We start from the raw sequence: 118,895 nt of genomic DNA, 5'->3' as shown, positions 1-118,895 counted from the left end.
GTTTTCATTGTTGCCGGGCTCGGCTGGTTGCCCCAGAGCCCTCACTGGTCAGAATCAGCCCCACATTTTACCCCTTTCTCCCTAACAACCATCTCTACTACCTCTCAGTCCACAGAGGAAATGCACATGGATACCTACATCCTCGGCTTTGAAGGGTACTTTGGGGGTACTTGTCAGAATCCTCAGGACCTTCTAGATTCTCCACCACAGCTTCCAGGGGAGGAGGGACCAGGCTAGCCCCCTGGGCTTCTCTACTCCTTCCGGCATCTTGTTTCTTGTCTTGGTTAATGGTTTTTGAAGTTTATTGTACTAGCTATCCCTCATTCCTTATTTCATTGCTGTTGATTGTTATTATTATTATTATTATTATTATTTTGCTCATTCTTTATTCTTTAGGCTATTTTTGAAATACCAGCAGAACAAAACTTTACAAGAAATTTCCAACCTGCTATGTCATCCAGAAGTCCTTTACCTGTTGCACATTATCTGGCCACACCACAAGAATATAAATTCCATACGGGCAGGAGTCTTGTTTGGTTTATCCGTATCCCAAGGTCCTCAAATAGTGCTTGGCATATCGTAGGTGCTCAATAAATATTTGTAGGAGAGATGGGTAGATGGATGGGAAGCAAAGAAATCAATTAGGAACTGTTGTCACATCCCTGGCTTTAATTCTACTTTTCTCTCTCCAACATCTATTTCTTTCCTGTTCTCATTTACATTTATCGTAAGCCTCTCCTGAACATCACAATTTAAATGTCAACGGTATCTATTCTGTTCTTATTTCCAGTTGATACTTTAATTCTATCACGGCCATCTATCACGCAACGATGAGGTGAGCCTGAACAACAGCAGCAGAGATAGGGAGAAAGGGGTGGATGGGACACACACTGGGAGCCAGTATAGAACTGAGTGAGGTACCCTAGGTAGGGGAGGGGCAGTGAATAAGAAGCACCATCCGCTGTTAATTGTAAAGGCCCTAGGATTTCTAGCTTGGATGAGCGAGTGCTATCACTAGGTTCTTAGTTGAGAGCAGGAGCAGAGATGGTAGGTTCTCCTTGAACTTGCAGGGTCTGATATCACTGGACTGCCTTGGCCCTGGGGGAGACATTCAGGATAGAACAGGACTGGATGGGGCTATGGTGTCATCAGCAAGGAGTTAGCTAAGAGAGTGGGGCAGAGGAATGAATCACACACTGGCATTTAAGGTGAGGGAGGGACCCGAGGCAAAAGAAAAAAAAGAAACCAGATTCCATTAAGCTCCAGCTCCCAGAAGTGTTTCCAGAAGGAAAAAAATGACTATGCTGATGTCCCATTCATGCCCAGTTTGACTTCCTCCAGGCCCACCTTCTTCCCTATTCTGCTACCATTCACCCCTCACTCAAGTATTTGCAAAGTACAGGGGAAAAAAAATGCAGCTTTAGAGCATCTCAAAAATGTGAAACTGCTGCCTTTAGCAACAGGAATGGTTCGATTCTTTTTGCATTCACTCAAGGGCACAGTATGAGTCATGTGAGGTTCTGAAAATTCAGCAGGAACTAGGCATTTTAATACCCTAATTGGCGAAGTAGGGGGGCGGCGTAGACACACACCCAGCAGGAAATGCTGAGTGTCAGACAAGGGACAATCCCGGGAAGGCTTACTCTCAGGTTCTGGAAACAGTAACATCAGCACACGTTGTGACTCCAGCCGAGTCAGCTGTCTCCCTGCCTGGGACCCAGACGTGGGCTGGGGATTCTTCCTGGGACCCCCAGCGTCCCCCACCCCCACCCCCACCCTCTGCTTCCTACAGCCTGGGACTTATTTCAGGGCCGGGTTGATGATTTCATCCGAGTCCAAGTCCCATCTCTGCGGGCGGCACTTGGGGCCACATGACCTGTGTACCTTGGGCATCGTCATGAGAAAGAGACATTCGGGATTCTGGGCCTAGTTGGGTTGCCTTGGACTCCAAAGGGCTTTGTTATTGAATTGCCATGTGCAGATCTGAACCGGAAAGCCTGGCCCCGTCAAGGCAAGAAGGGGTTCCTGTGTTACGAATTCTTATTCTTCTTCAATCAGCTAGCTGAGGCTTCAGAGTCAAGGTCAGGTGTCACGAAAATTACAATTATAATCACTAGTGACAGGACTGGCTAGCTATTGCTAAATTAAGATAAATTTTTCTATAGCTAATAATTATTCTTATTTATGTACTTATAATGCTCTGGGACAGACGAACTTCGACACGTGACCTCATGAGTCCTGAAGGTCATGGTCAACTTCATTTGATTTCTGAGGAAATACGTTCACTCATTTACCACTTCAGTGAAATGTGTCTCTTGCTGGCTGCCAGTTAAAAATGGGAGGAAGGATTCTTGTCTATGGGAACAGGAAGCCATAGTGCAGGGGGCGTTTTATTTCAAAATTTGTTGTTGGTGTGATAGTCATGGAAGACTTTAATGATGCAGAGTTTATACATAATTCTATGTTTGCACATATTTAAGTAGTTTTATACTAAAAAAGAAGAAGTTGTCAGTACTTTGAGGTACTTGAAAACACTGTTCCCTTAATGTGGGACAATGGATTGGTAAACTTTGGGTGCTAATGGTAAAATTACTCTCTTACACACTTAAAAAAAAGCCACTTGGGGCACCTGAGTGGCTCAGTCTATTAAGCGTCTGCCTGCAGTTCAGGTCATGATCTCAGGGTCCTGGGATTGAGCCCTGCATTGGGGTCCCTGCTCAGCGGGGAGTCTGCTTCTCCCTCTCCCTCTGCCCCCTATTTGTGATCTCTCTTTCTCTCAAATAAATAAATAAAATATATTTTTAAAAAACCACTCTATGGTGGTATAATGGACATACAAAAAGCCTATCAGACACATGCATGGGACTCTGAAACAGAAGCAGGTCCACAAGAGCATCCGTGGTGATGGGAGCAGGTGGCCATGGCGGCTGTGCCTGGGCTCTGGCCACAGGACCAGCTATGTTGATGGTGCCTTGGGTGGCACGGGACTAGTTCTCCACACAGTCTGGGCTCGGGAGCCTCCCTCTTTCCTGCCCCATTGTCCAAACCTGATTTAATGGCATTCTTCATGATTTTATGAGATCCTCAAGATCCTTTCTTGTTTTATCCTGATCTTCTGCTTATGGAAGCAAAGCTCAGTGTCTGCTGCTGGCCACAAAGAGCCCCATCCAGTGCAGGGCTCTGCTCCGTGACACTCCACAGCAGCGAGCCCCAGCATCCACAGCAGGCGGGCACGTGTAGGGACAGCTGGGGAGGGGGCCACTGGAAAAGCAGTGGCCTCACAAAAATCTTAGCCTCTAACAATCTATAATCTTTTACCACTGAGGCAGCCTTGATGTTGGGTATGTCTGCGAGAGCCCTGGACACAGACCGCTAAGGAGAGACCTGGAGTCCAGGCTGTGTCGCAGCCAGGGCTCGCTGCGTGTGTGACCCCGAGCAAGTCCCTGAAGTCCTTGGTTTGCACCATCGCTTGGCTATAACACGGCCTCAGTTACTGGCAGAGTTCTGATGTGGCAAGGCCTGTGCTACATTTTTATATCTGCCCTGGAGGCCTGTGGGGTGAGTGGCAGTAACCCTACTTTGCAGGTGAGGATGCTGATGCTCAGACAGGCTACCTAGCTTCCAAATTCACCAGGCTATACTGGGTGCGGCGGGGATTCAAGCCTGCATCTATCACAGACTCTGAAATCAAAGGACCCTATAGATAATAGGAAGAATGACGAAGAGGAAAAGTTCAGCTACCCTACTTCTTGTAGGACCACAGCGATATCCTTATATGTGACCTCCTTGGGGAAGCATCCCTTTAACTGCTGGATGGGTCCAGATTAACTCCCATCTCACAGCCCCCGGAGAATACCCCTGTCTGATTTTTCCTGGGTTATTTGGAGACGGTGTTAAGATCCGTCTCCTTCCGCAGAGACAGATGCTGCCAAGAGTGCAGGTGTTCACGCCCCTGTGCGGTCCCCTCCCCTGGAGTGTGGGTGGGACACAGGGCTTGCTTCTCAGCCAGAACTGAACAGAAGAGATGGGCCACTGCTCCTGTGACTGTGTTAGCAGACTGTCTCCAGTGCCTTCTCAGCTCTCGTGATCTGATGAAGCAAGTGGCCAAGCTGCGGAGGCACAGATGGCAAAGGATGGAGGGCAGCCTCTGGCCAGAGCCCGCAAGCAGCTGAGCCCCACCACCAACTCTGAGCGTGGAAGTGGACCCTTCCCCATGCAAAACCCCAGCCTGGCCAGTACCCTGAGTTCCTGGTGAACTGTTACGGGGCTCAATAGACGATTAGCTGCCAGCCACTCAGAGGCAGGTGTGGGGTCCTCTGGGTCTTCAAGGTGTCTGCCCAGGACAGCAGCCCCCAGAACACTCGTGCCCCAAAGGACAGGTTTCTCAGGTCTCTGACCCTTCCCTTCCGATATGTCCCTGTACCCCACATTGCCTCAGAGACATGGTTCTAAAATACGGATTTAATTGTGTCGCTCCCCTCTTTAGACTTGTTGGTGGCTCCCTATCACTTTAAATAAAAATCCAAACTATTTAGCCTAGCAATCAAGGAACGTCACTGCTAAGTTCACCCAAACTGCTATTCCAGGCTCTTCTGGGCACTGCTACTGCCCCCTCCCCACTATGCTCCCACCACCCGCACCTGCCACCCCCAGCTGCTCCTTCCTGGCTCAGAGTCCTGCAAGTGCTGTGCCCCCAGCTGGAAGATGGTCTCTCTTCTTTGTCTGGTGAGCTCCTACTTAACTTTCACAGCCTTGATCAAATAACCCCCTCTTTTGAAGCCCCCCCACCTTCTCCCCAAGCCTGAGATCAGCCCATTACTGTGCTTTCCTGGAACTTCAAATGCTGTTAGGCCACGCATCACACTGAATTATAGTAATTTTTAAGGACACCTCGGTGGCTCAGCAGTTGAGTGTCTACTTTCAGCTCAGGTTGTGATCCCGGGGTCCTGAGACCAAGTCCTGCATCAGGCTCCCTGCAAGGAGCCTGCTTCTCCCTCTGCCTGTGTCTCTGCCTCTTTCTCTGTGTGTCTCATGAATAAATAAATAAAATCTTAAAAAAAAAACATTTTTAAGTTCGGCCCCCTTTATATACTTGTATCCTTCTTCATGTCTCCTCACCCCTCACTTTCTGCCTGGAACACACGGGACTGCTTGATGAGTAAATGCCTGGCATTACTAATAAACCCAAGGCTGAGATGAGGCTTTCCAGGGGCAGAGGATAGCTAAACAGACCATGGCCATGGGGCACAGGACAAGCTCCATAGATACATGAAGTGTTAATGCAGGGAGGTCTGCAAGCACTAGAGATACAATCTCATGTTGTTGACACTGTCCCTTCACCATAAGGGACAAGCAGAGGGCCCAAGAGACTTCCTCTTTCTGCTGGAAACAGCCACCTAGTCTGTGTTAGAAGGCTGCAGAGTAACCTCTCCTGAGACTTTGTTCTTAAAGACCTGGCATGAAAACTACACCTCCTTCCTGTTCCTAAAATATTAAATGGTGGAACAGGCTTGATTCAAAGACCCTCCCAGCTCTCCTGGGCATGCTGATTGTGACCACTCAGACACAAGACTTGATAACCTAACCACAGAGAAAACGGTTTCTAAATTTCATGTAACGGGGTGCCTTGGTGGCTCAGTTGGTAGAGTGTGTGTGTTGGGTGTTGGGGTGTGAGTTAAAGCCCTCCCCTCCATACTGAGTGTAGAGATGAATTAAAAAGAAAACCTTTAGGGTACCTGGGAGGCTCAGTCAGTTAAGCATCTGCCTTCGGCTCTGGTTGTAATCCTGGGGTCCTGGGATCGAGTTCTGCATCTGGGTCCCTGCAGGGATCCTGCTTCTCCCTCTGTCTGTGTCTCTCATGAATAAATAAAATCTTCTAAAAAATTAAAATTAATAAAATCTTAAAACATTTTTTTCTCACCACTTATTTTTGTCCCAGGTGGGGAGGGGAGCACAGATGTCACACAAATCTAGTTATCCAGAGAAAGAGGAAGGGAAAAGGTGGAGACACTGTTCCTGACTGCTTCCCTGTCTAAGCAGGAGCCCTAAGAGCAGGCTTTAAGTCACAGTCAGGCCCCGCATGTGGGAGGGGATCCTTGGAGAAGGAGCGTGTGTAGTGAATACCATACAGCCAATATCTAAAACCAATAGCAAATTACTCGGTTTAAATTTAAAAGAGGTGTTGACACCACATTTCAACATGAGCGTTGGCTAGGTTCGCGTTTAGATATGAAAAGCAGGAGTACATCTTTTCAGTCTATCTCTTATCAGTTCATGGTTGATTCCAGACTGGAAAATATATATATACATATGAATAAACCACTGGCTCAGATAATGGTTGATCCATGGTTTTGGGTCTCCATGCTTGGGTCACAGCCAGTCCAACTGCACAGAAATCTGTTACTCGAGGGGTTGGGAAGTCAGTTTGAAACGAGATCATTTTTTCAGTGTCCCATGGAGATGGAGGGTACCTGTGCCCTTCTGTGCTTTGCTGAAGGGACATTTCCAGTCAGCATGGTCTCCTCTTCCCAGCCCCACTCCGAATATCTGGATTTAGGAAACTTAGAAAATCCTGTTTGTTCCCCTCGCCTGAGTAGCAGACATCAAACATTCAAGAAATATTTATCAGCCTTCTTAACATCGGGCACTGCAGATGCAAATTGGAACGAGGCTTCATTATTCCCTCCCTCCAAGGGAGGGAGACAAAAGGTAGCAGATTCCACCAGAGTGTGTAGTGAGGACTGGGTGGTTAGTAAATGTTTCAGGAAGGAAGGAATGAAGAAGTTGTTAACACAGGGAACCCCCGATGCTATGGAGTGTGTTCGGGAAGACACCTAGCTAGGACCGCAGGGTATTACAGTAAAATCTTTCCTGGGGGCACCTGGGTGGCTCAGTTGGTTAAGCATCTGATTCTTGATATCAGGGCGTGATCTCAGGGTCATGAGATCGAGCCCATGTCTGGCTCTACGTTCAGTGGGGAGGCCACTTGAGAGTCTCTTCCTCTTCTCTGCAGTCCGCCAATGCTCACGTGCTTGCTTGCTCTCTCTCTTTCTCAAAATAAATAAATAGAAATAAAATCTTTCTTCTTCATATCAACCTAGAATCATAGTAATTGCTATTTGCATTTTGCCCTTCCAGATGCTGACATGGATTGGTAGTGGCAGAGGGCAGCAAGACTCTGTGTGTATGCATTTAAAATAAATAAAGCTGTCTTTTCAAAAACACTATTTTTTAGGGGCCACTGGGTGGCTCAGTCTGTTAAGCATCTGCTGTCGGCTCAGGTCATGATCCCTGGGTCCTGGGATGGAGGCTCCCTGCTCAAGGAGGAGTCTGCTCCTCCCTCTGCCTCTCCCCCTGCTTGTGCTTACTCTCTCTCTCTCTGTCTCAAAAAAAAAAAAAAAAAAAAATCTTAAAAAAATTTTAATTGTATTTTGTAAAGACTAAGGAATTAATTATGAATAAACATTGATGTAAGGCAAAGTACTAGGCGGCCAGGGGAAGATGGGGTTGTTCACGGAAACACTATGCCTGCTCACATAATATGGGGCCGACACAGAACCTGCCAGCTTTGTGGGAATGAGGTCTGGGAGGTCCCCAACAAGTGAGGCAACACTCTGCCTCTCTCTGCCCACTGCTGTTCCAGGCGCCGTGTTCTCTGATCGGGACGTGACCATTCCGTCCATCCTTCTGCTCACCCAGACACCCTTTGCTCATTTCTGATCCCTCCCTCTCAGCCCCTGCTTTACCAGGTTCACCTCTTGGTCTTTCTGCCGAGCTCTTGGAGTAAGGATTCCAAGATTCCATGAGAGGCCTTGCATTTTCACGCCTGGTCATCAGCCAGCCTGTGGTTCACTGTGTGTGGGACTCATGCCCCTTAGTCTAATTAGCTAGGAGCCCAGAGTGTTTTTTTTTTTTTAAGATTTTATTTATTTATTCATGAAAGACACAGAGAAAGAGAGAGGCAGAGACACAGGCAGAGGGAGAAGCAGGCTCCATGCAGGGAGCCCGACGTGGGACTCGATCCCGGGTGTTCAGGATCATGCCCCGGGCTGAAGGCAGGTGCCAAACCACTGAGCCACCCAGGGATCCCCAGAGTGATCTTTTAACACCAGCATTTCTAACAAGGAGCGAGGCAGGCAGACTCACTTGGAAGGGCATGTGAGCTTCGAACAGGCATCTCTTATGTCGTTTCACATGCCTGAGTGTGGGCATAGCCAACTGGATATCATTAGAGTTCAGAGTTTCTGGCTAGAACAGAGAAAATGCTCAGAGGCCCCAGAGCCCTCCATCACTGTTGTTGTCAGGGGATCAGAGCACTGTTGGCACAGAAAGGAGGATCTCTGGGTGCAAAAGAAGCTCATTGTAGAACAATGCTTTATCGAATCTCTGCATGCATGCGGCACATTCTTAAATCCACTAAGTCCTGGTAAAGGGAAGTCCCTTCCCCTGCTTGTCCCCCCCAGCCAAGCTCCATGGTGGGAAGGACTTCCCACTGTCTGAGAAGGGGAAAGGGCACCCTTCTTAGTGGTGCTGATTCCTTTTTTTTTTTTTTTTTTTTTTGCATAGTGATTTGATTGGCTGCTTGATTCATCTATTGCTTTGATTTAATTAACGTGTATAGTTACTCTTTGTGTGGCTAAGCCCTAAGGCTAGAGATATATAGATCAAGGCTCTTTCCTGGAAGAGCTCACCATCTGGTAGATGGGGATATTGAAGATGATTACACAGAGCATCAAATAATTTTACAGAGTCATAGATGATGGGGATGGGGAACACAGAGTTGTTCCGTGAAATTTTATGAGAGCATCAATGATTTAATGTTTTACCCATGGGAGATATTCTGTCTCTGGCACTGTGCTTGGCACTAGAATGAGGCTCATAACATCCTCATCAAAGGCTGTACCTACTCACAGCTATGTTTTTTAAAAATCATACTGATTGAGTTATGTTCATACACGATTCAAGTGCACATATTTGTCACTTTATTATTGGAAAAGTTTTCACTTGTGAAATCATCCGGGCAACCAAGATGGTGAACATAGCCATCACCTCCAAAACTTTTCATGTGCCCTCTGTCTTCCCTGTCTCCTGCGGCTCCCACAGCCCTCCATTTTCGGGCAGCCAACAATCTGCTTTCTGTTATTATAGATTTGTTGGTGTTTTCTAGAATTTTCCACAGATACAATCATACAATGGGTACTCTGTTTTGCCCAGCTCCTTTCACTCAGCGTGATCATGTTGAGACTCACCCATGCCATGTGTGTATCAACAGTTTATTTCTTTTTGTCCACGAGTAGGACAGTCCAGTGCCTAGATTGGCCACAACCTGCTTATTCTTTCACATGTTGACAGATATTTGGGCTATTTCTCAGTTTTTGGCCAATCCAAAGAAAGCTGCTATGAATACTTGTGTACAAACCGTTATATGGGCATATGCCTTTCATTTCTCTCATTTATTAAGAGAGAGAGTGAGGTGAGGAAGCCGGTGGAGGGGCAGAGACAGAGGGAGAGAGAATCTCAAGCTGACTCCTCTCTAAGCACAGAATCCCATGCAGAGCTTGATCTCACGACCCTGAGATTATGATCTGAACTAAAATCAAGAGCGGGATGTTTAACCAACTGAGCCACCCAGGCGCCCCTGTATGTTTAGCCCCTGAAGAAACTCTCCAACTGTTTTCCAAAGTGGCAATGTCACTGATATTCCCACCAGCAGCATATGAGAACTCACTTCCTCTACATCCTCACCAGGTATGTTTTTAAAATAGGCATGTAAGGGTGTTTCATTGTGGTTTAAATCACATTTCCCTATTGACTACTAATGTTGAATATATTTTCAATGCACATTTGCCACTTCCATACCTCCTTGGATGAAGGGTCAGCCCAGATTTCTGCCCATTTTTTACATTCTCTGATTATTGAGTTTTAAGAGTTCTATATATATTCTATATAGTATGACTTTAATCAAATATACACTTAGCAGGGCATCTGAGTGGCACAGTCAGTTGAGCAGCTGACTGTTGATTTCAGCTCAGGTTGTGATCTCAGGGTCCTGGGATCAAGCCCCTGATCCAGCTCCTTGCTCAGTGGGGAGTCTACTTAGGGATTCCCTCTCCCTCTTGCCCCTTCCCTGCTTGCTCTCTCTCTCTCTCTAAAATAAATAAATCAATCTTCAAATATACATTTTGCATATATTGTCTTCCAGTCTGTAGCTTGTCTTTTCACTTGTTTCAAGAAGAGGGTTTAATTTTAATGTAATCCAATTTGCCAACTTTTTTTCTTGTGGATCATGCTTCAGTTTCCTAAGAAATATTTGCTCAACCGAAGATCCCAAAGATTTTCTCTTATATTTTCTTATAAAAGTTTTATGGTTCTAGTATCTAAGTATAAAACTTAGATCTATAAGTCATTTTGAGTTAATTTTGTATATGGTACAAAATCTGGACTTGTACCATTGTGGAATTTCATATGGATATCCAGTTGTTACACTGTTATTTGTCAAAAGACTCTTTTCTCCACTTTTGTGTACCTATTTCTGACTACACATTCTGTCACATTTGTCTGTTTGTCTAACTTTATGCCAACATCATGCTGTCTTGGGAAGACAGCTTTATAATAAGTCCTGAAACCAGAGAGTGGTAGTCATTCCACGTTGTTCTTTTACACAGCTGTTTCGTTGAATCCAGATCCTCTGTATCTCCCTTGGAAGCTATAAATCAGATTGTCAGTTTCTACAAAAATAAAAAACCTCTGGGAAGATATCGATCAGGATTGCACTGAATCTGTAGATTAATTTGGGGAGAACTGACATTGTCACAATCCTGAGTCCTCCAGCTCATGCACGTGGAGTATCTCTCTGTTCTTTTAAGGCCTTGGAATTTCATCGGTGGTGTTCTGTAAATTTAATTCTGCGGTATCACACTTCTTCTACCATGGTCATTCCTGCGTATTTCATAGTTCCTGTTGTTAGTATAAGTATTATTCTTTCAAATTTTGATTTCTGATTTTTCATGGCTAATCTAGGGACACATGATTGTGAAGTCTTGATCTGTTACGGCTGTCATGGGCTGAATTAGGTGCCCTCAAAATGTATGTGTTGAACTTCTCTTTTTTTCTTTAAAGATTTTATTTATTTATTCATGAGAGAGAGAGAGAGGCAGAGACACGGGCAGAGGGAGAAGCAGGCTTCAAGCAGGGAGCCCGACGTGGGACTTGATCCCAGGCCTCCAGGATCATGCCCTGGGCTGAAGGCGGCGCTAAACCACTGAGCACCGGGTCTACCCCTGTGTGTTGAACTTCTAATTCCTAGTACCTCAGAATGTAGCTATATTTGGAAGTAGGGTCTTTAAAGAGGTAATTTAGGTAAAATTGGGTGGGCCCTAATCCAATATGACTGATGTCTCATCAGAAGAGGAGAGTGGGATACAGACACAGGGAAGACCATGTGAAGACACAGGGAGAAGATGGCCAAGAAGAGAGGCCTCAGAAGAAGCCAGACCTGCCATCATCCTGATCTCAGACTTCTTGCCTCCAGAATTGTGAGCAAATAGGTTTCTTTTGTTTATGCCACTCAGTCCATGGCACTTTGTTGCCACAGTCCTAGCAAATTAATATACTCGCTAAACTCACTTACCTACTAGTCCTAGAGCTCTATTGTGGACTCCGTAGGATTTTCCACATAAATAATCGTAACAACTGTAGATAGAGTTTTGCTTTTTGCTTTTCAATCTGGATGCCTTTTATTTCTGTTTCTCATCTAACTGAGTAGGACTTCCAGTACCATATTGAATGGGAGTGGTAAGAACAGACATCTTAACTGCTCCTGACCCTATGGGGCCAGCGTTCAGCCTTTCACCACTAAGTATGATGTTAGCTGTAGGTTTCTTCAGAGATGCCCTTTGTCAAGTTGAGGAAATTCCCTTTCTGTTCTTAGTTTCATAGCTATGATATTTAAAATTCCATCTCAAAAGTGGGAAAATGGAAACCCTGGAAAAGCTAGGCAAACTTTCCCTATCGTTTCCCTATCGTTGTAGGTATCTAGTAAAGGATATGGAGAAATAGTCACAAGCACTGATGTTAGATCCAGACTGTGCAGGTTCAAATTCAAGCCTTGCGACTTGCCAGCTATGGGCTTTGGGGGTAGATTACTGTGCCTTATTTTTTTCATATGCAAAATGGGGATAATCAGAGTAGCTAGTTCATAGGGTTCTGAAGATTAGAATGTATAATCAGTGCCTGACTAATAAGAAGTGCTATATAATATTTTCCCCCTATGTTCATTCTTTTGTTTTAAGATTTTATTTTATTATTTGTTCATGAGAGACACAGAGAAAGAGAGAGGTAGAGACACAGTCAGAGGGAGAAGCAGGCCCCATGTAGGAAGCCTGATGCGGGACTCGATCTCGGGACTCCAGATTACACCCTGGGCTGAAGGCAGGTGCTAAATCGCTGAGCCACCCAGGGATCCCCCATCCTTTTCTTTTTTTTAAGATTTTATTTATTCATTTGACAGAGAGAGAGAGAGAGAGAGAGAGCTCAAGCATGTGGACTGGCAGGCAGAGGCAGAGGGAGAGGGAGAAGCAGACTCCCTGCGGAGCAGGGAGCCAGATGTGGGGCTCGATCCTACTACCGATCCTACTACCCCGGGATCATGATGTGAGCAGAAGGCAGGCATTTAACTGCCTGAGCCACCCAGCACCCCAACCCCCTATGTTCATTCAACATCATGGAAGACAGCTAGATTCTGCTTCAGGAGGCAAGTTGACTGTGCTGACTTCCAGGTACAGGTTTTGCTCCATCTTTTCGCCATTCATTGTGCTCTTGGTAGTGCAGGTAGAACTTTAGACTGCCAGAATTGTCATCTGGCTCTACCTCCAGCCCAATTCCTTCTGTGTGCCACCTCTGACCGGGTTCTGGCTCCTTTCTGAGCAAAAATTCTTCAGGCTAATTATACATTCCAGAAGCCTGAATTTCTCAGTTCTGGGAAAGGTTGCTGACGTCTCTAGCTGTGAGGTGACAGTGAGATTTCCCAGGGGCTGCGAAGCTAAATTTCCATGTTCACTGTATGCATTTCTAGGTCTTCCCTAGCAATGACACCTGATATGGGGGTTTGCATCTTCCGGAACAGTCAGAAATGAAGTCCATAGAATGGGTCTCCTGGGAACTGGCAGCTCCTCTTTCTTGCCACTAGGGAATTAGGGTCAAGGATAGGCCTGAGGTCCCTGCCCTAGCAACTGCCCAGATCCCCACTCAACACCTGAATAAAGCCTGGGCTCCTTTTAGTTAGCCCCATCGTGGGTGGGAGAGTAACTAGGCTCCATCCTTTCATGGCATATTTGGAGAAAAAAAATTAGAAAGGACTCAAAATGTCTGATTCCCAGAAATTCTTAGCTGAAAGTGCTCTTGGTTTCAGATTTGACATGAGTCTTTTACTGATTGAGCAGCAGGCTGCTTTGCTCACTTGAACAATATTGTTCCATAAACAAGCAAGAGATGCATTTGCTACAAACAAGGTCAAAATTTCCATCTAAATTTTACCTAAGAGGAATGTAAGGACTGATTCAGGCTTTAGATTTTTAAATCTCGGGAGCCTGGCAGCTGTGTTTTCACTCTTTCTACTAAATGCTGTAGTTTAGGATTTAGAGCATTATGAAAAACACACTTGCAGCACCAGAGCTCAAAGGGGGTTTGCTCCCCTGTCCTCACCCCCTTTTTATTGTTGATGGTGTGTGTGTGTGGGGGGGGGAAGGCTCTCTAAAATGATCCAGCTACAAGAGACTGAAGGGTCTCAGGCTTTCTTAGTTTCAGGAATCCCCCTTTTCTTAAAATAACTGAACATGAAGTACAAAAATATGCCAATGTCACACTTGCTGTGCGCATTTAGTAAGAGATAAGTATGCAAGGTCCAGGCATGTTTATACAACTAGCAATCGCTCTGCAAAACCATCAACAGCTCACAGCCCAACAATCTTCCAAAATACTACACGATGCATTTAAAATCTGCAGCTTTGCAAGGAGGCGCCCACAAAGTACCTATTTCGAATTTGCATATTTGTATATGAGAACACACACCACACGGTGGATACACGATTTGAGCCGGTTTTAAAGGCTAAACAGGTCCCCACGATTTGCTTTGCTTAAACGCACACTCAAAACTTTATTAAAAACATTTTTCAAAAATAAGCAAGACATCAGCAAGGCTCGGTGGAGGGGTGGAAAATGAATCGTGTATCTTTAACCCGCAGAAGTTAAAAGACTTTTTTTTTGTTGTTAGCTAACAATGGAAACTTTTTTTTTTTTTTTAAGTGTTTCCCTCCCTCGGTCTTGCCAAGCAATAGAAAAAAAAAAAAAAAAAGAAGAAAAGAAAAACTTGTTCCGCTGAGTTCAACCCCAGACGGGCTCACAACTTCCTTCCTGCTTTCCTCCCCCAAGCCCCCGCCTCTCTCCCTCCTCCCTCCCCACCCCCCCACATTTTTTTTTAATCGCACATTGAACAAACACTGAAGTAGCCGGAGCGGACAGTGACAGGGGGGATCTGCGCGGCCGAGCCGGGCGTGCGGGGCGGCCCCTGCCCGGGAGCAGTCGCCCGGCCATCGCGCCCCCCCTTCTTGTCTTCCGTAGCTCGCTGGGGAGGTCGACCGTGAGCTTTTTCACTTTTCAAGCCATCTTGTTCCTCCGAGGTCTGCGTCCCTGGGCCGTAGAGTCTGCACGGGCCCGGGCAGCGGAGACCTTGCAGGTAAGTTTGGCGGCTTTCTCGCGGCTCCTGCCCGCGCGCCCTCTCTTCCCCTGCCGGGCCGTGCCCCGAGCCAGCCTGGGCGCCCCGGGGTCGGGAGGGCGCGGAGCGGGTGTGAGCTGGGAGGGTGGCGGGAGCCGGGGCGCGGGACGGGAGGGGGCACGGGCTCGGGGCGCCCCCCCCCCCCGCTGGCCCTCCCGGGCGGCCGCCACCCCCGGCCTCCGCCTTCCCCGCGCGCTCCGGGCGTCCTGGGCTCGGGGGCCGGGCCGCTGGGCTGGCGCCGGGCGAGGCTGCCCGCCCGGGATGCGGACGGCCGGGCCCTGGAGCGCGGCGGCGGGAGGGGTGCGGGGCCGGGGCTCCCTCCGGGCTGCGGGCGCGCGGGTCCCAGCCGCGTCCTCGGACAGGGCGTGCGGAGGGCCGCCTCCCCGTGCGCGTCCACACACACACACACACACACACACACACACACCCCTCCACGGGGGGCGGCGGCAGGGGCGGCGAGTATTGGTTCCGGTACCGGGGACGTGCAGCGCCTCGGCCCCGGGCGCGCGCAGGCGCGCCCACACTCCCAAAACACACTTGTTTGGGGGCAGGCGACGAGGCCAGCGCTGGAGACTGCCTTGGCGGCGGCCCTGCGGTGCACCCAGGCCTTCGTAGGCCGAGGGGCCCAGCCCCGAGCCCGGGCCCGGGCGGGTTAACGGCCGGCGCGCAGGCGTCCCCCTGCAGCCCGGCGCAGGTAGCTGGGGAGGCTGGTCCCGCCCGGGTTCCCCCCGAGAGAGTCCCTGGGGCCCGGGAGGGTGGAGCGGCGGATGCTGCGGCCCCGGGGAGCGTTGCCCTTTCTCCCGTCCGTAGCCCGGTTTGCTCGGGCCGAGGAGCCCCGCACAGGGCGGACCGGCCGTCCGCACCCTCGGAGGCATCCGGGTCCGCCGCGCCCGCGCGCAGCGTGCGGAGAAGCCGGAGAAGCCGGAGAAGCCGGAGAAGCCGGAGAAGCCGAGCCGCCGTCCGCGGGCCCCCGCCCGCCCGCCCGCCCGTGTGGCTCGGGGGGGAACGGTTACTGTTAGGACGTTGTGGGGACCCCCTCCAAGCGCACCACGGCCTGGGGGCGGGGAGCGCCCGCGACACGCCGCCGCGCACCCCCGGGGGCCCCGACGTCCCGCGGCGGCGACCCCCGACAGCGCAGCGCCCGCCGCCCCTCGCCCCTGCCCTCGCCCCTCCCGTCCTGACTGTCGTCCTTGTGTCTCCACAGCGGCGCTGTAGTGTATGGAGCTCTGGGCGGGGGCTGGGCCCTCGGCGGAGCCCCCCGCCCGCAGCCCCGGCCATGCCCCCGCCTCGGCGCGCCCAGCCGCGGCCGCCGGGCCTCCGGGGCTGAGCCGGGAGCCGCGCGAGGAGGAGGCGCCGGCGGCGGAGCCCGCGCGGGAGCCGCGGCGGACCCAGTACTATGGCTGTGTACTGCTATGCGCTCAACAGCCTGGTGATCATGAATAGCGCCGAGCAGGTGAAGAGCGGCGGGCCCCGGCCCAGCGGCAGCGAGACGCCCCCGCCGCCCGCGAGGGCCGTGCTGAGCCCCGGCAGCGTGTTCAGCCCCGGGAGAGGCGCCTCCTTCCTCTTCCCCCCAGCCGAGTCGTCGTCGCCCGAGGAGCCCGGGAGCCCCGGGGGCTGGCGGAGCGGCCGGCGCAGGCTGAGCGGCGGCGGCGGCGGCGGCGGCGGCGGCGCGGGCAGCCTGAGCAGCCCGAGTCGGGCGGGCCGCCCGCCGGGGGACGGGCAGCAGGCGGTGACCGCCGCGCCCCTCTCGCCCCCGGGGCCCGAGGAGGCCCAGAGGAAGCTGCGAATCCTGCAGCGCGAGCTGCAGAACGTGCAGGTGAACCAGAAAGTGGGCCTGTTCGAGGCGCACATCCAGGCGCAGAGCTCCGCCGCCCTGGCGCCCCGCAGCCCGCGTTTGGGCAGGGCTCGCTCGCCCTCCCCGTGCCCCCTCCGCAGCAGCAGCCAGCCCCCAGGGAGGGCCCTGGCCCAGAGCGAGGAACGCAGGACAAAGTCGTGGGGGGACCAATGTCCGGAGACGTCGGAGGCCGGCCCTGGCCGGAGAGGAAGGGCGCCCGGCCTGTGCCTCTCCGAGGGCGGCGAGGGGGCGGCCCCTCTTCCTGGCCCGGCCGCCCTGTCGGAACCAGGGGCGCGGGGTGCAGCAGCTTCTGCAAGAATGGAGAAGGGGAGCCCCGCCAGACCCCACTGTGGCTCACCCAGACTTATGGAAACTGACGAGAGGGTCTCTCCGCCCTCGGGAACACGCAGCTGCCCGGCTCCCCCGTCGGGGCTGCCCGGCGTCCACTTAGCGATGGCCGCAGAGGTGGCAGCGGGAGCCACAGCCAGTGGGCCACACCATGCACACGACCCTGGCCTCCCCGAGCGGCCGAGGGAGCCCCCGGTGCAGAGTCAGTGGCAGCCTCTGGGCAGCGCCACAAGCCTGGCCCCGGAGAGGGGCGGGCCCCTCAGCGGAGAGCCCCCCGGGAAGATGGGGAAAAAAGATCCGCCTGGTGGCGGTGGCGGTGGCGGTGGCGGTGGCAGTGGCGGTGGCGTGCGGGGCTCCGGGGCGCCTGAAGCCAGAAGGCCCGAGGACGGGACTGTGAACGCACCCTCGCAGCTTTCTGAGAGCCGGGTCAGGCCACTCCCAGACCCGGGCTCCTCCGGAGGCCCCGAGGTGACCCGGGGTGGGGCCCCGGTGGTTGGGGAGCCCCCGCAGCACTCCAGGGGGGCGGATGAAGGATCTCTGACGCCCACGACCACCCTGGGCTTGCTCGGGGGCCTCCGCTCAGGGGCCTCCACCCGGGAGGTGGAGGCTGGAATTGCCTCCGGTGGAATGCTGGAGCCTTTGCCTTCCTGGGAAACCGCAAAAGATCCGAAAGAACCTCCGTGCCTTTCAGGGGACAGGGTGGCCGAGCCGGTGGAGGCAGCCCATCTGGCCTGGACGTGTGGCACAGGGGTACCCTCCGAAGGCCCTTGGGGAAGCCCCCAGCAGGACAGAGCCACCCAGCCCAGCCCTGAGCTGCTCTCCCCAGATCAGAAGGACCAGCCTTCCCTGAAAGAGGCATGCAGCCCCAGCAGTATACCTGCTGTCATCATTACCGACATGGGTGCCCAGGAGGACGGGACCTTGGAGGACCCACAGGGAAGCCCTCGGGGTAGCCTGCCGCTGAGGAAGCTGTCCTCTTCCTCTGCCTCCTCCACTGGCTTCTCCTCCTCCTACGAAGACTCGGAGGAGGACATCTCCAGTGACCCTGAGCGCTGCCTGGATCCCAACTCTGCCTTCCTGCATACCCTGGACCAGCAGAAGCCCAGAGTGGTAAGTCTCATTCTGAGATTTTCCCTCAACTCATTTGCATGCCCCTCTTGTTTGTCCTCTCTACTGAGTCCAGAGGACTCTGATCAGGGCCCTGGGGCAGTCTCCACTTACCAAGGATCCCCTCCTGGGGTGTTTGCTGGGGAGGTACCTACACACTGGCCATGCACTCTGTAGCTTGGATAGTGAATTGAGTCACTTCGATGGCTACTTCCATGTACGTCATAAAAAACAGTATTTTACGGGACCTCCCTGTCAGGTCACCACTCACTTCTCGGGGAGATAGTATACATGAGTGTTACCAGAAGCTTCCCGATTAATCCTCGAAGATAATGAACAGAGCTGCTGAGCATAGCTTTTGTCTGATCAAGCGAAACACTTAATTGTGTGATACGTTTGGGCGAAGGAAAACTGACAAGGTCATCCAGTTACCTCTGCTTCTACTAATAGACCAGGAAAATGAGCCATGTGATTCTGTGACAGGGCTCCGAAACCTGTAGATATGCTTGTGGCCCGTGGACTGGGTGAAGAACCACCCAGCCTCAGGTGGTTAAGTCAGGACATTGCAGTATTTGTGGGATCTGTGTAACCAAGATACAGTTTGATGTATGAATTAAAAACAAAACTCATGCTTTGAGCTACGCAGACAATTTTTTAAAATAACAGAATGTTATACTGGGTTGTATGCCTGAGCGAGGCACTGGGTGATCCGTCTAGGGTAGATAGCTCCTAATGCATGTGCTTATGCTTATTGGCCGGTATTGGTACTTCTCAGGTATGTTTTCAAATGCATTTTGTTTGTTTTAAGATTTTTTTTTTTTTTTAATCTGAGAGAGAGAGAGAGTGAGAGAGAACAAGTGAGGGTAGGGGCAGAGGGAGAGGGAGACTCAGACTCCCCGATGAGCAGGGAGCCTGATGCGGAAATTGATCCCAGGACCCCGAGATCATGACCTGAACTGAAGGCAGATGCTCAACTGACTGAGCCACCAGGCGCCCTTCAAGTGCATTTGTTCTGATTGATCATACTGACATCTTATTCTGGTCATGGCAGTAGACAGGAGTTTATTTCTATTACGTAGTGAATCTCAGTTGCAGGTTGTTTTCACTCTGAGGAGGATCAGTGTTTTACAGAAGACGTTGAAGTTGAAGCTAGCACTTCTGAAAAGGTCCGGACTTTCTCTGACTTTTCCAGAGTATGGGGAATTTCCTAGTTCAGTGCGCAAGGGGGTTGGGGGAGGGGGCGGTTCTTGTGCTACCCTGGGGGAAAGTCTGCCTTTTATCGTAGTAGGTAGCCTTCTGACTTCATCTCGAAGATCAAATACTGTTCATCGTCCCCCAGTATCTCTGACCACGGCCACTCAGAACTTTAAGCTTCTACTCTGCATCCTTCTCGAAGGTATTTTGGACCTCAAAGCACGCCCCTCTTCTTGACTCCCACTTAACTCATCACAGTCTGAATTTTTGAAGACCAGGCGTTGCTTTTCCTGAGACTCCGCTTGCTGCCAACAATAGGGGAGGCAAATGTGTATGCAAAATCGGGCCCCATCACCCTGGCGTTTTGTGGCAGGCCAGGGCTTGCGGGCACGGGACTCCAACTTTGGGGGAGGGATGGTACACCTGGAAAGAGGTGGACAAGCTGTAAAGTGCTGCTCCTGGCAGGTGGGACTCACATCTCTCTACCTTGGTGCCGGCAATTACAGGCCTAGTGGAGGGGATGGTCCTCCGTTCCACTCTTCCCCTTGGCTTTTAAAACCCAGAAGTGTCACTGGCACGGCCAAAGTTGCTTTAACTTGTTCTCCAGCTTTCCACTGGGCCTTTCTAGTGGTGGATTAGCAGCTCCTATTAGCTGTTTCTCAAAACAACTTCTGTGTCCCGGTGTGTGAAAAGGACTGTTGTCAGGAAGTCAGCTAAAGGGGAGATCAATAATGACGGGTGCTAATTTTTTTTTCATTTGCCAGAGGGATGCCAACTGAGAGGTCAGATGGTTGAGTGGTGTTCTGTTAGCAGACAGGTCCCCAGGTAGAGGTGAGGCGACGGGGGGGGGAGGTGGTGGTGGCGGGCAGGGTCTGACAGTTGAGCCTCCTACTCCTGAGCTCAGCTCAGGTCTTGATCCCAGGGTCCTGAGTTCAAGCCCCACATTTAAAAATAAATTAATTAAAATGAAAATTTAAAAAGGAGGCCTGCCTGGTATCCAGCCTCCTTCCCACCTTGCCAAAGGTTTTCAGACACCCACAGAGGAGAGCCAGGGAAAAATCCCCTCCAGCTTCACTCTGAGTCACGTGAGGCCGGTGGGGAGGGGCCAGTGGGGAGGGAGTGTGTGGGGGAAGGGTGGGCAGCCAACTGGAAATTATGGGATCTTAGGGACTTTTCAGCTTTTGGGTGAATGCTTGCACGATAAGGTGGGTTTTCTTTTTCTTGTATAGATTGTTATGGTGGAACCTTATCTGTGATTACCTGATATTGCTATTTTGTCTACAGAAGGCCAGACATCTTGATCAACTGGGCCTTTTGGCTGTGCTCTCAGTGCTTTATAGATAAACCCGAGCGGGTGCTGTCTGAGGAACCCCTTCTCTTCTGGGGACTCTGTTGCTTCTGCCTGGAGGGCTGCAGTCCACTGCGGGTGCACAATTCTCAGCCCTTCAGACTCACGCACGCTCCATCCACACTTACCTGCACACACACACACATACACACACCTGTCATCCTCACGCTCGCTCACATCCACATACTCACACACTCATACATGCTCACACTCACCCACTCATACACTGACATACACTCACACTCACATACTCACACACCCCCACCTGGTCACCCTCACATATGCTCACACTCACATATTCACACACTCACATGTTCATGTTCACATTTAAGTGCTCACAAGCCTTATCTTCCCACGTTCACATGCTCACACACCCTCATGTTCATGCTCACACGTGATCACACTCACTCATTCACTCTTATGTGTTTGCTCTCATAGTGCACTCAAGTGCTCACACTCATTTCTCACGACCTCACACTCCCACATTTACCCTCAGTGCTCACAGATACCCTCATACACACTCCCCCTCATGCATGTTCCCCCCACACACACTTCTGCTCACACACGTTCCCCCTCATATACATTCACCCTCACACATGCTTACACATACATTCACACTGACTCCTGCACGTTCCCCTCACACACACCCTCACATATTCTCACACACACACTAACACCCACTCTGGCTCACAGATTTGAAATGACACGTTCAGCCTGCCAGTCACCAAGTGCCCCTGTCCCAGCCCCACACTGAGAACCCACCTTTCCTCAGAGTTAACCCTGTCGTGCTTTGTGTGGCGCCTCCTCTCTTTCTGCGGAGGAGTGACTGTGGGGAGCTGTGCTGGCCGTGGCCACAGTCCAGGGAAGCCTGAAGCTGGGTCTCTCCCACTCATCATGGGTGGAAGCCCCAGGGGCCTGCGGACCGGAATCCCAAAGCCCTCCCTGTGGTTGCAGACAAAGTGAAAAGCAGGTAGCTTGGGAGTGCACTCTGCAGATTCTTTAGCCATTTAGATTATGCACATCAGCAGCAGCCTTTTCACTGGTGGAAATGTGCTGGGAAGGCTGGTCTCCTCCCTTGCTTCCACCAGCAGGAGCTGTGCAGACAGCCTCAGAAACACCCACAGTGTAGGCTTTTTGCTTCTGACAGCCTGACACAGAGGCCTGTCCCTGAAGGAGAGGGCTCCCAGGCTTCATACCTGTCTGTTCATAAAGGATCAGATGCTCGAAATTGGCTCAGAAGTGATTGTATTATATGCCTTGTGTCCCAGGGCTTAACTTAGCCACGCTCACACTAACTGGTCTCTGCCATCTGAACAGAAGCGAATTGCACTGAGCAAGGGTGGTGTTCTTGCTTTTTGTTCTTTAAGACAACTAAAAATCCCATCAGCACTTCTTGCCTTCCCTCTGTCATTCCATTAGGAAACCCCAGGCTTAATGCCATGAGTTAAGATATGCATGCATCTTACTCTAAAAAGTAGCATTTATTGATTTCTTCCAAAATTGTCTTATCAATTATGTGTACGGAAAGCAAAACAAAACCCTGGCCTAATTGCCTAGGGGATCCATAGAGTAATATCATACAAAATCCTTGCCCTTCTTAATGCTTGCCGTTTTTTGAGGTTTTATTTATTTATTTGCGAGAGAGCAAGCATGAGCAGCGGCAGAGGGAGAGGGAGAAGCAGACTCTGCAGAGCAGGGACCCCAGTGCGAGCCTGGATCCCAGGACCCTGGGATCATGACCTGAGCCAAAGGCAGAGAGAGACTTTACCGACTGAGCCTCACCAGTGCTTACTATTTCTTAAGGGCCCTTGGAATTTCGTTTCCTTTCCTTTCTAAAAAATATTGAGTAGTTCTGTGTTTTTTTGTTTTGGTTTGCTTTTGTGAGAGACAGAGAGAGAGAGAGAGAGAGAAACTAATACACAGAGTAAGAAATTCAAACAATTTAAAGTGGTTTTATGTGGGGGTACTTAGCTGGCTCAGTCGGTGGAGCATGTGACTCTCGATCTCAGGGTCATGAATTTGAGCCCGACGTTGGGTGTGGAGCCTACTTAAAAAGAATTTTTAAAAAAAGGTTAAAATGGTTTTATGTGGTTTTGAGAAGAATAAAACTTTTATTTTGGGTAAACCGAGTTAAAATCTAAAAGTGTTAGAGGGGTACTTACCAAAAAAAGAATGTAATGGTGAGAACTTTTAAATAGAAAATCCTTCTCTAGATGAGATTACAGAAGGCTCAGATTTGTGTGGTTTGGAGTTCGGGTGACACATGTGTCTGCCTTAGATGGGGCACACTTTTCTCCCGTGTCCGTGGGGAGGATCTTTCTGACATGGCCTCAGCTCCTTTGACCCTTGCGATCTGGGACGACTCCGAGTCATCCATGTGAGGTTCAGGTGTTACTCTGCTCTGTTTAGGGAGAAGGAAACCAAGACTCAGAGAGGGAAAGAGGCCCCAGGACGACCTCTGTGGTGCAGTTTCCTCCTTTTAAAATGTGCATGTTGCATGAAGATGATCCCCTGGAGGTCTGTCTAGTTCTGTATAGGCAGACCTGGGGCTGTCTGGGGCTGTTTAATTCTAGACTTTTGAAGTAAAACTCAGCATCTGTGAAGTATGCGTCAAGGTGTCTGAAAGTGTGGCTCTCAAACAGTGAGGCTGAAACTGGGCATGTTTAACTTTGTGCTTTTACTTAAGACCCGTTAATCAATCTGCCTCTCTTTACCTGAAGAGTGCTTCTTTGTCCTATCACATGGAAAAAGCATCATCAATTCTCGATGCCATACCTGAGATTCTCTCTCTCTCTTTTTTTAAAAGATTTTATTTATTATTCATGAGAGACACAAAGAGAGAGGCAGAGACATAGGCAGAGGGAGAAGCAGGCTTCCTGTGGGAGCCCAATACGGAACTCGATCCCAGGACCCTGGGATCACGACCTGAGCCAAAGGCAGACGCTCAACCACTGAACCACCCAGGTCCCCTCATACCTGAGATTCTCGTAAATAATCTCATACCCAAGATTCTCACAAACGTAATGGTTGGATACCAAAATGTTAACCTGAAAAGTAAAAGATGCACTCCATCACCTGAGGGCTTTGACCCCCTTAGATATTTGAGTTTGCAGACAGGTGGTCCTGCACAGAGCCAACACTTCAGATGACTGTTTTATCAAAGGGGAGCTATAGAGAAAAAGAGAGATCGATGTGGAGGCATCACAGAAGCACAGCTTAGGGTTTACCTGGCCTTTGGGTTTCACAAGTTATTAAACTAACCAGGTGCTGCTTTTAGAGAGCTGCATTTCAGGTGTCAAATAAATCACTTTCAGGGCTTTTGTTCTTAAAGCGCTGAAGTCACTTCTCCGATTTTGTTGGCATGTACGGTCGAATGTAGTCACAGATTAGATTAGTTCTGTGTTGTTTATTTATACTCCTAGGGGTATCGATAAGATTGTCGAGGCTTGTTTTATTTTGGCAGGTTTCAACTTAGTTAGCTAAAGGAGGAGTTTTGAGGTATTTAATGGGAAGAATTTTATATTTTGGTAGAAAAAACTTGTATAGACTTCAGATCATCAGCAGGTGATTCAGAATTAACTTTGAACTCCTAGACCATGTTGTGGTCACGCCTTTGGGGTGGAAGGTTCTATGGAAGGTCTGGGCATTGCAGGTTGTGCACAGTGGGCCCTGCAGGGATTTTTCCCTGGCCACATAGAATCAGCCTGGGGAAAGATGTATTTTTCACGAATTGAGGAGCATACTGTTTAGGAAATCAAACCAAACCCAAATGTGAATTCTTTCATAATACAAAAAACCATTCAGAGCACCAACTGCCTGCCATTTCAACAGCTGGATATGTGGGATTTTGTATGTCTGGCCCTCCTGAGACCATGCACTTCATGGAATGGCATACTGTTGACTTCATGGATCGACGTTATTGGCCCTGTAGGTGGTCCCGACACACAGAGCAGGAGCACCAGCATCGTAGCAGTCCCTCAGACACATGGTTCCAGGCCACCCCGGGGGTTGGGAAAAACCTGCTGTCTTGGTCTCACACTCGACTTGCTATCATTCTGCCACCAACCTTGAGTCCCACTGTGCTGCTCCCAGACCCTTGGTCATTCATTTTCCCAGGAGTGAACTATGATTTGAAAGACAGTTCAGGTCTCCTTGGCTGAAAGACACCAGGGGTGTATATGATCCCATTAGGAAGTTGAACCTCAGTTCTTGGTATTAAAAAAACAAGAGCTTTTTCCATAGTGTATGTAGTTCTCATAAGGCAGAGCTGGATCCGGGAGAGTCTCTAAAGCTCATATCCACCAATACCCACATTTTACAGATGAGGAAGGCAAGGCCAGAGAATGTTCAATGCAGTGACAAGACCACATTTACTCTTCTTTTCACTTAAAAAACTTGATTTAGGAGCAGCCCGGGTGGCTCAGCAGTTTAGTGCTGACTTCAGTCCAGGGCGTGATCCTGGAGACTCAGGATCGAGTCCCACATCGGGCTCCCTGCATGGAACCTGCTTCTCCCTCTGCCTGTGTCTCTGCCTCTCTCTCTCCTCTCTGTGTATTCTTATGAATAAGTAAATAAAATCTTTAAAAAACCCTCAGTTAGTATATAAGCTCCTTGCTTCTGTTGGGAGATCAACCTGGGCTTTAAATGTAGTGCATGTTTTCAGAAGATTTGTTAAAGGGAGGGAGGGAGGGAGAGATGAGCTATGGTACCCTTGCAGCATTGTCTACCCATGAAGGAAAAGGTCGAATCATCTAGAAGGTGGAGAACAAAGGAGAAGAAAGAGGATGGAGGTGAACTCATTGCTTCCTCCTGTGACCTCACTGCCATAGAGTTAAGGGTGCCTGACCGGGGTTGGGGAGACTCGGTGACATCCCTGTCTGCACCTGGCCTGCTAGCCCCCAGGGAAGGTGGAGAGAACAGGTGTGATGTTGCGGGCCTCTGAGTGTCAAGGGAGGCACCGTTGTCCGCAGCAGCAGGTGCTAGTCGAGGTGGGCTTGGGAGACCTTCCCAGTGTCTGCTTGGGAAATCCGCTGGGCCCCTTGCCAGAAACGCTCTGTAGCAATGCTCAGATTTTGTTGTGCTTCCATTTTCATCCCAGTGCAATCCTGGGAAGTGACTCTGCCCCAGCCCAAAAGGCTGCAAGGCAATGAATTTCTCAAAGGCCGGTATTTCCAGGCCAGCTGTGAGTCCTCAGGCCGTGGACCAGGTGGGACACCGGGAACCAGGCTGGCCGCCTCTTCCGTCTCTAGTTCCTGGACTGGTTTCCTCGCGTCCAGTCTCAGAGATGGGAGTCCGTTAGGGCTGAGAATCTGGGGGACACACGGTGAAATAGGTCGCCTGTAGGAGTACATGCTGCGGGTCTGTGCTGGCACCTTTCACCCTGTGTTCACAGGGGAGACCCCTCTGAGGCTCTCCCTTGAAGGCCACACCTGGCGGGCCTCTGATGAAGCGTGACTTGTAAGAAGTCAACACACAGACTTTTGACTAACTGGTGTGTTTCTCGACCATTCCATTGAGAATTAGCTGTTAGAAATCAGATCTTTCCCCTCCGTTGAGCTTTACTTGGGCATTTTATTGGCTTGTTATCACTTCATGGAAGCCCATTCAGTGGAAGTGTCTTCTGCAGGCCTCTAGTCAATACGACATTTTTTATTTCCTGAAATGTTTACTTCTCTTTTGTATTAAACCAGCTAAGTTTTACAAGGAACCAGAAACTAGGAGCTACAGCCAGTAAGCAAGCAGAACCAGCCTCTGCAAGTAATCTCTGTGTATAATTTAATGAGGAAGGGGGGCTACGTTTTTACTCCCCACCCTGGAATAAGTTGGGAGACTTCTCACCCAGCCCAGGGTGGGGGTGAGGGGTGAAAAAGAGCCTCCCTCTCTGAGTTTGCTGTTAGACTGTTAATCTAGCTTTGTGTGTGTGTGTGTGTGTGTGTGTGTGTGTGTGTGTGTGGTGAAGTTCAGGTGGAAAGGGAAAATGAACTGATACAGCGTCTCAAACAGAGGCCTGGAGATTATTTCCATTGACCTGGTGACTAAGATTAGGGGTGGCACAGTTTAGAGGTGATAAGGTATATTACTGGTGTGGGGTGAGGCCCCGAGGAGCTCCTCCCTCAGGGGGCTCTCCCCTTGCCCACGTTTGTAAAGTTGTTATTAGTGCATCAGAGGGCAGGGGTTAGGGGACTTGTGCCTTTGGTTTTGGGGGCACCCACAACTATTTAGTTGTAAAGGGTCCTCAGCATGCTGCCCCCCTCACCACTTTCACCAAAATGAATAAACTGGTGTTTTCCAAGGAGAAGCTTTTTATCCGACCAGCACTCATGGCTTTCATACTCTGCAGGGAGGGTCTGGCCTGCCACAGGGATGGGGAAGGAGGTATCTGCTGGCTGGCCATCCCCCAGGGCCATCTGCAATCTCTGTTGGTATAATGCCAGCTGGTAGAGCCTGGGCAGGTCCAGGGGAGGTCACTGCACCCCCCAGGCAGTTTCCAGCAAGTGTTTTTCCAATTTCACTGACATTCTTTCCAGGCTCAGCTCAATTTGTTTTCGCCTTCTCTATGGCAATTGATGGCTGGGACGTAAAGTGTGTGATTCTGCAGGATCTCCTGAGAAGGGCTTCCTCCATAGCTGTCCGGGAGCTGATGCTTGTCTGATCCTCTGCTCTGTGTGGGTGTGTACTGTTGTGTAGTGTTTTTACAAGTTAGCTACCCGAAGCGTGGATTTAATAAAGTGTACCTCTTAGCTATGGGGAGACGGCTCCAGCTGGGTTAGAGAGAGGAACTTGGAAGTATCACTTCTGTAATGCTTATCTAACCTGAATCTGGTAGCAGGAAACTGAAAAGGCCCGTGTACGACAATGACATAGACAGTTTGATCGCTTAACAATGTCAAGTGGAAAATCCAACCGCAGCCGGTAGCTTAAGAAATGGCTAGGACGTTTTGTGGGGACGGCAAATCCTGACACTCAGGTTGCTGAGCCGAGGGTAGGAAATGTGCTTGCTGCGTGGTGGAGCTGGGAGGCTGGGAAAACACTCTTGAGGTTTGGGAAACTACTGGAAGATAGTAGTATCTCAGGATGCAGAGATGGCTGCTGTGGGGGACATTTTGAATGCCTTGTAGTTGGTATTTTATTTTATTTGTTTTATTTTAAGGTTTTACTTATTTATTTGAGAGAAAGCACGAGAGCAGGGGGAGGGGCAGAAGGAGAGGGAGAGAGACAATCTTAAACAGACCCTCCACTGAGCAGGGAGCCTGATGCAGGACTTGATCCCAGGACCCAGAGATCATGACCCGAGCTGAAGTCAGACGCTTCACCGACTGAGCCACCCAGGTTCATAGTTGGTATTTTAGTCTAAGATGTTTTGAATGCCTCTTCCACCCTTCCCTGCCACCGTCACAGTGGCACGGCTCATTAGCATTGAGTATCTTATTCATTCCAAGTCACTGGGCAGGTGGCAGGTGCAGGGCCTCCTCTGGGAACTCTGCTGGGTGCATTCCTGGAATGCAGTGTGTTGGAAGGACCTGTGCTGCTCAGATTCGCACCTGGCCTCTTTGGGCTCTGGCGCCTCATCTGTGAAATGGGTATATGGATAAAACCTTTCTAGCTCACGTGGACTTTGCAAGGCTCTAGTGAGGTCTCGTCTGTCATTTTCAGAGTGTGAGTCTTTCCTGACTAAACTAGTTTTAATTATGAGCACCAGGACGCTGCTTTGAAAGCTTTCCTGAAAGAGGATGGACAAAGGCAGGCTGCACTCGTGCAAGATGGTCCCACGTCTGTGTCGCCAAACCAAAAGTTGCCAAGGGCTGTGTCGGAAGCAGTCCCCTCTTGCCCAACTGGGCCAGTCTTGATGGGGTTGTCGCCGTGAGGGCAGGGAGCAGCAGTGAGTAGGCATTCTGGGATCCATGTCCTACTTTACATGAGCCATCAGTACAGCTGCCTCCTGCCTGCACCACCATCTCAGCCAGAGTGGACTGCAGACGAAGCATCCTGCCTGGGCTTTGCGGTCTCGCACATAGGTGGGGAGCAAAAGTGATGGAAGTTCAAGAAGCCAGAGCAGGTGCCAAGGGGGCCCCAAGGTAGGGGTCAATGTTCCTGGCACAGGGCTGTGAGCTCCTGAATAATGGAGAGGAGACCATGCTCATCTAGAGTTTGAGGATACTTAATGGGGGCGTTGGTTTTCTCCAATATCACGCAGTGTTTTTCTCTTCTGCGTCCTAGAAAGCTAAAGGGAGGAATCCAGCGAAGCCTCCAGTTTTTAGAGCAGGTGTTACATTCGGCAGGTAATAGACTGGACATTCCCTAAGTATGGCTGGGCCCTGGGCTAGATCCAGAAACTTCTGTATATAGCTGGCTACCTGGGCTGACGAGCAAATGTTGTGCCCCAGTGGCTGCCCAGACATCAGGCACTTATGTGCCATGTCTGTGTCTGTCTGCAGACGCCTGTGCTGGAGAGAGAATGGCCTGATGCATGCTTTCTCTGTCCTTAGGGATCTGCCCTCAGAGGCAAAGCTGATGCCAGCAGATGGACTCAAGATTTGTGAAACTCAAGAGCAAGTCTTATGGCCATAAATACAAGCTCGTAGATGAAAGAGGAGCTAATAAATAATGAGTTGATGTTGGCAGGTGACACAGGCAGGCAGCTCCTGTGCGTGTTGTGCAGCCAGGGGAAGGGAGACGGAATTGGAGCACTGGCCCCCGGAAAGGGAGTCTGATGAGACCTTGAGGACGCTGCCACCTCTGTTAGAAGTGGCCAAGCAAAAGGACTCTTGTGGATCCAAAGGCTTTAGGAGGTTAGAAAGGAAGAGACAAGTTGCTCCCTGCACCCCCTCCTCAAGCCTTAATGCCCTGCACTGAACTCCATGCAGATTGACAGGCAGCTGCTAAAAGATGCAGTGTGTACACAGTGCATATAAATGTGATGTGGAAGGATGGAAGGCCGCCTGTCCCCACCCCAGTTGACTGGTGTGGCCTCAGTGGGTTGAGTGCAAGCTGTGGGACTCTAGAGAAATGCCTTCCTTTCTGGCCCTCATTTCAACATCTGTAGGATGGGGCTGATGGTACCACCTTCGGGTTATAGGGAGGGCTGCTCTGATGGGTACAGGAGTAGGACAGGCGCAGGAAGCAGGGGCTCGGCCTGCAGACCCGAATTCACAGCCTCATTCTTTCCCTGAGTTTGTCCTTGGGGGGACTTCACTTCTCTCCACCTCAGTATCCCTGTCTGTCTCTCCTGGCTTGTTGAGAAGATGAAGTGAGCTGCGCAACCCGTGGACCCAGCCGGGGAAGGGCCTGAGTCGGAGTCGCCGTCGCTGAGTGGGGGGGCCCCCAGTCCTATCTCAAGTACAGCTCGTGCAGGATGACAAAACTGAAGGCAGGATTTACTCCCCAAAGAGGTTTCTCCATTGCAGGAGAGGTCAGGCTTTGTTACCAGGGCTCCGAACTTGGAGTCTAAAAAAACAATCCAACTCTATTCCACTGCTGGCAAGGGGTGTCAGGTTACTCCCCTGGGACCAGTCTCTTTTCCTTCTGTTTTTGAGGTGGAAACTGGCCGAGGTCATCCAGGCAGGGAGAGGGCCCAGCATTCATTCCGGAGTGTGGAAAGCCCCATCCCTTCTCTCCCTCCCCTTGCTCCTCTGTTCACCCATCACAGCTCCTAAGAGAGAGAAGGGAATATATATGCATATATGAGATGCCACTACTTTGCATAGTTGAGGCTCTCAGGGCCTGGGGGTCTCTGAACAAGTGTTTTAACTGGGCTTCCCCATGCCATACCTTCTGGCAGGCTGGGTGCATGCCCACTAGAGCAGGCTCTTTCTCAGATTAAGGAGATGCTTTCTTTCACGGCACGCACCCAACCGAGGCCCCTGAGGACCCAGCTGGCAGGTGTCTGCAGGCTGCTTTGCACCGCCTGCACCTCCTCTGAGGGGAGCAGAGGAGAGCTTGCCCAGTATCCCCTGGGTTACACTGCTGCTCCTTAGGGCCGGGGTGGTGGACGGAGCCCCAGCCAGGCTCTGGCAGGACAGGGACTGTGTGGTGACAAGTCTCACCAGAGCAGCACGGGCCTGGGCCAGATGTGGCCACAGCCTGGGGCACCCCGCCTGCCAGACACGGGCTTCTGCTTCACTACACATGGAATACAGGATGTGCAAATCCTTCTTTCTTCCATGGCTGTGATGTGGAGCTGGCAGCCTGCCTGCCGTGTTAACCCTTGGGGTCCCTATCTTTCCTGCCTGCCGCTGGTCCCCACAAGCCTCTGGGCAGTGTCCAGGCCCTGAAGGGTCGGCTTCTTCCTGTGGCGTTTTGGAACCATACCCCCTTCCGGAGAGATGTGTCTCTGGCCTGGCCTCTGCTTACATCTTCCTCCAGCCCCAGACTCCTGCCCTTTGCTGGGATCTAGAGGCTGGCGTCTGGGAGGAACGAAACCACTAACAGAGCTTGTTAGTATGTGGCAGCCTTGACCTCAGAGGTGGTATGAGTGGCAGGGCTCTGGACAGAGGCTCTCTTATTGCCCCAACCTGGAAAAATACACAGTGCCCTAATTAATTTCCATCGCAGGATGAAGCCGTAGGGAGCAGTGTCTGGGACCCTGTTTGCCTTGCGGTATCACACTATACATTAAAAACGATCCTGCTCCCTCGGGAGGGCTGCCTTCCGCCTCGCTGCAGGCTGCTGATTCACAAATCCAGAGGCTGAACACAGTTCTACAGGCCTGGAGGCCCTTCATGGTGTCCCTTTTGGCCTAGCCTCGATGCTGCCGCTGACCCCAGATGCCACATAGCTGGCGGGGGAGGCAGGAGAGGCTCACCCAGAAGCTGCAGTTGGAGGGAGCCCCGGGTCCGTGTGGGTCAGCCCGGAGGGAAGTGCCCCAAGCATCCCAGTCTGGCTTCCCGCTGCCCTTTGGGAACACATGACACTGACTTTGGAAAGAGGATTCAAGAACCTCAAGAAATAGTTCACCATGACCTCACAACCAGGTATTCTAGAGGAGAATGCAAGTCCTGAATGGAGGTGCCCCTCCACGGGGTCACGAGGGTGGCTCAGTCTGTGGAGCATCTGACCCTTGATATCTGATCAGGTCGTGAGTTCGAGCCCCATGTTGGGCTCTGCGCTAGACATGGAGTCTACTTTAAAAAAAAATCAATCAAAAAATAAAAATAAAAAACATAAAAAATCAACTACATGAAGGACAGGATGGAAGTAACTTGGCTTGTCAGTACTTCTTGTGAAAGTCACCGGGAGTAATGATGTTATTAAAGATTCATAAATTGGGCAGCCCTGGTGGCTCAGCGGTTTAGCGCCGCCTGTAGCCCAGGGCGTGACCCTGGAGACCCTGGATCAAGTCCCACGTCAGGCTCTCTGTATGATGCCTGCTTCTCCCTCTGCATGTGTCTCTGCCTCTCTCTCTCTCTCTGTCTCTATAAATTAATAAAAAATCTTTAGAAAAAATTAAAGATTCATAAATTAACTGTGTGGTACAGCTGTTAAAAGGGCTGAGCTGTCTTGGGGTGCACAATAGTCATAAAATAAGAGTATCTATTATGTGCAAGGCACTGTCTATAAATCACTTCATTTAATTTTTGCAAGCAAGCAGACTGCCAATCAGATGGACACAAGGCTGCTATCTGCACAGCACAGCCAGTAAATGGCAGGCCTGGGACCCCAGCCCTTCCTCCCTGCCACCCGTGAGTCAGTTGGTCGGTCACCGGGAGGACAGAGGAGATGCTGCTCTGTGTGCAGGGAGGGCTTTGTTCAGTTCTGGGCCATGGGCTTCATGGGGATCAGGGACTGGCTGTCTTGTGTACAGAGGAGACGGAGGGTCATTGCAGAAGCCTTAGCGATGGATGGTTGAGAGCATTTGGGTTGCTTATGCCTTGGACACAATCCATCTGGGGGGCAAGAGAGTTGGCTTCACACAGTTGCCCTGGAGTCGTGCTTCAGTCTGGTTCAAGATCAATTTTCTATTCTCAGAGGTGAAACCAAGAGAGGATTCTTTTCCTTTTCAGTGAATGGGCCTTTGTACAAAAACACTCAATTGATAGAACTGCAACAAAGGGGAGCTTCTGGAGCTGCCTCGGAGCTCCCAGGCCTGGTGGGGAGGGAAGAAGAGAAGTTAGAGCTCCTCGCTGCTGCCCACGGAGCTGGGCAGTGAGCCCCTGACTGTGGAGAAGAGGAGGGCCCCCAGGCATTCCAGATCCTTCTGAGTGACACAAGCTGTGTGTCAGACATACCAGTGACACCTATACTGGAATTGAGGGCATCGTGCGGCAGTACCTGCCTGCGGACCTCAGTTAAATTAGGAGATGTGGTACCATCAAGAGAAGAAGGTTTATTCCAATGGGACTGGTAGACAGGAGGCCCAGGCTTGCACTACCTGGTTGTACTGAAGTTCCTTCCCTGCAGGAAGAGACTGGCTTGGCATGGCTTTGGTGGGCAGAGCTGAGTAGGGGGTTGGGAACTGCAAGATGCTGTGGTGCTTCCTTGCATGGGGGCACCACAGTGCCACCATGGGAAGGTGGCCCCCGTGAGCATGGAGGAGGTGCCCGAGGGGTGGTGAGCAGACACCGCAGACCAGGCGAGCCCCTGTGGGGTGAGCACCATGCCTTCCAGGGGACCTTAGTTGGAAGTGGGATTGCTCACCCTTGCTTTTCACTCATCTTGAGACTCTGATGAAGCCGTCACTCTGTGTTGTGTGTAATGTCTAGCCTCCACGAACAAAGCTGCCAGGAACACGCACATGCAGGTTTTTGTGCGAACTGTAAGCTTTCACTTCTTGGTGATGACGAATGCCCAAGAGTGCAATTGCTGGGTCATATGGTAGTCACATACTTAGCTTTTTAAGAATCAGCCAGAATGGGATGCCTGGGTGGCTCAGCGGTTGAGCATCTGCCTTCAGCTCAGGGCGTGATCCCGGGATCTGGGATCGAGTCCCATATCGGGCTCCCTGCATGGAGCCTGCTTCTCCCTCTGCCTGTGTCTCTGCCTCTGTGTGTGTGTGTGTGTGTGTGTGTGTGTGTGTCTCATGAATAAATAAATAAAATCTTAAAAAAAAAAAAAGAATAAGCCAGACTGCATCCGGAGTGACTGCACTCCTGTGTGTTCCCACCGGCAGCGTGTGACCGGCAGCGTGTGAGCAGTCCAGGTTTCCCAGATCCTTGCCAGCACGGGGTGGGGGAGAGGGTCAGGGTGGGGGGATGGTTACTGAACTTTATTCTAGCAGCTCCAGAGTTGCATGGGTCTCTTATCATGGTTTTAATTTGCTTCTCCCTATGGCTAACGGTGTTGAACATTTTCTCATGTGCTTATCATCTGTACGTCCTCTTCGGTGAAATGATCTGGCTTTAAAAAAAAAAAATCCCCAGAGGTGCTGTAAAACACGGGCAGGATGTCAAAAGCCTTGTGCATTCGTCATACACACACACACACACACACACACACACACACCACCCCATTGAGGGTGCTGCCCTCTCTATGCCCTAGGGAGGTGCTTCATCACCCTTCAGGTCCCATCTTGCCCCCACCTCCTCTGATCCAGAATAGAGTGATGGCCCCCTGCAGCCTCCCCTCTGCCATGGACCCCACCCACCCACACCATCACCTGCCTGCCCCTGTGGCCGCAGGATCCCACCAAGGCTGACTCACAGGGCCGATATTTAAGAGAAGCTGTCTGTTAATCATTGGGCCTGGAATAAAAAGAAGAACAGGCAGGAGCATGGAGTGTCTCCTTAGCACCTGGCTGGGCCTCCTGTTGGGCCTCCCCAAGGACAGTGGCCGAGGAACAGCCTCCCCTTGGAGCTTCCCCTTGGGTCTGTTCAGCCCGGCCTGCACTTTGCATTTAGTTTTGCAACACTGTCCTGCTGAAGGTCCCAGAAATGCTTCCCCTTTTGTGTTCACAAAACAGAGAAGAAAAAGTATGTGTATCATTTAAAACTGCTCCAAACCGTGGTGACCCAAGTACTTTTTCTGCTTAGAACCAGCACTAAATCACCCCCTTCACCGTGGGCGGGTGGGCAGCGGGGTTGGTTTTCTGCCTTTTGCCTCCTGTCTTGGGAGAGGCTGCAGGAAGTGGCCTTGAGTGTTAATGGGGTGGCTGCCAGCTTGAGGGTCTGCTGGAGGGTCTGGTCTCCACCGGGAAGCAGGGTGGGGATGCCATCTGCTTAAGGATGCATTCACCTTTGCTTCTCTGCCTGGTGACAGGCCTGTGACTTCACAGCGTGTGAAATGCACATCTTCACTTGAGTGACTCATAAAAAAAAGGTGGGGCTGTTTGTTCCTCCGTCTAATGAAGTATAATATTTGCAAAATCTCCTTTGGTAAATTGGTACCAACAATCTGTCACAAAGGAGGAATTGTTTTCTACGTGGGCTTAGAGGATTTTTGGAGAACGAGTGGAGGATTTTTACATGAGGCTCTGAGTCTGGGTGGTGGAGATGGTCTCGTGCAGGGACATGAGCACAGGCTTTCCACTCAGTCCCTATGGCCTACTAGAATATTCCAGCACATCTTAGCAGTCATTTGATGGGGTCCAAGATCAAAAAAAGGAGCTGAATCACATGATAGTTTGGTTCAGAATCTTTTTCTGGTTTGGTACTTTCTGAAAGCCTAGGTTTGACTCTGGTTTGAACTTATTCGATGCTCTTAAGGGAAGAAGGAGGAAAAAAAAAACACAAACCCTTGTTACATTCCTGGTTCAAATTAAAATTTGATATTTATGCTTGTTTTGAGGTTGAAGAAATAAAATGTGCTATGGCTCTTGGTGAGTAGTTCATTTTGATTCAAGTCACTTCTCCAGATAGCATCACAGTTATAAAATTTATTTCCTGTGAACCTGCATTCTTCCAGGATAGTGTGTGTTAGTCTCATTTCTTAGATATTCTAGTTAACTGAGAGTAACTATGAATTGCATTCGTACTTTGCAGTGAACTGGAAGTCATAAGATACTCAACACTCAAACCAATAGAGGTTTTACCAAATGCACAGACTGTCTTTTGGGGACCTGGAGGAAGGTTTTAACCACTCCTTGCAATTGGGGTCAGCTCTTTCCTTACATGGTCCACAGACACGTATTGGGTGTTGGCCGGATCCAAGTTATGCTAGCAGGTGGAGATGTGTGTGTAAGTAAAGCATAGTTCCTACCTTCTTGGAATCATAGTTCAGGGTAGGAGGCAGATCACAAGAGCTCACACCTATTAGGCATCTATCATGGGTGGGCATTGAATGAAGAGTTAAGTGACATGCCTAAAATCACAGTAATGCAAGAATCATGACATGAACTCAGGCTTTCAAACTGTAGAAGAGGGTTTCTCAAATTTGGCACTGTTGACATTTGGGACCAGATAATTTTGTGTTTTGGGGAAGCTATTCTGTGCACCCTAGGATATTTAACAGCATCCCTGACCAGCAGCACCTCCCCTGATTGTGGCAACCCAAACTGTCTCCACACACTGACAGATGTGCCCCAAGAGGCAAATCGCCGCTGGTGGAAAGCTGGTGCTCTAGAACTTGTCCTGGTAACCATGGACACTCCATGCGGCCTTCCCAGTGGTGGTGCTGCAGTACTGTGTCCAGGCTTGTGTGTGTGGGAAGGTGGGCAGGGGATAGGCCCATCCAGAGTCCTGCTGGAAGCAGAGGACCAAGGCCACTCTCTCTGGGGCTGCCAGGAAGAGAAATTGCAGATAGTGCTATTTGTATGGAGTTTTGATGGAGTTCACCTAGGCAGAGGAAGGGGAACTATATCCAGAGTAGAAGGACGCACACACAAGCACGAAAGTGAGACACAAGGTAGTTTTAAAGAATGACAATTAGTTTGCTGCAGAGCCTCCCCTTCCCTCCCTCTTGCTGTTGTCTTGCTGCCTCCTTTCAAGCAGCAAGCTGGTTCACATCCACCAGAGGATTTTTTCAATCACAGGTTTGCATTGGTCAGGACAGGTGAGACTCTGTTGCAGTAACAAACAGCCCCACAATCCGTGGTTTCAGACAGCAAAGGTTTACTTCTTGCCCATACTGCAGACCTGGGCTGGGTCAGCTGTGCACTCTGCCATGTGTTGTCTTCACGCTGCCACCCAGGCTGATGGGGCAGCCACTCTCGAGCATTGCTGGTCACCATGGCAGAGAGAGAATGAGAATATGGTGAATCCCATACTGGTTCAGAGAGCTTCAGCTCCAAGAAATAGCACGTTTCTCTTCTGTTCATATTTCTTTCTTTCTTTTATTTTTTTCAAAAGATTTTATTCATTATTTGAGAGGCAGAGAGAAAGAGAACATGAGCTGGGGGTAGGGAACAGAGAAGAGGGAGAGGGAGGAGCAGACTCCTTGCTGAGCAGGGAGCCTGACATGGGACTCGATCCCAGGACCCCAGGATCATAACCTGAGCCAAAGAGAGATGCTTAACTGATTGAGCCACCCCTCTTCAGCTCATATTTCATTGGCCAGGTGAGTGTTGTGTCCTCACCTAACTTGAAGGGGGCAGGGGCATTGAGTCCTACCATGTGTCTAGGAGAAGAACTGGAAATATCTGGGGACAGCACAATGTGTCGGGCCCTGTACCTGAGCCGTGTGAGGGTGGGCAACTTGTCATGGCTTTGAGGGCCTCCTAGCTTGGCCTCAAAGAATGGCCTGATGGCAAGTTCAGTGAGAAACTGCTGAGCGAAAAGAGAAAATTAGACCATCAGGATTTCAAAAAACTAATTCTCTGAACAAGTCAGGGGGGAGGTCCTTGTGGTTTGGGACTGGTCACAAGCCCTCGTTTTGGAGTTATGATGTTGGGGTGGGAGAAGGTGTTCTAGTAAACATGGCTGGGACACGGTGGACTGTGTCTGCGAGGTGGGAGTAGTTGATCAGGACCCCAGGATGCTTTCTCTGGCTGTTATTGTAGGAAACAGAACAATTTTGAAGCCCGAGCCAAGTGTCGAGCAAGATGGTATTCTTTGTGAACCATGGATTTACGGGGTTGTTTGGAGAACTGCGCCAGGTGTGAGAAAATGTGACTGAGGCTCTTTGGGATGCTTTCAGAAGGCCGAGCAAATTCCTTATAAAACTGGGAGTGTGTTCCTTGTTAGAAACTCATTCAGACCACGACTCTGTCCCAGGCCCTGGAGCGGGGAGATAGAGACAGAGCCTGGCTGCGGTGGACCTAAAATGGGATAAAACCGGAAACCTGTGGGGAGGACACAGTCCTTGTCACCCCTCGACAGGGGGCACAGAGGACTTAGACACATAGAGCTAAAAATAGTGGCTGTTGGCCAGTGACGCGCTCTCTCCAGACCTGGTTCCCACTCTATTTCTGAACCGGTTTTCACCATGGTGTGCAGTGGGCCGGGGCAAGGCAGGTGGACAGAAGGGGGGCAGGGGGCCACAGGCATTGACTCCAGGGAGACAAGATTAGTAGCAGCCAACTGGGAACTGGGGAGGTAGGGGCATTCCAGAGATGGGGAGAGGCCGGAGCAGCCAGCTGGTCCAGAGTCTCCTCCCCAGCGGGGGCTTGCTGGAGCAGGCACATGTCTGTGTGTGTGTACAGGAGTGTGCATGTAAGAGTGCAACTGCACATGTGTGTGTGGTGTGGGTGGAAGTGTTCATGCACGCGCCCCCTCAGAGAAGGGCTGCCCTGGAAGGGTGTGCAGAGGACCAGCCTGTGGTTTGCTCCCTGTCCCCCATCTGGTAATCCAGGGCACCCATGACACGGTGGCTCCCCAGCATTTTTCACACCCACAGCCTGTACCGTTCTCTCACTCTGAGGGCAGCAAAGCGCTGTTGGCCTTCTAGAAGCTTTGGCAGGCTGTGCAGGACCAGGTAATATAAGACTGGAAGGAGCCTGAGCAGACAGGTGGCGGCTGAATGCAGGGCCAAGGCAGCCAGGGCCAGGACAGCTGCCCTTCCGCCCAGGCCAGTGCTTCCTCCACCCAGACCACCATCCTTTCAACACCTTGACTTTCTCAGCTGCAAAATGGGTATGCTTCATTCAGCTGAGCAGGAAGTGCTTGCAGATGTGCCTGCTCTGGGAATTTGTTTCAGTAAAGGGGCCCCAGCGGTGGCATTTGTGGCTTGGCTCTCTTCACCTTCTGTCTGCACTGCCCACTTAGTGTGGGGTGATGAGGAGGGCAGGGACCTGGGCTGCTGTGGACCTCACCAGGGCCTAACGGTGTTCAGCCAGGGGCCCGGGCTCTGAGAAGGGAGACCCCGGCCCCTTGGGGTGGTCGGAAGGTAGTTCACCAGGCACTTGCCCTGGGCTTCGAGGTCTCCGGAAGACACAGGTACTATATATAAAACCACGACGATTATCTCTCTCTTGCTACGTTTCCACCCTGGCGGCTTACTGTACACCACCACAGAAGTTTCCTGAAGCCCTTCTCCCGGGGCCCTGGGGCCAGGCTGGGGCACTTGCTGTGAGACACTGAATAACCCCCCACCCCCCCAGCCCAGGAAGGCTTGCTGCAGGGCTTGCTTAGGAAGAGGGAGGGGAGCTAACGGTTTCTAGAAAAACACCACCCGCACACGGGGTGCACCCATGGGGGGCAGGATCTGGGAGTACAGCACAGTCCCAGACTGTAGCAGGAGGGGGCGTGCAGGAGGACTGGCTATGTGGCAGACACCCTGGCAGGTGCAGCTCAGACCATGGACAGTGGTCCATGAACAGTGGTCCTGAGGGATTCTGTTGGTACTTGTTGCCTCTTCGATAAGCAAGAGGAGGTCCACATGGGCTCTGGTGACTTGGAACTTCCCTGTGCAGCTTTTCCAACTGGGGCATTAATGGGGAGCACTCTTTATTTGGGACTGCCCAGCCCCTGCAGGCCACTTAGCGTCTCCAGCCTTGGGGTACTGTTCCCCAGAAGATCCCCCCCCTCAGCCACCGTGCACCCCTCCCTGCACATCCAGACACCCTCTCGGGCCCGGGCAGGTGGTTTCTGGTTGGCAATCACTGCAGGGAATTACCTATTTTGGCATAATCTCAAGAAGATTTCAGGCAGTTAAGGGATTGGGGAGGAGGATTGGGGGAGCGGGAATGTCAGGCCAAGCAGTATCTTGTCACCTGGGACAGGGTGTTGGCCAAAGTTTTTTAAGTGATGAAGTTACGTTTTTTGTCCTCTTATGAGTACTGGGAACCACCAGTAAACTGAAGAATATTTTGTGCCCATTTCCTTTCTTTCCTTCTTCTGTCTTAAAGTACTGTCACTGCAGGGCTGCCTCTGGGTGTATGACCAGCACAGTGCAGGCCTCTCATGCCCAGGGTCGAACCCTTGGGGTTTAATGCTGCGTAATCACTGTCTTGAAATAATTTTTTATTTTTTTTAAGGATTATTTATTTATTTATTTATTTGAAAGAGAGAGAGAGCAGGAGCAGGAGGAGAGGCAAAGGGAAAGGGAGAAGCAGACTCCCTGCTTAGCAGGGAGCCCAATGTGGGGCTCGATCCCAGGACCCTGAGATCATGACCTGAGCTGAAAGGCACTTCACTGACTGAGCCACCCAGGCTCCCCTTGAAATTCTTAATAATTCTGTCTTTGAGTGTGTGTTTTGTAAATGAAGCCCCCTGCACAGGCCCCACCCTCCCAGCAGCTGCTGACGCCTCAACCAGGACCTGGGTGAGGGCTCTGGAGGTCCGGTGTCCCCACTGCTGGTGTCCCCAGCTGGGGTGAGCTGGTCAGCCCCACTGCAGGCTGGCAGAGCTGCACAATGAGCCCCATGGTCACTCTCCTGATCCAGGTTCCCAGTGGGAAAGAGGGTTCCCCTGAGGGTCTGCATTGGCCTAGAGATGTCAAAGAGTGGAGAAGTGGCAGTACCAGGGAGAGACTGCAGAAGAGGGGCTTCCATTTGTTTGTCCTTCGTGCCTGGAGCTCCTTCTTACCTGCACTTTCTGGTTGGTTTTCTCTACGTCCCTGTGAAGAGCCGAGGCAAGCTACTACCAGGGAGCTCCGCTGCCACAGGAGAGTCCCTTCTGCTCTGTTGAAGGCCTGGGGTGCCAGCTGCCCCAGCCCAGGCTTCTTTCCTGGCCATACCTGTTGGCACCATCTATAGTGGGCAGCAGGCCAGAGGCCAGAGAGGGGCAGGGCCGGGAGCTTGCTCTGGCTTTCACTGGGACCTGGCCACATCTCATGGCCAGCTGATCATGAATCTTCTGGAGTCAGTGAGCTGTGTCTTCACGGGTACTCGCTCAGGCCCAGCTCTGTGTTCGTGCTGGCCCGCAGTGGGACCCCACAGGGAGCATGGGCAGGACTTAGGGGCCAGTTTCATTAAAGGATTGTTTGTAAGCAGGTGGATAGTGCCACGGTGAGCAAATCACACAGACCTTATCCTGGGCCTGGGTGACTGTGGAAAAAAACAGCCTAGTGTGACCTCAGATAAGGTGAGTCTGTAGTGGGTGGGCAGGACAGGTGAGGCTGATGTGTCCCCACCCCCCGTGCCGCTTTTCCTGGCTTGTTGACAGTCTTGGTGGCTGCATGTTTAGATGGGGTAGGGCCAGGGAAAGATCATGTCTTTTGCTTCATCTAAGACGTTCTTGGGATGTTGGATGTCAGGGGCCCCACCATTCCCAAACCAGCCAGGGCCAATCCGCAGGGATGCCCAACCCCTTTGTGTCACCCGAGCCTTGTGTATTGCTGTAAAATGCATACCGGACCTTCCCATGCATCAGAGACCCCGTGAGGCTGGATGCACCCAGGGCAGCCTGGAGGCTGAGGGGCAGAGAGGCCCTTGTCCCTACTCAGGTCCCTGGCAGAGAAGAGAGACCCCTGGAGCAGAGGCACAGAAGCCTCCCACGTGGGACACATTTGTACCAAAAAGTGACTCGTTGTTTATCTGCAATTCAAACTTACCCGGGTGTCCTGTGCTTTCTCTGGTAGCCCTCCCCAAAGGGCTGTTCTGAAATAGCCTTTGTGAAATGTGTGATTCTGGAAATGGGAGCGCTGGTGGCCAGGAGGTCCCCTATTAAGGGACCAGACATCTGGCACCCTGTTGCCCAGTGCTGTCACCAGCTTGCCATGTCATCAGGGGTCGTCCTTAGGTCTGTACAGTGGGCACAGGGCCTTTTCTTCTTCCACTGCCACTTGGCTCATTCCCAGGGTGGGACACGATAGCAGGTCCTGGCTGGCACCTGCTGAGGACCCCCACCTCTCTAGTTACAAAGCACTTAGCTCACATAAGAGAAAATTGCAACTCTGCTGTCTTGAACAATAAAGAAAACGTGTAATTCCACCTTCATGAGTAAGTCCCAGCAGAGACAGCTCCAGTGCTGGGTAATTCGGTGGTGCACCAAGTGTTTCTGGGGCCTGGGTCCCTCTGCGTCAGCTGTCCTGAGCCCAGGGCATATTGACCTGCCTCCTTTCCTCTTGGGGCCACAGGACGGCTGCTGCGGGGCCAGGTGTCCTGTGTGGACACCAGAGCGTTCCCTGGAGGAAACAGAGGGGACGGCCCTTCCTTGTGTCCCAGGTGTCTTTCTCAAAAGACCCCTCCCCCCCGCAGCAGACATCCATCTGTCTCAATGACTAGAATGGGTCACATGCCTGTGCCCATGTCAGCCTCAGGCAGAAGAGTGACTCAAGACCATTAGCATTTATCGCTGGAATATCTCCAGTGAGCACACATTTTGCTGAGGTTCCTTGCGGGGGGATGGAGGCACCCAAATAAAATCAGACTCCTCTCTCTGTGGCCCCCTTGTCCTAGAAAGGGTTTGAGGCACTGTTGATTTTTTTTCCTCTGTCCTTTTTAATTTTTAACATAAACTCAGATATTACTGAGAAAGAATCTAATGGTAACCACAACAAAATGAACGATTTTAACTCATTCCAAGTGTACTTGGGTTTTTTTTTTTTAATTTTTTATTTATTTATGATAGTCACAGAGAGAGAGAGAGAGAGAGAGAGAGAGGCAGAGACACAGGCAGAGGGAGGAGCAGGCTCCATGCACTGGGAGCCCGATGTGGGATTTGATCCTGGGTCTCCAGGAAGTCGCGCCCTAGGCCGAAGGCAGGCGCCAAACCGCTGCGCCACCTAGGGATCCCTGTACTTGGGTTTTTGATAAGCTGCATAACTGTTGTACATAATTATAATCTGATTGTACTCATTTTATCTTTTGATTTTATCATTTTAATGTTAACTCATATGTTCAGTGAGAATATCATATAATAGTAATACCAGCACCAAACTTTTATTTATTTTTAGGCAATTTATTTATTTATTTTTTGGAGAGAGGGAGCATGGGCACGTGGAGGAGGGCAAAGAGAGAAAGAGAGGATCTTAAGCAGGCTCCATGTTCAGCGTGAAGCCTGACTCGGGGCTCGATCCCACAACCCTGAGATCATGACCTGAGCTGGAATCAAGAGTCTGATGCTCTGGGATCCCTGGGTGGCTCAGCGATTTAGCAACTGCCTTCGACTCAGGGTGTGATCCTGGAGTCCCTGGATCCAGTCCTGCATTGGGCTCCCTGAATGGAGCCTGCTTCTCTCTCTCTGCCTGTGTCTCTGCCTCTCTCTGTTATGTCTCTCATGATTAAATAAATAAAACCTTTTTTTTTAAGTGTCTGATGCTTAACCGACTGAGCCACCCAGGCGCCCCAGCACCCAACTTTTACCAAGTACTTCTATGCCAAGCACAGCTCTGAGTGTTTTATATAGATTATTTATCCTAAATCTCACAGCCACTCATTGTTTTCAGAGGAGGAAAACAGTATCCAGAAGTGTGGTGCCGCCTAGTTCCTGAGCCAGGGCTTTGAACTTCTGCAGGAGTACGTCCTCATGCTCCTCCCTAGGTACAGCTGTCACCGTGTGCAGCCATGGGCATTTTTGTGAAGGTTACCTTTCTCTTCTCCTCGTGGTTACTTCCTTGGGAAGTGTTCCTTTGGGGATGTCATCCTCAGTATCCGAGAAGAATGAGCAGCTGCCTCCTCGTGCCTCCTGTCTGCAGAGACTAAACCAATGACATAGCCGTCCACAAAGTCTAAGGGCTGCGGTTCCTCCACCACCACTGGCTTTTCTTTATATTTACTACTGTCTGACCATCCCTTCAAGTTTTAATTTGTAATTCTTCAGTTTTCAAGTGGGACTCTCTATACTTCCGTGTGACAATGGCCCTAATTACTATGTAAACTCCTACTGATCTACACTGAGCAACTGTCTAGCTGTCCTGTGGCAGTGATGGCATGTGTTGATAGCATTTTTATATAGCGGGCTCTCAGTTGCTGTTTACAAATATTTTTCTGTTCTGTGGTTTGCTCTTAAAATCCTACTTTATTTGCGGCTGTGTTTTCATTCTGACTTATTTTAATAGATTTTTTTTTTTTTTTTTTTTTGCCCCTTGTGAAATCATTCTTAATGGTGCTAGCCTGGAAGTAGGGACAAACTGGTTTTTGAGGGAGGTGTTTTTTACTAATTTTTCTTATGCAACCAACCTTTGGGATGGGTTCTTAGAGGACTAGACTATGTCTCACCATAAGAAAGGGTCTTTTGAAAACCTCTTTTTGAATTCCCAAGAAGCCCTGGGCTCAGAGCAGGTGCCTGGGTGTTAGCTAGCTGGCCTGTGGCCATATCCAGCCACCTCCAGTCTCCTGGGCATCGAGTGGCAACCGACACACCCAGGCCCAGAAAGCCAGACAGAGTGGCGGCTGGAAACTTCATGGAATCCTTGTAATTAGTAAGGGAAAAGGCCTGTTAGCTCATGTGGTGTCCTCCTCCTCCCACAGGCCCCAGCCAGCTTTAGAAGGTGACATATAATTTGCTCCATTGCCTGGAGCATTCAGTTGAATTTTTATGGGGCTCCTCTGTGAAACCCAAGAGCTGGACCAGATCAGTGATTTTTAACCCCTTTTGGGTCTTGTGTCATTTTGGAAAGTGGTTGAAAATGGTGCATCCTCCCCGCTGGAGAAATGCATACTTCACAAACCATTCTGTTCGCTCTTGCAGGACATCTGTGGCTGGAAGCCCATCTCAACTCCAGCTACAGTCTGTAGACTTAGAACCCAAAGACTTGATCTCTGAGCTCCCTTTCAGCAAGTTCTAGAAAGTTTCCAGTCAAGGAACCTGGAAGTGGGCAAAAGGGAGCTGCTGGCACTCACTTGGAACAACACCTGTCCAGCCCCCAAAAGAGTTTCACTATCACTATCATATTTGTTACTTGTTTGCTATTATTTGTTATTTTTCAGGGTTGAGTTCAACTTTGTGATACTATATCCTTTCCCTTCACCTGACTCTAAACATTCTGTACTGCCTATGGCTGAAACTATTGAAATCCTCCAGGTTTGTGGGGTAGCAGCTTGTGAATGCTCTTTGACCTTTGAAGCACAGGGAGGGGGAGCGGGGATATCTGCCCAGATGCTTCCCCCCTCCCCCCGCCCCGCGGCACGCAACTCCCAGCAGCTCTCAGCCTTAGCCCTCAACAGCTAGGAACAAGGGAGAACAGGCTGGTAGGGGCATGTTTTGTGAGTAAATGGGTGCTTGGGAATTGGGAGAGAGGGCAGAAAATTTCTTCTGGTTGATCAGAGTGTTTTCCCAGAAAGTCTGGGCTTGGTTAAGAGGCTTTGCTTCAGTTCCAGGGACTTTTCAAATTCCTGAAATGACCTGTTTGAGAGGGAGCTGCAAGGTGTGGCTCAAAGACCTGTTCTCAGGGTCAAGAGAAAAGTCTCAGGGTAGTTTGGCAGTGGCTGGAGGGTTGATGCACACAGCCTCCAGCATCGCCAGCCCAGCCTCCTGGAATGAGGTGGAGGCGGTCACAGATACAAGTCTTTCTGGTTGGAGGCCGAAGGGGTGCGTGCACATACACGCACAGGCGCTTCTGAACATTTGGATTTGACTCAGGAAGTTGACAGGACAGGGGAGGCAGAGCTGAGAACCCCAACTTTACAGTTCTGAAGTCTCTTCCCTCCCTCTAGCCGCCAGGATGTTTCTGCGAAATGTGAGGCGAGTGATCAAGGCAATTAGCTCTTAAATCTTCTAGGAGATCTTGGGATGATGATGCTGTGTGGACGAGTGACCGGAGTGCAGGGAGCCTATGGATCTGCTTTGCTCCGAACGTTAAACACTTGGGACCAAGCAGGGGCAATGCTGTGAATCTTTTTAAAAGCGCTGCCGCACTGCAAGCTACCTTGCCGGTAGCTCTCCTCTCCAACTCGAAGTTTAACGAGGCGTCTGTTTTCTCAGTGGAGAAGGAGCTTGAAGAACTTCCAGGAAGTGTATTGCAGCTCTCGGGCTTCACATGGGCCAGAAACTGTGTGAAGTCGCTGACTGTGTCCCCTGTGGCCCTCACCCCGGCCTGGTTGCTGCTGCAGACCATCCATCACAGAATGTTTAACTTGCCAAAGATCTCTGGAGATTTAAAAAAAAAAAAAAAAGGCTGGCGGTGGAGTTGCCAGAACGATGCACGGCTCTGGCTCAAGCCGCTGCACAGGCTTTCTCGGTTGCTGTGCGTCTCCAGGGCGTTGTCACAGCCTTTCTGTTGGTTTCTCCCGAGTGACAAAATGTTGCCTTTCCCCAGTCTCCCAGGAAGAGCTCACAAGGCCCGCGGGGGCGGGGCTGCCAACGGGGGGTGTTCTCCAGGCTCACACCCGGGCCCGGGGTGCAGCCGGCGGGGGCGGCAGGCCCAGAGGACACTGGTCGCCCCTAAGGCGCAACGTGCGAGGAGTCCGCGGTCGGCCGTGGGCGCCGTGGGGCGCGCCCAGCGCGTCTCTGAGGTCTCGGGCCGCGTGCGAACGTCTACCTGCCGTCGGCGGCAGAGACCGGGGACTGCTCCCCGGGCCGGGGCCGGGGTCGGGGTCGGGGTCGGGGTCTGCAGGCCGACGCCCCCGCGGGGCAGTGCCATGGCCAGGGGCCCGGGTCGGGCCCACGCGGGGTCCGCAGCGGGGACACGGCCCACGTGGCTTGCGCCTGGGCGGGGGAAGCACCAGCGGGAAAGCCCTCCCCGCGTGCCCTCCGCTGCCAGCCCCGAATGCAGCGCCCCCTCCACGGAGGCCGAGGAGCTGCGCACGCCCGGGGCTGCCGCCGGACCCCCGGAACCCCGAGGGGGCGGCGACTGGGCCCGTCACGTGAGCGCGCCGCCGCCGCCGCCGCCGCCGCCCGTCACGTGACCGCGCAGGCGCGCGCTCCGCCGCGGAGCATGCCGGGAGGGGGCCGCGCGGGCCGGGGCTTCCGCGCGTGGGCGTCGGGGGGCGGGGCGGAGGCGCGGCGGGGAGGAGCCCCTGGGGCGCGGGCGGGTGTAGACCCTCGGGCCCCTGACCCCCGACCCGGGCCCTCGGAGCGCAGGGCCCCCCCCGCGCGGCTCAGGCCAGGGGGACAGCGGGGGGCGGGGGGGGGCTCTGCGCGCTGCCTGCCCCCCGGCGCCGACTGCACCTGCCCCGCGGCCCTGCACACGCGTCCCCCGGCGCCCGCTGCCGGCTCCTCCGTGCCCGCCGCCTGCTGCCCCCTGCTCGCTGCCCGCTGCCCGGTGCTCGGTGCCCGCCGCCCGCTGCCCAGTGCTCGGTGCCCGCCGCCCTCTGTCCAGTGCCCGCCGTCCGGTGCCCGGTGCTCGCTGCCTGCCGCAGCGCTGGGTCTCCTGGAGACCCCGCTAGACCTCAGGCTGTGCTCTCAGGGCGCGTGTGGCCAGCGCCAGGCGTCCTGCCTGTGTGACAGCGGGACCCAGCCTGGCCCTGAGAAGAGAGGGCAGCAGCAGAAGGGGGTCCTGGGGGTGAGCCGGGGGGAGGTAGTTTCTCTGCTCCACAAATACCCAAAGCCATGTTCTTGTCTCTTTTTGCTGTACTTTCCCTGGTCTAACGGAGGCACTTGGGGCCTTTTCGGACCCTCTCTAGGCAGGCAGGGCTAGGGAAGGAGGCGAGAGGAAGACCTCTGATAAGGGAGCAGTTGGTGAGTGGACATGGCTATTTGGCTCTGACTGTTGAGCAGATTTAGGAAGTGTTTGGGTGCTGATGCTACGAGGCCAGTTAGCTGGGTTCAGTGGATGTGACATTGACCTCTGTCATCACAACCAGGTTGGGTAGTGAGGGCCCCTGCGCCTTGCTCATTCCAGGCCCAGCCAGCAGCAGGCCTTGGCCAGGCTCCCTCTTCCTCCGAATCCCCACCATGCCAACCATATACGGAGCAGGTCTCCCTACATCTGTGAAGCTTAAGGCCCAAGGTCCTTGGAGAAAATGGGAAAGTCAGCTTTTTGAAGAGCTCTTAGCAAGATGGCAGAGCCTGCAAGTTCCTGTGGAATTCTGTTGGGTTGGTCCGTTCTGTTCTGCAGAAATGCAACTTCCTCAGAAGCAGGAGTTGGGTCTGACCGAGCAGACCCCGTGTGGCTGGCTTTGGTTTGGATTGGAGGGCCAAGAACGTGTGAAGTTCTTGGGGGTGTGTTCATGTGAAGAATCAGCTGGGGCTTCTTGAGAAGTCTTGTCCCCATCTATGTCCACAGAACTGGTTTCGGACTGCCTGTTGCTGTTTTCTTCTCGAAGGTACTGTGTGCTACCACGTCATGCCCCATGTGATCTAAAAACCCAGAGGCAAAGGGAAAGCTGCAAGTGATAGTAGACCTAGATCCAGAGGAAGACACAGACCTTTCCAACATAATGCATTTCTTCTAACTGCCTTCAGCTTCTCATTTTGTATTCTCTTCCTTCCTTGCTTGATTTCTGTCTAGGCACCTTCTGGTTCTATGCAGAGGAGGTTGTGTTGAGCAGTCAGGCAGGGTAGCCCATGGGAAAGAGAAGCAGACTGAGGCTGAGTTTCCATCATGGCCTGGCCGATTACTAGTACCGTTTTATTTATTTATTTATTTTTTAATAATTTTTTTTAAATTTTTATTTATTTATGATAGTCACAGAGAGAGAGAGAGAGGCAGAGACACAGGCAGAGAGAGAAGCAGGCTCCATGCACCGGGAGCCCGACGTGGGATTCGATCCCGGGTCTCCAGGATCGCGCCCTGGGCCAAAGGCAGGCGCCAAACCGCTGCGCCACCCAGGGATCCCACTAGTACCGTTTTAGGCAAGATATTCTTCTGTGAAAATCCTTCTTGCATTGGGTTTCTGTGGAGACGGAGTGGCATGTGTAAAGTGCCTTGCAGACGTGGTGAGTGGTACCAATTGTTTTATTTTTGAATTAATGAGGCTGTGCCATCCTGGGTGCTGTGGGGAGTCTCCCAGCAAGGACTGCTCTTAGAGAGCCAGCAGAGGAGAAGAGTGAACTGTCGAGTGCTCATATGTGCCAGGCGTCCTGCTAAGTGCTTTGAATATTCTGGCTTCCTCAGTCCTCACAACAGCCCTGTTTGGTAAGCGTTGTTCCTAAAACCCTTCTACAGGTGAAAACACAGAGGTATGTGGCGAATGAGTAACTCCTTGAGTATAAGGGAAAATTCTAGTATGTGAACACAGGCAGCCTGGCGCCAGAGTCTGGGCACTTCATTGCCATGCCCTATTCTGCGTCTCAGGGCAGGCCATTAGCATCATGGGGAACGGGCATTGTCAGCAGCCTGCAAGGAGCCTAGCGATACTGAGACCCTCAGGTCCTACTCTGGTTGTCCTGCTGTGCCCTCCTCTTCTCTCTGTCATGGTGCTGCTCTGACCAGGATGCTGCTGTCTGCAGCTTTCCTGCTGAATGGATGGCCCACTGAGTACTTGCCTTGTGGCCAAGACCTTCCTGTTCTCCTGGCATGATGGGTCCTTAGTATCAATGTGTTAGAAAACTCAGGCTGGGGGCGCCTGGGTGGCTCCGTCGGTGAAGCATCAGCTCAGGTCATGATCTCAGGGTCCTGGAATCAAGCCCCGCGTCGGGCTCCCTGCTCCACAGGGCATCTGCCCTCTTCCTCTGCCCCTGCTCATGCTTTCTCTCTTTCTCAAATAAATAAAATCTTAAAAAAAAAAAAAAGGCTGAGGCTGTTCCTGGTGGGGGACAGTGAGAGCCAGAGGCTGTTGGAGGGCCTTGGAGAAGTCATGGAGCCTGAGATCGTGAGGCAGTGCTCCTTGCTCTTATCCACCAGCTCTTCACTGGGCCCTCCCCAGCAGCTGACTCCAGACTCATGCTGGCTTTCCAGCTCTTCTCTGAGCTGCCAAACACAGACTTCTTAATTTGAAGCAAGTAAGCGCAACAGGTTGGACATGGCAGCAGCCTGGGCTGTGAGCAAAGGAGCAGAGCTGGTACCCCCAGGGCTCTCTTTGCAGACCTCCAGCAGGTGAGAGTGTCGAGTCAGCAGGACGGAGGAGAAGCCAGGTCTGGAGCTGAGCCATGAGAGGTTGCCTCCTCAGGGATGCTGCCTTTTGTCCTGCTCTGATCTCTGAAGGAGTCAACAGCTCCTTTGCCTTGGGCTTGGCCTCCTGGAGAAGAGTCTTTTCCATTCTTCTCCAGCTGCTAGTGAACCTGTAAGGTAATGAGCTACTCACGTGTGAGTGACCAACGCCTGTCCCCCAGGCCTCTGTCTTTTCTGGTGAGGTTTAGCTGGGCCTTGCTCTGAGGCCAGGAGAGGCAGAAGGATTGGAAAGGTACACACCTTCCTGCCTGGTGGTCTTGCAAGGGTGAGCCCCTTCTCGTGGGCATCCATGCCCCATGCCCTGTGCCCTCAGGCCAGCTGTGTTCAGCTCAGAAAGGAACTCTAACTGCTGCTTGGGGGGCCTGAAGGAATCTGTGACCTTTCTCAGCTTTTGCAACAACGGAAATTTCCCAGACATCTGCCCTCTGCCAGGCACTGTGCTGGGTGCGGGGGAAACAGATCCTTCAGAGCTTCTGTCCTGAAGCAACTGTCCATTGTGGGTGATCCCTCCTGCTCCTTGACAGCTACACCCATGACATTTAGGGGACAGAATACACAATTTGAACCGGTTGGGCAGACAAACCCAAAGTCATTTTCAGCCCACGGCATTGGCCCGCCCCACAGTAGCGTCACATTTGCGCCGTCTGGAGTGTTGTGCACGAGACTTGCCTCCCGGGCTGGTGGGAGTGACCAGAGGTGCCCCAAGAGGGTGTTGGCTTCTCTCTGAGACCCCTAACATCCAGATGTGAAGGCACATCTGTTTTGCTAACTGTTCTTACTTACTCCGACAGAGAGTCAGAGAAACCTCCCTGGAGTGATCTCTGGGGAGATGCTTCAGCTCTCATGGGCGTGGATAAGGCACTTTTGGGGGGGAACATGTAGCAGGGGACTGGCCACAGTGGCAGATTCTGACTACCCTCCAGGACTTGGTTTTGACAGTTACTATCTCCCTTGGGTGCTTGCTCAGCATGGGGTGGGAAGGTTGGGGGCCCGTAGCCCCTCCGTCCTAACCCCTCAGAGCTGTGTGAGGTGGCCTAGGAGACCCCACTGGCCCTCATTGGGTGACCTAGCATGGGGCCCAAAGTGCCAGGCAAGGTCAGAGAACCCGTTGTTCCTAGGGCAGCTCTGGGGAGGAGAGGTCTGGGTTCCGCACACAGGAACCTGAGGACTCTCACTCTTTGGCAGTGCCACCTGGGGCAGTGGCAGGGCCACCAGCCTCTTCCCTGCAGCTGCCACTACCTCCCCCCAACAGTGACCCCCACCTTGCCACCAGAAAGAGTGACCAGGGTGCCGATCCATATGCTGGCAACTGCAGAAAGCCGGGCTCTCCCTGGGGATGTTAATGGCAGCCTTGGTTTGCTGAGTTTGGGGAATCAGGTGCAGAGTGACCCCACCCCCCGACTTGACTTCAGGCAGGGGGGCGGCTAGACGAGGAAACTCTTCCCTCTGCTGCTCTCCTGAGCCCCATTCTTTACAGCACTCGCTTATCGGAAAGGAGGATGTTCTCTTTCTGGTGTTTTCTGCACTATGTCTTTGAGATATTTTCAGATTTGCTAATGGTGGGGAGGGGTGGGGAGAAGAAAGCTCACGTTTGTTGACTGTTCTCCAAACACTGCATGCATCACACCTTACGCTGATTTCCGTCATCTGTCAGACCAGGAAACAGATTCCAAAAGGTTAAGCAAGTTGTGACAGGCACGTAGCCTGAATCTGTGGATTTGTTCTTGGACCTACCGGCTTCTAGTTGCACTTGCCTGTGTTTTCTGGTTCGATGAGCCGTACTTTGTTGCTCTCAGACAATAACACCTCCAGCTTCCAGCGAACCAGTTGGTTTAGTGGTTGCTGGTATGGTTTGTTCCCAAGAGGCCTGGATGAATGAACATCAGGATATGTCTTCTCTGTAATTCGGGACATTGTCTCCGTCCTTCCTGTAGGAGACTGACACCATGGACTGTGATCTGTGCCCAGGATGTTTTTCTGGGAGTGGGCACAGGTGGTGTCTAGCCCCTCACGCCCAAAGCTGGTGGATACTCCAGCCTCCTGCAGAGGCCCGGGCCACATCACCCCCACAGTGTCTCAGCTCTGAGAATCCAGTACCTTCGTCAGTGTGACAAACACTTAGAAACTCGGCAGAGCCCTCACGGATGTTAAGATTTGCATTGTTGACTTATCTCATTGTTAATGCTGGCACTGAATTCTCTGGAATCTGTCACCGTTAAGGGTCACAAAGGGACCCTGAGAAATGGTAGCAGTGAATACTCCCACTGAGGAAATGGTGTCCTCGGGAAATGAAAGAGACAGTCCAGGTGGTGGCTGGCATTTGGGGAGTAAAACATCGTTGCTATCAACCGGCCAGGGTCGCCTGTCATCACAGATGCTGGCTACCAGTGAACACTTGGCTCGCACGGATCGAATCCTCATTTAATTTCATGAGCAGAACTGGAAGGTGGATATTCTTATACTCTTTGCCTCCATACAGAAGCTGAGGCTTTGAGATTAAATAATGGGCCCCAGATCTCATTACCTGGGAGAGCCTGGATTTTCACTAAGTATGTTGGATTCCAAAGACTGCTGGGTGGGGAGGTGGGTGGGTGAGTATTGGGCTAAACAGGGGCCCTGGGTGAAGATGCAGCGGGGAGCAGTATGGGTGGGAGTGAGTATCAGGCTGGGCAGGAGGCCAGGGACATGCCAGCCCTCCCCTTCTCTGCTTCACCCTCACCCTCTCAGGGTACCTGCAGGCCTCACCCTGTGTGGTAAGCCCTGCCCAGGCTTCTTTTTTTGTTTATTTAAAGATTTTATTTATTTTATTTATTTATTCATGACAGACACACAGAGAGAGAGGCAGAGACACATGCAAGGAGCCCAATGCGGAACTCAATCCGGGGACTCCAGGATTACAGCCTGGGCCAAAGGCAGGCGATAAAATGTTGAGCCACCCAGGGATCCCCTGCCCAGGCTTCTCCACTCTCCTCTGATGCTTCTCCCAGGCTCTGCTCTCCCTGTCCTCTCTCTTCCTTCCTGCCACCTGTCCTGTCCTGTCCGCCAGTGGTACTGCACAGTGGGCTCCTCAGAAGGGCAGGGCCAGGCTGGGGCAGGGGTTGGGGGTCTGCAGGTGAGGAGGGGAAAGCATGGCAGAATGATACCAGGGCAGCGGGGCTGGTGGGGGGGAGTGGGAGATGCCAGGACTGCTGCCCATGGGCCCCTTCCCCTGCAGTTGGCCACACCAGCACCAGCCTGACTGTGCATGATGGGTATCTTTAAAATCAAAATACGGACCTTCGGGCTCTTTTATTATTGATTTTGTTTGCCACTTCAATCAGGATACTTTTGATTCTTGGTTTCTATGATTTGTCATATTCACTGTCCCAGCTTTTTGAGAGCATAGGAGGAATTAACACTTGACTTCAGAAACTGGCCCCATACCTTTTTAACTGTGGACCTTGAAACGGTGGGTTTCTTTTCTTTTCTTTTCTTTTCTTTTTTTTTTAATATTTTATTTATTCATTCATGAGAGACATAGAGAGGCAGAGACACAGGCAGAGGGAGAAGCAGGCTCCTTGCAGGGAGCCCAATGCAGGATTCAATCTCAGGACCCCGGGATCACGACCTGAGCCGAAGGCAGACGCTCAACTACTGAGCCCCTTGGATGCCCCAAACCCAGTGGGTTTCAACTGGGGTGATTCGAGAATGTCTAGAGACCTTTTTTTCATCACAGCTGTGAGGGGAGTGCTGCTGGTGGTGTGTGAGGTAAGGTCAGGGATGCTGCTAAACCTTTCACAGTGCACAGAGGAGCAGAGAATTCCTCTGTGCAAAACATCAGTGTAGCTGAGGCTGAGAAATCCTGAGTTTCTTCAACTGCAAAAAAAGAGCATCATGAGACCTGGCCCCCTGCCTTGGGGGGTGAGGAATATGAATGCACTTGGTGTAACCGTGAAGGGCTGTGTGTGTGTCCAGCTCGTGCCCTTATCAGTTATGATCAAGGCACTTCACACCAATCAGTATGTGGCTGTTCATTCATAAATCCAAGGAGCGTTGATAGAAAGGTTGACCAGGAGTAACTCGGGAAGGGCCCTTCTGGGATCCTCAAAGCAGCCATCCTCGAGGTTCTTAATGAACAGTCCATGATCAGTAGCCTCCAGAATGTGGTTCAGATCTCTTCAAGATTGTTCGGCCACACTCAGATGCAGATTTATGTCTGTTTTTTTTCATGCAACTCGAGGAGACCTAAACACATTCTCTGTGGCATTCTTTCTGGTTTTATAGCCTACGCCAGGAGAAGAAATGAGGTTGGTTTGTTGAGACTTTCTTGCTGAACCCATTTAGACTGTGAGCAATTTCTGCTTTTTCCCTGTAAGTATTCACAAATCACTCATTCTATAATCCAGCCAGGCAGAAGCTTCCAGAGTCCAATTTGGCAAAAATATGAGACAAATATTCACCGGTCTTTGGTCTTTTGACCCTTCTCTGTCTCCCATGCGGTCTTAAAGGTTGCTAGCAGTAGTTCTGTGAGCACAGCGTTGAGGTCTTTCAGGGCTGTCCTTGAAGACCAAGCAAGCATGTGAGGGGTGCCATGGGAACCCACTGGGGCAGGGCCATGGGATCATGTGAATTCTCTTCAGAGCATCAGTGTGGGGCTCTACAGGGAAATGTGAATTCTCCAGAAGAGGAATGAGCTAGAAACCAACTCCACTGATGCATAAGTTCTTCCTGACGCAGCCCACGATATCTACTGGCTGCAGAAACCCCAGCAGTTTTAAAACTGCAGACCATGACCCTCAAATAGGGGTCAGTATTTGGTGGTCACAGCCCATCAGTTTTAATGCAATGGAGTGGAATAGACCTCTCAGAGTGCATTGCACAAAGCAGTGGTAATACTGGTTTGCTAGGTTTCTGTTACCAGTTCTGGGGGGGTGGGGGGGCCTCATTGGCATGCCGTCACTGTGATTGCTTATGATGGGTCCCAGGTAACCAGGCTGGGTGAGAGCAGGCAGTGGTCTGTAGACCCACATAGGAAGTGGTTCTCAAGTCTAGAAATTAACTTCTGCCACCATGTCTCTCAGCTGTGTGTCATCTCTGAATGTGCAGGGCGCTCAGCATTGCCGGATAGGTGCTCGGCTGAGGCCAGCGGGGCAGGGGCGGGACGGGTGGTGGAGGGGCCCAGCTCTGCATCTCCCACCTCCATTCCCCGTGGCCATTCCATCCCCTTCCAAGCAAGCAGGGTTCGGTGCTATCTGCCCCCAGAAGGTCCCCGGAAGAGTCTGTTGTGGGGGTGCCACCTGGACGGAGCTCCGAGGTCCCTGCACAGAAGCAGCGCCCAAATCAGGACCAGGTGCTGTGACACTTGAGCCCAAAGCAGCCGGTCAGGGAATTTGGCTGTGGCAGGTGACTCTCCACCCCTCCCCGCCCCCCACCCTTCCCCAACCAGGCCAGGGTCACAGGTGTGGGCTCAGGAGCCAGCTGTTGGGATTTTACTGTCTGCTGGTCATTGGTGCTTGGTAGGAAAAGGGGAAAAGGAGAAATGAAAGACCATGTTGACACTGGTAAAAATGCACAAAACAGGGTTGTTGTGTGGGGACTATCTCCCTCCCTCCTTTCTTCCTGCTAAAGAAGTTAGCAAATTCCTCAAACCTAGAGATTTGTATGTATACTTTGGGCATTAATAACTCTACAGTCCTAGATAGATCTCTTGGCTCTCTTTCCTGACAGTCATCCAGGGGGCAGTTTGATGAGGATTTGCCCGACCCTGGGGGCTCAGAGTCTCAGAGGTGCCACAGGTAGGGCCGAGTGCCAGACTCTCTGGACTAGGATGTGGGCCTTGGATTCCAGATCCAGCCTCAGCCACTCTGCCTAGGGTTGGGGGAGGATCAGCACTGGTTTATGTGAAGGGTTCCAGGGCTGCAAAGCCAGAGTGCTTTTTTTCGAAGCTTACCCCTTTAAAAGTGATTTCCACTTTCTTATTTATTTTAAGAGGCTTTGGGACTTGTGTTTATGAGATCTCTTCCCACCATTTCATGTGACTTGGGACATAACGCAGAGATGATGTTCTTTTTACTCAGATGGAAAACTGGCCTGGGCCGGGGCCTACGGAAAACTTGGAAAACTTTGGAAGCCAGGCAAGCAGGATCCCTCCCCCCGCCAAAATAAAACCCCAAACACACAAAACAAAACAACAAAACAAACAAAAAAACCCCAAACAGTTTGTTCTGAGAGGCAGTCCAATGTAATAGAGTGTAAACTTTGGGGTCAGGTGACTCACGGGTGGTTCTAGCTCTGCTCCTTGGTATATTGCTGAATTTCTTCTTAAAAACGTGACAGCTGGGGCACCTGGGCCGCTCAGTGGTTGAGTGCCTGCCTTTGGCTCAGGGCGTGATCCTGGGGTCCTGGGATCAAGTCATGCATTGGGCTCCCTGTGAGGAGTCTGCTTCTCCCTCTGCCTGTGTCTCTGCCTCTCTCTGTGTGTCTCTCATAAATAAATAAAATCTTAAAAAAAAAAAAAAAAAAGGAAGTGACAACCACAGGGGTTGTGAAGGCTCCGGGAGAAGTGAAGACACGACAGCTGCACACAGTAGGCCCTTTGATAAATGCTGGTCTCCTTGCAGACCTTTTATCCCTGTCCTACCAGGGCTGTTACTGTTCTTCCCTGGCTCCTGGTAAGTCACCCATTTGGGCTTCAATGGGTGCCTGGGAGCCCAGAACACCCAGGGAGGGCTTCCTTGGACTGGCCGTTGCCAGCCTTTGGAAGGAGGGCCTGTGAAAGCAAGTGCAGCTCCCAGCACTCCTTCATACCTGGGTTTTGGCTTGGAGTCATTTAAACCTGAACTCATCCTGTACAATGACATGATGGGGGGAGAGGGAGGCAGTCTGTATAGGGCGCTGGCCTTTACAGCATTATTAGTGTTGGGGAAGAAGCTGAAATGGGTCATTCTTGAGAACAGAGTTTTCCTGAAGACACGGTCCTAGGACTAGCAGGTGTCTGTTCATTTTCCTCCATTAAAATTACTGGCTCTGCTCGGTATCAGGCCAAGTGTACTAGGCAAATGCTGCTTTGCAGATGATGGGAGGGGGTTCTGTTATTCTAGGTCCTCCACTTCCTGCTCAGGCTGAGGCACTCAGGAACACTCGGGGGTTTTCCTGGGGCTGGTTTTAGAATGCTGCACATGCCGAGTCCTCCCCAGACCTGCTTGGCCCTGCCTGCCATGGTCATCAGGGGTCTTATGGCCTGAGGTTGGGAAGAGAGTAGAAGAAATCAATCTTACAAAAGTGTCTATGTTTATTTCAAGGGAAACAATGTGCATCCTTACCCACAAAGAGAACAAGCTAGTTTGTAAAAATTGGAGTAAAATACACATCACATAACACCATCTCAATCATTTTATTTTATTTTTTAAAGATTTTATTTATTCATTCCTGAGAGACACAGGGAGAGAGGCAGAAACACAGGCAGAGACAGAAACAGGCTCCCTGCGGGGAGCCTGATGTGCAATTCCGTCCCAAGACCCCGGGATCATGACCTGAGCTAAAGGCAGATGCTCAACCACTGAGCCACCCAGGTGCCCCCATCTCAACCATTTAAAACTGTATTTCTGTGGCAGTGAGGACATTTGGACTATTGTGTAACTCTTACCACCGTCCATCTCTAGGGCTTTGCCATCTTTCCCAATTGAAACCCTGTCTCCATGAAACAGCTCCCCTCCCCATAACCACCATCCTCCTTCCTGTCCCTGTCACCAGCTCCTCCAGGTGCCACCTTGGGGTGGAATCACAGTGTCTGTTTTTACGACGGGCTTACTCCTTTTAGCACAAAGTCCTCAAGGTTCATCCAGGTCATCGTAGCAGATGTCTACACTTCCTTCCTCTTTAAGGCTGAGTAATATTCCGTCGTGTGTATCTGCCACCTTTGTGTGTCCATTTATCCATCTGTGGACACTCGGGCTGTTCCTACCTTTCAGCTCTTGTAAGAAGCCAGTTTTGGCAGATGGTCCTCTGTATGACTAAGTGAGATATGTGCGGATATCTTTGAGTGCCTGTCTGCTGGAGTTTATGTAAGTAGGGCAGAAGAGGCCTGGTTCCTATCTGGAGAAGCTCTCCCTGCCACCTGGCTTGTGAAAGGCTCTTGACGAAAGGGTAAACAGGGAGCGCTTAGAGGCCAGACTCCAAGTTGGACACACACGCAGCAAGCTCCTGCCTTGGGTCCTGGCTGCGGTGGAGCTTCCCTGCACCCAGTGGCCAGTGCATCCTGCACTGGGGGGATCTGCTCCCTGCAGGGCAACAGTGGTGGGAGGGCAGCCTGGAGGTGGTGGCCCGGGCCAGCACCAGCTCTGTCGTTTCCAGGTTGGGGGACTCTGGCTAAGTACTTAGCCCCTCTCAATCTCAGCCTTTGCATTGAAGAGGACTTTTATGTGTGTGTATCAAAGGCAAAACATCAGGGGTGCCTGAGTGGCTCAGTGGGTTCAGCATCTGCCTTCAGCTCAGATCATGACCTCAGGGTCCTGGGTTTGAGCCCCACATCAGGCTCCCTGCTTAGCTGGGAATCTACTTCTCCCTCTGCCCCTCCCCTGCTCATGTGCTCTCTCTTGCTCTCTGTCTCAAATAGATAAAATCCTAAAAAAAAAAAAAAGGTAACACATCAAAAGCTGTCAGCCCAGTTAGTGCATGCTCAGAAAATCTCGTGTTTCCCTCCTCCTCCCTTCTCTACCCCAAGTACCTTACTGGGAAAGACCTTGTTTGATTTACCTCCAGGAGCCCCCTGGCCTAAAAGGAATCTGACACACAGTAGGGCTGCTAGTTGAACACTTGGAACATTATGCTCAACACTCTGTGTCAACCAGTGGCTCTTCTACAGTTGGACTTTGCAAAAATGTTTTGAGCAAACACAGCACCATGGCCCGAGGACAGGACCTCCGAAGGGGACCACTTCGAGGGAAATATAATTTATTCAGATGGGTAGATTCTGGCTTGCCTGAAAAACAGAAACCTAATATTGGCACCAGGACTTTTTTGGTCATTATCTCCTTCGCTGTGTTTTTTAAAAGATTAGTGGTTGAAGCTATAAAAATATGTTGGTTGTCAGATGTCTTGGCAAGAAAACCTATCCCGATGGCTTTAGGAATTTTTGTAGAGCCAGACATCTCTTCTGGGAGAGGGCTGTTTTGGTCAAATTGCTGGACAGTACCTGGAGAAGGTCAGAGCACAAACTTGGGCAGCTTGGAGCTGGTAGCCTGAAATGTGCGTGTCTGTGAAGTAGAAAGGATTGGGTATGGGGGGGATTGAATAGTGGCTTGTGGTGAACTCTTCATGTTGGTCTGGGGATGATGTCTTTTGACTTCAGTCTGGGTGGCCTTGGGCAGAGGGCTGGACACAGGGGGCCCTTGAAGCTGAGGAGCAGCTGTCATGCCATCCGGCCCCACTGGTGTCTGGGTGGCCCCATCTCTGCACCAGGCTAGGCCCCCAGGTGAGTGGATCTGCTGGCAATCAGGGAACTCTGAGCTCGCTCATGCACCTATGGCTTCCATGCAGATGGCTGTTCCAGGCACACCAGCCAGTCTCCTTGCATCCTAGGCTGGTCCCCAAGCTGAAGATCAGAAACTGGGCAGCTGGGTGTGACATGGCTGGGCGGGGGGAGGGTCGGAGACCCAGCAGGCCAGACTGGCACCTCTTTCCAGCCCACTTTTGGCAGCCGGTGTGGGTGGTGGGTGAGACATCTGCTTTCATCCAAGGATGGGAGTCATTCACTCGTGGCTCCTAATGAGCGCTCTTCACAGGTAGCTTATAGTGCTGTGGCCCGTGGCCCAAATATTTGGCAGCATTCTGCCCTTTTTCTGCCTTCCCTTCTTGACCAGAGTGTGGCTTGCACCACGCCAAAGTGTAAATGACGAATGATTTCATTTTTTAGTTCATTCCTTTTGGCTCACTGATGGCAATGCTAGAAACCCAAGACATGACTTGTGTCCCACAGCAGTGAGGCAGGAGTGGTCCAAGCCTTCCTGCACCCTGCGGGTTCTGACTCCAGCACCCCAGCCCAAGGCTGGCTGCTCCAGGGGGGCTCTCATCGTGGCAGCAGCTCTGTGTACCCTAGGCGCCCCTCGGCATGCCACACTCTGCCCCAGCACCCCTGGCCCTGGTCACCATCCGTTCTCACCACCAGCAGCCCCCAGGACGCAGTGGCAGGTGCACGCTTACCACCCAGGACAACGCCTTAGCAGGGACTGGACACACACCCAGGCCCTCTGAGATATCCTCCCCCCGACATCGTGCATAGCTACTTATTACATTTCAAAAAGGAATGCTAGTTAGATAGGAGGTGCAGGCATGCCCTGGAGATAGCCTTTTAGTGCTGGTAGCTTTGGAGAGTACCCTGGCCTGCGAGTTTACTGAGGTTCAATGTCGGCATGGGTCTGTGCTGTGGTGAGGGGCCATCACAGCACACCTGGAGGAGGTTCAGACTTCCTGGAGGGTAAGTAAGGGCAGTGCAGAGTTTTCTGTGTCCCCTCCAAGCTTAAGGAGGCTTAGACAGTCTGATCCTTTAGAAGCTATCCCCAGTTCCCCAAAGCCCGAGGTGGATCCCAGCTCTGGCCTAGGAGATGCTGTAGGGGGCCTGAATCTAGTAACTGTACCTGTGTGAACCTGAAGTAACTTTCTGCTTCCTTTGGTAACTAACCATGACCTCCTTTCCAGTTAGTACCAGTCGTGCCCAGAGATGAAATGAGGCCCACCAGGTGTCTGGAGGATTGGAGACATTCAGCCAGCAGAGCCTTGCTGTTGATCTCAGGGGCAGAGGCTTCTGTGAGCTGGCCCCTGCCTGCCCGCCTCCACTGCCTCCCTGTCACAGCAGACAAACTGTCGGGAAGCGTGCTGGCCTGGCCTCCCCTTGGTTTCTCCCGAGGGTCCCTGGCGAGCCGTGTGCGTGGGCCTCCCCTAGCGTGCCAGTGGGTTGTTCTCTCATCCTGTGGCAGCAGCCTGGTGAATCTGGAGCTGGCATCTCCTCCACCCTCTTCCCACCCTTTACCTGCTGCCCACACAGTCCTCAGCTCCCCATCACCCCATGCTCACCTGCCCGGGGAGAACCTCTGCCCCCTGTGCTGCCTGCACTCAGAAGCCAGCCCCTCACTCCCTCAGATCTAGAGCCTCCGGACCAGAAGGGGATTTTTTTTTTTCTTTTTTAGCTTCCACAGCGTGTTTGGACTTTTCATCAGTTCATTTTACAGATGCTGCACTCAATACTTTGTACGTGCTAAACATTCCAGCTGAGCGAGCCTCAGGACCTGCCACGGAGGAGCTGGAGGTGTAGCTTGTCATGGAGATATGCAATCAGATTGTGGGGCTCAGGAGCGGCAGGGGCAGGGTGGTGTGGCATGGCTGGGGAGGGAGGACTTGTGACCTGGGCGTGCTGGGAATCTCCCCAGCTGGCATCTTTAAAGGTGTCTCAGAAGCAGGGACAGTTGAGCCAGGTGTTGGGTGTCGACTTGGATGTTTGTGGCTAGACAGAGAGGGAAACAAGATTCCAAATTGAGAGATCCCACAGCCCAAACCTGTGACAATGTGGCGGGACCGGGAGATGGTGAGTGGTACCTAAGGGAGCTGGGGGTGAGGACCTGGGGTCTCTATACCAAGGGTGCTGAATGTGCAGCACGTGCCAGCTGGATTTTGGAATGCGCACTCTTGAGCAACTAAAATGTTCTGTGGGCGACAAGAGGACCTGTTGGGTTTTGAGAGTGGCATCAACAAATCTAGGTATCTAGAGAGGTGGTAACTCTGAAGAGAGGGACTTTGGGGTGCCTCCCTTACCATGTTGTTCCCGTAGAAGGACTGCTTTCCTCCTGGTGCCTGAAGACCATCTTCTTCATCCTCCACCTTGCCTTTGGAGTCTCTCCAGGCTTTAAAAGGGAAGCAGAAATCAGTAGTTTCTCATGACCCTGTTCTGCCGTCCCTGGGGAGGACCAGCGGATGAACCCGATGCCAAGTCCCACCTTGCAGCCCCGCACCAATGCCACCTCTGTGTGGAGGGAGGGGGCGGAGGGTGGGAGGCAGGAGCCCTGATGGGCAGCACAGTGGCCCTGGTGCCTGTGGACTCTGATCCCACTGGTGTGCCTCCGGGCAATCCCATAGGCCCCCTGTGCCTGGCTTTGTTTCTCTGCCTCCACATGAATGACTGCCTGCCTTCTGGAGGCTCCGTGAAGAGCCCAACAAATGCCCTCTGAGAATGTCCTTGTAAGAGCATGAGGCCTGGCATCCTCTGCATTCACTTGTGTCCTTCCCGAGGGCTTGCTCACCAGCTTCCTCTGTGGCAGAAAGGACTCTCCGCCCCAGGTGGGCTCTTAGAGATGATTCTGGGACAGGAATGATTTGGGGTTTGTATGGACTGAATCTGTGGGTTCCCCTCTCAGGAAACTAGCTCCCTTTTGTCCCCCTCCCCTGGCTCCCTGGCTGGGGTGGGCTGCTTTGTGGATCCAAATGTAGGCAGTCCATGCAGACTTTGGAGAGGGGACAGTGGGGTGTCCTGGTTGGGCTCATCCCCTCCTGGAAGCCTTGTACCAGGCAGGCCACCTGCAGAGCACCTGGCAACCAATGAGCATGTTTCTCTTACAATGAATTCTTCGGGGTGGGGGGCAGGGGGGACAGGAGTGCTGTCCTTCCACATCTCCTTACTGGGAAACACTTAACACTGGTTCCACTCCCTTTTCCTTGGTTCTGTTCCTAAGAGCCCTGGCGTCAGAACCTCGTGCCAAGGGTGAGAACTGGCTGCCGTATGGGCTACCTTTCTACTGCTACATTGATTCTCTGTGTTGAAACTTCCCCTGAGACCCAGAAAGCCAGACGGTTTGTCAGTTTGGGGCATGCCCCAGGGTATTAGCAGGACACCCATGCCTTCTGTAGCTGGAATTGAAGTTTCCACTTTGGACCAACAGCTTATAAACCCTCCAGCATTAGTGTTGCTAAGATGAAAGCTGCTTCTTGGGGCACAGACTTCTGTAAGGTGCTTGGTGGTTGGATTTTAGTCCTCTTTCACCCTGGCCTTGGGCAGGTGGCTCTGCCTTTTCTCAGATGGGGATACAGGAGAGGCAAAGAAAAGAGGTGCACAGTTTTAGGATCAAGACTCAAAGGAGTCACCTCTCCCTCCATTGCCCCATTTCCCAATTGGATACCACCCAGCAAGCAAGGGGGAAATGGGCAGGGGGCACGGGGACATGGCATGGTGGACGGCAATGAGTTCTTGGCATGCAGACACGGATTCAGGTCCCAGGTTTGCTTCTAAGGAATTCTGTGACCTCGAGCGAGTCCGGGGATCTGCTGAGCCTCTGTGTTCTTACTGGGGAGTCGGGGCATCTTAGCAGCCATCACCTGCTTCACAGGGCTGTTTTGAGCATCATGAGAACAATATATGTAAAAGAGAGCTCCATTGAGTGGACGGATGTGAAAGGAGAACAGAGAGAAAGGAAAAGGAGAAACAGCCCCATTGGCAGCAGGGTGTTTTGTGCTGGGCTGCTCTGGGCACGAACGGGAAACTGTTGTTCTGGAGCTGGGATTCCCCGATCCTCTCTGTCTTGGGACACCTGTCAAGATTCCCAGGGTTTAGCTCTTCCACCGGGTTTGCCCATGTTTGTAGAGAACAGGTGACAGGTTGCTGGGCAGTGGCTGCCCCTCTGGGGCCTGGCTGCCCGCAGAGCGTCACCGGGTAAAGTAGGAGGGTGAGAGTGGGTGTGGGTTCCCCAGGTGGACAGACCCGTCTTGGGCAGAGCTGCTTGGGGTGACACAATCCAGTCTAATTGCCACCCACTTTGGGAGGTGGAGCTGTGGCCAAATGCGCTGACTCTCTCTAAACCTACGCCTCCTCTGAGGCTGAACTTGGACATAAAGAGAGGCCTGGAGGTGGGGATGCTGGAGCGCCAAGCAGGCTGAGTCCCACCCTGCCTGTCTCCCTCAGCCACGTTTAGTTTCTTGTGGTTGGCACTGCTCCTCCCCAAGGAAGTGTGATTCTCGCTCCTTCCTGGGGTCCCCTTCTGAGGGGCACTGTCAGCCCACAGCCCCTCTTCTCTTCATACCAAACACAGGCTAAGCCCCAGTGCATTTGGTTGTTCACAGCTCTTGGCATCATCCACCCAGTACCTAATATGTGCCAGGCAGTGTCCTGGTACAGTTAGTTCTTAAAACAGCCCTGCGGGTGGTGTGTTATCACCCCTATTTTACAGGTGAGGAAAGTAAGGCTCAGGACCTGTAAGTGGCTTGGCATCGGTCACATGCTGGGCAAAGTGCTAGAGCCCGGATTCAGACTTCTGCTTCCTTGGCTCTAAAACTTTGGCTCTCCCTTGCCACCTTGCCTGTCACTCCTGACAGGAGAAGCAACAGAAGTCCCTCTGGGATTTCTTTGTTCTCAAGAACCCTCGCGTGGCTTGCTGAGTGTTACTCACTGTTTCCAAGTTCTTTTGGGGCCAATGTGACAAAACACCAGCCCAGTGGTTCTCCCCTAGGAAACATGGGGGAACTTTGGAAGGTTGGAAACGTGGGGGCCTTCACCAGTCCTCTGTGCCAGACTGCAGTCCACACCAATTAAGTCAGAATCTCTTGAGAGCGGGACTCCGGAACAGTGGTCAGAAAGTTTGCAGGTGACACTCATGTGTTGCCAGGGTCACAGACCGCTGCACTCACCTGCCAGCCTCTAGCTGTTGGTGTTCCTGTGCTCCTTTGAATAATGAAGGTTGAAATGATAGCACCTGCCTGGGATCCTTTAAGGGGCCGAAATATCCTCCAGCCCAGCCTTCTGGGTGGCCTGCCTATCTGGCTACAAACTTTCCAGATAGCTCTGCCATGACTTCTTATTTAATGGCATCATTCTTCCTGGGAGCTTCCACGCAGCATCTGAACTCCCAGCCCGGGGCCTGGGAGACAAATGTTAGAACACAGTCGTTTTGAAGGGGGAAGTGAGGTATGGTCAGGCGAGTTGTATTCTACAGGGTTGCCAAATGATGGTTCGCTAACAGCCCTGCACTCCCTTTCTCAGTGCCTCTGTTAAAGCATTTAAATATTGCTCCCATGGGAAAGAACAAAGCTCCGATCCAAATCTGAATGATGCAAAAATATGCAAATTGGTTTGTAAAAAAAAAAAAAACATGTAATTTTTAAATGTAATCTTTCACCTTGATATAGGAGTTCCTCTGCAAGGCAGTTGAGGGGAGGCTGCCTGACATCTGGCAGGCCTCAGTTGGATCTACGCTTTAGATTTTATCAGCTTCTCCACCTCAGCTCCATGCTCTTGCCAGCACCGCTGTGAAGACATCAGGATGGATGCAAGCTTTGGCACGGTGCCACGCACATGTGTCCGTGCCACACATGTGAATTCCTTCCCCTTCCATCTCTGCCCCATTTTAAAGATGCTCTGCAGTAGTAAATTTGCTAGCCAACCCTGTGGTGAATGAAGGAACGCTCCTAAGAGCAGAAGCACTAGTCTAGGCCAAAGTGTGATGTGATCCTCAGGGTGGAAAGAAAGCCATCGGGCTTCTCCCAAGGAAGGCGTAGCAGCCCACGGGGCTGAGAAGTGCCCGATGATGGACCTTCTCACTAGACCACTGGGTCTGACATGGTGAGGGGTGGCAGACGGTCAGTTTTCTGACCAGGGTGCTCAGCTGAAAGGCCGCCAGTGGTGGCATGAATCATCCTAGAATCCTGGGCGAATTCTGTTTTCAGAGGACACTGTCAGGTGGAAACACTTCGTTCCTAAGCAGACCACTTTCTATTTGGGGACTCTTTCGTGGGGCTCTGAAGGAACACGCCCACTTAGCCTACTCACAAGGGGTGTGTGTGTGTGTGTGTTGGGGGTATGGTGAGGTCTTGCATTCATCAGCATGAGTTTCAACATTCTCCGGTTCTCCCAGGGACAGGTTAGCTCTGGTGGCCAGTGGGTTTCAAGGTAAGGGGGCAGCATGAATCCTCAGGTGAGAGCAGGTGTTAAAAATGCCTCTTGGACGGTAGTTCCCTGCCTCTGCCTTTCCTCAGGCTTGACTGCATCTCAAGCAAGCTGAGCTTTTTCCCTGAGAAGTCCCTAGATTGGATGCCGGCCTCTTTGCCAACGTCCTGGCTCAAGGGCCTGGGCCCTTTTTTTCTCTCCTTCCCCAAAGTGTGAGATATTGCTTCCTTAATAATGCCAAGGTATCATGGGTAACTGCACAGCAGGTGGTGGTAAAGTCCAGGCTGCAGTCACGGTTTCTGCACAAGGACCCAAACACCAGCATTTGTCTCATCCGGGACTGTGTCTGTGCCTGCTGCCAGGACTCAGCTGCCCTCAAGCTTTCCCACCTTCCACCTCTGCCAAAAGGGATTTAGAACATCGATGCTGCCTCTCAAATCTCAAGAAATGCCATAGAACTGGAGGTTATTATGCTGAGTGAAGTCAATTGGGAGAAGGACAAACACATGGTTTCATTCATATGGGGAATATAAAAATTAGTGAAAGGGATTATAGGGGAAAGGAGAGAAAAATGAGTGGGAAATATCATGAGAGGGTGACAAAACATGAGAGATTCCTAACTCTGGGAAACGAACAAGGGGTAGTAGAAGGGGAGGCGGGCGGGGGGATGGGGTGACGGGGTGACCCGGTGATGGGCACTGAGGGGGGCACTTGACGGATGAGCACTGGGTGCTATACTCTGTGTTAACAAATCGAACCCAATAGGGATCCCTGGGTGGCGCAGCGGTTTGGCGCCTGCCTCTGGCCCAGGGCGCGATCCTGGAGACCCGGGATCGAATCCCACGTCGGGCTCCCGGGGCATGGAGCCTGCTTCTCCCTCTGCCTGTGTCTCTGCCTCTCTCTCTCTCTGTATGACTATCATAAATAAATTAAAAAAAATTAAAAAAAAAAAACAAATCGAACCCAATAAAAAAAATACAGAAAGAAAGAAAGAAAAAGAAAGAAAGAAATGCCATTCGGATTTCAAGAAGGGGGGAGCGCTCTGTCCAGGGTCCGGCTGATGCTGATGCTGATGCTGATGCTGATGCTGATGCTGATGCTGATGCTGATGCTGATGCTGATGCTGATGCGGGCCTCCCCAGCCGGCGGCCCCGCCCTCCGCCACGCCCACCGCGCATCGCCACGCCTCCCCAGCTTGCCGCCTTCCCGGCTCTCCGCTTCGCCCCGCCCTCCTGCGCTCGGCCACGCCCCCTCGGCTTCGCCCTGCCGCGCTCCGGGGCAGGCTCCCCGCCTTCACTATTGAAGTGCGCCCCGGGGCGGGTCGCCAGGAGGTGGTTGGTGCCCTTCAGCAGGTGCAAGCGCAGACGCGGGGCGCGGGTGTCCATCTCAGTGGGAAGCACCAGGTCTGGGGTCTTCCTGCATGTCCCCCTCTCTCCCTCCAGCATTGCTTCAGTGAAGTTGAGACATGGGAGACACAGAGAGAGACAGAGAGGCAGAGACACAGGCAGAGGGAGAAGCAGGCTCCATGCAGGGAGCCCGACGTGGGACTCAATCCCGGGTCTCCAGGATCACGCCCTGGACTGAAGCCGGCGCTAAACCGCTGAGCCACTGGGGCTGCCCCCAAAGTATACTACTCTTTTGTGTCATTCTGATAAGGAAGAAAATCTGCATTTTTCTGATCCACTTTCTCCCTAAAAAACACTTCAGAAGGGAAGCAGGATCTGAACGTGGGTCAGTCCCCACAATTCAGCTTTTTTTGAGACTATCCCAAACCACAGAATTTAAAGGCCAGCCATTATTAGTGAGCTTATGTGATTAATCCTTCGATTTTGTGGACTGACAGAAGTGGATGACTTGCTAGGGGGTACAGAGTCAGCTGCAGATGCGGGATGCAGAAGAACCCAGGGCTCTTCCCCAAACTCCAGGAGCACTGAGGAAGACAGCCCTTTTTGATTGGAGATCTATCATAAGGCATAGAAGCGGAGAATTATATGACAAAGGAATAGTTTTCCCTGGAATTCTGGTACATCCTCATCTCTTCTTACAAATGGAAACAGTGACATTTTACAAGATGTAAAATGGATTTTGCCCCTGCCCCCACTATTGGAAGGAAACACCAGCAAGTGGATGGAGAGGCAGAGGGCTCTGGCTTGGAGAGGCACCCAGTTCTTTGGGACACATGGAGTGATCTCTGAAGAAGTTGACCTGGAGACTCAGCTAGCCCATGTCCCTTCTCCGGGGCAGTCACCTTTGCCTCTCAATAGCACCTCCCCTGGGACCTGCCCCCTGAGATGCCCCCCTCTTTCTGGCATCCACTCTGAACCTGCCGTTTGTTTCTTGCTGGGAATATTGACTCCTCTGTTGTCACTTCCTGGGAGACCTCACTGGTCACACGGGGAAACCCCTTCCCGGAGAGCAGCTATGAGCCTGGTTGTCAAGACTATGTGAAAACCTGACCAAAGCCTTAGCCCAGCCTGGCTCCTTTTGGAATATATAATTCATCTTTTTTCTCTCTGAGACAAGTACTGTTTTAAAAATAGGAACACCTAGAGAGTATCTAATGTGATCTCACTGTGCCCCAAACTCATTTTATAGATGGGGGAATGGATGGGACACAGACAAGCCCACCTGAGGACACTGTGTTTCTAACCAGGAGACCAGGTTAAGCTGGTTTCCCACAGGGGCTCAGCCCCTTCCTTGTGGCAGGGCACTCTCTGCAAGTGTCCACCCAGGCCTTGTACCTCCTTCCCTCTTGAATGAGAGTCTGAGGCCTTGCAACACTGGGTGGGTGTCTATGCGCAGTCCTAAGTCTGCATGGGGGCAGGTGTTCATTCTATGTCATGCAGTTTTGTTTTCCAAAGGCCATTTTTGTCATGCTTAGTAACTGTGATTGGGTGGTTGGTTCTTCTTCAAGATTCTTCATGTGAAGAATGTTAGTTAAATAATCTTTGTCAGCTTCCATGCACTGTGTTGGGTTTGGACTAGTGTCGAGGTGTGGCCAGAGAGCACATTCTGGAATTCAACCAATCTGTTTATTTTTATTAAGTGTATTTTCATTTATTTATTCATGAGAGGCAGAGACACAGGCAAAGGGAGGAGCAGGCCCCATGCAGAGAGCCCAATGTGGGACTCGATCCCGGGTCCCCAGGATCACACCCTGGGCTGAAGGCAGCGCTAAACCGCTGAGCCACCCAGGCTGCCCTGACCAATCTGTTTAAATAGACACCACCACCTGACTAGCAGCACTTTTTTTTTTCTTTTTTTAATCCCTTCACTTGATGTTATTGGAAGTATTCAAGTAATGCCTCTACAAGCCTGGTCTAGCAGGTGCACACATGGGATAGATAATGCATTCGGAGACGTAGGCAGGTGACGCTAATCATCCTCTCCTTAACCCCGTCCCTCTCAATCACTTTAGCTGCATTCTTCTCCTGGGCAGCTGAGTTCTTCAAGATTGTTTTGGCATCAGTAATGCGAGGGCGATTGCTCCCTTCAATGAAGGAGGGAGGGTTGTGCACATATTAGGTGTTATGTAAACGGCAAAAGTAATGTGGAGGCAACATATGTGCATTAAGGCTGCAGATTTTGCCATGGATGGAGGCAGGGGGTTCTCCAACTTTCCACCCTTTCTCTGGGTTCCTCCATCTTGCAGGCTCAGGCACAGCGCAGAGCCCAGTGGGGTGGGCAGGCATGCTGCTGCATGACGAGCCAGGTCCAGAAGGCACATTGGGAGCACGGCTCGGCCACCTCGATCCACAGCCAGGGTGTGTCTGAGTCCCAGAGCTTCTGATCCTGGGGCTGGGCTTGTGCGATGTTCAGATGAGGTTAGAGGAGGAAGGAGAGGACTATTTGAGAACCCCCCTTTCTCTCTCTCTCTCTCTCTTTTTTCTCCTTCTCCCCCCCCTTCCTCCCTCTCTGGAGGAAACCTCAAACAGCTCCTCCTGCTTCTCTCTTGTACATACACCTCTTCCTGCCTTCTCTACCTTGACATAAAGGTCTCTCCCCAGCCCGGTGGCATCTTGCCTGGGTGCTATTAATAGATGAGGGTGGCTCTGCCAGGCCATGAATCAGAAGGCCGTCCCAGTTCTGCTCTCTCGCGGGGATCCTGGCAAACTCTGGCGGGGCTGACTGGGTAAATATCCTTTGTGAGCAGAATAAGCCTTTGTGTGTCCTAGAAACTCCTGCTCTCCTCCCCGAGGGCAACACCCTCCTGGAAGGATGATGGGGATGCCTTTGGCCTCGAGACCTTAGGGAACAGAGCTCTAGGCTTCCAAACCAGCCCGGGGTGGGGGGGGGGGCGGGAAGGGAGGGCTGGCAGGTTGGGCCAGGGAGCTGCGAGGTGCTCCAGGGGAAGAAGTGGGAACAGGGAGGAATTGTGAGACCGTATTTAGCTCTGCCTGAAAGGCAAAACAATACAGTTAGATCTGTCCTTGCCAAGGTTCTAAAGCAGAAATGAGTGAAAGAAGAAAAATGGAAGAATTATAGTTTCCCTATTTAAAAAAGAAAAGGTCTGGGGCACCTGGGTGTCTCAGCGGTTGAGCATCTGCTTTTAGCTCAGGTCGTGATCCCGGGGTCCTGGGATCAAGTCCCGCATTCGGCTTCCCGCAAGGAGCCTGCTTCTTCCTCTGCCTATGGCTCTGCCTCTCTGTGTCTTTCATGAATAAATAAATAAAATCTTTAAAAAGCAAAATAAAATAGAAGTCTATAAGTACTTACCACTTCAGGGACTTGTTTTTGTAACTCACTTGGATAAACTTAAGAATGCCTCTGGGTGGCTAAACTTAAATTCTTTTTAAGTCAAGGTGGGACCTACACCCATTAATGGGTGAAAACAAAACACCTGCAGGTTCAGGGGTGATTCTCATGGCACTTTTGCTAGGTACCTGGCTCCTGGACCATGCCTGGGGTTCACAAAGGATTTTCAGAGTTATGGCCACCTCGCATGGTTGTCACAACAACGTTGGGAGTGGGGCAGGGCCTGACTTGTCCTTATCCCTGTTTTACAGATGAGGAAGCCAGGGTCTGGGAAGGGTGAGCTGCCTGCCCAAGGTCACGTGGGACCAGGGACAGAGAGGGTGCTGTGTTTCCTTAATGGTCCTGCCTCCTGCTGAGCAGAAATCAGCACGTGGCTCCCAAGACCCAAGATACCCTGGAACTCTTGCATCAAGCTACTTTGCCAGCTCTCCCGTGAGTGTGTGTGGACCTGCCGCCTGTGGCTTTTCTTCCTTAGAAATTACCTGTAGGATTGAAACCAAGGTGGCCAGAAAGCTGTCCTACCTGGCTGGAGCAGCAAGGATTGGCATGGGGTGGCCACGATTATTCTGTCCCTGCTGCCCTTAGACATCAGGTTGCCTTGCAGGTGAGCATGAGTTAGAGGCCTGTGTACAGAAGGCACCAGGGCAGCAGCCAGATGTTCATTTTAATAAATGGAAACTATGACTCAGAACTGGAGCCAGCCTGACCCTCCAAGCAGGCAAATTAGTCATTTGAGGGTGAAGGCTTGGTCTTTGGATTGGAGAGCATGTGGGAGCGGGGGCCTGTTTCCTTAATTTCTCCCCGCTTCTTGCTGGTTGTGCTTGCATTCCACTGATCACGCTCTATAGGATGTTGGACAGCCATTCTGCAGAACCGTGGGCAGAATTATAAGGGAGGCTCAGCAGGGTGAGGTGGGGCAGTAGGCCCTCAGAGATGCAGCTGAGGGATGAGCTCCAGAAAGCTTTCTGAAGATTTGAGTGGTAGTAGCACCCTGCACTCACATGAGCCGTTGGGTTTCCAGGGAACCTCTGACTGTGTGCCTTATTCCTCCGTATGAGTCTCACAACAACAGAGGATGTGAGCAGAGCAGTTAATAATATCACCGGTTCATACAGAGGAAGTAGAAACTGAGAAGCAGGAAGGTTGAGTAATTTCCACAGCGAGTACATGGCCCGGCTGGGACTGCAGCCTGGGTCTTCTGACCCTTCCTTCCTCCTCCCCTGAGCTGCCAGGGGCTCCCAGCCTCCATGGGCTCAGGTAAGGAAAGCAATACTGAGACTTTTTCCAGTGCCAAGATGTCTCTGGAAAAGAGCAGACCTGCATCTAGGCCCTGATCTGTGCTTTAAGGTTTGGGGTAATAATAGCACAGAGTCTCCGCCACTCAGCTCTGGGGAGTGTTTGTGCAAACGTTTCCAAGTGTGGTGGCTTCTTACACGCTGCTAGTGGAAAATTGTAAGAGTTCTATTTTCCTGTTTCAAGCGAGCATTTCCCCCCTGGGGTTATAGTAACCACTTCCTCCTCAGCACCCAGTGGAACGTGGTAAACACCACTTACAGCAGAGTATTCCCTTCTGAGAGCTTCACTGGGTTCCTTTTTTTCCTCTTGTCTTTAAGGGTGCGCAGACACACACACACGCACACACGATTCTGAAGGACCAGGCCCCTTTCCCTCCGGTTTAGAATTTTCAGGGTAACTTGCATTGCCCCCTGGAAACAGAAAACCTGCACATGGATCAGATGAAGTTTTCACCGAGGTGCTTTGTCATCCTGCTTCATCTTCGTGGGGCAGGGTGGGGGCGAGGGGCACTGGGTTGGATGGAGTCAGTTGAGTCTGGACTACAGAGTCGTTGAGCATGGGTGGGGGGGGACCATGGGGTCAGCCAGAGGCATGGGGGCGACCAGGAGTGATCAGCAGGAGACACGGTGGTGAGTTTCCTGGATGTGGCAGAGGGAGGCGAGCAGCCCTGCTCGGTGGTCAGGTGATAAGGAAAAGGAAGCAAATAAGAGATTCTCAAGAAACGGAAAGCAAAGGTGGGGGTAGTAAAAAAGTTCAAAGAGGGGCTGTTAATTTTAGATATTTTTTTAAATACCTTAATGCTTTTTTTCTTCTTTAAAGATTTTATATATTTGAGAGAGAGAGTGAGGACAGAAGGAGCAGGGGGAGAGGGAGAGCGAGAAGCAGGCTCCCTGCTGAGCACGGAGCGCCATGTGGAACTCCATCCCAGGACCCTGAGATCATGACCTGGGCGCAAGGCAGATGCTCCACCCACTGAGCCACCCAGGCGCCCTCCCTTCAAGATACCTTAACACTTTAGAAACATTTGCAATCGCTGGTCTGGGTCAGAACTTCTGAATCCACCTGTGTCGCCCAGAGCCTCTGAAACTATGGAATTCCTTCAGTACAGACTTACAGTGACATGCAGCTAATGGCCCTTGAGTTTGGGGGGTGGCAGCCGAGCTGGGGGAGGCGCACAGGACAAAACCTCCGACTGTCCCCTGGCCAGGCTGTGACTGAGCTGAGGCAAGTGAGTGCTCTGAGTCTGTGCCGAACCTCGGAACCTGTACGCGTTGTTCAACAGAAAGCAGAAGAGCAGGTCTCTGCACACGAGCCGGAGCTTCCTGCATCGCTGGTCCATCTGTCTAGTGGGAGGGCCATCTCTGGACGACTCTAGCCGTTTGTTATCCCACCGCCCTCCACTGATGTTTCTGGGCTCCTACAAGTCTGCGGGGTCCCATTCAGGGAACAGTGTCCAGGCCTGACCTCATGAGACCCGTACACAGGGGAAGAAAGCCCTGCTTCTCCCTCAGACGAAGGGACATTCTGGAGGCGCTGTGCCCTCAGATCAGATGCTGCGGGGAGGGTGTCCTGGGTGGGGGTGGCAGCAATTTATTCATGTTACCTGATTATATGGTGATCTGCACATTCTGTAAATTGTATAAAACAAACTAACCATATTATAGACGTTTTGGAGATAAAGGTGTGACGGAAGGTGTATATCCTCATAACTAAACATAGCGATTCTATCAATTATTTTTTTATTATTTTTTTTACTTTATTTATGATAGTCACACACACAGAGAGAGAGAGAGAGAGGCAGAGACACGGGCAGAGGGAGAAGCAGGCTCCATGCACCGGGACCCCGATGTGGGATTCGATCCCGGGTCTCCAGGATCGCGCCCTGGGCCAAAGGCAGGCGCTAAACCGCTGCGCCACCCTGGGATCCCTATCAATTATTAATTAATCGGTCATCGTATATTCCATCTTAATTCGAGAAGGATTTGAAGGTGCTTACCAACATACATGCAGCATAGCACAAGATAATCAATAGCTAAAAAGTCAGAGTAAGAGGCCAAATAGTTTTGTCACATTCAGTATAAACATAACATGCAGAAACACATAACGATTATAGCTATTCTTATAAATTGGTGTATTTCCTCCCAGCCTTTTAACATATGTACGTGTCGGGGCACTTGGCGGGCTCTGTCGGTGGAGTGTGCCTGACTCTTGGTGTCAGGGTTGTGAGTTCGAGTGCCGTGTTGGGTGTCAACATGACTTAAAAATAAGATCTTATAAAAGAAAGTATGTAAGTATGTATGTGTTTTATAGTTTATCCTGCTTCCTCCCCTCTCCCCACCCCCCCAACTGAATATCATACAAAATTTTCCATGTGTCTTTCTAAGGCTCAGGATTTAATGATAAGTCCCAAGGATGTGCCCCTTACTGACTTGATGGTTCCCCTATTGTTGGACCTTAGGCTATTTTCAATGCCATTGTGAAGATAAACAATAGCATCATTAACATCTTTGTGCTTGTAACTTTTTCCATAGTTCCTTAAGTAGATTTCCAGACTAATGGGAGGTTCGAACATTTTGATGGCCTTTGACACAGATCCCTGGGCTGCTTCTCCCAGTGTAGTGTGCACTTGGGGGGCTTCCAGCACAGTCTTGGTGCCTTCCTCTGTGTCCTCCTCCCCCTGAGGCTTGTGTTGCTATTTTTCTGGTTTCTTGCTAATTTCATAGGGAAATAGCACATTGTCATTTTCACTATGGGTACGTTGCCAAGTTTAGCTCTTGGCGTCTGAGGGGTTTTTTTTCACCCATCTGAGTTTTTTATGTACAAAATATATTAACCCTTCTACAGTAATATTTTGTAAAATACTTTCTCCAGTTTATGTGACTTTTACTTTGGTTCAGGGGAATCTCTTTGCCTTTGATCCCTAGAAGTTTTACATTTTAGATAGTCCAAGAAAGCTCTGGTAACTGTCCTCTCTGGTTTCTGCCCATTTACCTAGAGACTGTGGCCCCAGGTCATTAGCCTGGCAGTTGCCTGGTGGGGGGATTGGCTGGGTTTTCCTTTCTTGAAGCCTCACTTGTGCTCCACCTAAAACCACTTCAGGAAGCTGAACCAGTAGTATTATCCAGCATACCTGGCACTTAGAGTGGACTAACACTCTTCTTTCCTGTACAACAAAATTAGTTTCAGTAATAATCAGGAAATAAAACAAATAATGAAAATGGCCAGTAAAGGATGGTAGACAGTGAAATCTTCTACTCTTGAACTTTGTATATATGATTGCACTGGTAAAAACAAAAACAAAACTGTGTTGGGGGGGAGGTAACGGATTTAATAATTGTTATTTTTTTAATCGAATGTTATGTAATTCCAGTATAGCTAACAGTGTTATATTATTTTCAAGCATATGATATAGTGATTCTACACTTCGTATAGCACGCAGTGTAATACTTGTTAAATACGTTAATGCATGTTTAGGAAAAAGGGAGAGAAATCACACTTCTCTATGAGTCTGTGGTGGTAATAAATAAGTATGCTGTAGTTTCTATATTGAGTCTTACATTTGTCAGACCTCGTAAGACCTGATCTCCTCTGCCAGTTTACGTTCAGTGGACAGAGCCGGGTTTGTCCATCTGTTTTCCTCTATAATTGGCTGTGGTGCACTTCTTATTAATTTTTAATTTTGAATAGTTTCTTCCAGCTGAAGCAGGAGAAATATAAATAGAAAAAAATCTTAAACATGAAGACAAATTTGGCAGAAATTCACAAATTTCCCCTTTCACGGTAAATCCAGAAATTGTAATGCTGTCCTTTATTTCTCCAGGATTTATTAAACATCTCTGCTGCTGAGAAATTTTAAACTTCAGTAACGCTTCAAGGGGCCCCCTAGAACAGCAGGATGGAAAGGGGGAGTAGCCCGGTCGTGCTTCTCTCGGTTTTCTGAGCTCCCATCGTTTCTTTCTGGCCTGCTCTGGAGGTTCAGGGCGGGACGTGGGGACACAAACCTGGTGCCAGGTGGAGCCCGGATGGATTCTGCATCCTGTGAACTTGTCCTGAAGCATGGAGTCCCTTTGTGCATCTGGTCCGGGGGTGCTGACTTTACTCCAGATAGTTTTTGAAGGCTCTTCTGTGTGCGGTTGAGTGTGTATTAAGGATAGCTAACGCCTCTGGGAATTTGAAACTTACATATGTTATTAAAATAAAACAGTTCACACAGCAGGTGTATAGAATAAGATGGAGGCTCAGAGGACTGGAACGAAGGCAAGTGTGCATGTGTTCATCCACGGTGCCAATCCCTCGTGATAGCAGAAAGCCAATCCATTTCATTATTGTTTTGTTTGTTTTGTGGGTTTTTTAGATTTTATTTATTTATTCATGAGAGACAGAGAGAGGCAGAGACTTAGGCAGAGGGAGAAGCAGGGTCCTTGTGGGGAGCCTGATGTGGGACTCGATCCCAGGACCTTGGGATCACGGCCTGAGCCAAAGCCAGACACTCAACCACTGAGCCACCCAGGAGTCCCTTATTATTGTTTTAAATTCCCTTCAATTTGCCTCCTTAATTGCTTGCCTCTGAGATCAACTGCCCAGCTTGGTGCTGAGCTAAGCAGTTCTTATGGGCCTTTTTTGTGTCTCTGCTTTCGCTCATGCTTTTTTCCCAGGCCCCAAATCCTGCCCCACTTCACACACACACACGCACACACACGCACACACACCCACGCACACACACACACACACACGATCATCTTCCTCATCTTTCACTCTGTAGCTTAAATGCCACCTTTTCCATGAAGCTTCCTTAATTTATTTCCCATCTCCCAAAGAAACGAACTCCCTGTGGCCCCGTGTCTGTGCCTCTATAAAGTCACCAATACTTCTGACCCTCTCATAGTTATTCAGCTCCGTGTTTATCCTCGTAATGGGCTGTGGGCTCCCCAGGACACAGCAGTGAGCCCCATACAGCACATGTTGTTGGGTTTAGGTACATATCATCCCAGCCAGCAGAGTACAAGAGGAGGGAGAAGTAGGCAGCAGAGCCCCCCAGATTTTGGGTTTCTGGAGAGCCCTGGGGGGTGTTTGTGGGACCAGCATGAGCCTGGTGTGAGGAGACCCATCCTTGTCTGCTGAGCTGTGGTCTGGGTAGTCGGGGTGTGAACTCCAGCTGCATCTTGCTCTGATGTCGAGTATCCCCCCAGGTGCCTTTAGGGGCTCTGTCTTCCTCATGTGCCCAAGTCCCCCCACCTCCGGGCAGCCCTACCCTAAGTCTATAGGAGAAAGCCACTACGACAAGTGTCATGTGTGGCCAGGGCTGGCCTTGCTATCAGAGGGTGTGGGTGTCCCGAGGGAGGCAGGCCAGGGCTGCCCACTGGGTCCTGGTTCAGAGCTCTCCCTGCTTGTCTCTTCCCCTGGGGGTGCTGGGACCTCACACGAGCATCTGTTCTTGATCTCCGGGCGCATGTATGGCTTCCTTCCCTGATTCAGGACCCACCCTGCGGCCCCCAGTCTTAAGTCAGATGCCATGGTTGGGGCTCGGGGTTTAGGCCAGTCTCCTCTTCTGCCTTCCCAACTAGGCTGAGTCTTGGGGGACTCCCAGCCATTCAGTTACCAAGCACTGGTTGATTCTTGACCCCGAGAAAGCTTGGGGGGCCTAAGGACTAAGGGTGGATGAGCTGTTTGCTGCTCTGAAGGAAGGCTCATTCCACTGCTGGTGACCCTGTGGTATAACCAAGTCATGTGAATGCGCTCAGAACTGGGTGGGAAATGGACATGCAAGGTCTGGAGCAGAGGGGCCTTGGGGGGTGGGGGGTACAGGGTCCCTTTGCTCATGCATTGGGCTAAGGGACACGGGGTCTGAGGAAAGTGCAAGGTGGCAGTGATGCCTGAGCAGGGTTTTGAAGGATGAAGAAGAGTTCTCTGGGCAGGTTAGGTAAGGCATCTCTGCCAGAGCCAACAGCACAGATGGCTCAGAAGTGCCAAGCTGCATGATATGTCTCGGCAAACAGGCCGGTTTTCCTTCAGCATGGGGGTGCCTGAGTGGGGGCAGATGAGAGCCCTCAGGGATTGTCTGAAGGAGTCTGGTCCTCTCTGTGTCAACACCCAAGGTGTAGTTGGCCACCACACTATGAAATACTCAGAGGCATGGGACTCTTTGGTTTTCCCCTGACCTTGAGTGTTGAGTTTTATAGCCAGGATGTCACGTCTCGATGCCATCATGTCTCTGTCCCAGACTGGGCTGAGGCTGGCAGTCCCTTATGGCAGGTGCCCTGGTTCTAAATTCTGCTCTAACTGATGTGGGGCAGAGGCAGTCAAGGCCCATGCTGTTCAGCTGTGACTGAGCATTGTTGCACATATCTGGGTGAGCAGACAAGGGAGTGCCAGCCATGGCGGCACGGGTGGGTGGTTCAGAAGTCCTGGGTTCTATTTCAGCTCCCTTAGGTGGCTGCTGAGCCATGTCTTGGGCTTCCGCTCCTCTCTCCCCAGCTACTCTTCTAACCAGAGAGGCCAGCTCTCCTTGGGTTTTTTTTTTTAATCCTTTGCCCTGAATGGCCAGGGCCTTACCTTGCATATGGTATAGTCAAGTATTCAAAGCATCCCCTGGTTTTTCTGCATAATCCTCCCTACAGTCTAGGGCATGGGCAGTGCTGTAAATTTTCCTCTTTACCTGCAGATGAAGAAGCAGAGGCTCAGCGAAGTCAGTGATGAGTCTGTCCACATCCACTTGGCCAGTGAGCAGACTGCTTGGGTCCAGTAGAGGTCCTAAGACCATCCTGGCCTCTTCTTCCTATTTGTCTTTAAATCCAGGGGTTCAGGGACTCCTGGGTGGCTCAGTGGATGAGTGTCTGTCTTCAGCTCAGGTCATGATCCCGGGGTCCTGGGATTGAGTCCTGCATCGGGCTCCCTGCTTCTCCCTCTGCCTATGTGTCTGCCTCTCTCTTTGTGTCTCTCATGAATACATAAATAAAATTTTTAAAAAGAAAAAAACCAGGGGTTCAACTCACATGCTGTCAGGCGCTGGGCAGATGATGATCATGTAGGAACAGGGCCTGGTGACAGGGTACGGGGAGACCCATCCCATGGTGTGCTGCTCAGCTCCCGCCCGCCGATGGACCCCACCCAGCAGGCTGGGCCAGGCATCTCAAAGACAGTTGGAGATCTGGGTTTTTGAGTGAAATGTCCCGATTTTACATGTCAGCAACTAATTTGGAAAAAAAAAATCTTAGCCAAAGAAACTAAATCGGCTGCCCACTGGCTGGAATCTGCCCCATGTGATCTGGTCACTTATCACTAAGTGGCTGTACTCTGGGTCTGATTTAGGGTTGAGGGGGAATGTGAGCAGACTTCCCTGTGAAGGGGAAGGAGAGGAGCTAGTGTGGGGAAAGGAGGAGGAAAGAGTCTGGGAAGCTGCGGGTCTGGTCCATTCACGTCCTGCTGGCCAAGAGCTATGTAAATAGCTCAGCCGCCTGCATTCCCAGGGCACATACTTTCCATTTCCCTCCTGGGTCACCCTGAATCCTGGGGTTCTTTGGTGGTTTGTTGCCTTGCTTCCTTTTCCAAAAATTGAAATGACGATGGCTTGAAAATATTTTCTTCAGTTGGGTTTTTCCTTGGTGACTTCACTCAGAGGCAGATGTGCTCTAATAATAGCATTGAAAGTTAGGGGGAATAAGTCAGCCAGCTGGTTCTGTTCCCCAGAAGTGATGTTACAGTTCCTAAATGTGGGCCGTCCCCGGGGGCTGAGCCTGCCAGAGGGCTGTGGCCACCGTGAGACTCCAGAGTCCCTCACTCTGCGGGACAGAGTCCTGACGGCTCTCAGTCGCCGGAGAGGATGGCTCTCTCTCACTTCATCCCTCGTGGCAGCCACCGTCTGCCTTCCTCCAGGACACGTGTACCACCGGGCATGAGGCAGGTGCAGGTCTCATAGGGCGCTGCCGTCTGCACCCACTCAGCTCCCACCTCTTGCCGGTGCCCGGAGCCTGGGGAGACCCCATCTCCCTGGAGCAGCCCTGACCTCCAAGTGCCTCTGCAGGTCCTCGGCCCCAGGGCCAAAGTCCTTGGCGGGAAGGCCTTCCCGAGCTCGTGAAGCCTGGTCCCCCGCCTCTGGCGTTCCAGAAGACATTTTTCAGATAACCCACTCACCTCTCTGGAATAGTGTTTTATTTCCTGTAAGACAGTAGGAAGGAGGCGAGCTGAGTTGGAGAGTCCAGAAGCTTTCTGTGGGCCATGGGGGCGACAGGGGACTTGGGTGTGGGTCAGGCTTGGAGGCACACAGGCCATCCTGTACTGTGTTCATGGGCCACTGTCCTGGGACTCAGGGAGAAGACAGGAAGGCCGGCAGAGAGCTCATGCTGCTGCTCTGTGAAACCCTTCCTGTCTGCAGTCATCCCAAGAGCTGCTGGCAGATGTCTCCAGATATGATAAATGCCACTTCACTGCAGCCTAAAGCCCAGAGTGAAGCGGGCAGTCCGGTTGTTCCTGCTTTTGGGGCACGAGAGTTCCCCGCCGCGGCTGGCCGTGCAGGCGGGAACCCCAGGTCTGTGCTCTGACTGGGCCTCCAGCTTCTCTGGGCATGGGAGGCCCGTGGTCTGGCTGCCTCTCAGCAGGCCCGGGCTGCTAGGGAAAGTGCTAAGTAAGCACTCAGGGCCTGGTTGACAGCGATGCACGGGCGATGAGTCAGTGTGTTTATGAAAATCACACGTACCAGCATAGACATCAAGATGACCCGGGGGACAGCCGTGCTCAGAGAGCTGACGAGTCTTGCTCGTACTTGGGGGTTCACTGCTGTGTTTTCTTGACAACCCATTTCCTGTGCCTGCAGTGGTCGACGCATGAACAGATGCATGGCTGCTTAACTGAGACAGCCTCTGTCCTGACGGCCTCCGGTTGGGAGAGGGAAAGCTGGTGATGCACGGTAGAATCCAGAGCCATATGCCAGCCTTCCCTGAGTACCAGCTCCCTCAGGCACCAGCCTCCACTGGGTACCAGCTTCCACTGGGCACCAGCCTCCCCCACGCACCAGCCTCCCCCACGCACCAGCCTTCCCCGGGCACCAGCCTCCACTGGGCACCAGCCTCCCCCACGCACCAGCCTCCCCCAGGCAGCAGCCTTCCCCGGGCACCAGCCTTCCCCGGGCACCAGCTTCTCCTGGTACACCAGCCTCCCCTGGGCATCAGCCTCCCCTGTGCTTACCCTCCCCCCGGGCATCAGCCTCTCCTGGGCATCAGCCTCCCCCAGGCACCAGCCTTCCTGGGCACCAGCCTCCACTGGGCACCAGCTTCCCCTGGCGCACCAGCCTCCCCTGGGCATCACCCTCCCCCGGGCTTCAGCCTCCCCTGGGCTCACCCTCCCCCAGGCATCAGCCTCCCCTGGGCATCAGCCTCCCCCAGGCACCAGCCTCCCCTGGGCAGGGCTGCAGGTGCTTCTTTGGAAATGAGCTCAGGGTTTCTGACTGTCTCTGCAGGTCTGTATCCGTTTGCTTGCCGCCACTTAGCCACAGGCAAATCAGTGTGATCTGTCAGAAATATGAATTGCACTACCACATCTTGCCTGGAAATACTTCCTAAATATAGTTCAATATTTGATACTGCATGTAAGTTCTGGTGTGGCATTCACGCTCCTCCTGAAAAGTTTCCATGTTAGAAATTCCTTACGTGGGAGTTCCCAAAAATCTGGCTTTGGAGTTAGCCCAGAGTAACCCCCTAAGCAAATCTCTTACAAGTACTTTATGGGTTCTCAGAAGCTACTTAGAAGGCTGTATTGTGTCCATGAACATTCTTGGCCCAGAGAGGTCAGCTTTTAAAGATTTTATGTATTTATTTGAAATGGAGCGAGAGAGAGCACAAGCATGAGGAGGGGCAGAGGTGGAGGGAGCAGCAGACTCCCCACTGAGCAAGGAGCCTGACTTGGCACCATCCCAGGACTCTGAGATCATGACCTGAGCCCAAGGCAGGTGCTTCACTGACTCAGCCACCCAGGCACCCCCTCCCGGGTATTTCTTTGGGGATACCCTGAGATTGAAATTACGAGTTGTAAATCAGAAAGCCTGAGAACACCACTGGACAGAGCAGAAGTCTTCTTCAACCTCTAGCTTGCTAAAAGTTGACCTCTCTGGAGGCACCTGGGCAGCTCAGTTGGTTAAGCAGCTGCTTTCCAGCTCAGGTCATGATCTCAGGGTCAAGTCCCGAGTTGGACTCCTTGCCTGGCGGGGAGCCTGCCTTGTACTCTCTTGCACGTTCTCTCTCCCAAATAAATAAATAAAATCTTAAAAAAAAAAAAAAAAAGAAAGAAAAAGAAAAAGAAACACCCAGGAGTGTGAAAGAGCCACTAAACCAGGACAGTTCTGTGTTGGTAGTGGTGTTGTGCTTCTGAGAGCTACAGGGATGGGCAGCGATATTTTAGATTCCTCAAAATTTTGCAGATGCCTTCTTTACATTTTCCTGGTGGCCTCAATATCATACTCCTGTGTGGGAGAAAGACGGGCGGCCTAGCCCTGCTGCCAGGGGAGCCTCTGGGAGTGAGCAAAGGGACTTCTTTCAAACCATAGGTCCCTGGGGGACAGTCTGCAGGCAGCAGAAGAGCCGCTGGTGGCACAGGTTGGTGGCTCACGGGCCAGGCCTCCTCTCACCTGCTGTCTCGAGCACCAAGCTTAATAAAGTAGTTTCTGGGGCTTCTAGAACCTCCAGAAAGATGATTAAGGCAAGCCCCTAGCTCCTCCAGGGTTCATTCTGTGGAAGGAATGGGACCACTGTGGGGACACACTTCCTGCCAGCTGTGACCTTCACTCTCTGCATGTCCCTCAGGGGGTGGCAGGGTCTGAAGGCCAGTGCTGGGGGATAGAGGGGGACATGAGCAGACTGTGCACCACACGTCTGCAGAGCCAGCATAGACAGAGCCCCTGCCACTGTTTTATCCCCAGACGAGGCACCCCCTCTGGGGCTCAGGGACCAGACATGACCCACGGGAGGTGTGCAGCACTCACTCTCCTGGTTGCTCGTGTCTGCCAACCAGTATTGCACGCAGAGAATTTAATCCTGAAAACAGTCCTGCAGGCCAGGTGGTAAGCTGGAAGCTGGAGCCCAGAGGGGCTGCTAACTTGCCTAATACTGCCAGCTGGCTGGAAGCAACAGGATTTAACCCTGGAACTCTCCGGCTGTGGCTCACATGCCACCAGTGACAACAGAGCAGCCCAGCAGGCTGATGATGTGCTCGCACCCTGGAGCCAAGCTGCCTGGGTTTGAATCCCGCCTTGGCCCCGTACTGGCTCTCAAACCTGGAGCAAACTGTCTAAGCTTGCTGTATCCCCATCTATAACCCGGGAGAACAAGAGTCCCCATGTAGCAGGTCGAGGTGCTGGTGTCCTGCATACACCATGCTCACCAAGCACTGCATCTGGCCCTACTACTCACTACTAATCAGCTACTTGGTACATTAGTGGGAGCCACGTGCTGTCTGCACCACCGTGCCACGCACCTGGGCTTGGCCTCGGCCTTGGGCTTGGTCTCGGGGAGCTGGGAGGGAGGAGTTGGGGCCTCCAGCACCCCAGGCCAGTGGGACAGGAGGTGGGGGGGGGGGGGGGATGCTGTGTAGCCCCGCCCTTCCTGCCAGCGTCTGCTGACCAATGAGGACCTTCGGTAAATTTCCACCCTCTGTAACTGGGCTTTGTTTCTTTGCATTTTACCAAAGTGAAAATAAGTTCCTTGGGGACAGGCCAGCTGAGGCAGGGGAAGGGAGGGAGGGACCTGGTGTGGGTCGCAGGGGTGGGCTCCCCCACCCCCACCGCCACCGCCACCCCTAGCTGGGCAGGGCCCTGTGTACCCTTTCCCAGAGGAAAAGCTGAGCCCTTCTGTCCTGTGAGCTTTGTCCGCTGGGAGGTCAGCTGCTGGAGGCCACCCTCCCCACCCCACGGCTCTTCCCGGCCAGGCCTCTCCCAGCTTCCTCCCATTGTTGGTTCCCGGCCCCTGGTCTTGCAGCCTGGAGACCCCCTGGCTCCTGGTGCGAGAGGTACACTAGGCCTCTGTCCATGCAGGGCGCTTCCCTCTGTCTTACCCTCCCTCCCTCTGTGTGTCCTCCTCTCTCCCTCCCCACCTCCCCCACCCCTCCTGTTTCCTCTAGCTCTCCATTATTTTTAGTTCTTAAGAGGATGAAGCCCAGGCGGGAGGAGGAAGGAGGAGCCAAGTTAGTGACCTTCTAGACCAGAGATGGAGCATTCCTGGGCCTCGCCTGGTAGGGAGTGTTAGGAACATTTCCATTTTGAGTGAAGGATACCTCCATTCCTGGCTTGCCAAACAAAGGCTGAGTTGGCAGGATTGCAGGTCTCCTGGATGCCAGCTCCTGTAAAGCTAGGAATTGGGGGTACCTGAGTGGCTCAGTGGTTGAGCTCAGGACTTGATCCCAGGCCCTGGGATCCCCACAGGGAGCCTGCTTCTCCCTCTGCTTGTGTCTTCACCTCTCTGTGTGTCTCTCATGAAAAAATAAATCTTTTTTTAAAAAATTAAAAAGCTGGAAATTGGGGAGGCAGGAGGTCTGGAGGATGCACTACTAAGAAGACCTTTCCGTGCTGAGTTGATGACCTGAGTGAAGGAGAGGGGGTCCTCTGAACCCTCATGCGTGCCTGTGAAGAGATCCCTGGTGCCCAGGGCCAGCCAGGCTGCCAGCTGCCTATTGGAGCCATGGTGGGTACAGAGAACCCTAGGCGGATTGAGCAGGAAGTTCCTGCACATATGCCCCTCCTGCTCCCTGCACTTGTCTCTAGAAAAATCCAGGCCCTGGCAGGTGAGTCTAAGGAAATGTGAGCCAGCTTAGGTGTATCTGGTCTTGTAGGAGGTGGGATATGGCAAGGCCTGGGCCCTGGCTGTGTGCTGGGCCTGTGAGATGTCCTCATTGCTCACACAGCTGGTGGTGCTGTCGTCCACTGTGTGTGGACAAGTGCTAGGACAAGCGCCCAGTCCTCCAGAAGCTTACCCTCTGCTGGCAGACACAGGATGGTACACAGAATCCTGAGGCACTCATATGTACCCCTGGGGTTCCAGAACAGGCATGTGGCTGGAGTGACCTAAGAAGCTCTGTGGAGAAGTAGGGCCAGCTCAGAGATTCCAGTGGGATAGGCTGCAGGGACAGGTAGGATGCCGATCAGTGGGGGTGAGGAAGGAGGGCACTGCAGGCGGAGCGTCTGCACCTGCATGAGCAGAGACGCGGGGTGAAGCAGGTGTGTGGCAGGTGTGCGGCAGGTGTGGAGCAAGGAGGGGGCTGGCTGAATAGGAGAGGATGGGAGAGGCCGAGAGAGAGAGAGAGAGAGAGAGAGAGAGAGAGAGAGAGAGAGACTGTGTGTGGGAGTGAGGGCGGAAAGGCATCTGGGACTGGCCTGTGTCCCTAGGGGGCAGTGAGCACTCACCAGCTGGGCCAGGACAGCCGCCCTGGCAGAGATCCAGGTGATGGCAGAGGGGGAAGAGCTCTGATTGAGGACCCCTGGGTACCAGTCTGGGTCTGGGAAGGCAGCTCACCAGGAAAGCAGAGCTGGGCAGCCGTTCAGGGGTTTCCTGGCTTTGGCCAGAAAGTGCCGCTAGGCATCGACCGGCCAGAGTGATTCCCTCAGACAGGATCAGCGGGGCTGGGCTTGCATCGGGAGCACCCGCTTCAGGCAGGAGCTGTAGGTCCTGACCAGGTCTACACCCCTGAGCTGGAGCATAGAAGCCCTCATGGGAGTGGAGAGGACGGAGCCCTCACCCCGAGAACCCTGGGCCAGTTTCCGCCTCCCACGCCTGTAGCGGCCAAGGCAGCCAGGCCTGGTGGGCTGGAGAGGGCTGCCCACCCCTGCTCTCCTGCCCCAGCCCAGCCACATGTCCAGTGCAGGGGACGTCAGCCACCCCACCCTCCATCGGTGGCTGCTCCAAAGGGCAGGTGGGAGAAGGTGTGCGCAGCCATGACCTCTGTGGTCGGTGGTCTATGCCCCCCTGCCGGGAACCCCCCCATCCAGCCTGGGGAGCATCACATGAGGAGGCAGAAATAAAAGAAAACATTCCTTGGGTCCTTTTCGAAACGTGTTTTTGCATTTGGTTTTTAAGAGAATTGTCTTGTTTGTTAAAGGGGGGAAAGACGGTTAGTCTTAAAGCCCAGACTCTTTATTTTTAGCCGGAGCTACCTGCCCTGCCAAGTCCTTGGGCTTAATTTTTCCGATCCTCAGGGTCCTGGTTTTGAAAGGCCTTCCCTCCCCCTTGCCCTCGCCCTCCCCCGCCCGCCCCCAAGTGCACAGCTCAGGCTGGCAGGGGCAGGTCTCACTCTGGGCCCCAGCCAGGTTCCTGAGCAGGGCTCCAGGAGGGGAGCCGTTGGGCCAGGGGCCCCTACCTGCCCAGGCATGCCCAGCTGCCCAGCTGCCCGCTCGGGAGGCTTTGCCAGGCTGAATACAATGAACAAAGTTGGCTGGCCTTGGCATGGGAGAAGCGCAGGCTTTCCCCCAGCGAAGGAGGGAGGGATCACCAGGGAAACCCTAACTGCTGTTTCAGAGAGACCAAAAGAAGGAAGAAAAAAGCATTTTTCCAAACATGGACAACTCAGTGACTTTCGCTCAGACTTTTGCAAGAGCAGAACAAAGGACACTGACGAGGGGCAGGCCTTCCCTGAGCAGGGGCCTCCCGCATCCACTTTCAGCGCTTGGTTACATGCGGCCTTGACTAAGTGTGTGTCAGGGAGGCGGCTCTGGGAACAGACTCTGAAGGGGGCAGAGCAGGCCTTCAAGGAGGCCCCCCCACATCAGAAGAGCCACTCTTGGGGGAGTGGCTGATAGCCCCAGAACAGGTGGAGAAGATTGGGGGAGGTGGGGGCTGGTTGTCCTGTTGGCTGAAACAAAACAAAATGCTCGGAATTAAATTAAACCAGGAAGCTGTGTGACCTGGAGCACATTACTTATCCTCTCTGAACATGTGTCCTTGCTTGCGGAGCAGACATAGCTCTATCAGTGTGGGGAGGAAGGAGGTCATGGGAAATTACAAGTATGCCTGACAGTACATCAGACATGTAACATGCAGTATCTTGGCCTCTTTCTCCCACAAGCCAGGTCATTGGCTCTCACTAACACACATGTGCACACACGTATGCCACAAAGCCAAGTCTCTTAGCAGTTTTGGAAAGTCCCAGGGTCCAGAAAAGATTCTCCTTTTCTGACATCTTAAGAGATTTCTCCTCATCTATTTTACTCTTAAAAAACAAAACAAAACAAAAACAAACAGATTCTGTATAATTATCTAAAAAGAAAAGTTAGGGGCACCTGGGTGGCTCAGTGGTTGAGCGTCTGTCTTAGGCTCAGGTTGATCCCCGGGTCCTGGGTTCGAGTTCCACATCGGGCTCCCCTTGAGGAGCCTGCTTCTCCCTCTGCCTGTGTCTCTGCCTCTCTGTGTCTCTCATGAATAAATAAATAAAATCTTTAAAAAATAAGAAGATAAATTTAAAAAAGAAAAAGTTAGGGATCCCTGGGTGGCGCAGCGGTTTAGCGCCTGCCTTTGGCCCACGGCGTGATCCTGGAGACCCAGGATCGAATCCCACATCAGGCTCCCGGTGCATGGGGCCTGCTTCTCCCTCTGCCTGTGTCTCTGCCTCTCTCTCTCTCTCTCTGTAACTATCATAAATAAATAAAATTTAAAAAAAAAAAAAAAAGAAAAAGTTAGCCAACTGGTCAAACTATTTCAATAAAAAGGGAAGTGCTGGAAGACAAGCAGAAAATTGAGGGAAGAAGTTAGATGGGAAAAGGTTAAGAAAAGCCCCACTCATTATAAAGAGGAATGTGCTCAGCCATCTCACTGTTTACCCCGCAAATACTGTTCTCTGGTGGTGCCTGGCCCACTTCCACCTAGTGGGGTTATTTGGGAAGATTCTTCTGCTTTGGGCAATTTTACTGATTTTCTGAACCAGAAACTGCTGTCAGCGCCCGGGCCTGGGTGGCTCCAACTGTCCCTGGGTCGCTGTGGGGCGGGGGGCGGGGGGGTGGTTGGGAACTGCTCCCGTGGGCTCCCGGCTGCCAGGAGCACCCAGAGGGGAGCATTGCAAGCAGTTAATCACACCGTTAGCTCATCTTCTTGCCACCTAGCGAGGTTTGATGTTCTGGAAGCTCCCAGCTGGATTCTTGCCAGTCTGCTGTGCCTTAGAGGCAAAAACTATTTCAATTAAAAAAAAAAAAGACACAAATAAAAGCAAAATGAACACCTGAGGTTCTGTTGCCCCGGGACAGTATACAGAGCACAAGCATTGGTATTCTCACCTCGGTTCTCCCCTGAGCCCTGTGGGGCAGGCAGGACACATGCCATGTCCTGGCACCTGGTTGACAGATGAGAACACCGCAGGGGACAGGGGGTGCTGGGTTTGAAGGCTTGCGCAGTGCTGCAGCTTGGAGATGGCTAAGCAAAGCACCATCCTAACTCCAAACCCTGGACTGTGCTCTGCTTCATCATATGCCTTCTAGAAAGGAAATCCTGCATGAAGCCTGCCGTCCCGGCCCCAGAGGCAGAGCCATGTGGGGTCACCTGGCACCATCAGTGGGAAGGGAGGCTGGAGGAAAGGCCAGCTGTGCTGGGCCGAACGAGGGGCTGTGCAGAACTGTGTTCAGGAGCCTGCTTCTCCAGACAGCCCTGGCATTGCTGCGGCCCACGGGAGAGGAATGTGGCTCCCGAGCAGCCTGTAGCTGCCTGGAACCCTCAGCTTGCTTCAGGGTGGGGGTGGGGCTCAGACCAGTTCCCGATGGGCTTCCAAGGGAAAGGGGGGTCAGAGCTGCATAGGGTCAGCTAAGTCTTTTGCAGGCATTCTTGGGAAGAGTTCCCAAAGGTAGAGATGAGCACCCTGGCAGGTGTCTGTGGGAGGGTGGGGAGAGGTATGAGGGACCCATGGCCATTGGCGGAGGGCGAGCAGGTCGGGATCCAGATGGCCCTGCAGGCCCAGGGTCACCTGCTCCCGCTGACCAGTTGGGCAGTTTTCCCCCTCAGGAGGCAGGGCCAGCTGCCGAGTCCCCAGTGCCCCCAAAGGGGCCCACGCTCGGTTCAGGCTCTGCCGTCCCCATATTGACAATCCCACTGAGTTTTGGAGGAGGAATCCTGTGTGTCATGTCTCTGGTCCTGTGTGGGTGGGCCAGCTCCTCCTCCTCCCCCAGCCCAGCTCTGGATCCCTGCCTCCCTCCTCCTCCCCCTTCTCCTCCTCCTCCTGCTCTATCCTTGTGGATTTTGTGGGAGACAAAGGCCAGACCCCGAGGTGATCCCAGTTAGACCTTCCGTTTGTTGGAGACTGTTTCCCTGCAGTGTGAGTAGGATGTCTAGGGGCACAGCCGGACGATGGTGTTTTCTCAGGAGCCACGGGCATCACAGGGAGGCTTGGAATCTGGTTTAGAAAAACACACAGGATCAGACACTAGCCAGGCTTCCTCCCTTGGGTTCAGCCTGGGCCCTGCCTCCTGCTGGCCAGTGGGTAGTTTCCACCCTGGGCTCTCTGAGGCTCTGGGCAGCTCTGAGACTGGGGCCAGAGGTGGCCTGGAGAACCGTAGGCCCAGAAGGCTCCCCAGCATAGAAACCTGTGAGCTCTGAGGTCCCACGTGTTGAAGCAAGGTGTTTGCCCCACGTGGATGCTGGTCTCCAGGGAGTAGGTCTCACATCTGCTGTGCGGTCACACATGCTGTGCCCCCAGCCTCTGGCTCCTGCTGGCAGGTTATGTAGGGTGGATGAAGTCTGAGCTGCTGGGACAGGCTGGCTGGCTGTGGCTGGGGAAGGCTCATCTGGGGTTGGCCAGATTCACTGAGACTCCTGTCGCCTCCTGCATGAAGAGGGTAGGGGTTTGTTGTCAGGTTTTTTCCTCCCACTACAAATCTCTCCACGTTCTCTGATGGTTTCAGCTCAGGTCAAGTCAGGTGCAAGGGGATGGAGCTGCCTGGAGCAGTTTCCATACATAATGCATCTCCAGGTTGCTCCATCTTAAAGGATCCCCTCCGGCGTCCTGTCGGTTTCTGGTCCTTTCCTTCTAAATCACCCCCATGTAGCTGGGGTACTGCATGAGACCCCACCTTCAGAGAGCGAGGTCAGGCATGCAGCAGGTCAGCAGAGAGCGGGGCCCCACACTCACATAGAAAACAGCAAAACCCAAACTATTTAACCCTGGGATGTGGTCCTCTAGGCATTTGTGTAGCTGGGTCTCATCCAAGTCCACGAACCTGCACCTGTTAACCCTGACAATGTCACTTTGGTTGGCCTTACCCCGAAGCACAGAATCAAGGTGAAAGCCTGGCCTTTGGCGCCAGACCTGCTTGGCCAGGCGGCAGTTTTGTGGCTCTCTCCTTTCTCCCAAACCGCTCCCAATATATCCCAAGTGCACCACTCCAGCCACGGTCAGATCTGACTGATGGGAGAGGCTTGCGTTATCTGGTAGCTAAGCTGGAAGTGGCACCTGCCCAGCACCCCCCTCCCAAGTGGGACATACCTGGGGGTTTGATGGCCAGCTACAGAGCATCTCCCAAAGGCTCTGGACTCTAATGCCAAATGAGCACTCAGAAGACTCCCCCAGAGCAGAGCGGCTGGATGCCCAGGGGACCTGCCGTGAAGAAACCTCCTTGTTGCCCTTCCTGTTCAGTCTTGTCTGCTGGTACCTTGTCCAGCGTCCACAGGGCTGGAAGGAACAGGGCCCTCCCCAGATGTTTGGCACAGCAACTGTTGAATTGGTTTGAGGTTCCCAGGGTAAGCTGGCCCTGCTGGCAGGGGCAGAGAATGGATTGACTTTGGGGAAGCAACCCAACTTGGTGAGCCTAGGATTCTTCCGCTTACAAAGAAAATGCTTCTGTCTATTGTCAGGTTGTTGTGAAGATCAGACATGAGTCTGTGAGATGCCTGGTCTAGCATCTGTCTGGCACCTGGTCCAACACCTGTCATATAGCAAAAGCTCCCTGAGTGGTGAGCTGTGAATGCGGGTGCCTGGCCCAGTGCTGGTGGGCAGGCATACAGGGCTCTGCATGTCCAGGGCTCTGCTAGAGCTGCCAGCTTGCAGCGAGCTGGGAGCCCTCCCCTCCTCACCGCGATGCTCAGCAGACCCAGGAAGAACACCCCCACTTCTGCATTAGAGAAGCCAAGCCCCAGGTGTGCGTGTGAGGAAGTCCTGAGTCAGAGTTGAACGTGCCGCAGTTGGCTAGCCCAGCTCCTCAGATTGACCTGTGTGCACCTGCAGCCCAGAGAGGCCAGCAGGGACCCGTCAGGTGTACAGACCTCTGGGGACATTCTAGGATGCATCTGCTCCTGGGGGCTGGCAAGCAACAGCGCTGCAACCTCCTTTTCTAGGCCCAGCTGTGACCTGGAGATGCTTTCTCGGGTTGGCGTTGGTGGCCACATTCGGTACCACTTGGGTGCCCCTAGTGTACCAACCCACAGGATAGGAACATTCTACCGCCTGGGGTCACCTTGGTGTGGGAGAGGATTCTCGTGGCCTTGGCCTGATTCATGCTGAAGGCATGCTTCCTTATGTTGGGAAGGGAAACTGAGTACCCAGTTTGTTTACTTAGAGCGTAGTGTGAACTGTCTGAGGGCCCCCGCCCGAGCACCCCCTCCCTTCTGGCTCAGACTCTCCCACACATACCCCATTCTCATGGGAGTGGCTTTCCCACCTGCGATCAGGGGAATCCGTGTGTTGCCCTCTCTTACAGGTAAGGCAGTCGGGCCACCGGGAAGGTCAGAAGCCCGTCCAATGGCAGTCAGTGAGCAGGGGATGGAGAGTCAGGACTCAGGCCCAGGTTGACCTGCCTCCCTGCACCATCACGCTGCCCAGCTCCAGGCTTCCTGGCCCAGGGTCCAGAGCTGGCCTGGCCTGCTCACCCTCGGCTGCTACTGGACCAGTGGTTCCAGACCTGGGCCGAGGCTCTGTCCCATGGGCCCCTGCCTGCCATGGTCTGCTCCCCCCAGTCTGTCCCCACAGTGCCTCTGTCGGGCACAGCCTCCACGAAGGCCTTCCTTCCCAGCACTCCCCCATCTTCACATATACCTCCCTGGCCGTGGGACCAGTCCTTTCCGGGTACTCTGTTGCCCCCGAGTCTACAGATACAATGTGAGGTGATACACTGCAGCCAGTGACACTGCCCTGGAGGGTTCAGCCATCCACAGGATCTGGGGGACCAGCTGTCATTACCCTCCCCTCGCCCCCCACTCACTAGGCAGAGGAGGAAACTGAGGCCCTAGAAGGGCATGAGGGTGGAGGTGTGGGCTTCGGTGTTCCCTGATGGGGAAGTGGATGGGGTGGGGTCCACCCTGGCCTGGGAACATGTGCTCTCCTGCTCCCATGCTGCACCTGTCATACCCTTGTCCTTTGTGAGCTCTGCTGCAGGGAAGGGACTGGCACATGGTGGCCAACCGTGCACATTGCCTCTGTGCCTACCTTAACGTCTTCCGCACAAATCTAGGAGGCCACTGCCCGCCTCATCTTGTGTTATGAGGTTTTTTCTCATCGTTTATGGGGACTTCTGGGTGCTCAGATAAGTAACGCCTTGGCCTTCCTTAGCCTTCTTTGGTGATCTCCATCAGAAGGATCTAGAAAAACAACCTTGCCAGTAGAGGCCCAGCCCTTCTGTCACATGGCCTCGTGTAAGAATAGACTCGGTCTTGATGGTGGGGTGAGGGTTTCTGGCACCAGGAGAGATTGCCAGGTTCAGTAGGGAGCAATTCTTCTCCTTAAACAGATTTTAATTTGAAAGCCTGCTGACAGGAGCAGCTGAGTCTCAGCAAAGGGGGAGAAAACCCTGGCGGCTGATTTAACCTTGAATCCACCTTGGGCACCACCAGCCCCTGTAGGGATGTGGCCTGTGTCCTTTGCAGCGGTTGGAGGGCAGGGGAGGAGCTGTGTCTTCGGGGGTGCCCACCAGGGAAGGCAGGACCCCTCCTCCTTGCCCCCTGCCGCAGAGCTCCTAGCTTCTGCCTCTCCGAGCACAGAGCCCTGGAGCCCCCATGGGTTCACTCTGTAGTTTTCCAGGCTGGGGACCCGCTTTCTTGGGAGCTCGGAGTGCTGCCCAGTGTGGGCTCCCATGCCTTTCTGGGGCTCCTGTGTTTGGGACATGCAGTCTTCCCTTGATTGTCTCTGACTTTGTCTTAAAGTTAACTCAGGGATGCATGGTCCTGCTCATCCTGGGGCCACAGGCAGCAGCGAGTCACCTTGCTCTGAATTCTTCACCCTAACCAGAAAGTACTATGTTTCCCTTTCTAATGGAGTTTTTTTTAATTTGCTTATTTCTAGAGCAAATCATGGAGGAAAATAAAAAACATGGTGCACTGGTCTCCCTTTGTCATGTCCTTCAAGAAGAAGTACCCCTGGATCCAGCTGGCAGGACACGCAGGTAGCTGCTGGCCTCTGGCCTTCCCTGCCTGATGATTAGTTCTGTGGGGAGGCACCCAGTGCATGAGGGAGGGGGTGCCTGGCCCTGGATGCTCTAGAGATGGAAGCATCTGGAACAGGTTGTCTCTTAGACTTTGTGGTCTACAGTCTCAGCCAGGCTGGCCGCACGTGGCCTTCAGGCTGGCCGCACGTGGCCTTCAGGCTCCTCCCCAGGGCCCATGCCGCCCCTTCCCCAAACACTCACATGTCTTCCCCTTCCTCTGTCCCTCTGACTCTCCATCTCTCTCTCCCCCTCCGCCTCTCTTCCCCCCAAGCTCAATAAAAATGTGAAATCATCACTCACAGCTCGCCCACCATTTGTCATGCTGGATAAAGTGGCCACGTTGAGTGTTTCATTGAGCGCCCACTGTATCCCACATCACCACGGCCTTGGGGGTCATGACATCCATGGAAGTAGGCTATCTGCCCCAGAGGAGCTTAGAGGTGGTGGAAGATGCAGGCCGGTCACCCCACAAGCAAAGGACAGTGTATAGAGTCTGAGGTCCAGGTGGCTGGGGTGCCCGTCAACTACAGGGGAGGAGGGACATGTGTCCTCAGAGCCCGAGAACTGGCTAGTCTACATGTGGGGAGGTTTCGGTGGCTGCCCTGGACTTGACCTTTGTGACCGCAGACCAGCACAGGGTCTGACATTTCCTTTATATCCCCAAGGCGCTGGGGCAACACCCTTCCTGAGTAAAGACTTGCCTGACAGCGTGGCTAGGAAGGAGCACTGCACGGGTGGAGCACTGCACGGGTGGAGCACTGCACGGGTGGGCTGGGCCATGGACCTCCCGCTTCTCAGCCGCTTTCCCTGTCCTGGAACTGAACCCAGCCCTATCAGGACCTCTTCACTGCCTGAGCAACAGGACTGAGGGTGGGGTGGGGGTCCCGATGGTAGCACACAGAGGCGTGCGTGGGCCTCACTACCCGAGCTGGGCCTCCAGCAGTGAGGGCCCGTGTCCTTGCATCTTCAGACCAGGAGCCTGGGGTTCTCGGGAAAGCTGGGGGCCCAGCCCAACTGTGCAGCCTGGGGGGGCGGGCGCTGGGACTCACTCCCCTCCCAAAGTGCTTGCTCCGCAGGCGGGGAGCTGGGGGGCACCCTCAGCCCTGTGCTGCCGAGGGGGCCTTGGGGAGGGCCTGGGACAGGGACCAAGGGCCTCCCCCACCTGCTCTGCAGGGAGTTTCAAGGCAGCGGCCAACGGCCGGATCCTGAAGAAGCATTGTGAGTCCGAGCAGCGCTGCCTGGACCGGCTGATGGCCGATGTGCTGAAGCCCTTCGTGCCCGCCTACCATGGGGACGTGGTGAAGGACGGGGAGCGCTACAACCAGATGGACGACCTGCTGGCTGCCTTTGACTCGCCCTGCGTGATGGACTGCAAGATGGGCATCAGGTGAGCCAGGCCCCCAAGCACACTTCAGCCGCCGCCGTGCCCCTGCCCTGCCCTGCCCACAGAGGTACCTGATGGGCCTCTGGGGAAGCTGGGCATTCCCAGCCTGCCCCGAAGTCTGGTGTGCGCCAGAGCAGGCTAGTGGTCTGATGGGACCACTGGAACCCCATCCCACCCCAGTTGTATCACATTATAAGCATAAGGGGACAGGACCCTAGCTTTGCCCCTGACGGCCTCCTCCGTTGTCCAGAGCCAGTGGCTATGGGGCTGGATAATGGGGCCCGGCTTGGTGCTGAGCTTCCCTGGGAAGGGCAGGTGGGCTTGCTTGGGGTAGCAATGTGGAGGCTCTACAGAGAACCTGGGCTAGCGGCTCTTTTCAGCACCCCTGTACCCTCACCCGTGGAAAGGGGGAGCCAGTTAGTGGAATATGCTGGTTTGCTGACAAAGACTTGCACCTGCCATCTGAGTGCTGTGGAGCAGGAGCCTGGGAGCCTGCCATCTTGGTGGGCGTGGAGTGCTCTGCCCCCCTCAAGGCAGACCACAAGGGGGTGCTAGGGCCTGTGCATGAAATCGGGCCCCACCCCTGGCATCTGCCCTGGGAGATAAGCCAGGAGAGGCTTCAGGAGGGAAGGAGACAGGAAGAGTGGCTAGGAGAAGAAAGGGTGGTGCAGAGCCAAGAGGGTCCCAGACCCGGCCACCAGCACTGTGGGCCCCATTTTGGCGGCATGGTGTTCTCATCCCTCTTGCACATGGAACATTCTGACCCAGGAGTCATGGAGCGACTCTTCTGTTTGCAGGTAGGGCAGTCAGCCACATGGTGTCAGGGTGCCATGCTCACCTGGGGGACATCCGGCTACAAGTGCCCAGACTGGGCAGCCAGATGCTGGGCTCCTCCATCCGGCCAGTGGCTCACTAGGGAGATTGACGTGGTGGGGGGGGCGGTTCTGGGAAGCAGCTCCAAGCCGGGGGCCTGTGTTTGCTTGGGATGGTGGAAGCGGTTTTAGTTCTTACAAGAGAACAAGGAAGAAGGGTGTGTGCGTGTCCATGTGTCTGTGTGTGCACAGGAGAGAGGAGGGCCAGACAGCCAGTTCCCTTTCCCTCCTCCCTTCTCCAAGGACTGTCATCAAGTCAGGCCCTGCAGGCAGGGACTAAGGGACGGTGAAGACATCCCACTGTTTGCTCATGCGTGTCCCTGATCTCCCTCCCTCCCTCCATCCAAGGCCCTCACTGCTCCAGCCCACAGGGAGGAAACAGAATGTCCCTCCAGCTACCAGTCGGCCACTGCTCTTCCCAAGAGTCTTATTTCTGTCCCCGGAAGGTCCTCCCACGGTACAGCAGGATGAACCCTCTTGAGGGAAGACACATAAATATTCTGATTAGTATTCACTCCAACCAGGACCCCAAAAAATACACCCTTGGGGATGAATGTGTGGCAGGTGGGTCCTGACAGTTGTCCAGTGTACCTGTCTATTCCCTGGGAAGCTGCCAGGGATGGGCACCCCCTCCACCCACAGCTGCCTCCCGTCCCCTGTGTCCTGCAGCTTCTGTCTCTCAGCACCCCAGTGCTCTTGGGAGAGACCCAGGATGACCAGGCAAGACAGCATTGGCCCAATTGTGGGCCGGGCCTGGAGGCAGTGGGGCAGGAGGGGGATGGTAGGTCTCCCCAGAAGCCTTCTCCTCCCTGCTGCGCCCTCACCGCCACCCAAAGGCATGGGTCATGGTCCAGTCCAAGCAGGGTCCACGCAGCCAGGGAGAAGCACAGCCCATGTCTGTACCAGGCCCTGCAGACCAAGCCCTGAGGGGGCTCTCTGTGACCCTGTGTCCCTGCAGGGACTGCAGTGCTTTCCCAGCTGTGTCTATCTGGGATCCTTGACCTCACAGCCTCTCCTAAGACCAGCAGCCCGTGACCATACACAGTGGGGGCCTGTGCTTGCCAGAGGGATGAGGCCGGTAGCTGCCACCGACACCAAGTCCCGGGCGTGAGGGGTAGAGACTAGTCAAAAGGAACTGGTGGGCAGGCTGATCAGCAAACCCAGCCTCAACCATTTTGGAGGCCTGAGGAAGAGGGGACACAGGCACCTGTCAGTGTCCTAAACCAGGAGCATTGTGGGAGCGGGGATCCACACGGACATACGCTCACGTTGGTCTGGCGGGTTTTCTTAGATGTGACTTGCTAGGCAGAATCAGAAGTGTTTTCCTGACATCGGAGTCAGGGCCAGTGGGTGGAGACCAGGACTATCGGCAGCTTTTGAGGCATAGGCATGTAAGCTGTGGGCCCCCCACGGGCCTGCTGCTTTTCCTTCATGGTGAGTGGCTGGTCCCCATGGCAGGCCCTGCTCCCTCATGTGAGACAGAGGGGCCACCTCCCTCCTGGGGCGGTGGGGCCGGTGTCAGGGAGCTCAGGCCCCACCATCCGGCTGCTGACCATTTCCTCTGCCAGACGGAACTCAGATGGACTGGCGGGGGGTGGGGGTGCTTTTTAGAGAAAAGCCCACTCAGAAAGGACTGGAAGCCAAGGTCTGCTTCCTGTTTAAGGAGCTAGTAAATGCTCTTTGCAGAAGTAGAGCCACCCACCCACTCCAGAGGCCCCCACAGTGTGCTCAGGAGCATTCAGGATGGCCAGCTGCTCCCGGCCACACGGCATACAGACACCAGCGTGACGGGCCTCCATGCAGAAGCGTCCTGCCCTGCAGCCTCTGCCTTCAAGCTCCTGTCGTCACTGACCTGGCTCTGGAGGCACAGTGGTGTGTGCATGTGCATGCACATGTGTGTGAGAGCATGGGTGTGTGTATGCGCATGTGTGGGTGTGTGTGCACATGCTTGTGGGTGTGTGTGCATGCGTGGAGGTATGTGTGGTGGGTGTGCAAATGTGGGGGTGGAGGTGGGGGTGGGGTGTGTGTACACATGCAAGGGGGTGTGCACAAGTACAGCCAAGGGCTGACAAAAGGTTCTAGATGACCAGGCCCACGTTCACATTGGAGGATTTGGCTTTTATATTTAATACAGTGGTTTCTGGAAACTTGTTCTTCAAAGACATCATGAGTTGACCTGTAGTCTGTTCTGGGTCCCAAACCAGCAGCTTGGAGCAGGTGTGATGGAAAGTGGTGGAGCAAGGCCCTGGGATGGCGGGGAGGAAGGGGCTGGGCTACAGTCCACAGCTGTTCACCGTGGGCAGCTCCCACCCGCAAAGGTGGGAGGGAAACCTCTCCACTGCGGCTGCAGCTTAGTACTGTGATCTTGTTTCAGGAGGGTCACGGGCAGCAGAGGAGCCCAGGACCGGGGACGGGGGGTTTGATTGGGGAGCAGGGATGTGTCTGACGTGCAGGAAGCCGATGTGTGCACAGGGGTGGCTTCCCACCTTAGTTTGGTGAGGGGGGTGAGGGAGGCATTGCGGGGCCAGGGATTTGGCCTGTGCTGCCCCTGTCTCCCCGGGGGGGTTCCCGAGGGACTCCTGCCAGTTGAGCCAGCATGTAAGGAGGGCAGGGCACTGAGCCACTGCATTGGTTGCATTTCTTCGGGTCTTTAGGGGGCTCAGGGGTTCAGGTGTGAGGAGGCAGCTGCTGCGCCAGGCAGGCTGAGCCGGCACATCTACAATAGGACAGTGGCCTTGGGGCCCCCGGGCGCCCCTTCCCAGTCCTGGGCCCACACACACACACACACTGTGGCCCCTTCAGGGGCTGCCTTCTGACCTGGCCTTTGTACTGGAGATGTCCCCTCTGGAGACAGCCAGTGGCATCTAAGGCCTTCCCACCCCGGAGGACTGGGGAGGGAGTGGGGCCAGAGGGACAGAACTAGCTCTGCCATTGCTCAGGTGCTGGCTTTGGGGATGCCTGCTTTATGGAAAGGTTGCAGGAGCCAAGCGGGGTCCTCTGGGGCCCTGGGCAGACTCTGCCCTCAGCCCCTCTCCCGACCTCACCCCAGCAGGACGAGCTGCTGAGCTGCCCTGCCTCCTTGCACCCTGCCCTGCTGGCTTCCGTGGGGAGCCCTGGAAGGGAGAGCCCCTCAGCTCTGCCAGGCCCCCTCAGAGATGCTGGCAGGGACACCCCATCTGCAGGGCTGCCCGTTCTCTCCCCAGCCTGAGCAGAGTGCATGACCATCCCTCCCAGTGAGCATGCCCCGGCCAAGCTGAATGCAGCCCCTCGGGCAAGGCTGGAACTGTGGTCCAGTCAACAGCCCCCGTTACCCCCTCCCTGCACAGGACCTACTTGGAGGAGGAGCTCACCAAAGCCCGCAAGAAGCCCAGCCTCCGTAAGGACATGTACCAGAAGATGATCGAGGTAGACCCTGATGCCCCAACTGAGGAGGAGAAGGCCCAGCGCGCTGTGACCAAGCCCCGGTACATGCAGTGGAGAGAGACCATCAGCTCCACCGCCACTCTGGGCTTCAGGATCGAGGGCATCAAGGTGAGGCTGGCGGAGGCCTGGGCCACCGGCTCCCAGCTGAGGAGGGCACGGAGGTGCCCACCTCCACCTGCAGGGCCGTGGATGGGCGAGCCATAGTCCCTGCAGCCTCGCTGGGTTTCTGTCCATGGCCCACTCTGGGCCCCGCTGCCTGGACCGGTGTCAGGGTAGGACGGCTGGGAGCTAGCCAGCGGGCTGAAGGCTGGGCGCCTCTGCAAATGGCCCCCTGGGGACCCAGGCTCCCGCCAGCTCCAACCTGAGAAAGCCATTCGCTGTTTCCTTGTCCTCTTTCTTTTTTTGCACTTGGCCCTCAGACTGGCTGCAGATTTCATGTGTGCCCCCGCATAATGCTCATTTTCCTTACCTTACCTATTTGAAACAATCCACTGTTCCCTAAACTCTCCCTCACAAGCTGGACATCCTGGCCTCATTCATTGTCTGACCAGCCCTGGGAGAAGCCAGCTGTCTCCACCAGCTCTTTGCCTGCCTCTCTCCTCCCCTCCCCTGCCTCTCACCTCCCTTGCTCCAGGAGATGCCCCACAAAGAGCTCCAGTGGGGAAGACTCCCCCAAGATTTGCCAGCCACCTGGCTGTCCGTCTGCCCCAGCGTCTCGCCTAATCTTTTTTTTTTTTTTAAAGATTTATTTATTTATTCATGAGAGACACACACAGAGAGAGGCAGAGACACAGGCAGTGGGAGAAACAGGCTCCATGCAGGGAGCCCGATGTGGGACTCGATCACAGGACCCTGGGATCACGCCCTGAGCCAAAGGCAGACGTTCAACCACTGAACCACCCAGGTGTCCCAGCGTCCCGCCTAATCTTTCAGAGGCAACCGCATTGCATTAACTAGCCTCCAGCCTGGTGGCACACAGACCCAGGTTTGGCTCCTAATGGAGCCATCCTCACTCACCTTTTGTCCCCAAGACCAGAGTTCCTCCCAGGAGAGCTAAGCTCCATGTGCTTTCCTGGAAGAGCCTGGAACAGACATGGTGCCAGACTAAGAAGACAGAGCAATCTCTGGCACTGGGTGGACCAGGGAGCAGGGATGGGCAGGCAGTATTATATCTGAGCTTCCAGGGAACCCACGATAAAAGATCTTACATTACAAAGGGATCCTCATTGACTTTGGGGTGGGGAGCCCCTCTCTTCTGTCTGGTGAGGGAGGGCACCTCTGGACAGCAGGGACCCCTAGGCACTCGGGTTCCCAGGGCCAGACCCTGGGTGAATCTGAGACCCATCTGTCTCGCTCCTCCATCCCTGGTGTCCACACTCCCAGGCCTTCCCTGACTGTCCACACTCTGCCAGAGACACTGCCACCACCACCCTCCCTTGTGGGGCTCAGGACTGGTCCCCTCTGCACTGCTGCCCAACTAGCCGCTCTGTGTTCTTGGATTGCCGGGTGGGCAGGTGCCACACCTGCCCATGGGCCCTCTGCTGACCCCCCTGGGCGGGTGTCCTTCTCCTTCTCAGAAAGAAGACGGCTCTGTGAACCGAGACTTTAAGAAGACCAAAACGAGGGAACAAGTCACCCAGGCCTTCAGAGAATTCACTAAGGGGAACCGCAACATCCTGGTGAGTCAGGGCCCCCCACTCCCGTGCCCTCTGAGGCTCTTGGCCAGCCCTAGACTGAGCCAGGCCACCACAGAACACGCCGGCCCCAGGCTTCCGCTGGGCAGGTGAAGAGGAGGGCGACTCGGTTGCCAGCAGCATTCGAGGGTAGATGGGGCCCTCAGGGGGCCGGGTCTCTGCCTGCCGTCCACCTCATGGCTCCAGGGTTGGTTCCCTCCTGTATGGGGATTGTCTGCTGTGCGCTTGTGTGCTCACCACATCCGCAGGGTGGCCCTCTGGGGTGGGGACATTCTTGTCCTCACGTCACAGGTGAGGAGCTGAGAGGTCAAGGCACAGCTAGCTAGGAAAGGACAGAGCTGGACCTTGCATGTGGGTCGGCCGCCTGCAGCCTGCTGGCCCCCACACTCCCCAACACTTCCTGGGCCGGCCAGGGCTCCCCCAGGCCCTGAGCCTCCCCCAGGTCCTATGAAGCCACAAGAGGGAAGTGTGTCTGGGGCGGGGTCACCCTATCTTCCCCAGCAAGAACTGACCGGTTCTCCCTGAGCTCCAGGTGCAAGTGGCACAGGTTTGGGACAAAGTGGTATCACGTTTGCCACTGCAATAGTAGACAGGCTGGATGGAGGCCTTGCCCTCTGGGGTCGGGAACTTGGCCCTCCAGACGGAGGTAGGGTGTGCTGAGCCTCTGCACCCTGAGGGAAAGGCACCCCGGGATGGACCCAGGCACACTAGGGACAGGGGCCCCAGAGCCCCTGGGGACAGGCACTTTCTGAACGGGGGTGGACCAGGACAGCCTTTCCTACGAGCAGACTCCTCGCTGGCCAGACCCAAGGATCTCCCTCCCTCCTTTTCAGGCGGGGGAGGCCCTCCTTAGCTCCTGGCAAGGAGGCTTTGATCACGGGGTATGCACCCAAACTCTTCCACAGCCCAAACCCTCTTTTTTCCGGGTCACCTGCTCCTCAGCAGTGGCTGCCACAGAGCACAGCCCCACACCTCTGCTGAGGGCTTATTTGCGGGGCCAAGCCCCAGGCCGCAGCGCTGCTGCAGAAGGGCATCCGGGTACCGTGGGAGCCTGCATGTGATGGGCTTCCCCGTGGCCCCTGGGGACGGCAGGCACCCCCAGAGCCAGCACAGCTCAATCCCCAACGGAGGGCTCGGCAGAGAGGCCACCGTTAGAGGTATTTGTGGCTCTCCCACTTGCTCTGTCCTTTGGAAGGTCAGGGGCATGGAAGTTTGTATTCTGGAAGACACCATGGCAACCAGGCTGTTGGGATGCAGCCTCCACTCTGCTGGCGTTCCAGAATAAACTTTGCCCTTGTGTGCAAGCTCACAGGGGCTGCAGGGCTGTGTGGAGGCTGTCCCTCCTACACCTCCCGCTCACGAGGGAGCACGGGAGGCCCCGCACTCCCTGACACTGACAAAGCGTGGCTGCCTACCTCGCCTGGGCCTCAGTCTCTGGCCCTTCTAGATGAGGGAGACTGGAAGAAATCAGGGAGTAAAGTCCCTTCCACTCTGACACCAGCAAGTCTAACAGGCCACGTGGGGCTTAAAAGATACCCAGCCCCCAGGTGTCCAAAACTCTGGCCATTTCTGTTCCCAGATCGCCTACCGGGACCGGCTGAAGGACATCCGGGCCACCCTCGAAGTATCTCCTTTCTTCAAGTGCCACGAGGTAGATACTGGGCTTTCATCCTCCTGGGTAGAGAGCTGTGCTCTGTGTGGTCAGCCAGGGCCCTTGGGCCTGCCCACCTGAGTTGTGAGCGTGCCTCCCACGTTAATAGATCTGCTGTTCTAGAAGCTGGAGTGGCATTTTTAGGACCATGCAGCCAGAGGCAGGCCACCTGGGATCAGGCCCCTTGCTACCTGCAGGAGCCTCATCATCATGCATCTGCCTCCTGGACGGAGAACGCAGGGCCATCCTGCCTGAGCGCTGTGTTCACCATCCTCTCACGTCTCCCTCTCCCTCCCAGCTTCTGAGGTTTGCCCATTCCAGGTGGCTGTGGCAGGACTTCTGTCCCACATGCCCCAGGGTCTTAGGGCAGAGCTCCTAGAGCTGCTGAAGCAACCACCCATCACCACCCGAGATCTTCTGAAGGGGCTGGCTGGTGTTCAGGCACCACTTTTGAAGCAGAGCTAGAACTTTCCACCTTCTCCTGCTTTTGCACCTGTTGGTCTGCAGGGGCAGCAGGCAGCAGACAGGGAACCCAGACACCCAAGAGAGGTTTGGAAGTTGTCAGCAGGTCTCCTGGAGGGTCTGTAAGACCTGAGGTCAGAGTCCAGAGCCCCCGGCCCCTAGAGCGTACATGTACATTCACATACCCATGCACGCTGCTCCCCCAGAAACAGTTGCTGCCATGCCTGGGTGTGTGTGAAAGCAGGGAAGCCACGCTCCCTGAAGGCTTGTGGCTCCTTCCAGAAAGCAGCCTCTCTCAGGGTCATGTTTGGAAGGAGCCTCCACCTCAGCCCTGCCCAGAGAGAGGGCTGTGGGTACAGCAAGAGAAACAGGAGACAGGAGATCCCAGGACTCCGGGCATAGGGAGCAGCCCCAGAAGGAGGTGGGCCAGTCCCAGCTTGGCCTCATGACATCTTTGTGCAAGTGACACAGCTGGTCCTTGGATATTATCCCTGTCTGGCCCCGTGGTCAGGGTGCACCTGTCCCACGTGGTGGCTCTTGGCGGGTGCCTGGGTAGGACTGCCCATGAGGAGAGACTGGGGTGCCCAGAGGGCAGATGGGGCGGCTCCTGGCCTAGCCATTCTCGGGCTGCCCCTCCCTCCCCTCGTCTTCATGGAGATCCAGGTGTCCAAGCCCTCTGCTCCTCCCAGGGCCTCTGGATTCCCTGCTGGAGCCTTCCTCCCCACCTCCCCACTGCAGCCTGCCTGCCTGCTCCAGGGAACAGGGGCTGTGGGCCTCTGAGCCCCAGGACCCACCCCACTGGCCAAAGGACCCCACTCCCCCCCGGTAGCCCCATCTTCCACTCCTCTCCTCTCTTCTGCACCTTTGCTGTGATTTCTGGAAAATTGTTTTTGCTGCACTCTCTCTGGAGTCTCATTTGGAAGCTTCAGGTCTAGAAAGAGGCCAGATTAGCTGAGGCTTCTGCATTTTCCGTCTGGGAAGAAGCAAGCCCCCTCTGGGCTCAGCATTTCCAGGGGCTCTTCCCTGTCCTTCCCAGGGCCCCCGGCAGGACCCCACACCCTCTCCCCACACTCCATATCTTCCCCAGCCCCACACAGTGACCTGGGGGAGGGTTTAGGGGATGTGTTTGTATTGGGGAAAGCACTTTATTCCATGCAGTTGCTCTGACCTGGTCTGGAATGTGGGGGCAGGTGGGGGGGCTCATTAGTGCCCCAGGTCCCCAGAGAAGGGTCCTAGGCCTGTCTGTGCAGGTTTTGCTGGCGTTGTGCTGCTGGAATCTGGGCCTCACTGACACCCCTTCGGGGGCTATGTGCCCCTGTGGGCAGCCTTTCCTCTGCTCTTGGGTACAGAGTGTGCAATCTCCTCAGCGCCTCCCTTCTACCCACACAGTCCGGGGGTAGGAAGGGCATGATGAGGTCCCGAGGTTTAGCCGTGGCCTGCAATAGTGGAGAGTGTGCAGGCCAGGGCTGCGGGGTGGGGGTCTGTCATCCCATATGTCCTCACGGAAGGTGGAGGCTGTCCTGGTAGCTGGTGGCCTCTGCCCCCTGTGGGGGCGGGAGGGGGAGCTGTCCCAGGTGCACCCTGGCTGCAGTGTGGCAGGCCCTGCTCAGCTCCCCGCTCCTGGCTCCCCTGCAGGTCATCGGCAGCTCGCTCCTCTTCATCCATGACCAGAAGGAGCAGGCCAAGGTGTGGATGATCGACTTTGGGAAGACCACGCCCCTGCCCGAGGGCCAGACCCTGCAGCACAACGTACCCTGGCAAGAGGGGAACCGGGAGGACGGCTACCTCTCCGGCCTGAACAACCTCATCGACATCCTGGCAGAAATGTGCCAGGGCGCCCCACTCACCTGAGCCCCCCTCCCACCCCCCTACCCCACGCCCGCCTCACTGCACCCTCCCTCCTCCCCTTCTGCTTCCTCTCTCCTCAATTTCACCTTCATGTCCACCTGGGTGCAAGCCCCAGAACTGACCCTCCCGATCTGCACTACAGGATACATTGTAGAGAGGAGACTCAGGTTTCCAAGAGGAGATGAGAGATTTTTCTGGTGACTTTGCTCTTGGAGCTGGGGCTTCAGCTTCTCTCTATAAGTAGGATCGCCAAGCAGAAGCGGAATGCCCAGACCCAGGCTCCACCGCCTGCAGGGAGGCTCCGTGGGGTTTAGATCTGGAGGAAGGCTCAGGTGCAGTGGGGTGGGTCCCTAACGCCAGAGCCTGCCGCAGCCGGGGCCTCGCGTCCTACGGGGGCCTGCTGCCCCCTGGTGGCCGGTGCAGTTCGTGCCACTGCCAGGCTCAGCCTGTGCATGTTCCATCCTCCGAGGCTGGGGGCCCGGGTGAGGGGCCTTGTAATAACCCTGCTTCAGCAGGCGCCTGGCTGCAGGCTTCTGGTAGTTGGGGCACAAAAACCACTGGGAACTGCATGTGGGCCGTGAGTAAAGCACTCGCTGCTTAGCGGCCTGGGGCGCCCACAGACGCGTGGTGATTTGCTCAAGCAGGGACCCACCCAGCTGGTAGTGCCAACCCTCCAGCTTTGGGCCAGACCCCAAGAGCCAGGAGAATGCTGCTGTTGATCAGCTATGCTCTCTGACCTAGGCCTTCCTAGGAGGGGGCGGGAGCTGTGTTCTTCCATCTGATTATCGCCCTCTGCATTCAGAGGACACTGCAAACCTGAGCTTCCAGGAATGTCACCCAACCCTCAGAGTCACTTGTGCCTCCAGCTCCCTACCTTGCTATGGCAAGGTCTGGGGCTCTGGGTGGGGTGGCCCAGGGCACGCCAGCCCCCAGAGGAAAAAGGACAGGACCTTTAGAGCACACTCCCCTTATATCCCTTCAACTCCTCACCACCACCACCTCCCCCGGTGCGTAGCTGGGTTTCATGAGCTGAAATCCCCAGCAGATTGGGGGCAGGGCTTGCAGGCAGTGCTGGGCAGGTCAGAACAAGGTTTCTGGCTTACTGGCCTCATTCCCCCCAAAAGTAACTCCTAAGGCCTGAAAGGCTCAGACCCACATTTCCCACAGGTGGTGTGGGCAGCTCCCAGGATGGGTGGTGGGTGCCAGGGGCAGGGAGGGGGTGCTCCAGGCATCTCCTCCTGGTGCTTCTAGGTTGCTTGAAGATTACTGGGGAGCTAATTAAGTCGTATTTTAATTTTCGAGCAAGCCTATTATTGAGAAGAATGTAAAATTGGCATGACTTTTGAAGAACAAAGACCTCAGTTTTGTGTCCATTTGGCGATGTGCCCCTAGGTGCACCCCCCTTGCCATTGGAGGCGCAGGAGTGCCCAGAATTGTGCTCTGACCTGTCAGCAGGCCCTGGGGCCAGTTGCTCTGCTGGGAGCTGTGTCAGGACATGGTGGAGACATGTGTACCCGGATATGTGAGCCTGGAGGGACCGATCCAGAGGCAGGACTTCCTGGGCTGCCCCCCTGTCGCTCCAGGGTCTCTAGGGGGGGGGGGACCTGTGACTTCCCCAGGCCATGCCAGCGTTTCCCCTTTCCTGCTGGGTGAGTGACAGTTGGTGGGGGCGGAGGGTAAGACACATGAGGATGTGTAAGTACAGATTTTAAAAAAGGAAATCGCTCTGAAGCTTCCTGGCTCTTGTTCAAAACCGTGGTGAGCTCCCGCGTGGGGTTTTGCTAAAAGTCACACATACCCCCCCCCTCCACCAGCGGGCTGAGCACGAGAGGCCTCGTGACAGCATGTGACCCGGTGAAGGCAGGAGCACCAAAGCCAGCTCTGGACCTCTGGGGCCGGAGTCACTCGCCACCGCACAGAAGGGGCCTGGTGGTCCGCGCACCTGAGGTCTGCGGGGAAGGGACATTGCTCATTCAGACATTGAGATTCGTGATTCCACCGCACTGGGCTGGCCAAAAGCCACCTCTCTCTATTGATGAAGAAAGTTTGCTGAAGCAAATTAATGCTCTGAACAAAAAGTGCAGGGGACCAGCTCAATATACTTAAGAGAACAAATTTTCCAAGCACTTTAAACAGGCGCCAATTGTTGGCCAACAATGCGCTAAAATGCAAATGATTTGTTTGTTAGAGGAGGTCCATGGTGGCCCTCACTGGTAATAGGTTGCTTTAGGTCACATTCTAGCTGTGAAAGTGGTATGAAGTGGCATCTTCTAGGATTATGCTCTTCCTTAGGGGTTGGGGTTTTGTATTACTTGCCAGCTCTCCTCTCGCACCTCTTCTCTCCAACTTCCTGCCACCCTGCCTCCCCGTTGTCCTAGAGGGTTAGATGGATCTGGAGTGGAGTTTCCTAGAACCCTTCCCAGCCTAGCCTTGGGTCCTGGCTGCTCAGGTGCCAGGAGGGCGGGACAAGCCATGTGCACCTGTGTCCAGGTGAGCGCCACCCTCCCCCCCCACGGGCATTCTCAGTGTTCAGCATGCTTAGCGTATTCGAGGAAGGTTTCTCAACTGCTCGTCCCCAGACTTGCCTTTAGTGTCATGTAAGAAGTTTTTAAGTTATATTTATTTTTTTTCCGGTTTTTTAATTGCACAAAACACTAAGACTGGGAGGCTGGATTCTGTTTGTTTGAAAGCTGTGCCTTCTTTCTGAACTCCCTTTCCTGCTTGGTGGAAAGAGCCCAGACACAGCACTGCCCCCCCCAGATGGACTCTTTCCCCTGTGGGCTGTATCTAGCTGTGAGATTTCCCCGCATCTAGGCCACCCTCCGTGTGTATATAACCCAGGCCGCTGGTTTGGGAAGAGGCAGGGTGTTCGCCCCCTGCCAGGGCCTTTCTTCTGAAGGAGACGACTCCCCAGAGGGTTCTCCTTCCCTCTGCACCCCTTTTGCCAAGACACCTGGACGAAACAACTGTTACAGACCCCCCTCCCCCATACAGTGCCTGTTGAATAGATCGCATTGCTCTGTACCTTCCCGAATAAAGGCCCAAGAGACCGCAGTGCTGTCTGCTGTGCAGTCCTTTTGACCCTAAACCCCGGAGAAGCACCTTGAGGTGGGTGGGTGGCAGTGGCACTCTTTGGAAACCAGAGGATTTCACTGGGGCTCTGAGGACCCCCCAGAAATGGGAGCCCAGATTGAGTAACATTTTTATCTGCAAAGGATTTAAGACAGTCTTCAAATTTAATCTTTCTAGCCTTGTCCACACAACCTTTATACAGTGATTCAGGGCGTGGAACAGCCACAAAGAAGTCCTTGTCCCCCACCCCCCACTCTCACCCCCACCATCAGCCAGGGAGGGGAGTCACCAGGAGGCCATTGCACATGTAGCCTAGCTCTGCAAGGTGAAGGGCTGGTGGCTTGCCTCTGGCCCACTTGGGGCCCTGATCACCTCCAGGAACAGGGCTCTGTAGTCTGCGTGTTGCAGATGGGGAAACAGGCCAAACCGTGTGACCCGGTATTAAACGGGCAGCAGAGATTCGGATCCAGACTTTGCCTGGTTGCAGACCTGATTCTGTCTTTCTCCTTCCTGGGGAGCATCTGCAGGTAGAAAGCCTGTCCCGTCCTGGGTCCCAGGCTCAAAGCACAGGGCTCTGCTCTCCTTGTCCACCACTTCTGATTGCTGGGGCTGCTCGCTCTCACCTCGCTCACCCCTTGCAGAGGTGTGGATGCTGGGCAAAAGCAAGATGCCCCAGCCACCGTCTCCCACAGTGATGGTCCTACCCGCATCTTCTTGGGGTTTGCAGCCAGTCTGTCCACGCCATTGGGATGTCACCCCGAAGGCCAGGTCTTGCCCCTGATGAATGGTGTTTGTTCAGCGTCTAGCAGAGCCAAGCCCGGGACAGGTGCCTAGCCGTGTGCGCTGGTGAGCGCCCTGAGCACCATTGGTGACTAAGGCTGTTGGGTGTGTGGATGCCCTTCCTTCAGCAGGAGGACGACTCACTGTTGGCGTGGGCTCCCTGGCCCCTGGGACCTGCACCCCCCTGCAGCTGTCCCTCCTTTTATACTCTAGACCTTGTCATTGCCCGAGACCAGCTGGCAGAGCACCAGCAAATACTACCTGGAATGCATGAGTGCCAATCCTCCTTCCACTCACAACTCTGTCCTCTGTGGCCCCACAGGGCTTGGTGATCACCCACCAGAGATGGGGCCTCCCCACCTTCAGACCAGCAGGCAATCCAAGTTCAAACTCCCACTCCAAGGTTCTGCCTCCCTATGGTTACTGGCTGTGCCAGGACTGGTCTGGGCCCAGGGAAACCTATTGCTTTCCAGGTCACTTCTGGCACCAGCCTGGCGTGGCCTGGGTTGCCTAGAAACCAGGTAAAAGCTGGCATTTATCAGGGAGAACTATCCTGAGGGGCCAGACACTGAGGGGGTGTGGAGCAAGGCTGGGACAAGCCAATGGGCAGCATCAGCAGGCGTGAGCCACTCTTCCGTCTCAGGACGTCTTCAAAGAGGCCCACAAACTAGTCTCGGGTCAGTCCCAGGAGAGTCAGGGATAGGAGTGGACATGCCCGTGCCCCTGCTCTGCCTCCCACTGGTCATCCCGTTCATAGGGCATCATCTCGGGTGGCACTGCTAGCCTCCTCAGTTGCCATGTGGGTCAGTGCGGTGACGGCAACAGGAGCCGACTGGGCCCTGACCATGTTGGCAACATGGGCCATTGCTGCACTGCTCCGATCTAGAGTGCTCTGTGCACCGAGATGGACCAGACTTTTCCAGTAAACACCAGAGGGTAGTGCCCATCCTGCCCCCACCCTCTGGCCATTCCTCCATTCTGTCCCTTGCATTTCTTTGACTGAGGGTCTCACCCCCTTACCTAGTTGGTCAGGAAGCTGGAGTCCCATCAAACGGCCAAGTCTGGGGAGGAGAGAGAGACAGAGGAAGGAAGCTTCCTGAAGGTAGGCAGTGGGTTGGGGGAGTGCTGGGCTGTCTCCAGATGGGGGAGCAGCAGGAAATCTTCCTCAAACCAGTGTGAGAACCAGAAGTTGGTAGGAAGCCTGTCTCTAAGCAGTGGCAGGCCTGGCGACCCTGGCTCCTCTTCTCACATCAGCCGGGACCCCAAGGTCACTGAGGGTCCTCACTGAAGTCTGGAGACTCACTTGGCTTAACAGAGTGGTTTCTCACCTTTTGGGGAATCACAGATGCTTTAGATAATTTAAAGGAAACAACAAACACTTTTCCCGGAAAAATGCCCATAAGCATATACACAGTTTTATATACAAATTCAGGGACTCCTGGACAACCCTCTGTCCCCACCAAAGCCTCTGGAGAAATCCCCAGGTGGTTGATGGGCCCTGGCTTAAGAATCTTTGGTTTGTAATACCCTTCCCGGGATGGCAAGGTGCACCACCCCCCTCGCTGCAAGGGTGTGTCTGCCATTGGAGGCCGTCTGGCCACGGGCCCCCCTTCCCCTCTCTGAACAATCCAGCCCTCTGAAAGGCATCACCTTAGAACTACCTATTTTTGTAAATAAATCTATTGGAAACAACCATGCTCATGTATTTACGTGCTGTCTACGGCTGCCTTCACACTGTAACGCTGGAACTGATAGGTGTCCCAGTTATTCCGTGGCCACAAGGCCTGAAATATTCACTATCTGTCCCTTTATGGGACAGTCCCCCAATCTTTGTCTCACACTGACAGCGGCCACAGGCAAAAAACGACTCCAAGCCTGGCACCACACTAGGTGACTCATGACCCTTAGTACAACCTTTACAAAAATGCTGTAAGAGGAGCTTCCTTAACCACATTTTGTGCATGAGGAAGCAGAGGCACAGAGGGTGAGTCACTTATTTCACGTCACATAGCTGATAAGCCAAGAGACTCAAGCTTTTCCCATAACCCCACACAACTGACTACTGACGAAGCGGCAGGGTTTTTCCAGGCACGGAGCTGCATCACAGAATTTTAGGGGTGGCCTGTGGTCAAGCCAGGAGTCCTGGTGGTGGTGACTGTAAACCTGATGAGGCCCTGGAGATGATGACCTCAAGCATGGCCCTCTCCGAGGGGTGAGGCTGAGCTGCAGGACCCAGGCTTTGGCTCCGGCCCCCATGGCCAGCAGGCAAGACCTGGAATCTGCCAGAGTTGGGCAGGGGGGTGCAGCCTCCAAGGAGCTCCTGGGAGGCCCTGTTTGCTCTAGAATCCATATGACCCTGCACGTAAGCACAGCCCACGCAGCCTGCCTTCCCCCAGAGACCCCCAGCGCACAGACACACAGAGTCATTCCTGCCCCCACCCCCCCACCCCCCCACCCCCTGGAGCCTGGGCAGAACCAAGTTCACCTGCCGCTTCAGGGGCCGGCTCACATGCCTCCCACAGAAACACAGAAGCTGCATTGTGTTCTCTCAAACGCCAGGACACAGTGTGCAGGTCATCTCCCTCTCTCCCTCGACAGCGACGGCGGTGGCCTGCCCCTGGCATTTAGCGCACCCAGCACAGACAGCCCTGAGGAGTGAGGCCAGGGCAGAAAATTCAGTGAGAAAAAAGATTTCGCACCTCAGTCATGTGTGAGCGCTTGCAGCTTGGGTTTTTTTCCAGCAGAAAGAAAACCAGTCTGATACAATCCTAACAATAAAAAGAAGTTTATCTTCTCATGGCTCCAGAGGCTGGACGTCCAAGATCAAGGACTGGTTGGTTGGTTTCTGGAGAGCCCCTTCCTGGCTTCCCATAGACCTCACGTGGCCAAGGGTGAGCTCCACTGGGTCTGGCTCAGGGAGGGGCACCCAGCCGCCCAGGCAGGGCCCACCGCTCCGCCCTCCCCCGGGCTCTGCTCCAAACACGGTGCCCCTGGGGTGGGGCTCCAGCGTGGGAGCCTGGGGGAGCACTGGGCAGCCCCCCACCCTGCGGCGAACTAACAGGCAGTCGGCTCCCTGCTCCACCTCCCATCCCCTACCTCCCAAACTTGTGAATGAGTAAAGCGGTTTTGGGGGGTGGCGGTGGGGTCAGAACATCCCTAAGTTCTGTGGTTTTCAATGCGGCGCCATGGATTTGGGTTATTTTAAAAATAGTTTCTGCAAATCATGGGCAAATGGTATCACACTGGGACAATTTGCCATCGGCAGTGGCCCTGTTTTACTTCAATGGAAGTCATGCTTTCTGAGCACACCTGCCTGAGTGAAGTGGAGCCTGCCACCCACAGAGGTGGTCACAGCAGGCTGCAGGGCACAGGGCCCCCTTCCGGATGGTCGTGGGCAGGACAGCCTTCCAGAAGAAGGAAGGGGGGGAGCTCATGCACTCGCTGGTTGCTCACGGCCCACCAAAGTGCCCTGGGGCAAAGTTTCCCTGTTTCCTGGCTTCCCCCCGCCTGGCTGCACCTTTGTCCTGCTGGGCCACAGCGGCCACAGCAATGACGTCGGAAGCTCTGACAGCTAGGGGGGATGGTGAGCAGCGCACATACCAAACCTCCTAAAGGGCGCCACAACAGTGGACGTGTGTACCCTTGGTGTCTTTACCTGTGTTGTATAAATTAGGAAACGTGAGCAAGGTGCGCTGCTAGCAGGACCAGAGCCGGGATCAGAGCCCAGGCGTGCATGGAGACGGACAGGTGAGCAGGCTCGTGCACTCGCTGGGAAGAGTGTTGTGCTGGGGGTCTGCGGGGGCACAGGCAGGGTGCCCGTCCCAGGAGAGGGACAAAGCCACTTCACAGAGGCTTTGCAGAGGAGGTGCCACCCAAGGTCAGTTTATCCAGAATTATCCAGAAGGGCTGGGCGGTGGAGGGAAATCACATGCGAAGCCACTGAGGCACCAAGAGGATGTGAGGTCTGCAGCAGCTGCAGGTGGCCAGAGGGGGCTCCGTGTAGGGCCCAGGTGGGGGTGAGGTGTGCAGCTGTTCTCAACAGTTCTCCTGCCATGGCACAAGGAGGTAGCATGTGACGGGATCCCCCTGGGGGCTGGGGGCTTGGGGGAGAGGAAGCACAAGCGAGGAGGCTGGGCCAGAGGAACACTGAGGTCAGGCCGTGGGCTGCAGAGGTGTGAGAAGGGTTTGTGGGCACCCCTCTGCGGCAGCTGTGGCTGTGTGGGGGCGGGGGGACACCTGGGGACACCTGGTCTGAGCAGCTGGAGGCTGGGGTGGAGGGAGGGGTGGCAGAAGGAGCGTAGTTCCCCCTGCCACCCAGTTAGAGGGGACACCCCCATGGGGGCGTCGGGGACAGCCAGACACGTAACCTGGAGAGTGCCAGAGCAAGTCCCCGGGAGCCTAAGGGGGGGTGCGGCACTCACAGGATCCCATTCAGTGACAGAGTAACCTCGGAGACCTGTGAGCTGCTATTTTCCCCCTTCCTTAGTGTGTTCTGTTTGTTCACAGCGTTCTCCACGGGCATGCTCTCAGAACCAGAAATCCACGCATGTGGAAGGAATGGGGTCCTGGCCACTCTAGTGTCCCCCCTGTTTCCTGTCCTCCCACGCTTCTGCCCAGCCAGCTCGGGGTGGGGGGCCCTACTCATCCTGAGCATGGTCTGCTCATCTGGCTTCCAGAAACCTTCCCGCCTGTTATAGCAGGGTGCTCCAGGGAGGAGCGGGCCTCTCAGCTGGGGTGCCGTCCTGCTCCTCCCCACTCACTCCCTGCCCTGCCTCTGGCCTGCTGGCTGCTCAGGGGGCCTCACACAGGGTCTGCTGCCTGCCCTCTGCCCGCAGCAGTCAGGGTGCAGGGGGTGTGGGGCCCCGGGCCTGGTCGGAGCAGGGGCCGCAATGACAGGGGGCAGAGGCGGGTGCCCAGTGCCACGTGCTCTATCCCTGTGTCTAGATCTCAGCGGGGCGACCAGCGACCATCCAAGGACACAGCTGTGGTGACCTGGCTCTACCCCATCCTGCTGCTCATGCTAGGGCCCTGGCCCTCCGCACCACACCCCTCCACACACACACACACACACACACACACACACACACACTAGCCCTTGACAACTAAAACATGTGAGCTGGGATTCCTCCATCAGAACAGGGTGTGTCTGGAAGCCAGGTCACCTGAGCAGTGGTCCGAGGGGCCACAGGTTGTCCACTGTGCAGAAAAGAAGGGGAGGTAGATGCAAGACAGAGCTGGTGGTCCTGCAGAGACAGAGGATGTCCTGCACCCTCCTCTTATCCTGGGTTCTGGGGAGATCTGCAGAGCTTGACGGCGGGGGTCGGGGGCGCGAGTAGACGTCCGCAGGAAAGTCAGGTATGGCTCAGCCAACACAACTCTAACAGGTCTTCACGTCCCGTGGAGGAGTAAGGTGGAGTCCCAGTCATTGGAAGAATTACAAGGAAATTTCTGACCACTTACCTGGGAGATGGTGGACGAATTCACAGAAAAGGTAGAAGGTTGGGTGCAATGCCCTTGAGACTTCACAGTTCCTCAGAAGAGCCACATCCACTGAGAAAGTAATTTTCAGTCAGCAAATACACTTTATTTCAACTACTTTTCTCTATCTTCCAAAGTGTTTTAATGAATATATATGGCTACTATGGCAAAAAAAAAAGATACATTTACTAGCTCAAGTCCAGTGCATGGGATTCTGCAAAATCAGGCAGGCCACCAGCTGCATAATTGGCCAGAAGTGAATCTGGAAAGCAAGCCAGGGAGGCGAGTTTTGGGCGAGAGGGTGTCCCCTTCCCCACGCGTCAAGCCAGACTCCTGTGGGCTGGAGAGAGAATCTGAGATTGACTCTGACTGCACACTCCGGGTCGCAGGGGGTCACCCTGAGTTCCTCAGCTCCAGGCCTTGGGAAATCTTTGCAGGCTGGTGACCTGTAGGCCAAGGCCGCAGTGAGGCCTAGCACCCAGCGTTTTCCATCTTGGCAAGGTGCGGCTCAGGTATGGCCTCCAGCCCTGCCCCCAAATGCCCTGGGGTCCCAGGCCTCAGGGCTGCCACGTGGCCACATTGAACAATGCCTCTTGGGTCCCATAAGGAAGCCAGAGCAAAGCTGGTAAGTGAAACGCTTTCACTGAAATCACAAGATACTTTGGAAACCCTGTCAAGCCTCCAAAGTTCCACCACCCTTCCTGAGGCTTGGCTGTTCATTTTCTTCCAAATGTTTGCTCTCTTTCTGTCTGGCTGGCTTCTCTCAGAGCTACAATTCTTTGAGCCCATAGGCCTGTTGGCGCATGCTTATTTGCATGGCTAAGTAACCAATGCTTCGGACAGGCAGGAAGCCAATGGAAACAAATCCTGTTTCTATAGTAGGTACAGAGAGGACTCTCTACAGAAAAGAATTTCTATTTTAGGTAGAAGGCAGCAGGTGTGCCTCATTAGCAATTGACCGTTCCTAATTCCACCTTTCCTGGACAAAGTAGCATGCCTAAAGAGGGCCAGGGTGGCATGAGGGAATAAAATTATTCTAGGACTTGCCACCATCTGGGGATGAGTTTTGTGTCTGAGAAACCCGGTTTTCTCTGCGAAGAGGCTTGGGCCTTACTTTGTGGGCAGTCCAGCAGGGCTGGGCTACAGGACACCCCCGAGGGCCCGGGATTGCTCAGAATTCCCAAGGACTTCTCAACGCCAACCTCTGGCTTCAGTTTGCACATGGGCTCAGCAAGGAGATGTTTGGTCTTGGTCCTGGAACTTCCAAGCTGGTTTCTTATGCTTTAACCAGATAGCAACTCCCGGCATGCCCAAGGTGTCCTGCCTGGCCCTGCACCCACCTGGACCTGCACTACCCATGTTTGCTGCCAGGTTGATGGGAAAGAAAGCATTTGTTCACGTATGTTAACCTTTTCTGGAACTTTTTATATGGAAAAAAAGTTTCATTCAACATGGCTGTGCATGTATACATTTTTTCTTTATTCTTTAAGTTTTATTTATTTTTGAGTAGTCTCTACACCCAACGTGGGGCTCGAACTCATGGCCCGGAGATCAAAAGCCATGTGCTTCACCAGCTGAGCCAGCCAGGTGCCCCTATAATTTTTGCTTTAAATACTGTGCCCCAGATCCCTGGGTGGCTCAGCAGTTTAGCACCTGCCTTCAGCCCAGGGTCCTGGAGTCCCAGGACCAAGTCCCACGTCTGGCTCCTTGCATGGATCCTGCTTCTCCCTCTGCCTGTGTCTCTGCCTCTCTCTCTCTCTCTCTCTCTCTCTCTCTCTCTCTGGGTCTCTCATGAATAAAGAAAACCTTTTAAATAAATAAATAAATAAATAAATAAATAAATAAATAAATACTGTGCCCCATTATAGGAGGGGACAGGTGGAGTGGGAAGGTGGGAGACTGAGGCTGGGGCCGAAAGCTTATAATGCCTAAGTGCCAAATCCATCGCTGGTTGCAGGTGGAGAGCAAGTGTACGTGTGCCCCAGCCTGGCACGTGCATGTGGGGGATGAGGAATGTGTGTGTCCCGTATGCAAAGCCCGAGTCTGTGCCACAGGCTGTGGCAGCGTGCTAGGTAGCTGTGGCTCTCCAGCAGAAAGTGGAGACTGCTGAGCAAATACTGTGTTAGGACTCTGTTGTTATTAGCAAGAGAAGCTGACTTTGAACCAGTTTGCAGACAGGAAGGAAGGAGCCCAGGAGGCAGGGAGGGGACACCGGGAGTACCTGCTGCTTGTGATGGGAGGGACAAGTCTAGGACAGGCCTAGGGGAGGCAGGAGTGAGGGCTTTGTCCCTCTGCGTCCCTCTGCATGCTGGTGTCTTGTCTGGTTTCCTGTCTCTACAAGGCAGGGACCTTGGCCAGAGGTGGCTTCTGGCCTCAGGACCAAGAAGGAAAGATCCCATAAAGCTCAGGAAAGACCTCAAGCTTTGCAGGTTAGCTCAGTGAGAGGGACGAGCCATTGATTGGGCTGGGATGGGGGGAGTTGAGTGATGGGCAGCCTCCCCCAGTGTCACATGGGTGGTATGAGGGGAACAGGTGGCCCCTGGAAGAGAGAGGAGGAAGGCAGAGCAAGCAGGCTCAGTGTGTCTCACCCTGCTGGATGTGGTACCCCCCGGGGGATGCAGTTCTTGAGCTGGGCCTGAGGAGCCAGGGAGGATTTGAGGGTGGGGGGGGAGCAGGCGCAGATTCTGGGGACCCCGGATGCTAGGGGACAGGATGCTCAGAGCAACAACACGGGTTTCTTGGTGATAACACCCATTCATTCCCACTTCAGCCTCTTCAAAAGATCCTGAATATGTTTCGGGTTTCCCCAAAAGCCAACAGCAGAGGGGAGTCCTCCATCCCCTGACTTCTGGGCTCCCCTCCCAGCCAGGAACCTCATGTGGATAGCCTCTAAGAGTTGGCAAAGTGCTTCTCTCCTCCACTAATGACACTTTAAACGTTTCTTTGCTTTCTAGAGTTCAGGGGGGTTTTGTGTTTTGTTTTGTTTTTTTTTTAAACATAGCTATTTTGGGTGGAAATGAAAATACACACAGCTCTGATTGGAAGACAGCTGCAGGCTCCAGCTCTGAGCACAGGCTCCTCCTTGTCTGATGACTGGCCTCAGAGCCAGAGCCCTTCTGGGGCCCTGAATGCCGTCGGCAGGATGCGGAGGCCCTCCGCCAGGGGATGTTCAGGCCTGCCGGTCTGTCATGTGTCTCCAGGTATCCGAGTTTCCTGGGCCCAGGGTATCTTGCTGCCCCTGAGCCCTGGAAGCATACCCCTTTCACATGGCCAGCCACTGGCTCTGTCTCCTCTTTCTGTGGGGTCCCCCTCTTTTCAGTAATTCCTAGCTTATGTCACTGTGTGAGAAGGCCTCAGTGACCTGGTAGGCAGCCATCCTTCACTTTGGCAGGGGAGAATGGGTCGGGGTCACGCCATCCTGCTCTTCCTTCCTCCTAGCACCCCCTGCCCCCCACAGGAGGAGACAGGCAAACACGAGCCTGGCCCAGAGCCCAGGGGCTGGGGGTGCAGAGGATTTGGGGGCGTAGGTGCCTTCACATAGCTCAACTCCCCCCCCCCCCGCCAGGGACCCCTCTGAAGCTGCACAACCTGTGGAAAGCATTCTTGGCAGAAAGCATCCCAGCACTATCTGAGCACAGTGAGCATTTGCATCAAAAAAAGATCCTGGGATGTGCCTCAGCTCATCCAGTCACCTTGGACCTGGAGGCTTGGTTTTAGCAGATTCCAGTCAGCCTGAGGCACTGGCATGTCTGGGGCCCTGGAGGGTCACCCCAGTTGAGCCTGGAGTCTCCAGGACAGGCTGGACTTTGATATGGACCCACTTGTGGCCAGAAGCCCTCTAAGGCATCTTGGCCCTTGAGAAGACAGTGTCTCCCACAAGCCAGGCTGGAGCATCCTGTGTAAGGGGTGTAAAGGGACCCACCCAGCGGTCTCAGGGGTCTCGGGCTGCTGTGAGGAAACAGTAAGAGGTGGGGCCTGTCGCAGGGGGGTGGACCAGGTGACACCTGGAGACCCACCTTCCATGGCTACTGCAGGGCGCTGACTGCAGCTCTGCACATGAGGCTTCTAGAACTCCACCTGTGGCTCCTGGTGCACTTGACTTACCAGCATGAGGGAAGAGTGGGGTGCTGACAGCCCAGGGCAGCGCTTTCATTGGGCCGTTAGATTCGGCCCATAGATTTCTTCTTGTTGGATCACATCTGCCTGTCAGGAGCTTTCTGAATTCCCATTTGTTCATCTAATCTCTATACTGTCTTCATCCACAGATTCTATAAGCTATTCGGGCCTCCACCCCGTTAGGAAATGCCAGCTGGGATTCGCAAAGGGGCTGTGAGCATGCATGTGTGCATGCGTGTGTGTGTGTGTGTGTGTGTGTGTGTGTAAGAGAGAGTGCATATGTCAGTGCTCCTTCTCCCCTCCCAGCTCAAGTCAGCTCAACCAGTGGCTCATTATATGTCCTCCTCACCTTGTCCTAACACTTCCAGATGGTTCCCTCCATAGCCAGTCTACGGCTAAGCAGGAAATGAGTCCCATCTCACCATGTTCCTGGGAAACCCCATGGGGGCCCAATGCCCGACTTGGTGGGCAAAATCCTCCTTGCAAGGGATCTGATTGCCAAAGATGGGGGCCTTTGGGGGTGAGCTGTACCAGCTCCCCAGGAAAACAGGTGGGGGGTGACAAGGATCTGAAGGAGCACCGGGCCTGCCCTGGGGAAGGACAGCCTGCGGGCTGCGAGGATGTCACAGAGACAGGCCTCAAGGCAGTGGCCTACCAGCTGGAAAAACGAGAGCACACAGGGTTTGAGAAGCCACTAGAAAGGTCACATGAGTGTTTATTACATAGAAAAGAGGGAAAGGAAGAAAGTTTCTAAAGCCATATTTCCAGAATTAAAAAAAAAAAAAAAAACTTGGAATGCCAAAGAGATGCCATGCTTTGTATATTTATAATCAGAATATATAAATATGTACATGGAGATATGTACACAGGGTTCTGTTGTCATGCGCGGTGTTTCCCATTCCGGGTATAGCAATGGTGCTTGAGCTGCGACTTCCAAAACTGGCAGGGCACTGGGGAGGTCCGGACCCTGCTTGGCGCCTCGAGGGAATGTGGGGACCTAGGCTTGGTCCTGAGGGCATCGGG

The 118,895-nt window shown here is 53.4% G+C and overlaps 1 protein-coding gene and 3 long non-coding RNA genes across 6 annotated transcripts; 2 read left to right on the top strand and 2 right to left on the bottom strand.

Annotated features, from left to right (window-relative positions):
* Positions 1–14,454: 14,454 nt before the first annotated feature.
* ITPKB (inositol-trisphosphate 3-kinase B) lies at positions 14,455–107,480 on the top strand. Of its 3 annotated transcripts, XM_077901321.1 has the most exons (8): positions 14,467–14,731; positions 15,975–18,062; positions 92,951–93,050; positions 94,266–94,479; positions 98,675–98,879; positions 100,349–100,450; positions 102,045–102,116; positions 104,214–107,480. In XM_077901321.1, the coding sequence occupies exons 2-8, from the start codon at positions 16,167–16,169 to the stop codon at positions 104,427–104,429; spliced, it is 2,805 nt and encodes a 934-aa protein (XP_077757447.1). In that variant the 5' UTR covers positions 14,467–14,731; positions 15,975–16,166; the 3' UTR covers positions 104,430–107,480. The 3 variants fall into 3 exon arrangements, 1 of the variants encoding a protein (XP_077757447.1); XR_013381699.1 differs by lacking the exons at positions 94,266–94,479; positions 98,675–98,879; positions 100,349–100,450; positions 102,045–102,116; positions 104,214–107,480 and adding an exon at positions 70,687–70,867 and having other exon boundaries at positions 14,455–14,731; positions 92,951–93,045; XR_013381700.1 differs by lacking the exons at positions 92,951–93,050; positions 94,266–94,479; positions 98,675–98,879; ... (1 more) ...; positions 102,045–102,116; positions 104,214–107,480 and adding exons at positions 70,687–70,867; positions 72,551–75,275 and having other exon boundaries at positions 14,455–14,731.
* LOC144315967 (uncharacterized) lies at positions 29,955–31,505 on the bottom strand. The gene is made up of 2 exons (XR_013381697.1): positions 31,403–31,505; positions 29,955–30,250 (listed from the first exon to the last, which is right to left on the bottom strand). It is a non-coding gene; the product is annotated as an uncharacterized LOC144315967 (long non-coding RNA).
* Positions 54,858–62,007, top strand: LOC144315969 (uncharacterized). Its single transcript, XR_013381701.1, has 2 exons — positions 54,858–61,339; positions 61,583–62,007. It is a non-coding gene; the product is annotated as an uncharacterized LOC144315969 (long non-coding RNA).
* Positions 107,481–107,654: 174 nt separating the features above from the next.
* Positions 107,655–111,346, bottom strand: LOC144315970 (uncharacterized). The gene is made up of 3 exons (XR_013381702.1): positions 110,764–111,346; positions 109,299–109,606; positions 107,655–108,275 (listed from the first exon to the last, which is right to left on the bottom strand). It is a non-coding gene; the product is annotated as an uncharacterized LOC144315970 (long non-coding RNA).
* Between the last annotated feature and the right edge of the window lie 7,549 nt (positions 111,347–118,895).

This window comes from Canis aureus, chromosome 6 (assembly GCF_053574225.1).
Source record: "Canis aureus isolate CA01 chromosome 6, VMU_Caureus_v.1.0, whole genome shotgun sequence".
NCBI classification, from domain to species: domain Eukaryota; kingdom Metazoa; phylum Chordata; class Mammalia; order Carnivora; family Canidae; genus Canis; species Canis aureus.
The sequence above is the reverse complement of the archived record's forward strand: the minus strand, read 5'-3'. Positions and strand labels throughout refer to the sequence as shown.

Bases quoted from the DNA above. Each gene is read 5' to 3' on its own strand.
- ITPKB (XM_077901321.1), top strand. From the start codon at position 16,167: ATGGCTGTGTACTGCTATGCGCTCAACAGCCTGGTGATCATGAATAGC. The intron at 100,451-102,044 runs GTGAGTCAGGGC...TTCTGTTCCCAG, and splicing joins AGGGGAACCGCAACATCCTG to ATCGCCTACCGGGACCGGCT. The intron at 102,117-104,213 runs GTAGATACTGGG...GCTCCCCTGCAG, and splicing joins CTTTCTTCAAGTGCCACGAG to GTCATCGGCAGCTCGCTCCT.